The following is a 121773-nucleotide window of genomic DNA, read 5'->3' on the forward strand; positions in this document are numbered from 1 at the left end:
TAACACGGTGCCTTACCAGTACTGCGCTGTCTCCTGTAAGCACGGGGAGTTGGCCCATAATTAAATCCTGGCTCTGCCACACTCCCTGTGTGCCCCCCCCCAAGATTTTTTGGGGCTGCCTCTCGTTTCCGTCACGCTCCCTTGCCTCATACCAGCGGCTCTGCGCTCTCGCAGCCTCGATCTCCCACTGCGGGCGGCGATACTCCCCAGCTTGAGCCCATGGTCCTTTACCGCCTAATATCTCCTCCCATGTCCACGACTCCCGATAGCTCTTCTCCTGGTTCTTCTCCTTCTTCCGCTGCTTGGTACGTTTTTTGGTGGGTGATTCTGTAAGGGCTGTCGTCGCAAGAAAACCAAGATGCAGCGGAGGTTGTGGATTCATTATGATTATTTAATAAAATGAACCACTATAAACAAAACATAAAACAGCAACGATAGCAAACAGTCCTGTCTGGTCAAAAACGAACGAGACAGAAAACAATCACCCACAAAACCCAAAGGAAAAAATAGGCTACTTATGTGTGACTCCCAATCAGCAACAATGAACTTCAGCTGTGCCTGATTGGGAGCCACACACGGCCAAAAACAAAGAAATACAAAAACATAGAAAAATGAACATAGAACGCCCACCCAATGTAACACCCTGGCCTAACCAAAAATAAAGAACAAAAACCCCTCTCTATGGCCAGGGCGTTACACTGCCTCAGACCTTTTGCACCCATTTAGTTTCTGAATGGCGATCTCCACCATCCCATTCTAACATTGCCCATATAAAACTATCAAAGTATGGTCTAAATATTGTAGTATTACTACACTGCTCAAAAAAATAAAGGGAACACTTAAACAACACAATGTAACTCCAAGTCAATCACACTTCTTTGTGTGAAATCAAACTGTCCACTTAGGAAGCAACACTGATTGACAATAAATTTCACATGCTGTTGTGCAAATGGAATAGACAACAGGTGGAAATTATAGGCAATTAGCAAGACACCCCCAATAAAGGAGTGGTTCTGCAGGTGGGGACCACAGACCACTTCTCAGTTCCTATGCTTCCTGGCTGATGTTTTGGTCACTTTTGAATGCTGGCGGTGCTTTCACTCTGGTGGTAGAATGAGACGGAGTCTACAACCCACAGAAGTGGCTCAGGTAGTGCAACTCATCCAGGATGGCACATCAATGCGAGCTGTGGCAAGAAGGTTTGCTGTGTCTGTCAGCGTAGTGTCCAGAGCATGGAGGCGCTACCAGGAGACAGGCCAGTACATCAGGAGACGTGGAGGAGGTCGTAGGAGGGCAACAACCCAGCAGCAGGACCGCTACCTCCGCCTTTGAGCAAGGAGGAGCAGGAGGAGCACTGCCAGAGCCCTGCAAAATGACCTCCAGCAGGCCACAAATGTGCATGTGTCTGCTCAAACGGTCAGAAACAGACTCCATGAGGGTGGTATGAGGGCCCGACGTCCACAGGTGGGGGTTGTGCTTACAGCCCAACACCGTCCAGGACGTTTGGCATTTGCCAGAGAACACCAAGATTGGCAAATTCGCCACTGGCGCCCTGTGCTCTTCACAGATGAAAGCAGGTTCACACTGAGCACGTGACAGACGTGACAGAGTCTGGAGACACCGTGGAGAACGTTCTGCTGCCTGCAACATCCTCCAGCATGACCGGTTTGGCGGTGGGTCAGTCATGGTGTGGGGTGGCATTTCTTTGGGGGGCCGCACAGCCCTCCATGTGCTTGCCAGAGGTAGCCTGACTGCCATTAGGTACCGAGATGAGATCCTCAGACCCCTTGTGAGACCATATGCTGGTGCGGTTGGCCCTGGGTTCCTCCTAATGCAAGACAATGCTAGACCTCATGTGGCTGGAGTGTGTCAGCAGTTCCTGCAAGAGGAAGGCATTGATGCTATGGACTTGCCCGCCCGTTCCCCAAACCTGAATCCAAATGAGCACATCTGGGACATCATGTCTCGCTCCATCCACCAACGCCACGTTGCACCACAGACTGTCCAGGAGTTGGCGGATGCTTTAGTCCAGGTCTGGGAGGAGATCCCTCAGGAGACCATCCGCCACCTCATCAGGAGCATGCCCAGGCGTTGTAGGGATGTCATACAGGCACGTGGAGGCCACACACACCTGAGCCTCATTTTGACTTGTTTAAAGGACATTACATCAAAGTTGGATCAGCCTGTAGTGTGGTTTTCCACTTTAATTTTGAGTGTGACTCCAAATCCAGACCTCCATGGGTTGATAAATTGGATTTCCATTGATTATTTTTGTGTGATTTTGTTGTCAGCACATTCAACTATGTAAAGAAAAAAGTATTTAATAAGATTATTTCTTTCATTCAGATCTAGGATGTGTTGTTTAAGTGTTCCCTTTATTTTTTGAGCAGTATATATAGACACACACTAGTATTCACTGTTTTTGCAGACTTTACTGTAGTACAAAAACATTAGTGAATATTGGAGTATTTACTGTAGTGTTCTGCAGATGTGTATACTGCAATATTTACTGTAGTGTTTTGGGGGAAATTACTAGTAAACTGCAACGTTTTTTGGGACATGACTGTAGTAACACCTGACTAGGGTTAGATAAAATGGCACATCTACAAGACTACCAGTACCCCACTTACTGTTTAATGAGGGGAACACCTCAACCAGAACATAAGACAGGTTCATGATAGGCCACCTATTGAGTTTGGTCAACAGTTCGGAGCAATGCAACAGACCAGACACCTTCACAAAATTACTATTGTAATAAGACATTTATAACATCTAAACATTAGACATGTTCTAGGCTCATTAAAGGGAAATATTACAGAGGCAGATAAAGAACAAGCAAAGGTTATTCAAAAATGTAGAGGATTAGGTTTGCTTGTTTGACATACACATTAACAAGATTGCACCAAAATGGCTTCTTAGATCTGTTACTTCCACAAGATAGCTTTCTGAAATACAACAGTGCTTTCAGAGATTCAGCTGACCAAGTTCACAAGATTACCAAAAACAATGACAAACAATAATGTACTTCTGATGGTAGAAAAGAAAAGTTAACCACTGCATTTACAGATATTTTAGAAATACAAATTGCTTGGTCACAAAATGGTTGCTCACAACACTGCCGTACACAACCTTCCAGGTGCAAAGCTCTCACGTGAACATGACAAAGGGCTGATTGTCACGGGTGTCGTAGGGTTTAGACCAAGACGCAGCGGGAAAATGTATACTCATCTTCTTTTATTAACGGACAAAGAAGGAAAACCAAAATAAACACGTATACAAAAAACACGACGACAAAGAACAGGCCGGTAAGGCACAAAGCTATAAACAGCAACAATCTCCCACCAAAATCCAATGACAAAACACATACCTATTTATAGGACCTTCAATCAGAGGCAACGATAGACAGCTGCCTCCAACTGAAGGCCCCAACACCAATTAACTAAACATAGAAATACAAACGACTAGACTGAACATAGAACTAAACTAACATAGAACAATAACCAAAACCCTGGACTAATAAATCAAATACCCCTCTACATAAACAACCACCCCGAACCATATAAACCAAATACCCCCTCTACATGAACACATACACAAACACACCCTGAACCACATAAAACAAATACCCCCTGCCACGTCCTGACCAAACTATAAGAACAAATAACCCCTTTTACTGGTCAGGACGTGACACTGATTTTATACATTTCCTGCATGTCCTCCCCTAATAAGTGTCACCAGGGAAACACTAACCAAAACGTTGATTCCTAGTCTGTCACACAATATTCTTCAGTTACAAGATTGCAACTGATTGAGGTTTAGGTGAGGGTTATGGTAATGCACATCTACTGTGTGACTCCAGTTAAAGGGGAGGCAGAGATGAAGTTCAGTTTAAGATTCAGGTAACGTTATAGATTTGGGTAATGGAGATGATACATGGCAGGCAATGATTAACAGTTGTTGACATGAGAAAAATAGCTTCTATCTCAAGGCAATCAGACTGTTATACAGCCATCACTAACACAGAGAGGCTGCTGCATACATACAGACTCAAACCATTGGCTACTTTAATAAATGGATCACTAGTCACTTTAAATAATGCCACTTTAATAATGTTTACATACAGTTGAAGTCGTAAGTTTACATACAGCTTATCCAAATATGTTTAAACTCAGTTTTTCACAATTCCTGACATTTAATCCTAGTGAAAATGTCATCTTAGGTCAGTTAGGATCACCACTTTATTTTAAGAATGTGAAATGTCAGAATAATAGTATAGAGAATGATTTATTTCAGCTTGTATTTCTTTCATCATATTCCCAGTGGGTCAGAAGTTTACATACACTCAATTAGTATTTGGAAGCGTTGCCTTTTAAATTGTTTAACTTGGGTCAAACGTTTCGGGTTGCCTTCCACAAGCTGAAATAAATCATTCTCTCTACTATTATTCTGACATTTCACATTCTTAAAATAAAGTGGTGATCCTAACTGCCCTAAAACAGGGAATTTGTACTTGGATTAAATGTCAGGGATTGTGAAAAACTGAGTTTAAATGTAGTTGGCTAAGGTGTATGTAAACTTCCAACTTCAACTGTATATATTCTGGACTTTGACATTGCTTGTTCTGATATTGCTCATACTGATATTTCTTAATTTCTTTATTTTTACTTTTTGGCTTATGTGTGTATTGTCTTGTATTACTGCAAGGTTGAAGCTAGAAAAACAAACATTTTGCTGCACCTGCGATAACATCTGTATATGCAACCAATAAACTTTGATTTCCTTTTGGATTAAGTTATTGTTTTATCAAGATTATTTTACTAATGTATGTCTTTCCTTATCATATGTAAGACTAAATGCTATTTGCAATATGGTTTGGTCCATACTGCCCTACCAAGCAAAAAGGCAGTAGCTGCTCACAGCATGGAACTGTGAAAAATTGTTTTTATTTGTATTTGTATTTATTATGGATCCCCATTAACTGCCAAAGCAGCAGCTACTCTTCCTGGGGTCCAGCAAAATTAAGGCAGTTTATAGAATTTTAAAACATTACAACATATTCACAGATTTCACAACACTGTGTGCCCTCAGGCCCCTACTCCACCACATGTATGTTATCGTGTGTGTATGCATGTGCCTGTGCCAATGTTTGTGTTGCTTCACAGTCCCCGCTGTTCCATAAGGTGTTTTTTTATCTGTTTTTTAAATTGAATTTTACTGCTTGCATCAGTTACTTGATGTGGAATAGAGTTCCATGTAGTCATGGCTCTATGTAGTACTGTGTGCCTCCCATAGTCTGTTCTGGACTTGGAGACTGTGAAGAGATCTTTTGTGGCATGTCTTGTGGGGTATGCATGGGTGTCCGAGCTGTGTGCCAGTAGTTTAGACAGACAGCTCGGTGCCTTCAACATGTCAATACCTGTCATAAATAAAAGTAGTGATGAAGTCAATCTCTCCTCCACTTTCAGCCAGGAGAGATTGACATGCATATTATTAATATTAGCTCTCTGTGTACATCCAAGGGCCAGCTGGGATGCCCTGTTCTGAGCCATTTGCAATGTTCCTAAGTCCTTTTTTGTGGCACCTGACCACACGACTGAACAGTAGTCAAAGTGCGACAAAACTAGGGCCTGTAGGACCTGCCTCATTGATCGTGTTGTTAAGAAGGCAGAGCATCGCTTTATTATGGACAGACTTCTCCCCATCTTAGCTACTACTGCATCAATATGTTTTGACCATGACAGTTTACAGTCTAGTGTTACTCCAAACAGTTTAGTCATCTCAACTTGCTCAATTTCCACATTGTTTATTACAAGATTTACTTGAGGTTTAGGGTTTAGTGAGTGTTTTGTTCCAAATACAATGCTTTAAGTTTTAGAAATATTTAGGGCTAATTTATTCCTTGCCACACACTCTGAAACTAACTGCAGCTCTTTGTTGAGTGTTGCAGTCATTTCAGCCACTGTAGTAGTTGAGTAGTTGAGTCATCCACATACATAGAAACTCTGGCTTTACTCAAAGTCAAGGGCATGTCGTTAGTAAAAATTGAAAAAGCAAGGGGCCTAAACAGCTATCCTGGGGAATTCCTGATTCTAACTGGATTATATTTGATAGGCTTCCATTAAAGAACACCCTCTGTGTTCTGTTAGACAAGTAACTCTTATCCACATTATAGCAGGGGGTGTAAAGCCATACCACATAGGTTTTTCCAGCAACAGACTATGATCAATAATGTCAAAAGCAGCACTAAAGTCTAACAAGACAGCCCCCACAATCATTTTATCATCAGTTTCTCTCAGCCAATAATCAGTCTTGTGTAAGTGCTGTGCTTGTTGAGTGTCCTTCCCTATAAGCATGCTGATATTCTGTTGTCAATTTGTTTTCTGTAAAATAGCATTGTATCTGGTCAAACACCATTTTCTCCAGAAGTTTACTAAGGGTTGGTAACAAGCTGATTGGTCAGCTATTTGAGCCAGTAAAGGGGGCTTTACTATTCTTGGGTAGCAGAATGACTTTAGCTTCCCTCCAGGCCTGGGGGCACATGCTCTCTAGTAGGCATAAAATGAAGATATGGCAAATAGGAGTGGCAATATCGTCTGCTATTATCCTCAGTAGTTTTCCATCTAGATTGTCAGACCCTGGTGGCTTGTCATTGTTGATAGACAACAATCATTTATTCACCTCTTCCACACTGACTTTACGGAATTCAAAAGTACATAATTTGGTCCAATGACTTAAATGTAAAATGTAAAATGTGTAGTGTCAGCATTTGTTGCTGGCATGTCATCCCTAAGTTTGCTTATCTTGCCAAGGAAAAAGTCATTAAGTAGTTATCAGTGGGCTTCGTGATGAATGAGCCATCTGATTCAATGAATGAAGCAGCCGAGTTGGCTTTTTTTCACAAAATTTCATTTAAGGTGCCCCAAAGCTTTTTACTATCATTCTTTATATCATTTATCTTTGTTTCATAGTGTAGTTTCTTTTTCTTTTTGTATAGTCACATGATTTCTTAATTTGCAGTACGTTTGCCAATCAGTTGGGCTGCCAGACTTAATTGCCATACCTTTTGCCTCATCCCTCTCAACCATACCATTTTTCAATTCCTCATCAATCCAAGGGGATTTAAGTTTTTACAGTCATTTTCTTAGTGGGTGCATGCTTATTAGTAACTGGAATAAGTCGTTTCATAAATGCGTCAAGTGCAGCGTCTGGTTGCTCCTCATTACACACCACAGACAAGCAAATATTCTTTACATCATCATTCATATGAATCACTACAAAACTTATTGTATGACCTCATACACTATATTAGGCCCAGCCTTTGGAACTTTGGTTTTCCTAGATATGGCTATTATATTGTGATCACAACATCCTTGTAACGGTTGTCGTTGAAATGAGACCAAGGTGCAGCGGAGGATGTGTTCATCTTGAAAGGTTTTGATGACCGAATGAACACTATACCAAAAAAAGAAACTAAAAGAACGACCAGCAACAGTTCTGTCAGGAACAAACTCTAAACAGAAAACATTCACCCACAAACCCCAAAGAAAAAACAGGCTGCCTATGTATGACTCTCAATCAGCAACAACGATCTACACCTGTTCCTGATTGAGAGCCATACACGGCCCGAAACAAAGAAAAACACCAACATAGAAAAAGAAACCTAGAACGCCCACCCATGTCACACCCTGGCCTAACCAAAAATAGAGAACAAAAAACCCTCTCTATGGCCGGGGCGTTACAATCCTTTGGATTTGCATACAGCTTTAAAGCAAATATCTGTAGCATTCGTAAAGATGTGATCAATACATGTTGATGATTTAATTCCTGTGCTGTTTGTAACTACCTCGTAGGTTGACTGACAACCTGATCCAGGTTGCAGGCACTGGTTACAGTTTGAAGCTTTTTCTTGACTGGGCAGCTTGATGATAGCCAGTCAATATTTAAATCACCCAGAAAATATACTTCTCTGTTGATATCATATACATTATCAAGCATTTCACACATATTATCCTGATACTGACTGTTAGCACTTGGTGGTCTATAGCAGCTTCCAAAAAAAATGGGCTTTATATGAGGCAGATGAAACTGTAGCCATATTACTTCATCAGTATTTACCATTAGATCGTCTATAAGCTTTACAGGAATGTGGTTCTGAATATAGACCGCAACATCGCCTCTGTTGGCATTTCTGTCTTTTCGGAAGATGTTATAACCATGTATTGCTACCACTGTATCATCAAAGGTATTATCTAAGTGAGTTTCAGAGATAGTCAGAATATGAATGTCATCTGTTACAAGCAAGTTATTGACATCATGGACCTTGTTTCTTAGGCTACATATGTTAAAATTGGCTATTTTTAGCACTTTTCTGGGTTGCTTGATTGTTTTATTGCTTTACTGGGAAGTTTATCAGAGGTAGACTTACTCATGTTATTTACATTGGAGCTGATAGTGCAGGATGAGCTGCATAAAGTGGTCTTTCTAATATTGCACACCGCCTCAGTGCTAACAGTGTAACTCTGGTTTATAGGCTCATGATTACTGCTTACAATAGCCGTAGGATAAACAGATGTATTCGGTGCAATTAGGGGTACATCAATTAAATTATTTGCTAATGCCCCTAAGATAATGTACATTTGATGCAGCATTATGACGACTCATTGTCACAATGGTAGGGATTAACTGAGCTGGTCTTGGATCATTTACCAGTCATTGTTTCAATGCTGCCTTGAAATGCGTGGACAGAGTCCAGGAGCCAAGATGATTTGGATGGACTCTGTCATTCCTGTGGAGTATCTTCTGTTTCCAGAAGGTGTCAAAGTTATCAATAAAAGTGACTCCTGCAGAGCTACAGTAGTCTTTTAGCCAGATGTGTAATGCCAGCATTCTGCTGAATCTTTCACACCCGCGGCCCAACGATGGTACTGGACCTGAAATGATTGTCAGTTTTTTGGAGTCTTTTAATGTTAAAATCAGTTCTTTAAAATCAGTTTTCAAATGTTCCGAGCTAGCCCTCCTGATGTCGTTTGACCCCACATGGACTATGACAGTGTCAGCTCCAGGCATCTGTGGTAGAACAGTCAGAAGCAGCCTTGTTATGTCCTGTACTCATGCTCCTGGGTAGCACAGGGTTTTTGCCTTTTGGACCGAGATGTTTCTCACCATAGAGCTGCCTATGGTGATGTTGAATGGGCCGGTCTCTCAGGCAGCCTCACGGTATGGTGAGGCTGGGAGCTCCAAGGATCTGAACCTGAGGTAGAAGCCACCGGAGAGGGAGACAAGGACGAAGACGCAGGCACCTCCGGATCCGATCTTGCCGTAACCTCTGGATCTAGGGCGGCAAAGCTGTTTCTGGTTTGTGTCAGTTCCGGGCCCAACATCTCCATGGAGACCCACGTTGCCAGAGGTCACCTTTTTTGACTTCCACGGCGAGTGACATACCTCCATGGCTGGTTGGTTGGGTCGAGATCAGCTCCGTTCTCCAGGGAAGGGGGTAACCCCTTCGGGGATGGAACCCTGCCTAGCACCGGCCAGTTGGCTGTGAAGAGCCGACACGGCGGCAAAACTTCCACCAGACCAGAGCGGCATCTGGCTACTGGGGTGAGAGAAAAATAAAAAGTAGGTGGGTGTGGGTTACCCAGTAGGTTATGTAGGTTTGCTACATTGAAAGTCAACACGGTCCACATTGTCCCGGAACAAAGCAAAGTAAACGCAACGTTGGAAACGTTCAATTGCGGCCTCCATTTGAGACCGCCGAGCCAGCTAGGCTAGCTGGGCATTCGCGTTCCTCCCGGCCCTATACGGAATCTGGCAAGATCCCGGGACACATAGCAGCGCTCACAGCAATTTAGCCCAACAGAGCCGCAGGATTCAAAATAAAATAAAAGTATATAAAACACTCAGCTTTTAAACCGAGGTTTCAAAGTATTTACCTTGGTTTCACATTAACCGAGTGTAGTTGCTGCTAATATGACCGACATTTTCTCCAAAACACAATAGAGGCAGGATATGTATTTAATGTAGCAAAAATGACATTAACTCATTTTTGACCAAATGAGCAGTTACTGCCTTTTTGCTTGGTAGGGCAGCATATACAGTACCAGTACAAAGGTTTTTCTTTATTTTTGTTATTTTCTACATTGTACAATAATAGTGAGGACATCAAAACTATAAAATAACACATGAAATCATGTAGTAACCAACAAAGTGTTAAACAAATCAAAATATCTTTGAGATTCTTCAAAGTAGCCATCTACTACCTTGACAGCTTTGCAAACTCTTGGCATTTTCTCAACCAGCTTCACATGGAATGCTTTTCCAACAGTCTTGAAGGAGGTCCCACATATGCTGAGCACTTGTTGGCTGCTTTTCCTTCACTCTGCGGTCCAACTCATCCTAAACCATCTCAATTGGGTTGAGGTCGGGTGATTGTGGAGGCCAACCTGGAGGTGTGTTTTGGGTCATTGTCCTGTTGAAAACAAAGGATAGTCCAACTAAGCGCAAACCAGATGGGATGGCGTATCGCTGCAGAATGCTGTGGTAGCCATGCTGGTTAAGTGTACCTTGAATTCTATATAAATCACTGACAGTGTCACCAGCAAAGCACACCTACCCCATCACACCTCCTCCTCCATGCTTCACGGTGGAACCACACATGCGAAAATCATCCGTTCACCTCCTCTGCGTCTCACAAAGACACTGCGGTTGGAACCAAAAATCTCAAATTTTGAATATTGAATTTAACATTAAAATAGACTCCAGGCTTAATTCCTGCTCATTACTGGGATCGAGGAATTTAACCTCCCTGGGCAAGGTGGGACGTTTGCGTCCCACCTAGTCAACAGCCAGTGGAATCGCGTGGCGCGAAATACAAATACCTCAAAAATGCAATAACTTCAATTTCTCAAACATATGACTATTTTGCACCATTTTAAAGACAAGACTCTCGTTAATCTAACCACATTGTCCGATTTCAAAAAGGCTTTACAGCGAAAGCAAAACATTAGATTATGTCAGGAGAGTACCCTGCCAAATATAATCACACAGCCATTTTCAAAGCAAGCATATGTCACAAAAACCAAAACCACAGCTAAATGCAGCACTAACCTTTGATGATATTCATCAGATGACACTCCTAGGACATTATGTTATACAATACATGCATGTTTTGTTCAATCAAGTTCATATTTATATCAAAAACCAGCTTTTTACATTAGCATGTGATGTTCAGAACTAGCATACCCACCGCAAACTTCCGGTGAATTTACTAAATTACTCACGATTAACGTTCACAAAATACATAACAATTATTTTAAGAATTAAAGATAAAGAACTCCTTTATGCAATCGCGGTGTCAGATTTTAAAATAGCTTTTCGGCGAAAGCACATTTTGCAATATTCTGAGTACATAGCCCGGCCATCACGGCTAGCTAATTTGACACCCACCAAGTTTGGCCCTCACCAAACTCAGATTTACTATAAGAAAAATTGGATTACCTTTGCTGTTCTTTGTCAGAATGCACTCCCAGGACTTCTACTTCAACAACAAATGTTGTTTTGGTTCCAAATAATCCATAGTTATATTCAAATAGCTCCGTTTTGTTCGTGCGTTCAGGTCACTATCCGAAGGGTGACGCGCGAGCGCATTTCGTGACAAAAAAATTCAAAATGTTCCATTACCGTACTTCAAAGCATGTCAAACGCTGTTTAAAATCAATGTTTATGCCATTTTTCTCGTAAAATAGCGATAATATTCCAACCGGCCGATGTTGTATTCATTCAAAGAGAGAAAGAAAAACATGGAGAATTCACATGAACGCGCATCTCCAGTGTCACTGTTCTCAGCCTGACCACTCACAAAATCTCCTGCTGTTTTTCGCCCAGAGACTGGAGAGACGTCATTCCACTTTCTGGCTTCTTCTGAGAGCCAATGGAAGCCTTAGAAAATGTCACGTTACAGCAGAGATGCTGTATTTTTGATAGAGATGCCACAGAAGGAGAACAAATTGTCAGACAGGGCACTTCCTGTATGGAATCTTCTCAGGTTTTGGCATGCCATATGAGTTCTGTTATACTCACAGGCACCATTCAAACAGTTTTAGAAACTTTAGAGTGTTTTCTATCCAAATCTTCTAAGTATATGCATATTCTCGTTTCTGGACAAGAGTAGTAACCAGTTTAAATCGGGTTCGTTTTTTATCCAGCCGTGCAAATATGGTCCCCTAGCCCCAACAGGTTTTAACGGGCTATTGCATACATTTGAATGTCATTGTTTTATCCATCAAAGCACATATTTATTTGATTGTAAATACAGTTGAATTTTAGGTCTGCATAGATGAGAGCATGAAAATGGTAGAACATTTTCTGAATCATTTTGTGAACTGTGGCACAAGAAACCAGTGTAAGGAATCTAAATCAGAATGACAGGTGTCCCTCTATAGGACAAATGGGAGATTCCTACAGTGGTTCCTCAATTAAAAGTTTAGAGCTTATGCTGCAATAGGTTTGTGGTAGATAGTGGTAAATTGCAACATTCCGTCCTTGCCCCACACCATTGCAAGGAGTTAGAATGCTGATTATGCTTTTGGTATTGCTTTTGGTGTCTCTCACTCAAAAAACAGAAAGAATTATAAAATATCAAAATGGCTTTATTTACCAAAGTGTGGAAAGAGTGCTATATAGTGAGTTTCTGGAACACGTAGTCCTACTTTGCTGATGTGAACCAGAAACTGAATGAAAGTGAGTCCAGCGAGGATACAGAAAGAAAAAGGTTGCCCATATTTCAAGACCTGAGCTATTTAATTTATGAAATGTACTAGTTTATTTAGGCAATTTGAATGTATTCATTTAGGCTTGGCCTATTTAGTAGGCTATTTGGCTAAGTGACACTCATTTGTGGCTTTGAATCAAAGGAAATAAGTACAGACATTCTTTCTGATCATCTTTAATTACAAAATGTTTTGACTAAGTTAATCTGCTCGTGTGTGTTCAATTATTTGTGACATTGTGTTTACAATGAAGAATGTTAACGAAATAAATCTAAATCCTATTCATAATGTATAATCAGATTCCTGTTGCGAGCTGTCATTTTTCAATTTTTCTTGTAGATTTAATGTAATTTTTTGAACAATACAAAACATACACCTACAAACGACAATATCACACAAACATCAACTACATCACACCTGCACAGACCCACATGCTCATACCCCCCATCTCCAGCAGCTCCTGCCATCACTCTCCACCAAATGGCCTCAAATGGCCCCATTTTGTTTCTCTCACGCACTTTCAACATTTAGATAAAGTATTTGACCTTTCCATTGTGTTAATATTGGAGGATTGGTTGATTTCCAGTTGTCTTTTCAAAATGATTGACGAGAAAAATATTGTCCACCCATTGGGTATCTCACTGCACCCTCATACGCAATGTCTTAAAATATGCTGACAGACGGATTAAAAATACATTTCCATTGTAATACTTCTGACAGCCAACTTTCTAACTCCGCCCATAATGTTGGGATTTTAAAACATTCCCAGAAGGAATGGATTATTATAATTGGATGAAAAATGTACCTGGTAATCTAATTTAATTTACTGCGGGCCTAAGACCTATGGGTTTAGCCTTCTGAATGAATGATTATATTGAAGAAAGAAGCCACCTCTTATGAGTTACGAGAGCCAATCGGTTACCCAACAAAATAACAGCAATTTATTTAGCCTAATTGTTTGACTGCAGACAGTAGTCTACTATTCAATATTTGGCTAAAAATAAACTTTGCCATGAATTAAGAACGATGCGGCACATTTACAACTCCAATCGCTTTGAAAGAGCCTTTTAATATTAGCCAACAAATAAAGCTACTAAAACAACTTCAGAAACAGTCCGTTCATCACTCGATTTCTTCAAATTGCTGTACAGGAAAAGGATGTCATCCATCGTGCATGGTCACAGGAAAATGCGAACAGAACAAAACAGCGGTACGGTACCAAGTAGTAGGCCTGCTAAACAAAATATCTAATCGATAAAGGCATGGCACAATCTATATTTAGGCTAGTTACATTAACAGTTAACAAACGCAGTAAACAAAAGGCAAATGGAGATCCAAATAACCAAAACATAGCCTACTACAGTGAGATGCAGCCATGCACAGCTGTATGGCCAAATAAATAGGCATATACAGGTCCTCTTCAGGTTCAAACATGGAAAATCATGCCTTTTGCTCATGAGTTCAGCAACAGGTTGTGACAATACATTACAGTTCTGTGAATCAAATTTGACCCACATAATAAATTAATCAATGCCAGCCTACCATAAACACGCTTCAATAAGTACAGTTTAATTTACAGCAATGAAAACCAACAGGCAACCAAGAAAACCATAACAGAATGTATCTATTTCTATGAAGAACCATACCAATATGTAGCTATAGCCAGAGGCGTTATTTGCATTATTGCATTGGAATTGTATTGAATTCTACTTATGTCATGCTATACCACAATAAACATCAATTCAAATGTTTATGAAGAAGAAGTGACAGTTTCAATGGCACGAAATCTCCGCTGCGGTCCATCATCACAATGGACAGCGCCCTAAACACTAAAGATCTTGATAAAAACAAACCAGCTAGACAGTTTCAATCTTACCTTTTCAAAAGTTTCAGCCTCCTTAATACTCTGTGGAACCTTCTGAGTAATCAATCATTCCATTCTCCCCGAAATCTTCTTGTAAGATCCCCCTGAAATGCCAGTTGGATTAGTTGAGCTTTCCTCGGGTGTAGCATGCTTCTTCTGTGCTGACTGAACACGTTAGTCAAACATGACAATTAGTTATCGCATGTAGCTGTGGACGCCCCAAGTCAGTCCATGTTCCAGTGCTGTAAGCACGGTCGGCATACTGGAGAGAAGCCCAGAGAATCGTTGCAGGATATCAAGTGGGGTCCATTTGACCTCATTGGAGCCATAGCGGGAGATTTCAGTCTGCAAAAACTGGTGAGCAACACTAAACTCAGCTTCCAACAAATCTGTTTTGCTTAGATCTTAGCCATGGCTCTCTCTATTTTCACATCGAGTAGGATCCTTGGCCCCGTCTACCTTCAGTGCCTACCAAGATTCTCAGATTCCTTTAAGTATTTCCTCAATCACAATCTCACTCATGAGCCCTATGATCTTATTTTGAATATCGTGTGAGGTGTATGTGGCATTGAGGGGTATGGTGCTAAACACCTTGGCAAGTTCCTTGTCTTTTCGGAGAGTATATTCAATCATTGACAGACAAAGTCCATAATCGGGAGCAGTCAGAGGTGGAGGCAGCTGTGGAGCCGTTATCCAGGCAGAGATGGAAGGGTGGGTAGGCTCTGCACGCTGAGCTAGGCTGCATCATCGCTGCTGGGCTTGGCGGCGGCCTTGTTGGTGGCCTCGGTGGTTTGATGCTGCTGCTGCTGTTCATCACTCTCCTCCTCCTTTGTATGGGTACTTTGGTGAAGCCAATTTCTGATATCCATCGTGACAGATTAGCTGGTTTGAGCTAGCTAAATAGGCTAAGGCCAATAACAATAACACTTTTTACAGCTAGGGAAGAAGCTAACTAAACTCGGTAGTGGTGGGACGTGAGGCAGAGTTGAGAGAAGCAACGTATCACGTTATACACAGCCTAGAACCGAGTTGAGAATCGTTTTCCCCCGTTTTTTATAGAAACCCAAAGGAGTCATACCGCAGCACACTCTGTCCATTGTGCTGACACAGCGCAGATACAGATTTTTTTGGAGCCAACCTGTCATTCAATCATTTAACTATTTTTATATAGGGACATAAAACTAAAACTGATGAGGCAAAAGTTGGAACTGAGGGGGGCTAAGCCCCTTCAGCCCCCTCGTAGAACCGGGTATGGTGAGACTCGGGTACGGTGAGAGTTACAAACTAATATGACCCCACGATGGTGTTCTCCGTTTTGCTCTACGACCCCCACAAGTGTCACGGGACTCTGAAGGTAACCCATACAAACGAATGGAAGTATGGAGGTAGTTTTGTGCCAACAAAAATCAGGGTTTAGATATGTGTCCAAAAAAACAAAAATACTTCCTGAGCTTTTTTACATCTCCCCCTATATAGGACAGACACTTCAAAATCGTATTAATTATGACGAAAAACATTTATATTGGCTATAGAATTAAAGGCCAAATATTTGTTTTTATAATTTGTTTTGATACCTAAAGGTGCATAAAATTCTATGTCAAAAACACTTTTTTAGAGATTTTTAAAGTAAAGATTCAGACATTTTGAATGTTTTATATTGTTTTTGTGCATTTCTGAGCTATGTTCTATCTGGGTCATTTCATGTTTTCATGTGTATCTGAGCTATTGCCGTTCAAGCAGGCAGAAATTCATCCAGTATTACGTAGCATTGTGATAAAGCAGCTCTCACTACACTGGAAGTTAATAGGAATACAATGTTTAGATTGCGAAAGCTTCTATCATATAGGTTAGATTTCAATACTGGCCAATGAAATAACGTGCAAAGTTGTATTCTCTCCAATGAGCCATTGATAATATTTTTGCGATATTCCTATCTCGAGAAATGTGTAATTTAACAGAGGGTTTAACACATTATTCGTCTGCCTCTTCGGCTCTATGTAGTACTGGACGCCCCCATAGTCTGTTCTGGACTTGGGGATTGTGAAGAGACCTCTGGTGGCATGTCTTGTGGGGTATGCATGGGTGTCTGAGCTGTGTGCTAGTAGTTTAAACAGACAGCTCGGTGCATTCAGCTTGTCACTTCTTACAAAAACAAGTAGTGATGAAGCCAATCTCTCTTCCACTTTGAGCCATGAGAGACTGATTTGAGATTGACATGCATATCATTATTGGTAGCTCCCTGTGTACTTTATTTTTATTTGTAATTTGTATTTATTATTGTATTGTACCCCCTTTTCCTCCCCAATTTTGTGATATCCAATTGCGATGCAATTACAATCTTGTCTCATCGCTGCAACTCCCCAATGGGCTCGGGAGAGGGCGAAGGAGTCATGCGCCCTCCAAAACATGACCTGCCAAACCGCGCATCTTAACACCCACCCGCTTAACCCCGAACCCAGGTCTGTAGTGACGCCTCAAGCACTTCGATGCAGTGCCTTAGACCGCTGCGCCACTCGGGAGGCCTTTGCTCCCAGTGTACTTTTAAGGGCCAGCCATGCTGCCCTAGTCTGAGCCAATTGTAATTTTCCTAAGTACCTCTTTGTGACACCTGACCACACGACTGAACAGTAGTCCAGGTGCGACAAAACAAGGGCCTGTAGGACCTGCCTTGTTGATAGTGATAGAAGGCAGAGCAGCGCTTTATTATAGACAGACCTCTCCCCATCTTAGCTACTGTTGAATCAATATGTTTTGACCATGAGAGTTTACAATCCAAGGTTACTCCAAGCAGCTTAGTAAAGATTGAAAAATAGTAAGGGGCATAGACAGAATTCCTGATTCTACCTGGATTATGTTGGAGAGGCTTACATTAAATACAGTGCATTCTGAAAATATTCAAACCCCTTTTTCCACATTTTGTTACGCTACAGCCTTATCCTAAACTTTATTAAATTGTTGATTTTCCTCATCAATCTTCCCACAGTACCCCTTAATGACAAAGAAAAAACTGTTTAGACATTTTAAATATCACATTTACATAAGTATTCAGACCCTTTCCTAAGTACTTTGTTGAAGCACCTTTGACAGCGATTACAGCCTCAAGTCTTCTTGGGTATGACGCTACAAACTTGGCACACCTTATTTGGGAAGTTTCTCCCATTCTTCTCTGCAGATCCTCTGAAGCTCTGTTAGGTTGGATGGGGAGCGTCACTGCACAGCTATTTTCAGGTCCCTTGAGATGTTCAGGCTCTGACTGGGCCACTCAAAGACATTCAGACACTTGTCCCAAAGCCACTCCTGCGTTGTCTTGGCTGTGTGTTTCGGGTCGTTGTCCTGTTGGAAGGTGAACCTTCGCCCCCAGTCTGAGGTCCTGAGCACTCTGGAGCATGTTTTCTTCAAGGATCTCTCTGTACTTTGCTCCGTTCCTCTCTCCCTCGATCCTGACTAGTCTCCCAGTCCCTGCCACTGAAAAACATCCCCACAGCATGATGCTGCCACCACAATGCTTCACCGTAGAGATGATGCCAGGTTTCCTCCAGACGTGACGCTTGACATTCAGGCCAAAGAGTTCAATCTTGGTTTCATCAAACCAGAGAATCTTGTTTCTCATGGTCTGAGTCCTTTAAGTGCCTTTTGGCAAACTCCAAGAGGGCTGTCGTGCTGTTTACTGAGGAGTGGTCAGGGTCACCTCCCTGACCAAGGACTTTCTCCTTTGATTGCTCAGTTTGGCCGGGCGGCCAGCTCTAGGAAGTCTTGGTGGTTCCAAACTTCTTCCATTTAAAATTGTGGAGGGCACTGGGTTCTTTTGAACCTTCAATGCTGTGCCTCGAAACAATCCTGTCTCGGAGCTCTATGGACAATTCCTTCGACATCATGACTTGGTTTTTGCTCTGACATGCACAGTCAACTGTGGGACTTTATATAGACAGAAGTGTGCCTTTTCAAATCATCAACTGAATTTAGCACAGGTGGACTCCAATCCAATTGTAGAAATCTCAAGGATGATCAATGGAAACAGGATGTACCTGAGCTCAATTTCGAATCTCATAGCAAAGGGTCTGAATACTTATGTAAATAATGTATCTGTTTTAAATGCGTTTGCAAACATTTCTAAAAACCTGTTTACACAATGTCATTATTGGGTATTGTGTGTAAATATTTAATCAATTTTAGAATAAAGCTGTAATGTAGAACAAAATCAAGGTCTGAATACTTTCCGAATGCACTGTAGCATAAAGCCATAACACATACGTTTTTTTCCCAGCAGCTGATCGATAATGTCAAAAGCCGCACTGAAGTCTAACAAAACAGCCCCCACAATCTTTTTATCATCAATTTCTCTCAGCCAGTCAGTCATTTGTGTAAGTCCTGTGCCTTTTGAATGTCCTTCCCTATAAGCGGGCTGAAAGTCTGTTGTCAAATTGTTTACAGTAATTAGCATTTGGATTTGGTCAAACACAATTTTTTATAAAGGTTTACTAAGGGTTGGTCAGCTATTTGAGCCAGTGAAGGGGGCTTTACTATTCTTCGATAGTGGAATGACATTTGATTCCCTCCAGGCCTGAAGGCACACACTTTCTAGTCGGCTTAAATTGAAGATATGGCAAATAGGAGTGGCAATATTGTCTGCTATTATCCTCAGTAAATTTCCATCCAGGTTGTCAGACCCCGGTGGCTTGTCATTGTGGATAGACAACAATAATCTTTTCACCTCTTCCACACTGACTTTACGGAATTCAAAAGTACAACACTTGTCATTCATAATTTGGTCAGATATGTTTGGATATGTAGTGTCAGCGTTTGTTGCTGGCATGTCATGCTTAAGTTTGCTAATCTTGCCAATGAAAAAGTCATTCAAGTAGTTGGCAATATCAGTGGGTTTGTGATGAATGAGCCACTTGATTCAATGAATGATGGAGCTGAGTTAGCTTTTTTGTCCAAAATTTCATTTAAGGTGGTCCAAATCTTTTTACTATCATTCTTTATATCATTTATTTTGGTTTCATAGTATAGTTTCTTCTTTTTTATTTTATTATTTTAGTCACATGATTTCTCAATTTGCAGTACGTTTGCCAATCAGCTGTGCTGCCAGACTTATTTGCCATATTGTTTGCCTCATCCCTCTCAACCATACAATTTTTAAATTCCTCATCAATCCAAGGGGATTTAACCGTGTTAAGATTGGACCCTTTTTTTAAATTTTCGCCTAAAATGACATACCCAAATCTAACTGCCTGTAGCTCAGGACCTGAAGCAAGGATATGAATATTCTTCATACCATTTGAAAGGAAACACTTTGAAGTTTGTGGAAATGTGAAATTAATGTTAGATCTGGTAAAGGATAATACAAAGAAAAAACATACGTTTTCTATTTATTTCTTTGTTCCATCATCTTTGAAATGCAAGAGAGTCCATTATATCACTTAGGAGTCTAGGTGCAATTTACATTTTGGCCACTAGGTGGCAGCAGCATGTGTGACCGTTTTAGACTGATCCATTGAACCACTGCAATACTGTTCAAAATATTTTATCAAGTCTGCCTAAATGTGCCGAATTGGTGAATTGATACATTTTCAAGTACATAACTATAGAGAACATACAAAATTATATGATAATGCAATTGTTTCATTTACACACTCCGAGGAACATCATAAATGATGGATAATTTGCTTCCCTACATAAAAGGCACTGACCTTCACACATCTAGTTGTTGTTGTTGTGCACTCTCCTCAAACAATAGCATGGCATATTTTCACTGTAATAGCGACAGTAAATTGGACAGTGCAGTTAGATTAAGAAATTAAGCTTTCGGCCCATATAAGACATGTCTATGTCCTGGGAAATTCTATTGCTACCTCCAACGTCATGCTAATCACATTAGCGCATGTTAGCTCAACCGTCCCGCGGGGGCGGGGGGGGGGGGGGGGGTGCATGCTTATTAGTAACTGGAATAAGCAATATCCTAAATGTGTCAAGTGCAGTCTGGTGGCTCCTCATTACACACCACAGACCAGCAAATATTCTTTACATCATCAACATAAGAATCACTACAAAATGTATTGTATGACCTCTTATACACTATATTAGGCCCAGCATTTGGAACTTTGGTTTTCCTAGATACCGCTACTATATTGTGATGACTACATCATATGGATTTGGAAATTGCTTTAAAGGAAATTTATGCAGCATTAGTAAAGATGTGATCAATACATGTTGACGATTTCGTTCCTGTGCTACTACCCTGGTAGGTTGACTGATAACCTGATCCAGGTTGCAGGCACTGGTTACAGTTTGAAGCTTTTTATTGACTGGGCAGCTTGATGAAACCCAGTCAATATTTAAATCACCCAGAACATATACCACTCTGTTGATATCACATACATTATCAAGCATTTCACACATATTATCCAGATACTGACTGTTAGCACTTGGTGGTATATAGCAACTTGTCAAATAATACTTCTGCAGGAGGGGTGAAGTCAGGCGCAAGAGACTCAGGTACGTGAAACACGTAGTTACTTTAATGAAGAAAAACAAGTCCAAAATATCAAGCCTACAAGGCAAGGGAAAAAATATTCCAACAAAGGAAGACTAACACAGTCTTGGGAATATAACGGGACGCAGCCCAGCAACCCTAAAGCCAAAACGCTAAATATAAAAGGACCAGAAAAGAAATCCCCCCCAACCTACGATAACAGACACGAAACAATCCCGTACAACCCCAAACACAAAACAGACAGACTAAATACCCCACTAATTACTAAACACAAAACAGGTGCTACCCTAACCAGACATTACCAAACGAAACAGAAAAGGAAATCCGTGTCAGCTAGTAGGCCGGCGACGACGACCGCCGAGCGCTGCCCGAACGGGGAGAGGCGCCACCTGTGGACGTTGTGACACAACTTCCCACAAGAATGGGGTTTAGGTGAGGCAGATTAACCTGTAGCCATATAACTTCAACATGAGATCCTCTCTAAGCTTTAAAGGAATGTGGTTCTGAATATAGACCGCAACACCGCACCCATTGGCTTTTCTGTCTTTTCGGTAGATGTTATAACCATGTATTGCTACCACTGTATTATCAAAGGTATTATCTAAGTGAGTTTCAGAGATTGTCAGAAGTGAATGTCATCTATTACAAGCAAGTTATTGACTTCATGAACCTTGTTTCTCCGGTGACATTAATATGGGCTATTTCTAGCACTTTTCTGGGTTGCTTGATTACACAGACTTGGTGCTTGGAGCGACAAGACCAAGGGTCCCAGACCTATCATCGCAAAATTTGAACACTACCAACAATAGGAGCTGATCAAAAGCAGAGGAAGGAGCTAAAAAATAGATACTTTGTGTGTATGTATTGATATGTTGGCTACGTGTGCATTTAAAAAGAAAATGTCATTGAGCTGTTCTTGTCTATTAATGTTGTGTATTTTGGCATGTTTTGTGTGGAGCCCAGTTAGAGTAGCTGCTGCTTTTGCAAAAGCTAATGGGGATCCTAATAAAATACAAAAAAATGCCAATAACTGTGGCTATAAATGCTACAAAATCAACCTTCTTCACAATGATTGCATCCAGATCACTTGATTGATAAAAAAACATTTGCAACTGGTCGCAGTGCGTCAACTAGAGGTCGACCGATTATGATTTTTCAACGCCGATACCGATACCAATTATTGGAGGACCAAAAAAAACCCGATACCGATTAATCAGCTGATTTTTTTATTTCTTTATTTGTAATAATGACAATTACAACAATACTGAATGAACACTTTTATTTAACTTAATATAATACATCAATAAAATCAATTTAGCCTCAAATAAATAATGAAACATGTTCAATTTGGTTTAAATAATGCAAAAACAAAGTGTTGGAGAAGAAAGTAAAAGTGCAATATGTGCCATGTAAAAAAGCTAACGTTTAAGTTCCTTGCTCAGAACATGAGAACATATGAAAGCTGGTGGTTCCTTTTAACATGAGTCTTCAATATTCCCAGGTAAGATGTTTTAGGTTGTAGTTATTATAGGAATTATAGGACTATTTCTCTCTATACGATTTGTATTTCATATACCTTTGACTATTGGATGTTCTTATAGGCACTTTAGTATTGCCAGTGTAACAGTATAGCTTCCGTCCCTCTCCTCGCTCCTACCTGGGCTCGAACCAGGAACACATCGACAACAGCCACCCTCGAAGCAGCATTACCCATGTAGAGCAAGGGAAACAACTCCTCTAAGTCTCAGAGCGAGTGATGTTTGAAACGCTATTAGCGCGCACCCGGCTAACTAGCTAGCCATTTCACATTGGTTACACCAGCCTAATCTTGGGAGTTGACAGGCTTGAAGTCATAAACAGCGCAATGCATTGCGAAAGGCTGTTTGAATTAATGCGTACGAGCCTGCTGCTGCCTACCATCGCTAAATCAGACTGCTCTATCAAATCATAGACTTAATTATAACATAATAACACACAGAAATACGAGCCTTAGGTCATTAATATGGTCGAATCCGGAAACTATCATCTCGAAAACAAAACGTTTTTCCTGTCAGTGAAATACGGAACCGTTCCGTATGTTATCTAACGGGTGGCATCCCTAAGTCTAAATATTCCTGTTACATTGCACAACTTTCAATGTTATGTCATAATTACGTCAAATTCTGGCAAATTAGTTCGCAACGAGCCAGGCAGCCCAAACTGTTGCATATACCCTGACTGCGTGCAATGAACGCAAAATGACACAATTTCACCTGGTTAATATTGCCTGCTAACCTGGATTTATTTTAGCTAAATATGCAGGTTTAGAAATATGTACTTCTGTGTATTGATTTTAATAAAGGCATTGATGTTTATGGTTAGGTACAGTCGTGCAACGATTGTGCTTTTTTCGCAAATGCGCTTTTGTTAAATCATCCCCCGTTTGGCGAAGTCGACTGTCTTTGTTAGGAACAAATAGTCTTCACAGTTCGCAACGAGCCAGGCGGCCCAAACTGCTGCATATACCCTGACTCTGTTTGCAAGAGAAGTGACACATTTTCCGTAGTTAAAATAAATTCATGTTAGCAGGCAATATTAACTAAATATGCAGGTTTAAAAATATATACTTGTGTATTGATTTTAAGAAAGGCATTGATGTTTATGGTTGGAGCAACGTGTACCTAAGCGATTATATGCAACGCAGGACAGGCTAGTTAAACTAGTAATATCATCAACAATGTGTAGTTAACTAGTGATTATGATTGATTGATTGATTGTTTTTTATAAGATAAGTTTAATGCTAGCTAGCAACTTACCTTGGCTTCTTACTGCATTCGCGTAACAGGCAAGCTCCTCGTGGAGTGCAATGTAAAGCAGGTGGTTAAAGCGTTGGACTAGTTAACCGTAAGGTTGCAAGATTGAATCCCCGAGCTGACAATGTAAAAATCTGTCTTTCTGCCCCTGAACAAGGCAGTTAACCCACCGTTCCTAGGCCGTCATTGAAAATAAGAATGTGTTCTTAACTGACTTGCCAAGTTAAATAAAGGTAAAAAAAATAAAAAATAAAATCGGCCAAATCGACGACCAAAAATACCGATTTCCGATTGTTATGAAAACTTGAAATCGGCCCTAATTAATCGCCCATTCCGATTAATCTGTCGACCTCTAGCGTCAACAGCCATATCTTCTTCAGCTATTGCTCCTTCAACTCTCTTCACCGTCTCCACGAGGACTAAGTTACTGCTAAGTGTCACGTCCTGGCCAGTATAAGGGTTAATTAGTATTGTAGTTTGGTCAGGACGTGGCAGAGGGTATTTGTTTTATGTGGTTCTGGGTGTTGTATGAGTTAGGAGGGCATTTGATTTAGTATTCCGGGGTTTTGGGCACTGGGTGAGTTTCATGAATTCTATGTTGAGTCTAGTGTGTCGTTTTCTATGTTGGTTAATTGGGGTTGGGACTCTCAGTTGAAGGCAGGTGTTGTCTATCTGCCTTTGATTGAGAGTCCCATATATTAGGGTGTGTTTGTGTTTGTTATTTGTGGGTGATTGTTCTGTGCTTAGCCTTGTGCCTAGTCAGACTGTTTTTGTTGTTCGTGGTTTCGTTTTGTTATTTTTGTATGTTCATTTTGAGAGTAATTAAAAATCAAGATGAGCCTGCACATACCTGCTGCGTTTTGGTCCTCCTTAACCGACGACAACCGTGACACTAAGCAACATGTTGCAAGAGGAAGAAGCTGGCGGGATTTCAGGGTTTGCGACTCCAAGTTCAACGGGCTCTGGCGCAAACACGGACAGGTCAGTGGCTAGTGCTGACGCATTTCGCATTAGTCCCCCAGAGAATTTTGATTGTATGGACATTCAAAACTGGCCGAAATGGATCAGGCGTTTTGAAAGGTACAGGGTAGCATCAGGCTTAAACGTGAAAAATGAGGCATTTCAAGTTAATACACTGATCTACTCTATGGGTGATGAAGCCGAGGATATATTAAATGCTTCAACGTTGACTTAGGAAGAGAAACTTAACTACAGTGCCGTTAAAGGCTGTTTTGAAACGCATTTTGAAGGGAGACACAACATTATATTTGAGAGAGCTAGGTTTAACATGTGCAAACAGGAGCAGCGTGAAACCACCGACAGTTTTATCACAGCTGTTCACAAACTAGCAGAACATTGTCAGTTTGGCGCGCTCAGGGAAGAGCTGATCCGAGATTGGATTGTAGTGGGAATAAGAAATATATCACTTTCTGAAAAGTTACAGTTGGATTCCCAGCTTACCTTGTCCAAAGCTGTAAACCAGGTTAGGCAGAGTGAGACAGTAAAAAGACAGCAGCTCCTTGCAGAGCAAAGAGAGTGAGGAAATTAATGCATTTTCATACCGAGCTAAAAAAAACGGAGGGGAACACGGAACGGAGACAGACGTGGAGAAAACAATCACAGACAGCACCAGTAGCTAGTTCAAGTGTTTGTCGCAAATGTGGGAAATCCCATTTCCACAGATGGAAAGATTGCCCAGCAAAGGATGCGGAATGCAGGAAATGTCACAGGAGAGGACACTTTTCAGCTGTCTGTCGATTAAAGCAAATGCATGAGGTCTCAGAGGAGGTACAGCAGGACAGCTTCTTTCTGGGAGAAGTAAGGGAAAACAAGGCTAGCTGGCATTCAGACATTAAACTCAATGGGGAGGTTGTGTCAATTAAACTAGACACTGGGGCAGCAGTGACAGCTATCCCAACTAGGCTGTATAGCTATAGCAGAGATGGCCCTTTGCTCTCTACAAACAAAAAACTGTACGGGCCCAGTAATAAGATTTTACCAGTGGTAGGGCAGTTGGTGATTAAACTGGAGAGTAAAGACAAAAGTGCCATCCAGCCTGTCTTCGTCATTGACTCTCTAGCCAGACCGTTGCTGGGGCTGCCAGCAATTGAAGCATTGTAACTCATTGAGAGAGCGAGTGAACTGGAGGACCCAGGTGAGGTTTTTAAAAATAAATTCCCAAAAGTGTTTTCTGGTCTAGGAAGGATAGAAGGTGACTACAAAATCCGCCTGAAAGAGGATGCTGTCCCCTATGCCCTTACCACCCCCCGCCGTGTGCCTATCCCTTTATTGGCCAGAGTAAAGGAAGATGGAAGAAATTGGGGCGGTGTCTAAAATAGAGAGTCCCACAGATTGGTGTGGTGGGATGGTAGTGGTCTCAAAAGCCAATGGGAGACATAAGGATCTGTGTGGACATGACTAACTTGAATGAGGCACTCTGCAGAGAGAGACACATCTTACCATCAGTGGAGCAGTCACTGGCTCAGTTGGATGGCTCACAAGTCTTCACAAAGCTGGATGCCCACTCAGGTTTCTGGCAGATACCGCTGTCATCAGAGAGTAGGGCACTCACAACGTTTATAACACCGTTTGGCCGATACTGTTTTAATGTTTTGCCATTTGGAATCGCTTCCGGTCCTGAGCATTTCCAAAGACGCATGTCCCAGCTGTTGGATGGGCTGAGTGGCGTCATAGTCCACGCGGACGATGTGCTCGTGTGCAGAAGGGACAGAGCAGAACATGATGTAAGGCTCACAGCAGTTCTGACCAGACTCCAGGAGACTGACTTGACACTAAATGAAAATTGCACTTTTGCACAGTCAGAGGTCTTGTTCTTGGGACACAAAATCAGTGCAGCTGGAATAGAGCCAGACCTGGAGAAGATCAGCGCCATCACAGATATGCCCAGACCCCAGGATGTGGCTGAAGTCAGGACCTTCTTAGGCATGGCCACATATGTGAGTAAGTTCCTCCCACAGTTTTCAGATACAACCAAACCCCTGAGAGACTTACTAGCCAAAGAGAATGACTGGTCATGGGGTCACATGCAACAGGTAGCATTTGACAAAATCAAAGGAGACCTGGCCTCACAGAGAGTGCTGGCCCAGTACTGTCCCCACGCTAAGACAAAGGTATCAGCAGATGCATCATCCTTTGGGCTAGGGGCGGTCCTCACACAGATACAGGACAACATGGAGTGGCTCAGCCAATACCTTATTGGCCTGCAGTTTACAGCAGAGACTGACCACAAACCACTGTTGGCTCTGTTAGGGACAAAACAATTTTTTTTAAGATAATACTACAGTCAACACTGCACTAGGACTGTTGTCCAAAACTGGTGTTAGTTGCAGAAGTAATAAACGAAGAATACAAGTTGGATTGGGAGAACGTGATGAAAGATGTGATAAACAGATAATTGCAAGAGAGAACAATGTCCATGTCAATCAAGCATATTTGTAACAAAGTCAAAGTTCACTGCCTGCCATAAACAGCCCGTGGACACGTATTACACACTCCTTGAAAACGTTTCACATTACAGGGTCAGGAACATAGTTTGTTCATATAGACTCGAGCTGCTCTCTGGTAGATTTAACAGCAAGACCCTATTGACATTGCCTGTGATTTTAAGCAGTAGGCCTCTCTACCAGCCAGAGGACACAAAATTCCAGGTGGACACTAAGATTTCAGCAATTGGGAAACTCACAAAAGTTAGAAAATATGCCTCCAAGTTTGACAGCTGCACTGCAAGAGTGGGAAAGTCTAGAGAAAGAGTATCATCAGATTCAGGTGAGATTTCAGATCCTATTCTAATACAAATCAAATCAAATGTTATTTGTCACATGCGCCGAATACAACGGGTGTAGACTACCTTGAAACGCTTACTTACACAGTTACATAGTGTTACATACAGTAATCACAGTGGTTCATCAAGAAGGAAGAATCATTAGAATAGATGTAATAGGCTATACATTATTGTCAGTATCTTCTATATTGATATGATGATATTTAACATTTCGTTACCAGGAGAGCCAACGGCTATACTTGCAGAAACTAGATGAAGTTTCCAAGCTGCAGAGCAATTGCTCTTCGTCTATCTCCCGCCATCGGAGTAGACTGAAGGACATGTCTCAGTTAATGAAGAAGTAAGTTAATGCACACGCATACACACGCTCACACACACACACACACACCTTTGCTCTCCTATCTTTCTCTAAACGGTTTCATGCACCCTAACACACTGTTTTTCAAGGCCCTCTATCCATCCTTTATAAACAGATGCAATAAGGAGAGACTGACAGAGGAGGATGTAAAAACCTTGGATGAAATCAAGGAGCACATCAAGGCAAGACCCAACACTTTCTTTGAAATGGAGGCTTTCCTTCCAAAGAAAAATGGGTATGAGTGTCACTACATTAAAAACATTATTTCACAGGTCTCAGGGGAGGGACATGTGAAAGAGTTGTTGGCTGTTTTCCTATTCTGAGGATTTATACATTTCAATGACTAGTTAAATAAAACAATTCTCATTCATATCTCACAAACTACAGGCTGTATCTCAATCTTGTTCTGGGCAATGTAAGCGTGACTCTTCTGAGCAAACAGTCAAAGTAAGTAGCTTCCACTTCAATGGATTTGTTAACTCTTAGAAATTTGAACATACTGTACTACTTATCTAGTGAACCATAAACCGAGTTGTTGTTCTATTCCAAATGTCCCCATCAGATGGAGCTGATAATTAACAAATCATAAATTATCTTTCAACAGATGGCAACAGAGTGACTTTGCATGATTAGAAAAATGTTTCTTCCTCCTCAGATTTGCCTACAAAGATGAATATGAGAAATTCAAGCTGTACCTCACAGTTATACTGCTCCTATTCGCCTTCATGTGTTATTTCTTTGTGAGCTACAGGTAAGCTTGAACAGCTATGAATAAGCCCACAAAATCTTCATAATTGTGACTTGACAGCAAATGGAAAGTTTTATTCCAACACTATACAGTGTATATCCATTTTCAGAATTGTTGGTAAATTAGCTTTTATTGTTTAAAGAACCTATGAAAGAGATTGGTGTGTTTTTCAACGTCATGGCAAGGGGTTGTTCAATGACAAACATGTATTTGTTTGAAATCTATCACTAATGGTTTCATTTCAGAAAGACAAATAATCCTGTTTTGTTGCAAAATGCTATATACTGTATCTGCCTCACGCTCTGAGAAATAAGTAGTGATGCTAGGTTTTACACAGTCAAATGTGACAAAGAACAACATTTTTTTAGAAATAACAAATACAAATGATACATTTGTGACATCAATATATATATTTTTTAATGTAAATAAAAATATCAATACAGTCATATGAGATCTGTATGTAAAATATTTACATTTTAGTCATTTAGCAGATGCTCTTATCCAAAATGAGCGACTTACAGTTAGTGCATTTATCTTAAGATAGCTAGGTGAGACAACCACATATCACAGTCAAATATACAAGATACAAACATTCCATTTCACCTAAACAATGGCTATATAGCGATTTGCAACAAAACCAATTTTAATACACATCTAAAATCTATTCATAAAAAAATCTGAGAACAGTAATACTTTGCACACACATGAAGGTACCCATAAGCAATCATATGTCATTCAACTCTGTCTAGTGTCTGAATCTCTCTCTCTCTCTGTGTGTGTGTGTGCGTGTGTGTGTGTTTGTGTGCGAGCATGTTTGTTTGTGTGTCTGTACCCTGTCTAGATTTGTTGACGCAATCCTCAATTTCTTGCTGGTGTGGTACTACTGCACCCTCACCATACGGGAGAGCATCCTCATCAGCAACGGGTCCAGGTAGGCCCATCAGTCTTCAGACCTAATCCCTGGCTAGAGATACATTCTTACACTGCTCAACCGTAAATGACTTTGGCAAAATAGTAACTACTGCCTCCCGAGTGGCCCAGCGGTCACTACAGACGGTCACTACAGTTCGAGACCCATGAGGCGGTGCACAATTGGCCCAGCGTTGTCCGGGTTAGGGGAGGGTTTGGCCGGCCGGGATGTCCTTGTCCCATCACGCTCTAGCGACTCCTGTTGCGGGCCGGGAGCTTGCATGCTGACATTGTCGCCAGTTGTACGGTGTTTCCTCTGACACATTGGAGCGGCTGGCTTCCAGGTTAAGTGGGCAGTGTGTCAAGAAGCAGTGTGACTTGGCAGGGTTGTGTTTCAGAGGACTTATGGCTCTCGACCTTCACCTCTCCCGAGTCCGTACGGGAGTTACAGCGATGGGATAAGACTGTAACTACCAATTGGGGAGAAGTTAAAAAAATATATAAAATAGTGACTACTACAGTATGATGCATTTATAAAAGTACTCACTCTTCATATTTGCCTATTCTGATTATTTTCTTGTTGTATTTGGTTGATGTTTCAGGATCAAAGGCTGGTGGGTTTTCCACCATTACGTCTCAGCCTTTCTGTCTGGAGTCATGCTGACATGGTGAGAACTCAGGAAGCTCTTGTCGCCAATAGTTGATCACACACCAACCACATTGTAGGTTTTTTCATAGGCAGTTTCCATTTCAAGCAAGTGTATGATAGATGGCAAACAATAGAATCCGGTTTGCATCCAGTTTCTATTGTCAACATTTTAAGTTAAGTTACTGCAGTGGGCTAAATCAGGGTCACACTTAGTGTTTCTTGGTAGTCTTAAACAAATCTACTTTGAAACAAAAGTATACCCCTCACACACATGGTTATGGGCTTACAAAAAAAGAAGACACCTGTACCATGTCAGATACAGAGTTGAATTGTATTCCATTTTGAGTTTGCATCCCAATATTACACTTTATATTCATCACAGAAGATTTAAATATAACAAAACCGTTTCACATAGAAACACCGAATTTATTTAAATAATGTTTATTAATTACGAATTTATGACAAATATTAGTAACATTCCACCCCTGAGGCCACTAGAGGACGATCACACCCAAAGTCACTCAACATACACAAGAAAATCAGCAGGATATAAAGCAATAAAATCACATATTACATAAGTAAGAACAGTACCACTCAAAAGTTTGGACACACCTACTCATTCAAGGGTTTTTCTTTATTTTTACTATTTTCTACATTGTAGAATAATAGTGAAGATATCAAAACTATGAAACAACACATAAGTAATCATGCAGTAACCAAAAAAGTGCAGGGTTGGGGAGTAACAGATTACAAAAAAGTGTTAAACAAATCAAAATATATTTTAGATTTTAGACACAACAAAGTAGCCACCCTTTGCCTTGATGACAGCTTTGCACACTCTTGGCATTCTCTCAACCAGCTTCACATGAAATGCTTTCCCAACAGTCTTGAAGGAGTTCCCACATATGTTGCTTTTCCTTCAATCTGCAGTCCAACTCATTCCAAACCATCTCAATTGGGTTGAGGTCGGGTGATTGTGGAGGCCAGGTCATCTGATGCAGCACTCCATCACTATCATTCTTGGTCAAATAGCCCTTACACACCCTGGAGGTGTGTTGGGTCATTGTCCTGTTGAAAAACAAATGATCAGTGCAAACCAGATGGGATGGCTTATTGCTGCAGAATGCTGTGGTAGCCATGCTGGTTAAGTGTATCTTGAATTCTATATAAATCACTGACAGTGTCACCAGCAAAGCACCACCACACCATCCTCCTCCATGCTTCACGGTGGGAACCACACATGCAGAGATCATCCGTTCACCTACTCTGCGTCTCACAAAGACTCGGCGGTTAGAACCAAAAATCTCAAATTTGGACTCATCAGACCAAAGGACAGATTTCCACCGGCCTAATGTCCATTGCTCGTGTTTCTTGGCCCAAGCAAGTCTCTTCTTATTGGTGTCCTTTAGTAGTGGTTTATTTGCAGTAATTCGACCATGAAGACCTGATTCACGCAGTCTCTGAACAATTGATGTTGAGATGTTTCTGTTACTTGAACTCTTGCATTTATTTGGGCTGCAATTTGAGGTGCAGTTAACTTTAATGAACTTATCCTCTGCAGCAGCGGTAACTCTAGGTCTTCCATTCCTGTGGCAGGCCTCATAATAGCCAGTTTCATCATAGCGCTTGATGGTTTTTGCGACTGCGTTTGAAAAAAGTTGACTGACCTTCATGTCTTGAAGTAATGATGGACTGTTGTTTCTCTTTGCTTATTTGAGCTGTTCTTGCCATAATATGGACTTGGTCTTTTACCAAATAGGGTTATCTTCTGTATACCACCCCTACCTTGTCACATTACAACTGATTGGCTCAAACGCTTTAAGAAGGAAAGAAATTCCACAAATAAACTTTTAACAAGGCACACCTGATTGTGAGGTCCTGACATGGAGAGGGAGTTCCAGAGTTGGGGAACTACAGTTCTAAAAAAGCCTGGTCTCCCATGGAGTGGAGCGTGGTGTGAAGGATGGTGAGGAGGCCAGTGTCCGAGGAGTGCAGTGAACAGGTGGGAGTGTAGGGATGCAGGAGGTCAGTAACGTATGTGGGCGCCAGTCCATTGAGTGCTTTGTAGGTGAGCATTAGCAATATAAAGATGATCCTGTATTAAACTGTTAGCCAGTGAAGTTCAACAGTATACAGTATATAATAGAGTACACTGTATTTAGAAGTCATTGTCTGATGTCTCTTAGGCCTGATGGATACCTGTACCAGAATTTCAGGAACCAATTCCTCGCCTTCTCTTTGTATCAAAGTAAGCTTTCGTACTTAAAAAAAACAAGGAATATATTAGTGTTACAACAATTACAAGTAACTGTCAAGTTTAAAAAATGTCAACCGTGTGTGTGTGTGTGTGTGTGTGTGTGTGTGTGTGTGTGCGCGCATGCGCATCACAGGCATGGTTCACTGTATGCAGTACTACTATCAGAGCGGCTGTCTGTACAGACTAAGAACCCTGGGAGAAAGACACAACATGGACCTGACTGTGGGTGAGACACAATGTAATAATTACAATGACCCTCCATGTTATAGCTACATAGTTACAGATACATTTGTTTACGTCTACGCTGTGTCCATCTATCTTTTAGAAGGATTTCAGTCCTGGATGTGGCAAGGGCTGACATTTCTTCTGCCCTTCCTGTTTTTTGGTCATGTGAGTATGGGATCTGGCTGTGGGATTCCCCTCAGCTCAGCATTAGTTGAGCTGGAGTTAGTTTGCTTTGTCACATATATAATGCTGAGTCACATTGAGGCTACTTTGTTGTTGCATAGGAATTGCATAATAAATCACACATACAGTGCCTACAAAATGTAATCACACCATTGACCTTTTTTCCACATTTTGTTGTTTTACAAAGTGGGATTAAAATGGATTCCATTGTCATTTTTGGTAAATCTACACAAAAATGTGAACATTTATAAAACATGAATGTAAAATAAAACACATCTTGATTAGATAAATCAAATGTTATTGGTCACGTACACATACTTTGCAGATGTTATCGCAGGTGCAGAAAAATTGTGTTTCTAGCTCCAACAGTGCAGTAATACCTAACAATACAATATGCACAAATCCCCAAAATAAAAAAAGGAATAATTATGAGGATGAGCAGTGTTAGAGTCCAGAATATGAATATATACAGTTGAAGTCGGAAGTTTACATACACTGTCACGGCTGTTCGAAGGAGCGGACCAAAATGCAACGAGTTCGTAGTTCCACATATTTATTCAAACATGAAACTGAATTCAATACACAAAATACTTGACACAAAAACAACAAACCGTGACGCAGAGAGGAAAACACACTACTCAAAAGATAATAACCCACAAACAACAATGAGAAAAACCCCTACTTAAATATGATCTCTAATCAGAGGCAATGAGGATCAGCTGCCTCCAATTAGAGATCAACCCCAAACAATCCCAACATAGAAATAGACAAACTAGAACTTACACATAGAAATAGAAAACATAGAACAACCAAAAACACCCCCTGTCACGCCCTGCCCTACTCTACTATAGAAAATGACATCTTACTAGGGCCAGGGCATGACATACAACTATTTTGCCACTGACTTTGTTGTCCTTAAGCCATTTTGCCACAACTTTGGAAGTATGCTTGGGGTCATTGTCCATTTGGAAGACCCATTTATGACCAAGCTTTAACTTCCTAACTGATGTCTTGATGTTGCTTCAATATATCCAAATAATTTTCTGTCCTCATGATGCCATCTATTTTGTGAAGTGCACCAGTCCCTCCTGCAGCAAAGCACCCCCACAACATGATGCTGTCACCCCTGTGCGTCACGGTTGAGATGGTGTTCTTTGGCTTGCAAGTCTCCCCCTTTTTCCTCCAAACATAACGATGGTCATTATGGCCAAACAGTTCTATTTTTGTTTCATCAGACCAGAGGACATTTCTCCAAAAAGTACAATCTTTGTCCCCATGTGCAGTTGCAAACCGTAGTCTGGCTTTTTTATTGCGGTTTTGGAGCAGAGGCTTCTTCCTTGCTGAGTAGCCTTTCAGCTTATGTCGATATAGGACTTGTTTTACTGTGGATATAGATACTTTTGCACCTGTTTCCTCCAGCATCTTCAAAAGGTCCTTTGCTCTTGTTCTGGGATTGATTTGCACTTCTCGTACCAAATCTGTCTGTAAACAATTGTTGGAAAAAGTACTGGTGTCATGCACAAAGTAGATGTCCTAACCGACTTGCCAAAACTATAGTTTGGTGACAAGAAATTTGTGGAGTGGTTGAAAAACGAGTTTTAATGGCTCCAACCTAAGTGTATGTAAACTTCCGACTTCAACTGTATGTATATGATGTGTGTATGTGTGTATAGACATTACGGGCAGTATATGAATAGAAAAGATGTGGACAGCAGTAGTTATAGGATGAGCTTTGACTAGAATACAGTATTTACATATGAAGAGGGTAAAACAGTGTGCAAACATTAAAGTTACCAGTGTTCAATGACTATGTACATAGGGCAGCAAGTATTCACCCCCCTAAGACAATACATTAGAAACATCTTTGGCATTAATTACAACTGTGGCTCTTTTTGTTTAAGTATAATGACACAGACACCGATGCAGACACAGGAGGCAGATGGTTCGAGTCTCAGATATTTATTGTACAAAAGGGGCAGGCAAGAGGCAGGTTGAGGACAGGCAAAAGTTAATAAACCAGGTCAGCGTTCCAAACGGTACAGGCCAGCAGGCAGGCTCGAGGTCAGGGCAGGCGGGCTTAGTCTCAGGGCAGGCAAGAGGTTAGAACCAGGAGGACTAGGAAAAACAGAGACTAGGAAAAACCAGGAGCTCGGAAAAACGCGCTGGTAAGCTTGCCAAGACAAGACGAACTGGCAACAGACAGAGAACACAGTTATAAATACACTGGGGAAGATGGGCGACACCTGGAGGGGGTGGAGACAAGCACAAAGACAGGTGAAACAGATCAGGGTGTGACAGGTAAGTCTCTAAGAGCTTTGCACACCAGGATTGTACAATATTTGCCCATTATTCTTAAAAAATTCTTCAAGCTCTGTTAACTTCTATGGGCTAGGTGGGACGTTAGCGTCCCACTCTATTCAACAGCCAGTGGAATCGCGTGGCGCGAAATACAAATACCTCAAATGCTATAACTTCAATTTCTCAAACATATGACTATTTTACACCATTTGAAAGATAAGACTCTCGTTAATCCAACCACGTTGTCCGATTTCAAAAAGACTTTATAGCGAAAGCAAAACATTAGATTATGTCAGGAGAGTACCCAGCCAAAAATAATCACACAGCCATTTTCAAAGCAAGCATATATGTCACAAAAACCAAAACCACAGCTAAATGCAGCACTAACCTTTGATGATCTTCATCAGATGACACTCCTAGGACATTATGTTATACAATACATGCATGTTTTGATCAATCAAGTTCATATTTATATCAAAAATCAGCTTTTTACATTAGCATGTGATGTTCAGAACTAGCATACCCACCGAAAACTTCCGGTGAATTTACTAAATTACTCATGATAAACGTTGACAAAATACATAACAATTATTTTAAGAATTATAGATACAGAACTCCTTTATGCAAACGCTATGTCAGATTTTAAAATAGCTTTTCGGCGAAAGCACATTTTGCAATATTCTGAGTACATAGCTCAGCCATCACGGCTAGCTAATTTGACACCCACCAAGTTTGGGGCAACCTAAACTTACTATTAGAAAAATTGGATTACCTTTGCTGTTCTTCATCAGAATGCACTCCCAGGACTTCTACTTCAACAACATGTAACGCCCTGGCCATAGAGAGGGTTTTTTTGTTCTTTATTTTGGTTAGGCCAGGGTGTTACATTGGGTGGGCATTCTATGTTATTTTTCTATGTTTTTGTATTTCTTTGTTTTGGGCCGTGTGTGGCTCCCAATCAGGCACAGCTGAAGTTCGTTGTTGTTGATTGGGAGTCACACATAAGTGCATGTTTTTCTGTTGGGGTTTTGTGGGTAATTGTTTCTGTTAGTGTTTGCACCTGACAGGACTGTTTTGGCTGTCAGTTTTTCTTGTTTTTGTATAGTGTTCTCTTCGTTGTATTAAAATTCAAGATGAACACCAACTCCGCTGCACCTTGGTCTACTTCCACAGACAGTCGTTACAGAATTACCCACCAAATAAGGACCAAGCAGCGGAGGAAGGAGCAGCACCAGGAGAGCAGCATGATGGACTCATGGACGTGGGAACAAATACTGGACGGAGAGGGACAATGGACTCAGGCTGGGGAGTATCGCCTCCCGCAGTGGGAGATCGAAGCGGCGAGAGCGGAGAGGCGATGGTATGAGGAGGGGGAGCGCAACAGGCACGAGAGGCAGCCCCAAGATTTTTTTTGGGGGGGGCACACGGGACAGTCGGCGGTGCCAAGGTCGGAACCAGAGCCAGTCGGGTTGACGTTGGAGGTGAGCGAAGGGTGCGACGCAGAGACAGTGAAGGAGTTGATGGGGAGATTGGAGGAGAGAGAGATGAGAGAGCTGCTGGTTTGGTGCATAAGGCACGGCATTCGCCCTACGGAGCGTGTCAGTGAATTGATGTCACCTGAGTCAGTTCTCCATACTCGTCCTGAGGTGCGTGCTGGCCGTCTGTTGAAGACTGTGCCTGCGCCCAGAAACAGGCCTCCTGCATGTCTTCCCAGCCCTGCACGTCCTGTGCCTACACCCAGAACCAGGCCTCCTGCATGTCTTCCCATCCCGGTCAAGCCCGTGCCTCCTCCTCGGACCAGTCCTCCAGTGGGTTTCCCCATCTTGGTTAAGCCTGTGCCTCCTCCTCGGACCAGGCCTCCAGTGGGTCTCCCCATCCTGGTCTGTCCTGTGCCTCCTCCTAGGACCAGGCCACCAGTGGGTCTCCCCATCCTGGTCCGTCCTGTGCCACCTCCCAGAGCCGCCCGCCTGTCCGGAGCTGCCATCGCGGCCCACCTGTCCGGAGCTGCCATCGCGGCCCGCCTGTCCGGAGCTGCCATCGCGGCCCGCCTGTCCGGAGCTGCCATCGCCGCCCTCCAGCCGGGCGCAGCAAGGGACACCCGCCAGCCGGGCGCAGCCAACGCCGCCCGCCAGCCGGGCGCAGCCAGGGTCGTCCGCCAGCCGGGCGCAACAAGGGTCGCCCACCAGACCTTCGGCGCGGCCAGGTGCGCCACCTAAGAGGGCGACGCCAAGGGTGGGGCAGAGGCCACGTCCCAGCACCTGAGCCGCCGCCGTAAGAAGGCCCACCCGGACCCTCCCCTTCAGTGTCAGGTTTTGCGGCCGGAGTCCGCACCTTGGGGGGTGGGGGGGGGGGGGGTACTGTAACGCCCTGGCCATAGAGAGGGGTTTTTTGTTCTTTATTTTGATTAGGCCAGGGTGTTACATTGGGTGGGCGTTCTATGTTCTTTTTCTATGTTTTTGTATTTCTTTGTTTTGGGCCGTGTGTGGCTCCCAATCAGGCACAGCTGTCAGTTTTTCTTGTTTTTGTATAGTGTTCTCTTCGTTGTATTAAAATTCAAGATGAACACCAACTCCGCTGCACCTTGGTCTACTTCCACAGACAGTCGTTACACAACAAATGTTGTTTTGGTTCCAAATAATCCATAGTTATATCCAAATACCTCCGTTTTGTTCGTGCGTTCAGGTCACTAACCGAAGGGTAACGCGCGAGCGCATTTCGTGACAAAAAATGTCAAAATATTCCATTACCGTACTTAGAAGCATGTCAAACGCTGTTTAAAATCAATTTTTATGCTATTTTTCTCGTAAAATAGCGATAATATTCCAACCGGACAACGTTGTATTCATTCAAAGAGTGAAAGAAAAAAATGGTGAGGTCTCGTTAACGCGCATCTCCAGACTCACTGTCCCCAGGCAGGCCACTTACAAACTCTGCTGCTGTACTTTGCCCAGAGACAGGAGACACGTCATTCCGCTTTCTGAACGCTTTAGAGAGCCAATGGAAGCCTTAAAGTGTCACCTAACAGCACAGATGCTGTAATTTCGATACAGATGCAACAGAAGGACTACAAATTGTCAGACAGACCACTTCCTGCATGGAATCTTCTCAGGTTTTTGCCTGCCATATGAGTTCTGTTATACTCACAGACACCATTCAAACAGTTTTAGAAACTTTAGAGTGTTTTCTATCCAAATTTACTAATTATATGCATATTCTCGTTTCTGGGCAAGAGTAGTAACCAGTTTAAATCGGGTATGTTTTTTATCTGGCCGTGAAAATACTGCCCCCTAGCCCCAACAGGTTGTAGGTTGTTGATCATTGCTAAATAAAGACATGTTTAAGGTTTGCCATAGATGTTCAAGTTGATTTAAGTTACAACTGTAACTAGGCCACTCAGGAACATTTAACGTCATCTTGCTAAGATCTTTTACGATTTTTAACATTTAACGTCATCCAGTGTAGATTTGGCCTTGTGTTTTAGGTTATTGTCCTGCTGAAAGGTGATTATTCGTCTCCCAGTGTCTGTTGTAAAGAAGACTGAAGCAGGTTTTCTTCTAAGATTTTGCCTGTGCTTAGCAGCCACCATCATGCTTGAAAATATGAAGAATGGTACTCAGTGATGTGTTGTGTTGGATTTGCCCAAACATAACAACTTGTATTCAGGACAAAAAGTTCCTTTGTCTCATTTTTTGCAGCATTACTTAAGTTTCTTGTTGCAAACAGGATGCATGTTTTTGAAAATGTTTATGTACAAACTTTTCCCTCTGTCATTTAGGTTAGTATTGTGGAGTAACTACAATGTTGTTGATCCATCCTCAGTTTTCTCATATCACAACCAATGGCCTCATGGTGAAATCCGTGAGCAGTTTCCTTCCTCTCCGGCAACTGAGTTAGGAAGGTATCTTTGTAGTGACTGGGTGTATTGATTCACCATCCAAAGCCTAATTAATAACTTCACAATGCTCAAAGGGCTTCTTTTTTTTTACACACATCTACCAATTGGTGCCCTTCTTTGCGAGGCATTGAAAAACCTCCCTGGTCTTTGTGGTTGAATCTGTGCTTGAAATTCACTGCTCGAATGAGATATTTGTATGTGTGTGGTACATAGATGGGGTAGTTATTCAATAATAATGGTTTTCATGATTTTTCTAACGCAGAATAAGTCCATGCAACTTATTCTGTGATTTGTTAAGCACAGTTTACCTCCTGAACTTATTTAGGCTTGCCATAAGAAAGGGGTTGAATACTTATTGACTCAAGACATTTCAGTTGAATTTATTCATGATTTCGAACATTTTCTTCAAACAAAATTCCACTTTGACATTATGGGGTATTGTGTGTAGGCCAGTGACCCAAAGTCTCAATTTAATAAATTTTTAATTCAGGCTGCAACACAACAAAATTTTGAAAAAGTCAAGGGGTATGAATACTTTCTGAAGGCACTGTAAATCTTCAGTCATATTGTAGAATTATGCTTTATCATGTTTTAGTGGCTCCTGAACCAGACCTGGGTTTCAAACTTGAAATAATTATTTCAAATACTTTATCTGTGCCTGTTTTAACTTGCCTGGCTTAATAAACAAATAGAACAGTCCCAAAACTGCTAACCCTGCCCATCGGGAACTCCAGGCAGACTCAAGCTTGTGCTCAAACAATTTTTTCAAGTATTTTTCAAATATTTGAACCCAGGTCTGCCCTGAACATTTTATTGACCTAGCACTTGCTATTGTGTGTGTGTGTGTGTGTGTGTGTGTGTGTGTGTGTGTGTGTGTGTGTGTGTGTGTGTGTGTGTGTGTGTGTGTGTGTGTGTATTACTTAATGTGTGTGTATGTAAAGTACGTAAGTGATGTTTTGTGTTTCAGTTTTGGCAACTCTACAACGGACTCTCTCTGTTCAGGATGGCTCGGCTCCCAGACTGTAAAGAGTGGCAGGTCAGTGTGTCCCCAGACAGCTTTCCTGATAGACATATTCTTTGCTCCATTCACCCTCTAAAGTGATTCAGTTGATAATGATAAAGAGGGCCTCATGTCTTAACAATGTTAATGTGTGAACAGGGCATGGGGTTTGTACATAAAATGTTGATTTATTTATTAAACGTATTGATTATAGTCTCCCATCCATAAAAGCAGACAACAAGCCATCCAGTTTTCTATTATATAATTATAAAAAAGCTGTCTTCCCCATCTTATGGCAGTATTCACAATTTCTGCTGTCATTCTAGGTCTCAATGTGTGGAATCTCTTTCCTCATTCTGTTCATGGGCAACTTCCTCACTACTGTTGCAGTAGTCCGCACCAAGCTCAAGAGCAAGGACCAGGCAAAACCCAAGGGTCAGTGAGATGAAGAGGATACACAGAAACTGCATCCGCTGGTTCATCCCATAGGAGATTCTCCGGAACATTTCTATAATCATGGCTCATTTACAAGTGATAGAGGATCATGGGCAGTATTCAATGATCCCCTACTTTGGTTGCTTTGGGGTTGCTACTGTATAGATGTGTGAATTGGTTAAATATGAAGATAGTTTCTGCTCAATATAATAATGGCACAGCATTTCAGCATGTTTATGGTGTGACTTAGACATTTCAGAATAATTTCTACTAAATTAAAAGGATAGTCAGTGTGATTGTGCAATAACATGGCCTCTAATTGCTAAAATAATAAATTATATACTGTGGACCTATCGCATACCCCCATCTTCAGGTGTGTGTGTGTGTGTGTGTGTGTGTGAGAGAGAGAGAGAGAGAGATTCCACATGGTGTGACAGATTGTTATTGATGTCATCCCATAAGGTACAGGTCTGTGCTACACTGCTATTTGTTCTTGGTACTATCAACAATCAAAATACACTCATTTATTTTTACCTTTATTTAACTAGCAAGTCAGTTAAGAACAAATTCTTATTTCCAATGACGGTCTACCGGGAAACAGTGGGTTCACTGCCTTGTCAGCTCGGGGATTCGATCTTGCAACTTTTCAGTTACTAGTCCAATGCTCTACCAATTGGTTAGTATGACTGAAGGTAACTTGTTTCAGGGATGTGCAGACAGTTTGTACTATTGGGTGGATTACATAACCTTGACTCTTGGCCCACTGCACTGTGATCTGTGTTGTATTATTCCAGTTATATGTGCACGTCATTAGGTAATGTCTTTATGGACTAGTCCATTTCTTAAAATGTGTATTCTTCAAAGTAAGATACTCAGAAAATATCGTGAATAAGCAAATAAGTATAGTTAATTTAATTGTCAGACAAAAATAATGGGTGATTCTATGGTGTCTTTCTGTGCACGTGATCTGACCTTGTCAACCGATAGCATGTCGTGACTTGTATATTCATTTTTTCACTCTTGAGTAGTAAGTACTACACCCCTTGAGAAAACTGTTTGGTTTAGTCCTACTGAGTGACGGCACGGTAAAGTTTCCTCATTGTGTTGTGCACTGTGGTTTTGCATGACGTTGAAGACGAGAAGGTAAGTAGCTAGCTGAAAGTCTAGCAATGTTTCATATACTAAAGTGCCGTTTCCTTGACAGCATTGAATATTATTGTCCTGAGAATGGATTGTAATTCATGTCAAGTTTATTTCAAATTTAGCTACGACAAGGCCAGTTTAGCAAACTAACCAACTGTCAAGCAAGTAACGTTACTACTGTATAACATTAACGTTAGAGCTAACACACTTTTCAGCAAGTACAGCTAACCGTAGCTATCTAGCTAATGGCTAAATAGTTATATTTTGCGATTTAGTTTATAATCTAGTTAATTTACTGATATACCAAACACTGTGTTTAGTTAACAGCTTTGCCAATTGTCACTTTGTAGGGTCAGCTAGTAGCAGCTAACGTTAGTAGTTTGGTGTTTGATTGATAATGTCGTGGTCAAGCAACATATCAATGTATGTACGTCGTTATCAATAAAAGTCACAATAAGGTGCAGAGCGTTACATTTGCCTCCTCCGGGGCAACTGGGCAAAAACAATTGACAACTGCGTGCCGTTCAAAGGATTGTTAAATAAATGTTGACAATTTGGTTGTAATCTCATCAATTCTTAAGGAGCATAGTCAGAACTACAAATGTCCGATTATTCCATGGAAAACAATTGCGCATAGCTCTATCATCAGTTTTACAGCAAGTAACTGGATGCTTTTCATGATAAGTAAACATCAGTTGATAATGTAATTTCAGATACGTGAGGGTAGCTTGACGATAGCGCTCTATTTGCCACCATTAATTGGATATTTGAGTGATATAAAATACAAGTGAACTATACCTGACAAGGATGAGTGGTTTAGGTTAATTTCCAATTTGTGCACTCTGCATGTCAAGCAGAAGGGACCATTTGCTGATGTACTATTAGCTGATCATGTTTACTTTGAAAGCTACCGGTAGAAACTTTGTACAGTCGCCTAAACATAGTGGTAAGTAGACTTCTTTGTACTTTTTTCTCCAACCTAGCAAAGTTACCTAACATTATACCCTTTTCAACATTGTTTAAGTGTTTAATCACGATTGCGGCTGACAGACATGATAGCTAGGCTACTTTGATGGACAACGTCAAATCGGCTAGCTAGCTAATAACAGATCACGTCAATATGCCTAGTTGGCTAACTTTCAAGGGTTAAGCTAGATGGCTATTTCCAAGTATTGTTTGATTTGCTTGCCAACTATAGTGGTGATAACAGAAGTCTAACTGACCACTTTACCAGGACAAGGACTTGCTTATGTCAAGCTTTTTCCAAAAGCCTTATGATGAAGCAAGCTAAATGACACATGCTATTTGCTTAGTTCGCTACATGGCAAATGGATAGGCTACCCTAATTTATCTGAAGTTACATTTTTTAAATGTTTTATTTCACCTTTATTTAACCAGGTAGGCTAGTTGAGAACAAGTTCTCATTTGCAACTGCGACCTGGCCAAGATAAAGCATAGCAATTCGACACATACAACACAGTTACACATGGAATAAACAAAACATAGTCAATAATACAGTAGAACAAAAGAAAACAAAAAGTCTATATACAGGGAGTGCAAATTAGGTAAGTTAAGGCAATAAATAGGCCATGGTGGCGAAGTAATTACAATATAGCAATTAAACACTGGAATGGTAGATGTGCAGAAGATGAATGTGCAAGTAGAGATACTGGGGTGCAAAGGAGCAAGATGAATAAATAAATACAGTATGGGGATGAGGTAGGTAGATAGATGGGCTGTTTATAGATGGGCTATGTACAGGTGCAGTGATCTGTGAGCTGCTCTGACAGCTGGTGCTTAAAGCATGGAGGGAGATATGAGGCTCCAGCTTCATGATACATTTACGTTTACTCATCATGAACAGCAGGCAGTAAACGTTACTTGCTGTATAACTCTGATATAGTTACATTTGGAATAATCGGAAATGTGTAGTTCTGACTATGCTCTTCAAGAGGTCATGGTATTAAAACCAAATAGTTATAAACATGTATTTAATAATCCCCTGAGAACAGCCTTCAAGTTAGTTGTCAATGGTTTTAGATAAGCTGGGAGGCTCCTTGCCCCCCAGTAGCCAAATCGAACGCTCTGCACCATATTGTGACGTTTTATTGATGATGACCTATAGCTAGCTAAACATTTTCAAGCTTTGATTGTTCTCTGGGCATTGCTTGACTGAATGTAGCCCTTGAACATGACTCATTGGATGAAGGTGTCTTTTGTGTGGGGGAGTTTTGTTAAGGGCCCGACGTTCTGTCTGAACATTAACACACACTACTTGTGGTATGGTTTTGGAAGCATAAGGACCTTATCTTTCATACCATCGAGAAATAATAATAATTTAAAAAAAGGTTAAATTGTTTCACCTTTTTAATATGGTTAGTGTTCCCACATGTACATATCTCCATGTTACTCTCCGTGTTTACGGAAGACAGACAGAATACAGTGCTAATTAGCTGTCTAGCATGCTCCGAACGAACACTTGTGTGTAACAGAAGAAGGCCGCCAGAAATGTGTTGTCATTGAAAAATACTGAAGGCTGTAACTGTGACTAAAGCCGGTTAAAACAGTGTATATTTTGATTTGTGAAATAATGTTGACGTCATATGAAAGTGAAGGACTTCATGTTTCTAGAACCTTATTGCAATTTCAATCAATTAATCAAATTTAGTTCGTCACAGAATTGCATATCTGTTTCTTGTTATTAGTGTAATAATACATTGTTTATATGTTACGCATATTGTTTGATGGCTGTTTTTAATTAGTCTATTTTGTCCGAAGTTAATAAATGAACGATATGATGTCATGAACCACGAGCGATAAGGAAAGAGGCATGAGATGAACTCTTGTGACCTGTTGCACTCTGGCAGACATGGATATTACATGTGAATTGCTAAACATGAATCAGCATAAGCTGTCAACAACAATAACCTTGCTCTTACAACTTAGCATTTAGTCTTCATGTTTCATAAGTTACAAATCTCTACTGGCCATTAGCCAGAGCCATAATTTAAATTAAATACACTTTATAGAAACTAGCAACAGTTGAAGTCAGAAGTTTACCTACGCTTAGGTTGGAGTCATTAAAACTCGTTTTTCAAACACTCCACAAATTTCTTGTTAAATACTATAGTTTTGGCAAGTTGGGTAGGACATCTACTTTGTCCATGACAAAAGTAACTTTTTCAACAATTGTTTACAGACAGATTATTTCAAGTATAATTCACTGTATCACAATTCCAGTGGGTCAGAAGTTTACATACACTAAGTTGACTGTGCCTTTAAACAGCTGGGAAATTCCAGAAAATGATGTCATGGCTTTAGAGGCTTCTGATAGGCTAATTGACATCATTTGAGTCAATTGGAGGTGTACCTGTGTATGTATTTCAAGGCTTACCTTCAAACTCAGTGCCTCTTTGCGTGACATCATGGGAAAATCAAAAGAAATCAGCCAAGACCTCAGAAAAACCATTGTAGACCTCCACAAGTCTGAATCATCCTTGGGAGCAATTTCTAAACGCCTGAAGGTACCTCGTTCAACTGTTCTCCTAGAGATGAAGGTACGCTAAAAGTGCAAATCAATCCCGGAACAACAGCAAAGGACCTTGTGGAGATGCTGGAGGAAACAGGTACAAAAGTATCTATATCCACAGTTAAACAAGTCCTATATCGACACAACCTGAAGGCCACTCTGCAAGGAAAAAGCCACTGCTCCAAAACCGTCATTAACCTCTATGGGCCACCTACTCAACAGCCAGTGTAATCCTGTGGCGCGATATTCAAATACCTTAGAAATGCTATTACTTCAATTTCTCAAACATATGACTATTTTACAGCATTTTAAAGACAAGACTCTCGTTAATCTAACCACACTGTCCAATTTCAAAAAGGCTTTACAACGAAAGCAAAACATTAGATTATGTCAGCAGAGTACCCAGCCAGAAATAATCAGACACCCATTTTTCAAGCTAGCATATAATGTCACATAAACCCAAACCACAGCTAAATGCAGCACTAACCTTTGATGATCTTCATCAGATGACACACCTAGGACATTATGTTATACAATACATGCATGTTTTGTTCAATCAAGTTCATATTTATATCAAAAACCAGCTTTTTACATTAGCATGTGACTAGCATGTGACTAGCATTCCCACCGAACACTTCCAGTGAATTTACTAAATTACTCACGATAAACGTTCACAAAAAACATAACAATTATTTTAAGAATTATAGATACAGAACTCCTATATGCACTCGCTATGTCCGATTTTAAAATAGCTTTTCGGTGAAAGCACATTTTGCAATATTCTAAGTAGATAGCCCGGCATCACAGGGCTAGCTATTTAGACACCCACCAAGTTTAGCCCTCACCAAAGTCAGATTTACTATAAGAAAAATGTTATTACCTTTGCTGTTCTTCGTCAGAATAAACTCCCAGGACTTCTACTTCAATAACAAATGTTGGTTTGGTCCCAAATAATCCATAGTTATATCCAAATAGCGGTGTTTTGTTCGTGCGTTCAAGACACTATCCGAAAGGTAAATAAGGGTCACGCGCCCGACGCGTTTCGTGACAAAAAAATTCTAAATATTCCATTACCGTACTTCGAAGCATGTCAACCGCTGTTTAGAATCAATTTTTATGCCATTTTTCTCATAAAAAAGCGATAATATTCCGACCGGGAGTGGTGGTTTTCGTTCAAAGAGAGAGAAAGTAAACATGGAGTCGACTCGGGCACGCGCGCCCCGTCCCATTGTCCTCAGATCGACCACTATCAAAATGCGCCACTGTTTTTCAGCCATGGGCTGCAAAGCCATGATTCAGCTTTCTGGCGCCTTCTGAGAGCCTATGGGAGAGTTAGAAAATGTCACGTCATGCCAGAGATCCCCTGTTTTTGTTAGAGATGATCAGTAAGGCCATGAAATGGTCAGAGAGAGCGCTTCCTGTTTGGAATCTTCTCAGGTTTTGGCCTGCCAAATGAGTTTTGTTATACTCACAGACACCATTCAAACAGTTTTAGAAACTTTAGGGTGTTTTCTATCCAAATCAAACTATATGTATATTCTAGTTACTGGGCAGGAGTAGTAACCAGATTAAATCGGGTACGTTTTTTATCCGGCCGTGCAAATACTGCCCCCTAGCCCCAACAGGTTAAAAAGCCAGACTACGGTTTGCAACTGCACCTGGGGACAAAGATTGTACTTTTTGGAGAAATGTCCTCTGATCTGATGAAACAAAAATAGAATTGTTTGGCCATAATGACCATCGTTATGTTTGGAGGGAAAAGGGGGAGGCTTGCAAGCCGGAGATTACCATCCCAACCGTGAAGCACGGAGGTGGCAGCATCATGTTGTGGGGGTGCTTTGCTGCAGGAGGGACTGGTGAACTTCACAAAATAGATGGCATCATGAGGATGGAAAATTATGTGGATATATTGAAGCAACATCTCAAGACATCAGTCAGGAGGTTAAAGCTTGGTCGCAAATGGGTCTTCCAAATGGACAATGACCCCAAGTATACTTCCAAAGTTGTGGCAAAATGGCTTAAGGACAACAAAGTCAAGGTATTGGAGTGGCCATCACAAAGACCTGACCTCAATCCCATAGAACATTTGTGGGCAGAACTGAAAGTGTGTGCGAACAAGGAGGCCTACAAATCTGACTCATTTACAGCAGCTCTTTCAGGAGGAATGGGCCAAAATTCACCCAACTTATTGTGGGAAGCTTGTGGAAGGCTACCCAAAACGTTTGACAAAAGTTAAACAATTTTAAGGGCAATGCTACCAAATACTAATTGAGTGTATGTAAACTTCTGAGCCACTGGGAATGTGATGAAAGAAATACAAGCTGAAATAAATCATTCTCTCTCCTATTATTCTGATATTTCACATTCTTTAAATAAAGTGGTGATCCTAACTGACCTACAACAGGGAATATTTACTAGGATTAAATGTCAGGAATTGTGAAACTGAGTTTAAATGTATTTGACTAAAGTGTATGTAAACTTCCGACTTCAATTGTATACATCAGCAGAATTGTGTCGTAGTGGCACAATATATGTGAACCCTTTGGAATTACCTGGATTTCTGCATAAATTGGTCATCAAATTTGATCTGATCTTCATCTAGGTCACAACAATAGACAGACATAGTGTGCTTAAACTAATAACGCACAAATGATTGTATTCAATATAGACAAGAAAAATACATACTTTTTCCGACCTACAATGAATGTTTAAATTATGTGAACCCCTAGGCTAATGACTAACCTGGAGTCCAATCAATGAGACGAGATTGGAGATGTTGGTTAGAACTGCCTTGCCCTATAAACACTCACGACATTTGAGTTTGCTATTCACAAGATGCATTGCCTGATGTGAACCATGCCTCGAACAAAAGAGAGCTCAGAAGACTTAAGAATAGTTGAGCTGGAAAGGGTTACAAAAGTATCTCTAAAAGCCTTGATGTTCATCAGTCCACGTTAAGACAAATTGTCTATAAATGGAGGAAGTTCAGCACTGTTGCTGCTCTCCCTAGGAGTGGCCGTCCTGCAAAGATGACTGCAAGAGCACAGCGCAGAATGCTCAATGAGGTTAAGAATCCTAGACTCAGCTAAAGACTTACAGAAATCTCTGGCACATGCTAACATCTCTGACGAGTCTACGATATGTAAAACACTAAACAAGAATGTTGTTCATGGGAGGACACCACAGAAGAAGCCACTGCTGTCCAAAAAAATTAACATTTCTGCATGTCCGAAGTTCACAAAAGAGCACCTGGATGTTCCACAGCGCATCTGGCGAAATATTCTATGGACAGATGAACTACAGTTGAGTTGTTTGGTAGGAACACACAACTATGTGTGGAGAGGAAAAAAAGTCACAGCACGCAAACCTTATCCCATCAAAACCTCATCCCAACTGTAAAGTATGTTGGAGGGAGCATCATGGTTTGGGACTGCTTTTCTGCCTCAAGGCCTGGACAGCTTATCATCGACGGGAAAACTGAATTCCCAAGTTTTAGCAAGACATTTTGCAGGAGAATGTAAGGCTATCTGTCCGCCAATTGAAGCCCAACAGAAGTTGGGTGATGCAACAGGACAACGACCCAAAACACATAAGTAAATCAACAACAGAAGGAAAATACACCTTCTGGAGTGGCCCAGTCAGTCCTGACCTCAAGCCGATTGAGATGCTGTGGCATGACCTCGTGAGCAGTTCACACCAGACATTTCAAGAATATTGCTGAACTGAAACAGTTTTGTAAAGAGGAATGGTCCAAAATTCCTCCTGACCTTTGTGCAGGTCTGATCCACAACTACAGAAAACCTTTGGTTGAGTTTATTGCTTCCAAAGGATGGTCAACCAGTTATTAAATCCAAGGATTCGCATACTTTTTCCATCCTGCACTGTGAATGTTTACACGGTGTGTTCAATAGACATGAAAACATGTAATTGTTTATTTTACGCAGGCTGTGTTTGTCTATTATTGTGACCTAGATGAAGATCAGATCAAATTTTCCAAAGGGTTCACAGTTTTCTTGCCACTGTATGTCTCCTAACAGCCAGAACGTGCCACTTGGCCAGTGCACCATGGCTGACAATGCATACTTTCTGAATGCTTGTTCAGCAGTTTATTTTCCCTTTTGTCAATGCTCCTGTGGTTAGTCATTACAAATTATTATCGCCTTCCTCCTTATGAAATGGCACTAGTTGAGATGGTGGTTGCTGTGTGTCAGCTTGCACTGCTAATTGTTTTGACTTGGAATGAGCGAAGCACTTTGAGACATTATCTGGGTTAATGTAGATTTAATTTCTTCCTAGTACTGGACCGCCTACAACGTGCACATTTTTTTGTAGGGCCTAATCATAGAATTACTTATAACTACCTATTGAAATTGGGATTCTATCAATAAAATGTCACTAAGGTGCAGAACATTTGATTTGCCTGCTGGGGGACAAGGCAACCACCAGCTCCACTAAAACCATTGATAAGTCTGTGCCGTTTTCAAGGTATTGTTAAATACATGTTTTACAACTATTTGCTTGGAGTATCACCTCTTGAAGAGCGTATTCAGAACTATACTGAGCAAAAATATAAATGCAACAATTTTACTGAGTTACCGTTCATATAAGGAAATCAGTCAATTGAAATGCATTCATTAGGCCCTAATCTATGTATTTCACATGACTGGGAATACATATACAGTGCATTCGGAAAGTATTCAGACCCTTTCAGTTTTTCCACATTTTGTGACGTTACAACCTTATTCTAAAATGGATTAAAAAATATATATAAAAAATTCTCAATCTATGCACAATACCCCATAATGATGAAGCGAAAACAGGTTTTTAGAATTTTTTGCAAATGTTTCTACAACTTGATTGGAGTCCACCTGTGGTAAATTGAATTGATTGGACATGATTTGGAAAGGCACACACCTGTCTATATAAGGTCCCACAGTTGACAGTGCATGTCAGAGTAGAAACCAAGCCATGAGGTCGAAGGAATTGTCCGTAGAGCTCCGAGACAGGATTGTGTCGATGCACATGTCTTGGGGACCTTCAATGCTGCCGACAGTTTTGGTACCCTTCCCCAGAACGCAGTGGCCTCCATTCTTAAATGGAAGAAGTTTGGAACCACTAAGATTCTTCCTAGAGCTGGCTGGCTGCCTGGCCAAACTGAGCAATCGTGGGAGAAGGGCCTTGGTCAGGGAGGTGACCAAGAACCCGATGGTCACTCTGACAGAGCTCCAGAGTACCACTGTCCAAATGGGAGAACCTTCCAGAAAGACTACCTCTGCAGCACTCCACCAATCAGGCCTTTATGGTAGAGTGGGCAGACAGGAGCCACTCCTCAATAAATGGCACATGACAGCCCGCTTGGAGTTTGTCAAAAGGCACCTAATGACTCTGACCATGAGAAACAAGATTATCTGGTCTGAAAAACCAAGGTTGAACTCTTTGGCCTGAATGCCAAGTGTCACATCTGGAGGAAACCTGTCACCATCCCTATGGTGAAGCATTGCAGTGGCAGCATCATGCTCTGGGGGTGTTTTTATAGCGTCAGGGACTGGGATCAAGGGAAAGATGACCGGCGCAAAGTACAGCGAGCTCATTGATGAAAACCTACTCCAGAGTGCTCAGTACCTCAGATTGGGGCGAAGGTTCACCTTCTACACAGCCAAGACAATGCAGGAGTGGCTTCGGGACAAGTCTCTGAATGTCCGATCGAACATCTCTGGAGAGACCTGAAAAAAGCTGTGCAGGGATGCTCCCCATCAAACCTGACAGCTTGAGATGATCTGCAGAGAAGAATGGGAGAAACTCCCCAAATACAGATGTGCCAAGCTTGTAGCCTCAACCAAGAAGACTTGAGGATGTAATCGCTGTCTAACATGCTTCAACAAAGTACTGAGTAAAGGGTCTGAATACTTATGTAAATGTTATGTTTTTAATACGTTTGCAAAACCGATTTTGCTTTGTCATTATGGGGTATTGTGTGTAGATTGATGAAAAAATACAATTTAATACATTTTAGAATAAGGCTGTAACGTAACAAAATGTGGAATAAGTGATCTGATAGTATTTCTGATTGGATTAACGCACCACCACTAATGAGCTGTGGAGCTTCCCAAAGTAATGTTTTCTTTACCTCAAACGGCAAGCAAAGCCTGTTTTTACATCCATTGAGGATGACAATAGTTCCTCAATGTGTTTTAATCTTTCCAGCTCTCTCCCTTTCAATAACTACTCAGCGTGAAAGGGAAAAATGTCATACTCTGATCCAGTGGAATTGTAAAAAAAGAAATCTACCTGATTTACTTCTTTATTGTACAAATAGCCTACAGACAGCTGTGTCTGGAGGGTCCAGAATATTTTATACAATGTTGCAAGTTGAGCTTCCAGCAGGACCCAAATTAATAGTAATAGACAGGCTACCCATGGCCTGTCTGCAAATGGTATTTATTTTCATCAGGATATTTTCTACCTGCAGGCTGCAATGTTTTTCTTTGTTGGTTTAATAGGATAGTTTTACATTGTTGGCAATATAAGTTCATTTCAGGTTTATCATTTTCATTTGGATAGAATTTCAATTAACCATGTGATAATGATTTTGAGATGACAACATTTATTCTAAGTTAAATTAAACTGTTCCATGAAAACCATAACTGGCATGCAGATCAGTAGAAATGGTAAGATAAATTGGCATTCCACAAGTTTTCCGATTCCTTGTGTAGCCGGCAACCTCAGAGTAATGGCAGAATCTGCGAAAGCCAGTAGGAGCGGGAGGAGAGTAGTTAGGGCGAATTAAATGTTTTCTTCTGTGTATCTTGATCTCTGCTCTTGAGTCATTTGTGTCTTATTTCATCACACAGTGCGTTTAGTTGTAGTTGACTTAATTAAAATATGTAGGGTGTGTCCTAATATTTGGAAAAATACACATTCTTTAGACCAATCGATTGGTCGAAAGAACAGACTACTTTCTGTGAACAGATCTATTTTTGTAGGGGACAGCCCTACTCGTGATCTTTAACCTCTGCCCTGTCTGGTTTCGCTGGCAGCCCTGTGTATGACAATGGCGGACGTGGAAGCAGAGAGCAGCACCCAGCCGGAGGCCATGGAGGAGGAGAATCCTCTGTTCAGTAACCTGGACCTCTTCCTCTTCACCCTCATCGCTGGTCTCATCATCTACTGGTTCATGTCCCGCAAGAAGGCCGAGCCCATCCCCGAGTTCAAGAAGCTCGACCAACCGTGAGTACTGCTCGTTGTTTGCTTAATGCACACCAGGCGCTTGCTGTACATCTCTCAACAAATAAGTCACAAGGGCCTAACCACAGAGTTAAAAAGGGCACGATTACAGTATTACTCATAGATTTAGGAATTAGAGTACTAGAATTGATATGAACTATATGATGGTCCAAAGATCAGCCATGTTGGGCAGGGAGTTAGTCAACCATGGTTTGCCAGTGCTGTGATAAGATAGTGTAAAACAATTAATGTGCAGTATTTATCTGCATTGTTTGTGTGTTAGCTAGCTAGCTAGCCAGCCAGAACTATTCTTCTAAAATTGTATCTGCCAATATGCCAACATTCCGTTCAAACGATGCAGTCAAACCCCAGCCATACACTGACGCAAATCAGTTGATGATAAGACTTTGACAATGAAATCACATTTTATTGGTTGCACATACATATTTAGCAGATATTGCGGGTGTAATGAAATGCTTGTGTACCTAGCTCCAACAGTGCAGTAACCAACACACGTAAAACGGCGCCTGAGCAGAAGGCAGACGTTTTACATGCCACCGATCGATAGTTTTTTTGTTCTTTTTCGTTTATCTGCATTGTTTAACTTATTTTTTTTAAAACTCATTTTGTACATCATGTTGCCGCTACCATCTCTTATGACCGAATATAACTTCTTGACATCAGGACTGCGATTACTCACCACCGACTGGCAGAATCCTTTTTCTTCTTTCACGACTCTGACAAGCCCGAGGCGGAGGATATACGGCTCCCTCAGGAACAGGGAGGCAATTGAATAAACCCCCACTAACCTCAATTCTGCTAGCAAACATTCAATCTTTGGACAATAAAATCGACAAGTTATGGGGAAGATTAAACTACCAACGGGACATTAAAACTAACATCTTATGCTTCACGGAGTCGTGGTCGAACGACGACAATATCAACATACAGCTGGCTGGTTATATGATGTACCAGCAGGATAGGACAGCGGCGTCTGGTAAGACAAGGGGTGGCGGACTGTGTATTTTTGTAAATAACAGCTGGTGCACTATATCTAAGGAAATCTCGAGCTATTGCTCACCTGATGTTGAGTAGATCATGAAAAGCTGTAGACCACACTACCTACCGAGAGAGTTCTCATCTGTATTCTTCGTAGCTGTTTACATACCACCTCAGTCAGAGGATGGCACTAAGATGGTATTGAATGAGCTGTATTCCGCCAAAAGCAAACAAGAAAACGCTCACCCAGAGACCAGTCGTGAAGCGTGCACGACAAGACCTATTCCCCCTCAAGAGACTGAAAAGATTTGGCATGGGTCCTCAGATCCTCAAAAGGTTCTACAGCTGCACCATCGAGAGCATGTTGACTGGTTGCATCACTCCCTGGTATGGCAATTGCTCGGACTCTGACCGCAAGGCACTACTGAGGGTAGTGCGAACAGCCCAGTACATCACTGGGGCCAAGCATCCTGCCATCCAGGATCTCTATACCAGGCGGTGTCAGAGGAAGGCCCTGAAATGTCAGACTCCAGCCACCTTAGTCATAGACTGTTCTCTCTACTACCGCACGGCAAGTGGTACCAGAGTGCCAAGTCAAGGTCTGAGGCGTCTAAACAGCTTCTACCCCCAAGCCATAAGACTCCTGAACATCCAGTCAAATGGCTACCAAGACTATTTGCATTGCCCCTCCCCTCTCCACACCACTGCCACGCTCTATTTATTATCTATGCATAGTCACTTTAACTCTACCTACATGTACATACTACCTCAACTAACCGGTGCCCCCGCACATTGACTCTATATAATTTGTTTTACTGCTGCTCTTTAATTACTTGTTACTTTTATCTCTTCTTATCCGTACTTTTTTTTTAAACTGCACTGTTGGTTTGGGGCTAGCAAGTAAGCATTTCACTAAGGTCATCACCTGTTGTATTCGGTGCATGTGACTAATACAATTTGATTTAAAAGAATGGAGTTAAGAAATGTTAGAACAAACAATGTCGGAGTCTGGGGTGTGTCTGTCATTTAGATAATAGTGCAAATAAAGAAACCCTGGAATGAGTAGGTGTCAACTTTTGACTGGTACTGTATGTAATGGGATGTATAGACAATACGGACTCGTGTGGCGGAGTTCCTTGATGATCTTGACCTTCCTGTTACACCGGGTGCTGTAGATGTCCTGGATAGCAGGCAGTGTGATGCGTTGGGCAGACCTCACCACCCTTTTGAGAGGCCTGTGGTTGCGTACGGTGCAGTTGCTGTATCAGGCGGTGATCCAGCACAACAGGATGCTCTCAATGATGCATCTGTAAAAGTTTGTGAGGGTCTTAGGGGCCGAGATGCGCTGTTGCGCCTTCACCACATTGTCTGTGTGGGTGGACCATTTCAGATTGTCAGTGACGTGTATGCCAAGGAACTTGAAGCTGTTCACCTTCTCTACTGTGGCCCTGTTTGGTGGATGGGGGCATGCTCCTGAAGTTCACGATCAGCTCCTTTGTTTTGTTGAGAGAGGTTATTTTCCTGGCACCACTCTGCCACGGCCTTCACCTCTTCCCTGTATGCTGTCTTATCGTTTTCAGGCCTACCACTGTTGTGTGGTCTGCAAACTTGATGATTGAGTTGGAGATGTGCATGGCCACGCAGTCATGGGTGAACAGGGAGTACACAGCTGAGCACACACCCTTGTGGGGCCCCTGTGTTGAGGATCAGCCAAGTGGAGGTGTTGCCTACCTTCACCACTTGGGGCGGCCCGTCCGGAGGTCCAGGACCAAGTTGCACAGGGCGTGGTTCAGAGACGCAGGGCCCCGAGCTTAATGATGAGCTTGGAGGGTACTATGGTGTTCAAGGCTGAGCTATTGTCAATGAACAGAATTCTTACATAGGTTATCCTCTTGTCCAGATGGGATAGGGCAGTGTGGAGTACGATTGTATCATCCGTGGATCTATTGGGGCGGTATGCGAATTGAAGTGTGTCTAGGGTGTTTGGTAAGGTGGAGGTGATATGATCCTTCACAAGCCTTTCAAAGCACTTAATGATGACAGAAGTGAGTGCTACGGGGCGATAGTCATTTAGTTCAGTTACCTTCGCTTTATTGGGTACAGGAACAATGGTGTACATCTTGAAACAAGTGGTGACAACAGGCTGGGATAGGGTGAGATTGAATATGCCCGTAAACACTCCAGCCAGCTGGTCTGCGCATGCTCTGAAGACGCGGCTAGGGATGCCATCTGGGCCGGCAACCTTGCGATGGTTAAATGTATTACTCGCGTCAGCCACGAAAACGAGAGCTCGCATTCCACGGGAGTGGTAGTGGCCTGCGTTAGCGGCACTGTTTCCCTTGAAGCAAGAGGTGTTTCACCTTGTCCAGGAGCTGGTTTTCCATTTATAATCTTTGATTTTCTGGAGTCCCTGCCACATACTTCTCATGTCTGAGCCTTTGAATTGCCACTCTACTTTGTCTCTGTACTGACGTTTTGCCTGTGATTGTCTTACGGATGGCATAACTGTACTGTTTGTACCATATTCCAGTCACCTTGCCGTGGTTAAATGCGCTGGTTCGTGCATTCACTTTTGCACGATTGCTGCCATCTTTCCACGGTTTTTGGTTGGAATAGGTTTTAATCATCACAGTGGGAACAACATCCCCTATACACTGTTGTAAATGTAACAAGTACTGATATTGTGTCATATAATAACATCCACAACTTTCCAAGAAAACAAAATTAGACATTTATGTTCTGTTTACATACTGTATATTTTAGAGCGCCGTTTCCCAAACACGGTCCTTTTTGCCCTAACACTACACAGCTGATTTCAAATGAAAGCTTGGCTATTTATACAAAGTTGGTATAAAACCTGTATAAATTGTTTTTATAATTATATGACAATTTAGGTTGACGATGATTCCATTACACAATTTCTGATACATCATATGCCTTTAATTTTCCTGCATTAGTAAAAGCAGGAAATGCGTCACCTATGCCAGTACCACAATTCATTCTAATTAGACTGGTTTTGGATTTCTCCCTGACCAAGATGGCTGCCATTTGTGTCCCATTTATGGAACATTTTTGAATATAATAGGATCTCTATGGTGTTAGGACTATGTTACTATTATCTCTATGGGCCCGACTAAATCCTAGTTTTCATCTGTTTATTGTTCCAGGGAACACTGTGCTTACTGTTACATTGGAGTTTAGGGTTGAAAGCACACAATGCTGCATCATGGTTTAGAGATCGGTTTACTAGGGCCGGGATGTTATCGCGATACTCATTAGTATCGTGGCAAGGAAACAACACGAAGCAGATTTATTTTCTTTAGGGAAAATAGCCCGAATTTTGGAAACAAACATGTTGTCATCCAGAGTCACATTTTCTTAATTTTCCAAGCTGTAGCACACTATTTTACTGACAGCAGGTATTTTAAAGGACTAATGGGTTTGTTCTGCTTGGTGTTTTCATTTTTGCCATGCCCCCCCAAAAAATCACAATACTGCTATCGTCAAAGACCTACAGTTTACAGTGCTGGTGTGTATTTTCTGAGGGAGGGGCTGTAATGTAGCTTAACATACCATAATGTGGATTTAAATACACGGTGCTGTAAACGGAGTCTATTTTTTTTTCATTGATTTTAAGCTGCTGTTTGGCAGTGTATTGTTACTGATGTTCACGAAAGAGGACATTAATCATTTCTGAATGTGTTCCTATACCTCAAGTTGAGCGTAGTCCATAATGTAAAATGAATGGAAGTTATTGGCAGTGCACCTATTACCTACATGTTCCAGCTGGGCCCAGTAGTGAATTTATGTATTTTTTTTCCCCTGGAGGAAAGCTACATGTGAGTAGCTTCCCCTGTGCTGCCCTACTTGCTCCCACCCTCCTCATCGCTTATATTATCAGTGTGGAGTCAGTGACTGAGGCTTGGCTGTCCTTTGCTCCCAGCTCAGTGCACTGCTCTTCCACCACAGGCTGGCTGGAGCCTGAGCCATTCCCCAGAGCAGCTGAGGCTGCCTTCCATTTGTTCTAATCAGTGGGGAAAAGCTGTCTATGAATAGGCCTGGCCTGCTCTCTCACTGGCCCAGGGCAGTGCTCAGTGAATGGAGACAGTGTTGCGAGGAGCGGAGGCAGACAACACAGCGAGGCGGCTCCTTTGACACTGCTGCTTGGTGTATGGGACATCATGAACATGTGTGAAAACAGGGGCTGGTTGGCAGGAGGCTAGGGCCCGGGGGAGAATTCCGGGAGCTGAACAGAGGGATTTTTTTTTTGTCGGGGTGGGGGCAGGGCAATAAAGTCTGACTAAATTGGTCACATATGCAACAAAATATTTTGACCATGAGTTTTATTTTGGGAGCACAGTGCTGTACTGTTGTTTCCGAGTGCCCTAGAGAAAAAAGTGAGTGTAGATTCGATAGCGTTATGGTTGCACCATAACGACAGCGAAAACATCTTGCTTCTAGCCCAACCAGGTCAAAAGATCTGACCTATTATTACCGACGCAACATTTTTATCTTCCTGTAGCGAATCGCCAGGACCACATTTTTACATTCATAAACCATGTCGTAGGCCGTACTAAAACTGCATCATTAAACCATTTGTTTACACTTTCATGTTACTTCATTGGCTAGCTAACAACCTGGTAAGTTTACCAGTATATCTAAACATTTTGGGTACAGAAGGGAAAGGGATTGCTTCTTCAGGAGATCAATGATCATATGAGTGACAGATCTCTTGCATGTCGTCACCACCAACCTGCATAAAGTGTACATTGTTCAATGTAATCAATCGGAAAATAGTGCAATTACACAATGTAGAAACCTAATTCCACAAATGATTTTGGAATTTCAATGACAGGTATTTGTATCAACATTTTAGCTTTTATAATAAACTGTCTTTACAGTGTAACATATTATTGTCTAGGGCACATGTGCTTCAAAAGCAGCTAGAATTCATATAGGCCCAAAATACATCAAAGTCAATTAAAAAAATATATTCTGGTGATCCTAAATTTCATGTGCTGCTCTTAACTTTTTTAAATTGGTGCTCCCAATTTTTATTTATAATATTTTAGAGCCCTGGGTGGGGGGGGTACAGGAAAGGAGAGGATAACTACAATATAACCCAGCCCCCTTTATTCTCCTTTAAAGACGTTCCGGTACTCTGGCGTCTAAGAAAGTTCCTGCTTTGGGTTGGATGATTCAATGTGTAATACATACATACATGCATGCATGCATGCATGCATACATACATGCATACATGCATGCATACATACATACATACTGTTTTACCTCAATTAGCCGCGACTTTTCTTTTAAGCTTTGCCCCACCATCCCCCCCCATGTGGGCCTGCCCCTAAGCAATTTGAGTTCTAGTCAATGCGCTTCAGCCCCTCGCGTTTGAGTGATGGTTAGCAAGAGGCCTGCCCAGCGTTATCCAATGAGATTGCAGAGCAGTCACAACTGCTCAGTGGAAAGCAGAGAGAGGGAGAACAATGACGACCTGCACATATTTTCACGTGACGTAGTATGCCATTTTTGGGACACTTTAGGCTCTTGAGTGCTACTTTCAGAACTACTGGCTAAAAAGTATACAAAAGTACTGGATAATCTCTTTTGAATGGGTATTCTGGGCACCTAACTGTGTTATGAATTGGGTGTCGCAATCTCTCCTGTACAAGTTGAGCAGCCTCTGTGTTTTTGGGCCCGAGCCAAAGTTCCCTGGAGAGCTAGTGAGAAAGGCGAGTTAAGCCCTCTCTGTGAGTCCTCCCAAAGGTGGAAAGTTGAGGCAAAGACAAGCAGACTTTTTTTCCCTGCTCTAGTTGTTTTTGTTTTCCCTTCACTTTCTTTCTTTTTGGGGGAGGCCATCTCTTATTTGCCTGGCTTCTCCACTTAATGAAGTAGGGTCTGTGCCACAAATGTAATCCTTTTATGATAGAGGTTGCTATAGCAATCACATTCCCCCTACTCCAGTGGTTGGGGGGCACTTAGTCAGACGGAGCTTCTCACCCTTGAATGGACCACAACTTGTGTGCCGTAGCTAGCTAACACCTTTCAGATTGGAGAGGAAAAGAGGTGGGGATGAGGAAGGCATGCGTTGAGGTTTTTAAGTTTCAATGTTCTCTGTGTGTGTGAGTGACGCTTCAGGGTTTTATGGGAAGTCTGTTTCCCACCATTGCCTCTTCTGTGCTTGCCAGACGTGGTTGGGGTGTGTGGACTGGTGTGTGTGTGAGAGAAGGATTAAGTGTGTGGTGTAGAGTACTCAGTGGAGAACAGACCTCTGCTCCTACCAGAGGCAGAGGACCAGCCAGAGTTCAGGCACAGCGGGTTGTTCTAGGTGTCTTTGGGCAGCTGTAGCTTGGATTGTGGACGGAGTGCTGCTGTGGTTCAAGCTGGTGTACACACTACTCAGCTCAATCTTGTTGTGGAATGTGTGGCAGCACCTCTTAGCTTGGAGTTTGACAGTGGTGTGGCTTCGCTGGTGGACACAGGGCCGAGTGCTATGGGCTGTGTGTTTTCCATGCCGGAGGATAGGAGCGCTGCCGCAGAAAGGTCAGTATGAAACTTCGTACTCCGAAATCTGGACTTCGGTGAGTTTCTTTCAAAGAAAGGCACAGGCATCGCATGTGAGCCAAGTCTACAGCTTGTGCTTTCATAGTTCAGCTTTCATTTTTTTAATGTCTTCTGAGAACCTCTGATCGCACCCTGGCACACAATGACGTGAACAGATTCTTCTCCATTCAATAATTTTGCGGTTAGATCAGTTGATAGAAGCTTAACTCTGTGGTGTGTTAAGTTTCTATGGGATGCCTTGGCTTGAGGACAAAAGTGTGTATCCCATTTCTATAGGCAACTCACACTGCTCTTAGTAGTTAATGCAATTCATATGCACTGTGTGGGGCCCCATTTCATGGATCCCACGTGTCTGACTGCTAGTAGGCCGACACCGTCATTCAAGATGGAGCTCCTCCACTGCAGATGATCAGACTGGATGTTGTTGCCCAAAAGAACTGGGTCCGCCCGAAGGAAGTTGACAGGCTTGGGTGCTGAGTCAGTCCTCAAAGTAGTGTGAGGATGCAGGCAGCATATTGTTTTCTATTGTATTAAGTCATTAATCACTATTTACGGCCCATTATCCCTTTGTCAGAAACTGCAGAGAAAAACCAGTGAAGGAGAGCTCACTGTCCTAGAGTTTAGGAGAGACTGCATGAAGGGTATGTCAAACATCCTAAAGAAAGTGCAGGACGAGCCCCCTGAAATACCCCACCGTAAAACATATGGCATGTTTGGACCACACTCATGTTCTCTGACCCAGACTGGTGTCAGGGAAGGATGAGCAGTCTTGTGCATACGTTTCTGCTAGACAAGCAGTTGTCAGGAGGTGTCTCTGCTGGTAGGAATAGTTTAATAGAATAGTTATTACCAAATGTATACACAATTATAACTTGTATAAGTGACAGAAGCCTGTCTGATGTAATATAATGATTAGTCAGTGATGGTGCCAGAGGGTAGGGCTGCCGTCTTATCGGCTCTCAACCAATCATGCTGTTTTATTTATTTTTTGCGTTCGTAACTTTTGTACATAATGTGGCTCCTACTGTCTCTTATGACCGAAAAGAGCTTCTGAACATCAGAACTGGGATCATTCACCTCAAATTGGACGAGGAGTTCTTCAATGAGTCAGACGCGAGGGATATACTGCAGACACCAGACCAGGCCCGATCGCTGTGATTCGCTAGAGAAGGAAACACAGATTTCGAGGCAAAAGATCAGGGTGCCTTGCGAGCATCAGGCGATGAGTGGCAAATCTGCCCTTGCCTTCCGTTCTGCTAGCTAACGTTCAATCGCTGGTTATACACTCTATCGGCAAGACAGAACAGTAGCCTCTGGTAAGACACGGGGCAGGGGCCTATGCATTTATGTAAACAGCTGGTGCACGATATCTAAGGAACTCAAGGTTTTGCTCGCCTGAGGTAGAATATCTCATGATAAGCTGTAGACCACACTATCTTCCTAGAGTTTATCTGTATTTTTCATCGCTGTCTACATTCCACCACAGAGTGAGGTTAAAACCGCACTAAATGAGCTGTCTTCCGCCATATGCAAACAGGAAAATGCTCATCCAGAGGCGGCGCTCCTAGTGGCTGGTGACCTTAAATGCAGGGAAACTTAAATCAGTTTTACCGAATTTCTATCAGCATGTTAAATGTGCAACCAGAGGGAAAAGAACTCTGGACCACCATTACTCCACACACAGAGATGCGTACAAAGCTCTCCATTGCCCTCCATTTGGCAAATCCGACCATAACTCTATTCTCCCGGTTCCTGCTTACAAGCAAAAATGAAAGCAGGAAGTACCAGTGACTCTGGGTATAAAAAAGTGGTCAGATGAAGCAGATGCTAAACAACAGGACTGTTTTGCTAGCACAGACTGGAATATGTTCCGGGATTCTTCCGATGGCATTGAGTACACCACATCAGTCACTAGCTTTATTAATAAGTGCATCGACGACGTCATCCCCACAGTGACTGTATGTACATACCCCAACCAGAAGCCATGGATTACAGACATTATTCGCACTGAGCTAAAGGGTAGAGCTGCCGCTTTCAAGGTGCGGGACTCTAACCCGGAAGCTTATAAGAAATCCCGCTATGCCCTCTGCCTGTTTGATGGTTTGTCAAAGCATCAATACAGGACTAAGATCAAGTCTTACTACACTGGCTCTGACGCTCGTCTGATGTGGCAGGGCTTGCAAACTATTAGACTACAAAGGGAAGCACAGCCGAGAGCTGCCCAGTGACACGAGCCTACCAGACGAGCTAAATTACTTCTATGCTTGCTTCGAGGCAAGTAACACTGAAACATGCATGAGAGCATCAGCTGTTCCAGACAACTGTGTGATCACGCTCTCCGCAGCCAATGTGAGGAACGTTCACCAAGGCCACTGGGCCAGACAGATTACCAGGACGTATACTCTGTGCATGCGCTTACCAACTAGCAAGTGTCTTCACTGACATTTTCAACCTCTCCCTATCCGAGTCTGTAATACCAACATGTTTCAAGCAGACCCCCATAGTGTTCTTGGGCACAGGGACTAAGGTAACCTGCCTAAATGACTACCGACTCGTAGCACTTACGTCTGTTGCCATAAAATGCTTTGAAAGGCTGGTCATGGTTCACATCAACACCATTATCCCAGAAACCCTAGACCCACTCCAATTTGCATACTGCCCCAACAGATCCACAGATGATGCAATATCTTGCATTCCACACAGCCCTTTCCCATCTGGACAAAAGGAACACCTACGTGAGAATGCTATTCATTGACTACAGCTCAGCGTTCAACAACATAGTGCCCTCAAAGCTCATCACTAAGCTAAGGACCATGGGACTAAACAACTCCCTCTGCAACTGGATTGTAGACTTCCTGACGGGTCACCACCAGGTGGTAAGGGTAGGTAACAACACATACGCCACGCTGATCCTCAACACGGGAGCCCCTCAGGGGTGCGTGATCAGTCCCCTCCTGTTCTCACTGTTCACTCATGACTGCATGGCCAGGCACGACTCCAACACCATTAAGTTTGCTGATGACACAGTGGTAGGCCTGATCACCGACAATGAGACAGCCTATAGGGAGGAGGTCAGAGACCTGACCATGTGGTGCATGGACAACAACCTCTCCCTCAATGTGATCAAGACTAAGGAGATGATTGTGGACTACAGGAAAAGGAGGACCGAGCACGCCCCCGTTCTTGTCGACGGGGCTGTAGTGGAGTAGGTTGAGAGCTTCAAGTTCCTTGGTGTCCACATCACCAACAAACTAACATGGTCCAAGCACACCAAGACAGTCGTGAAGAGGGCACAACAAAACCTATTCCCTCTCAGATCCTCAAAAGGTTCTACAGCTGCACCATCGAGAGCATCCTGACTGGTTGCATCACTGCTTGGTATGGCAACTGCTTAGCCTCTGACCGCAAGGCACTACAGAGGGTAGTGCGTACAGCCCAGTACATCACCGGGGTCAAGCTTCCTGCCATCCAGGACCTCGACCCAGACCATGGCTTCCCAGACTATTTGCACCCCCCCCACCCCACTGCTGCTATTCTGTTATTATCTATGCATAGCCACTTTAATAACCCTACCTGCATGTACATAATTACCTCGACACCGGTGCCCCTGCACATTGACTCTGTACCGGTATCCCATGTATATAGCCTCGCTATTGTTATTTACTGCTGCTCTTTAATTATTTGTTTTTCTTATCTCTTTTTTTTGTATTTTCTTTACTGCATTGTTGATTAAGGGTTTTTAAGTATTTCACTAAGGTCTACACCTGTTGTATTTGGCGCATGTGACAAATTTGATTTGAATAATTATTTTCACTTTTCCTTTCATCTATTTTGTTACAGGTGATGTGATTACCCAACAGTTTGGGAACTTCCTGTCCCTTGAGGTCAAAAGTGAGCACTCCTCTCTTTCTGGCCCATAGAGACTAGGCTGGATGTGTTCTTGCATTGTTTCCTCAGCCAATCTAACCCTGAGCTTTGGGGTTTCTGTAAGAAGCTTCTTATTTTGTCCCATGGCAGGCGACTGTCGAGAGGCTTCTCCATCAACAAGGTGTAACAACCTGTAACATCAAATGTATTTATATAGCCCTTCGTACATCAGCTGAAATCTCAAAGTGCTGTACAGAAACCCAGCCTAAAACCCCAAACGGGTGAATGCACCAATTTGTAAGTCGCACTGGATAAGAGCGTCTGCTAAATGACTTAAATGTAAATGTAAATGCATGTGAAAGAGGCACGGTGGCTAGGAAAAACTCCTTAGGAAAAACTCCCTAGAAAGGCAAAAAACCTAGGAAGAAACCTAGAGAGGAACCAGGCTATGAGGGGTGGCCAGTCCTCTTTTGGCTGTGCCGGGTGGATATTATAACAGAACATGGTCAAGATGTTAAAATGTTCATAAATGACCAGCATGGTCAAACATGGTCAACATGCAGGAGAGTACAGTCATCGCCCAGAGACCGGTGTGTGATTGTGGGGGGGTGTCAAGGTCCCTCTCACCAAGGAGCTGCTGACCTGGATCAGCAAGGTCAAAATACAGAGCACACCTGGACCAGGAGTAAAGGAAAAGGGAAAGTGCTGTGCAAGGGCAGAAGAGAAAAGCTGCAGAGGATCACATAGATGTTCTGAAAAAAATGTACTCTGCTGACAGCCTGGAGAAGGATGCAGACAAATTTGCAGAGCAAGCAGAGGGCAAATCCGACACCTTGATGGCGCAGCTCATCACCAAGTCCAACACCCTCAGGAGCAGATGTAAGGAGAAAATTATGTGAATTAAAACCAGTCAAGGCAGAGTTGGAGAGTAATGCCACAGAACAGACACATGCCATGATGAAATAGAGAAAGAGGAGAGCAAGTCAGAGACCCTATTTAATTTTTTTTCTCTCTCCATTGTGAGCATAGTTGAAATGAGTTGTCCCAGGTCTGGTAGGTAGTGGATTGGCACCAGCAATTTTTTTGTTTATATGCAACCCTGTACATGAAATGTTTCCTTTTTAATTAACACATTTGGACATGATGTCCCTAACCCTAAGTAATTGGTGTCCTTCAGTACTTTTTGCAGAGTTTTGTTGTTGTTGTGAAATTGGTCTTAAATTGCATTCCAAGTGGCATTAAAGGTCTTAAGTTTTTTAAATTGAACTTGCTGAATCCTGCAGATACCCGCCAGACCCACGAACACACGGCCCCGTCTCCTGCGCCCGCATCACTTTACGCCATATGGCCTAAAACTGCACCGTTTTCTTTTCTCTCCGTAGCCCACGCACTTTCAATATTTAAATAATTAGAATTTTCCATTGTGTTAATGATGGTGGATTGATTGCTTTCCAAGTTTTTAGTATACGTTTTTTCAAGATGAGTGGTAAAAGAATCGTCCAACCCATCGGGTATCTCACTACACCCCCATATGCCATGTCTTGAAAAATACACACAGATGGATTAAAAGTAAGTTTACATTGTACACTGCATTGTAAACTAACTTGCCTAGTTAAATAAAGGTTAAATAAAAAATGTAATGCTTCTGGGCAGCCAACTTTATAGCTCCGCTCACAATTTACGTATATACCATTCCCAGAAAGCATGGATTATTTAGTCGTTATTAGTTTTACACTTAAGACATTACTCTGCTGTTGTGCTCTAGAATGTTTGCATCTTGTCTCTTGTGTAACAAATTCTATACATTTAGCTTATACTGGATTAAGCGTAAAATTTACTTAACTGTAACTTCATTAGTTATGATCCAACTTTCCCTCCTTGTGCCAACATTAGTTCTTTTTAGGTCTTGGTTCCAATAGTTTATAGTAAAAAAAAATCTAAGATTGTCAGTTGAATACACAAAACCTTGTTGAGAGCATATCATATGAAAGTCCGTTTCTGGCACAAATAAGGTTGCTCAAATGTCAAGAATTTCAAATCAACATTTTGTGATGTAACCTTAAATTGTATGTATTTGAAACTTCAGTCCAAAATGTATTTTGTATTCTGTCATGGAAATAAATACATTTCCTGTTACCAAGTCATGAAACATTATTTTGTTGAAATATAATTTGATCTGAGAAATTGAGCTAATTGATTGTGTCCAAATTGGCATTTTTTTTAAATTTAAAGTGTCTTTGCTGGTAGGAATAGTTTGGACCAAACTTCTTGCTACCAATGAGTAAGGTTTGATTTTTTTTTTTTTATTACATTGTTTTTAACAAAAGCCACCCACGGACCCCCAATGCCAATCCCAACTCTAGAACCAGTATAAATTCTCTGTTTGACAATTAGTATGAAGCTGTGGCTTGGAGTATTGCTTTCCCTTACTATGTAAAGTATTTCCTGTGAATCTGGTCAAGTTTTTAGTTGAGACTAGTAGTTGAAGTCGCTTGCATCGCTCACCATAAAGTAGTGTGAAAGTACCAGCTTTTGACCACTAGATGCCGCTCTTCCTGCTATACTGCCAGACTATTTGATCCATTTTGCTGGTCTCTTGTGTTTATTAAATAGATCTCATTTCCTTTGCAACTTTGGGGAGAAAACCAATAGATTTGGCTCATTATGAAAATAAATTGTGTGGTCAACCTCACAATTCAAGCCAGCCCTCTGTGAAAGCCTCCAATCCCTCACCCTCCAATCCAACAGGTCCCAGACGTGCTCAATGGGATTGAGATCCGGGCTCTTCACTGGCCATGGCAGAACACTGACATTCCTGTCCTGCAGGAAATCATGCACAGAACGAGCAGTATGGCTGGTGGCATTGTCATGCTGGAGGGTCATGTCAGGATGAGCCTGCAGGAAGGGTACCATGTGAGGGAGGAGGATGTCTTCCCTGTAACGTACAGTGTTGAGATTGAGCTTGTTGTCATCGCAGGCAGTCTGACGCCGTGGCACCCCCAGACCATGACGGACCCTCCACCTCCAAATCGATCCTGCTCCCGAGTACAGGCCTCGGTGTAACGCTCATTCCTTCAACGATAAATGCAAATCGGACCATAACCCCTTGTGAGACAAAACCACGACTCGTCAGTGAAGAGCACTTTTTGACAGTCCTGTCTGGTCCAGCGACGGTGGGTTTGTGCCCATAGGCGACGTTGTTGCCGGTGATGTCTGGTGAGGACCTGCCTTACAACAGGCCTACAAGCCCTCAGTCCAGCCTCTCTCAGCCTATTGCAGACAGTCTGAGCACTGATGGAGGGATTCTGCATTCCTGGTGTAACTCGGGCAGTTGTTGTTGCCATCCTGTACCTGTCCCGCAGGTGTGATGTTCGGATGTACCGATCCTGTGCAGGTGTTAAACGTGGTCTGCCACTGCGAGGACGATCAGCTGTCCGTCCTGTCTCCCTGTAGCGCTGTCTTAGGCGTCTCACAGTATGGACATTGCAATTTATTGCCCTGGCCACATCTGCAGTCCTCATTCCTCCTTGCAGCATGCCTAAGGCACGTTCACGCAGATGAGCAGGGACCCTGGGTGTTTTTCAGAGTCAGTAGAAAGGCCTCTTTAATATCCTAAGTTTTCATAACTGTGACCTTAATTGCCTACCGTCTGTAAGCTGTTAGTGTCTTAACGACCGTTCCACAGGTGCATGTTAATTGTTTATGGTTCATTGAACAAGCATGGGAAACAGTGTTTAAACCCTTTACAATGAAGATCTGTATAGTTATTTTGATTTTTACGAATTATCTTTGAAAGACAAGGTCCTGAAAAGGGATGTTTCTTTTTTTGCTGAGTTTATGTATTAAGATTAGTGGCATTTACCATTTAACCCAACTATGGCTGACCCCAATTAGTCGACTGGTCAATTATTTGGTCCTAAGGCTGTTGGTCAAGCGAGATTGTTTTAGTCGAGCAGTAACAAATATACAGCTTTGGTAAACTGATAATTTTGCAGTGGTCTCAATTTTTTTCTGGTTTTACTATTTATAGGTACAGTTGAAGTCGGAAGTTTACATACATACACCTTAGCCAAATACATTTAAACTCAGTTTTTCACAATTCCTGACATTTAATCCTAGTAAAAATGCCCTGTCTTAGGTCAGTTAAGATCACCACTTTATTTTAAGAATGTGAAATGTCAGAATAATAGTAGAGGGGTTTATTTCAGCTTTTATTTCTTTCATCACATTCCCAGTGGGTCAGAAGTTTACATACACTCAATTAGTATTTGGTAGCATTGCCTTTAATTTGTTTAACTTGGGTCAAACATTTCGGGTAGCCTTCCACAAGCTTCCCACAATAAGTTGGGTGAATTTTGGCCCGTTCCTCCTGACAGAGCTGGTGTAACTGAGTCAGGTTTGTAGGCCTCCTTGCTCGCACACGCTTTTTCAGTTCTGCCCACACATTTTCTACATGATTGGGGTCAGGGCTTTGTGATGGCCACTCCAATACCTTGACTTTGTTGTCCTTAAGCCATTTTGCCACAACTTTGGAAGTATGCTTGGGGTCATTGTCCATTTGGAAGACCCATTTATGACCAAGCTTTAACTTCCTGACTGATGTCTTGATGTTGCTTCAATATATCCACATAATTTTCCGTCCTCATGATGCCATCTATTTTGTGAAGTGCACCAGTCCCTCCTGCAGCAAAGCACCCCCACTACATGATGCTGCCACCCCCGTGCTTCACGGTTGGGATGGTGTTCTTTGGCATGCAAGCCTCCCCCTTTTTCCTCCAAACATCACAATGGTCATTATGGCCAAACAGTTCTATTTTTGTTTCATCAGAGAACATTTCTCCAAAAAGTACGATCTTTGTCCCTGTGTGCAGTAGCAAACTGTAGTCTGGCTTTTTTATGACGGTTTTGGAGCAGTGGCTTCTTCCTTGCCGAGCGGCCTTTCAGGTTATGTCAATATAGGACTTGTTTTACTGTGGCTATATATACTTTTGTACCTGTTTTCTCCAGCATCTTCACAAGGTCCTTTGCTGCTGTTCTGGGATTGATTTACACTTTCTGCACCAAAGTACGTTCATCGCCAGACAGAACACGTCTCCTTCCTGAGCGTTATGACGGCTGCGTGGTCCCATGGTGTTTATACTTGCATACTATTGTTTGTACAGATGAGGGTGGTGCCTTCAGGCGTTTGGAAATTGCTCCCAAGGATGAACCAGACTTGTGGAGGTAGACAAAAAAAAAATTCTGATGTCTTGGCAGATATCTTTTGATTTTCCCATGATGTCAAGCAAAGAGGCACTGAGTTTGAAGGTAGGCCTTGAAATGCATCCACAGGTACACCTCCAATTGACTCAAATGATGTCAATTAGCCTATCAGAAGCTTCTAAAGCTATCACATTTTCTGGAACTTTCCCAGCTGTTTAAAGGCACAGTCAACTTAGTGTAGGTAAACTTCTGACCCATTAGAATTGTGATACCGTGAAATAATCTGTATGTAAACAATTGTTGGAAAAATACTTCTGTCATGCACAAAGTAGATGTCCTAACCGACTTGCCAAAACAACAAGAAATTTGTAGTGGTTGAAAAAGGAGTTTTAATGACTCCAACCTAAGTGTATGTAAACTTCTGACTTCAACTGTATGTGTTTGGGTAAAATGAACATTTTTGTTTTATTCTATAAACTACTGACAACATTTCTCCCAAATCTCCCCCCCCCCCCCCCCCCCAAAATAGTCATTTAGAGCATTTATTTGCAGAAAATGACAACTGGTCAAAATAACAAAAACGATGCAGTGTTGTCAGACATTGAATAATGCAAATACAATAAGTTCATATTCATTTTTAAACAACACAATACTAATGTTTTAACTTAGGAAGCGTTCAGAAATCAATATTTGGAATAACCCTGATTTTCAATCACAGCTTTCATGCGTCTTGGCATGCTCTCCACCAGTCTTTCACATTGATGTTGGGTGACTTTATGCCACACCTGGCGCAAATATTCAAGCAGCTCGGCTTTGTTTGGTGGCTCTTGACCATCCATCTTCCTCTTGATCACATTCCAGAGGTTTTCATTGGGGTTCAGGTCAGGAGATTGGGCTGGCCATGACAGGGCCTTGAACTGGTGGTCCTTCATCCACACCTTGATGAACCTGTCTGTGGAGCATTGGAGCATTGTCCTGCTGGAAAAACCAATCCTCAGAGTTGGGGAACATTGTCAGAGCTGAAGGAAGAACGTTTTCTTCCAGGACAACCTTGTACATGGCTTGATTCATGCGTCCTTCACGAAGACAAACCTGCCCATTCTATCCTTGCTTGAAGCATCCCCCAGATCATCACCGATCCTCCACCAAATTTCACAGTGGGTGCGAGACCTGGAGAGGCCTACAAGCCACAGTGTCTTGCACCCACTGTGAAATTTGGTGGATGATCTGGGGGTGCTTAAGTGCTTAAGCAAGGCTGGAATTGACAGATTTATTTTGTGAAGAACGCATGAATCAAGCCACGTACAAGGTTGTCCTGGAAGACCCTGTCATGGCCAGCCCAATCTGTATAGCTCTGCATTTACATGATTGTTTGACTGTAGGTGGGGATGGTGCATCCTGTATAAACACACACTCACTTCCTTGACAACAGCTCTGCACTGCTCCGTGAAGCGCAAGAAGTATGAATCCCCTGATTTCTGCTGAGGCCATATCACCGTAAATGCGCTGCATTGCCAATGCAGATGTCGGATTGACTATGCGCCAAGATGCACAATGCACGCTCTCTCCTGCCAATTTGTGCACATTCATTGTTTCCTAACTTCATTGTGTGAATTGTTTGCGTTTTGATTGTTAGTGTATATCAATTCCTCATTACATATATCACCAATAGTACATTTAACGTTAATTCCCTATAATCTCTAATCTACAATGTTTGTTACTTTGGTTACGGTAGTTTCTGTTAATGCATTCAATATTATTCCAGTCTTTCCGTTCTCATTGTCGGAGTGGACACATTGTTTGCAGAGTACACAACCTATGCTACACTTGTGAATGTTGAGTAACGACATACACGCATAGAAGTAGGCCTATAGGCTACCTGACCTTCGCGCAAATGTAGGCATATTAACATGCCCATCTGGGGATCTGATTAGTATTTCTAATTGGCTTAACGCACCACCACTAATAACCTGTGGAGCTTCTCAAAGCAAACAGTCTGTTTTTACATCCTTTGACAATTACAATAGTTCCTCAGTGTATTTGAAAATCTTTCGCACTCACTCCCTTTCGATAACCACTTAGCATGAAAGGGAATAATGTCCTGCTCTGATCCAGTGGAAACATGATAAAATATGCCTACCTGATTACTTCTTATCAGCGCTTGACTTGGACTGGAATCATTTCTGGTACTCATTTTGGGTGTTGATACTGTTTATATTTAGGTGCAGGAGCTCCACAATACTTTTGGGATAATATTCTGTAAGCGGAACAGGAGCTCAAGCAGTAGAACATTTTAGGTGCTGGTACTCCGCTCTGGTGAGCTCCTGCCCAAGTCAAGCACTACTTCTTATCTCTTGCGCAAATAGCCTACAGCTGTGTCTGTCCCGAGCTCACTGGGGCGGAATATTTTGACCAATGTTGCAAGTTTGCCAGAGCAAGTTCGTTGCAGACAGGCCATATGTAGTCAGTGATTTATTGGATATTTATTTTTATTTAGATTTGGATAGAATTTTGATAAACCACATGACAACGATTTTGAGAAGACAATTATTATACATTTAAATTAAACTGTTTCACGAAAATGTGCATATGAAAACTATAACTGGCATGCCGATCAGTAGAAATTGGCATTCCGCATGAGAAAGGTTGCAGCCGACTCGTGTAGCCTATTACCGGTAACTTCAGGGGAGTAATGGCAGAATCTACGAAAGCCAGCAAGAGCGGGAGTAGAATAGTTGGGCAAGGTAATTTTTCTATTTTTTTTCCTCCTGGTTATCTAGAGCTCTTGCGCCCTCTTAAGGAATTTTTCTTATTTCATCAAACCATAAGCTTAAAGCATCAGACAGGCTCAGTGGATGTAGTTGATTTGATTAAAACACATAGGGTGTGTCTCTATATGGAAAAATACATTTAGTCGGGGACAGCCCAAAACCCAACCCAGTAATAAAAACTCCACTTTGTCTATGAAAGCCAATGGAAGCTCATCATAACACACCCCTTCTTGCATGTGTCTCTTGGGGTCAATCTTCTCCAGGTGAACCAAGGGCTTGAGCTGCTCAGCGACGCTGCGCATGTCTTTGCAGAACACTATACAGTGTGTGTTTGGGACTTTTACCATTGAAGACCATTGAAACCATCGTCTAACAGTAACTAATCCATGCCTGTTTCCTGGACACCGATTAAGCGTAAAAGGACCAACTGAATTGCTTTCATGGTGGAATGGTTTGAATTGTGAGGATGACCACACTATTTATTTTCATCATGAGCTAAATCTATTGGTTTTCTACCCAAAGTTGCAAAGTAAATGTTGTAATCTACAGTGCATTCGGAAAGTATTCAGACTCCTTAACTTTTTCCACATTTTGTTACGTTAGTCTTATTCTAAAATTTAAATTAATGTTTTTCCTCAATCTACACACAGTAACCCATAATGACGAAGCGAAAACAGGTTTTTAGAAATGTTTACAAATGAATTACAAATAAAGAACTAAAATATTACATTTACATATACATAAGTATTCAGACCCTTTATGAGACTTGAAATTGAGCTCAGGTGCATCCTGTTTCCATTGATCATCCTTGATGTTTCTACAACTTGATTGGAGTCCACCTGTGGTAAATTCAGTTGATTGGACATGATTTGGAAAGGCACGCACCTGTCTATATAAGGTCCCACAGTTGACAGTCAAGCCATGAGATCGAAGGAATTGTCCGTAGAGCTCCGAGACAAGAATGTGTCGAGGCACAGATCCAAAACATGTCTGCAGCATTGAAGGTCCCCAAGAACACAGTGGCCCCCAATCATTCATTAAAGGAAGAAGTTTGGAACCACCAAGACTCTTCCTAGAGCTGGCCGCCCAGCCAAACTGAGCAATTGAGGGAAGAAGGGCCTTAGTCCGGTGGTGGGTGGTGACAAGAACCCAATGGTCACACTGACAGTTCCTCTGTGGAGATGGGAGAACCTATTATAACACCTCAATGGAAAGATGTGAGGAACACGAACACGATGGATTTCTCCGTTTTGCTCTACGGCTCCCACAAACATCGGGACTCGTCTGAAGTCGGGACATCTGATCTGCCAACTTCTGTCTGAACGGTTTGTGCTAATATGACCCCTCTGTGGAAAGATGAGTCTTTCACAAACATGTACATGTTGGTTTTCTCTAGGATGACCACAAGCCTCACAAGGCCAGTCTGAATGTAGCTGGTTAACATTTTTTTAATTTTATTATTGTAAGTATATATGGAGTTAGTGTTGTGCCTAAAATAAGGGGTTAAATGCAACAAAAACATATATAGTTTCCTAATCTTATATATCAGATATAGGACAGTCCTTAATCTGAAGTGCCTATCTGTTTATCCATGTTTGAAGCTGTTATTCAATGCGTTTCTATGGGCTAATAGCAATATCAAAATGATTGTTTGATACCTTAAGGGGTCCTAAAACTCAAAATCAAATCAAATAGCTAAATGATCATTGGTTTGACCATCACAAAACAATTCCATATGTTAGCTTCGGCCGGCTGAAGCTAATAATTTAGCTAAATCTTCCCAACTGCGAACACACACACACGGGACGGCCACATCAAACCCGAAACCAACTCACATTTGAGTTCAGTCATGGCCACTAGCATTTCTTAATGAACCACATCTAAAACGAGGCCAGTCTAAAGTGCAGTTGTCCTTTTACACTTTGTCATATGGTACAAAATGGGGTAGCGCTCACATCTTTATGTATTTGCAAGTTGTCAGCTTCACACCATCTTTACTCAAATGTGAATACAAAAGGAAATATGCATGGTGGACCTTCTCATATAGTCAAAATGTTGGAGTATGGACACTTTGAAGGTTAATCCTTGACATTAAATGTCAATTTACATTTTTGAGTCTTCAAAAAATTTGCCATGTAGGAAAGATTCAAGACCGAAAGCGACCCTTTTGAGCTAAAAGGTTGTTTTGCAAGCTTGCGTGCCTGTCATACTTCACTGAAAGTTACTCACCCTAGCCTGACAGTAACACTTGAGTAAATTGGAAAGGAAATGAAGAAATAGAGAAACACAATTCTGTGAGTCATGTTACAGCCAGGGATATTTACGCAGCAGAAAGTGTGATGATGATGCAAAATGCATCATCTGATGAAAAAAAAACATCACACTATCCATTTTTATTGAAAGTGCTCTGTTTTGAAAACTTAACTGCTGACATGCACACTTTTTGGGGGGACTATATCAACAGGGGACTAATTAACAAAATACTCATGTTTTTTGAGTAAAATATCCTTTTAAAAGAATGCTAGGACAGGGAGGACGCTGTATTAGACCCTGTGTTACATCATTGGCCTTGCCAAACACCTTACCCTGCTTAACCTCTACATTACTCTGTGTTTACTTAAGAGAGAGAGGACATCAGTCAACTCTAGGTTTTTGGGCATATTCACGTTGAAGAGTTGTAGCAGAGGGACCATGACGAGATTTACATTTTCATAAAATGTACATAACCTTTTAAATTTACATTAGCAATGTAACGTTATGTGCCGAGAGAGGGTTCGGGGGCAATGAACGGTTTTGCTCTGCAGCTTAAATTTACGGTAAATATCCCTGTATAGCCGCTAGCCAGTAAAGCATGCTTAACAAACTATTCAACTATGCAAGCAACTTTTCATCTTAACTATATTGCACTCTTGAATAATGCAACAATTCACACGCATGTGCAGACAGGGTTTATTTTCACGTCTGTACACTCATTACATTTTAGCTTCAATACATAAGCACAGTTACTAAAGCTAACATGCATCATTAAGTAACGTTAGCCTATAAAAAATGTATGATTACCCTCTCATACGAATAGAAAAGTAGAGTAGGCCTACCTTACAAAATTAGAACAAACCAGGCTTTATTTTATCAATATAATGCAAATCATTACATGTGGTAAAAGCTAATTGTGTGGGTAATTCACTGGGGAGTTGAGAATAGCTGTTTTACTTGGCTCAGTGCAGCCAGCCAAGAACCATTGACAGTTTTATTTTATTTTTTAAAGCTACGCCTACAATTTCAGAATGTAACAGGCTGTTACTGCAATTTCAGGTAAAAACTCAAAATATTAGGAATATGTCTATACATTTCAGCTGTTTCAAAAACACTGCTCTGCTATTACGATGTTTATTGTAGGAGTGTTGGACTCAGCGAGACAATTTTTTAACACTGCCTTGCTTGGAGGGGGGCAACTGTGGGGCCAGTGACATGTGCTTCCTCCAGAAGTAGCGGTCGAGAGGTGACAAGTTAACAAGTTTACATTACAGTAAAAGGTCTAGCCGAGGGTATTTTCTCAATTTCTAGGCAATCTCTCGTAGTGAGAATAGGCTCTTAAAACCTCTTAAGGATCCCCTTTTTTTCAATTTTCGCCTAAAATGACATACCCAAATCTAACTGCCTGTAGCTCAGGACCTGAAGCAAGGATATGCATATTCTTGATACCATTTGAAAGGAAACACTTTGAATTTTATGTAAATGTGAAGTTAATGTAGGAGAATAACACATTAGATCTGGTAAAAGTTAATACAAAGAAAAAAAAAATGTTTGTACCATCTTTGAAATGCAAGAGAAAGGCCATAATGTATTATTCCAGCCCAGGTGCAATTTAGATGTTGGCCACTAGATGGCAGCAGTGTATGTGCAAAGTTTTAGACTGATCCAATGAACCATTGCATTTCTGTTCAACATTTTGTGTGAAGACTGCCCAAGTGCCAATCACTTTTCAAGTTCATAACTGTGCACTCAAACAATAGCATGGTATTCTTTCACTGTAATAACTGCACTGTCCAATGTACAGTAGCTAACTTAAATTCTTGTTAATCTAACTGCCAATATCAGATTTGTCTATGTCCTGGGAGATGTTCTTGTTACTTACAACCTCATGCTAATCGCATTAGCGCACATTAGCTCAACCGTCCTGGGGGTGGGACACCGATCTGTGGAGATCCTTAAAAGGTTTTAAACGAGCCTGCCGTTCTTTTAGTCAACTCCTCTTTTGTTGTTCACTGTCATACCAAGCAATGTTGGCTAAAACACAAACGGATCTGGCAATGAGGCTCTAGGAAAATTTGAAGGTCCTCCAATGACATGCTTGTAACATTCCCATTATTGTGCATAGTGTGATGATAAACCATTAGTGTAAAAAGTGACCATTTGGTCCCTGTACTAGGCATGTGTGCTTTTCTTGCTTGTGAAAATTATCATTGATTTTCTGTGTTTTATGTCCCAGCAGATAGTGGTGAAAGAATAATTGTTCAGTGCAGGATTTTCTTTACAGACTTTGGAAGTGCATAATATTTATCTCCTTTTTCTTTCAGAGCACCTTCTACTCGAGAGACTAGTTTTATTGAAAAGATGAAGAAAACAGTGAGTGTTTTTCTATTTCAGTATTTTGGGTGTGGAAAGGATAATGGTCTAGCTACTAAACTGACTTTACTGTGGATCCTCTGGACTCCTCAGTCCAGACTTGGGTTCAAATACTATTTAAAATCATTTGAAATATTTTCTGGGCTTGATTGAGCTTGTCTGGTACAATAAAACCAATAGAATATTTAAAAAGGTGAAAACCCTGCCCATCTGGCAATCCAGGAAGAAAAGAGCAAATGCTAAAAGTGTTTGAAAGATTTGAAATAGTATTTGAACATTTTGTCTGTGCAGTACTAGCTGACCTTGAGAAATGTATATAGTTGATTTGGCTGCAAAGTCCCCAGATATCAGAAGGTGAAATAAATACAATTATGGTATTTTACGACATGTAGTTTAGTCTCTGTTGCTCACTGTCTATTGATTTATCATGGGAACCATAAATGGTGAAATACACGGAGTATACAAAACATTAAGAACACCTGTTCTTTCCATGACATGGACTGACCAGGTGATCCTTTATTGATGTCACTTGTTAAATCCACTTCAATAAGTAGATGAAGGGGAGGAGTCAGGTTAAAGAAGGATTTTTAAGCCTTGAGACCATAGATCCCAACAGTGGAGGTTTCAGAATACCCACAAAAGCAATAGTTTTTCCACCATTCATTTTTCCCATAGGGGATTTTAGAAACACTTAAATTAAAGGCTATGCTTCGTGTGGGCTTACCCTGGCGTGACGTTTTGATAACCATTTAAGTCTTTCTCGGACAAGGTGACTTTTAGCAATATATTCAGCTCAATTTATTCATTTATAAAATGCTAAATAGCGTCAAAGTAGACATCATGCAAAACTACAAATCACTGCAAGCTCCTGCATGTAATCTCTAGCTGACACCTTTGCTAACGAGTATTGTCAATTTATAACTTGCACAAGACAGTTCACAGAATTGTCCATTTAAAGAAATGTAGCCAATTGATTCATTACTACATTTAGCTAACATTAGTTAATCCAGAGATTCTTACCTTTGCCTCGATTCGGCAGTCTCGTCCAGATCATCATGGCATTTGTAGTTCTTTATGATAGCCACTTTAGCAGCTAATTAGCGATTCATTTTTTGGGTGGTAAATATAGTCACATTGTCCTAGAGAGATTTACATGTTTATCAAAATGTCACGCCAGAGTAATCCTCCACAAAACACAGCCCTTATTTTAAGTGTTTCTAAAATCCCCTGTGGGAAAAAGTTAGGCTGGAAAAACTATTGGAACCATTTCCCTGTTTGACCGCTAGGTTTTATGGGTATTATGACTCATACTGTGGTACTATATTGGGACAATATGGGCCAGCATCCCTGTGAAACGCTTTCGACACCTTGTCCTGAGGGCAAAAGGAGATGCAACTCAATATTAGGAAGGTGTTCCTAGTGTTTGGTATGCTCAGTGTTTTAAATTATTCTATCACAGACCATAATGCTCTAACCTGTATAATGTAATATTTTACCTCGTTATTGGACAGCAAAAAGTTAAATGGCAACAGGGTGGGTTGATATTTGGTTATAACTAGGGCCTGGAGTTTTTTCCTGGCCGCCAGGTCATGTGGTCAGGAAAAAACTCCTGGCCCTTATTCCAAGTGTTGCTGCTATTTCCCTCCAGGGTAGGAACATCGTGGTATTCTACGGCTCTCAGACAGGCACGGGCGAGGAGTTTGCCAACCGGCTGTCCAAAGACGCCCAGCGCTACGGCATGAAGGGTATGGCTGCCGACCCCGAGGAATACGATATGGTAACTAATTAACGACATTCCAATATTCCAACATTCCCTTATCTCCGCTCACTGGTCACCATAGCAGCACCCACCTGTAGCACGCGCTCCAGCAGGTATATCTCTGGTCACCCCTAAAGCCAACTCCTCCTTTGGTCGTCTCTCCTTCCAGTTCTCTGCTGCCAATGACTGGAACGAACTACAAAAATCTCTGAAACTGGAAACACTTAACACCCTCACTAGCTTTAAGCACCAGCTGTCAGAGCAGCTCACAGATCACTGCACCTGTACATAGCCCATCTATAATTTAGCCCCAACAACTACATCTTCCCCTACTGTATTTATTTATTTATTTATTTATTTTGCTCCTTTGCACCATATTATTTATATTTTAACTTTGAACTTTCTTCAAACTACAAATCTACCATTCCAGTGTTTTACTTGCTATATTGTATTTACTTTGCCACCATGGCCTTGTTTGCCTTTACCTCCCTTATCTCACATCATTTGCTCACATTGTATATAGTCTTATTTTTTTCTACTGCATCATTGATTGTATGTTGTTTTACTCCATGTGTAACTCTGTGTTTTTGTATGTTGTCGAATTGCTTTGGCCAGGTCGCAATTGTAAATGAGAACTTGTTCTCAACTTGCCTACCTGGTTAAATAAAGGTGACATTAAAAAATTAAAAAATATCAGTGTTTATATGGTTACATATGGAATTCGGTATCCTGGTTCCGTTTTTCTGGATCATTTGAGAATTTTACTAAATAGGTTTTGCTTTCACAAGACCTGAAATAATCATTTTGGGTGCGATTTTGAATTCTACGTGACATTAGCAAGCTAGCTTGTTTACAATGGGCAAAAAGAACCATACAATTCGTGCTGCCGCGTCACAATACCTGGTACTCTGGTCCTGGGTCTTGGATCCGCTACTCACACAGGTCCAGGATTCGTTTCAGTCAGGGTTTGTTAGTGTTTCACACAGGCTTTATAGCATGGATCAGAGTACCAAAAGCTCCAAGATCTGAATCATACAGGGAATATGTAGCCTAGTGGTTAGAGCGTTGGGTCAGTAACTGAAAAGTTCTTGGATCGAAACCCCGAGCTGACAAAGTAACAATCTGTCGTTCTGCCCCTGAACAAGGCAGTTAACCCACTGTCATTGTAAATAAGAACTTGTTCTTAACTGACTTGCCTAGTTAAATAAAAATTTGAAAACACCCTTAGTATAATAACGATTCTAATAACCCATTTATGACAACCCTGTCTAATAAGGCTTCTATACGGCCACCCCAGCAGCTCCAACAAGGATTCATACCTGCATAGCTCAAAGGTGGCTCAACTGTACCCCTCCTAACAATATTAGTCTCTTGAGCCAAGGTCCTGTTCCAAAAAGTTGAAAACATAATTGTGCCCTGAATGGCATACAGCACATGTAATGGCAAACATCTAATGTCCAGGCATCTTCTAATCCACAGTCTGAGCTGTCCCGTCTGGCTGAGATTGGCAACTCACTGGCCATCTTCTGCATGGCCACTTACGGTGAGGGAGACCCCACAGACAACGCCCAGGACTTCTATGACTGGCTGCAGGAGACCGACGGGGAATTGGATGGAGTCAACTATACTGTGACTATCTCTTTCTCGCTCTCTCCTCCCCCTGTTATTCATAATCAGGGCCAGGAGTTTGCCCAAGAAAAACTCCTGTTGGCCCCATTCACATACAGTTGAAGTCGGAAGTTTACATACACCTTAGCCAAATACATTTAAACTCAGTTCTTGACATTTAATCCTTGTAAAAATTCCCTGTCTTAGGTCAGTTAGGATCACCACTTTATTTTAAGAATGTGAAATGTCAGAATAATAGGAGAGAGAATGATTTTATTTCAGCTTTTATTTCTTTCATCACATTCACAGTGGGTCAGAAGTTTACATGCACTCAATTAGTATTTGGTAGCATTGCTTAACTTGGGTCAAACGTTTCGGGTAGCCTTTCCACAAGCTTCCCACAATAAGTTGGGTGAATTTTGGCCCATTCCTTCTGACAGAGCTGGTGTAACTGAGTTAGGTTTGTAGGCCTCCTTGCTTGCACACGCTTTTTCAGTTCTGCCCACAAATTTTCTATAGGATTGAGGTCAGGGCTTTGTGATGGCCACTCCAATACCTTGACTTTGTTGTCCTTAAGCCATTTTGCCACAACTTTGGAAGTATGCTTGGGTTCATTGTCAATTTGGAAGACCCATTTGCAACCAAGCTTTAACTTCCTGACTGATGTCTTGAGATGTTGCTTCAATATATCCACATAATTTTCCTACCTCGTGATGCCATCTATTTTGTGAAGTGCACCAGTCCCTCCTGCAGCAAAGCACCCCCACTACATGATGCTGCCACCCCCGTGCTTCACGGTTGGGATGGTGTTCTTTGGCTTGCAAGCCTCCCCCTTTTTCCTCCAAACATAACAATGGTCATTATGGCCAAACAGTTCTATTTTTGTTTCATCAGAGGACATTTCTCAAAAAAGTACGATCTTTGTCCCCATGTGCAGGTGCAAACCGTAGTCTGGCTTTTTTATGGCGGTTTTGGAGCAGTGGCTTCTTCCTTGCTGAGTGGCCTTCCAGGTTATGTCGATATAGGACTCGTTTTACTGTGGATATAGATACTTTTGTACCTGTTTCCTCCAGCATCTTCACAAGGTCCTTTGCTGTTGTTCTGGGATTGATTTGCACTTTTCGCACCAAAGTACATTCATCTCTAGGAGACAGAACGCTTCTCCTTTCTGAGCGGTATGACGGCTGCGTGGTCCCATGGTGTTTATACTTGCGTATTATTGTTTGTACAGATGAACATAGTACCTTCAGGCATTTGGAAATTGCTCCCAAGGATGAACCAGACTTGTGGAGGTCTACAATTGTTTTTCTGAGGTCTTGGCTGACGTCTTTTGATTTTCTCATGATGTCATGCAAAGAGGCACTGAGGTTGAAGGTCGGCCTTGAAATACATCCACAGGTACACCTCTGATTGACTCCAATTAGGTCAATTATCATGTCAGAAGCTTCTAAAGCATGACATAATTTTCTGGAATTTTCCAAGCTGTTTAAAGGCACAGTCAACTTACTGTATGTTAACTTCTGACCCACTGGAATTGTGATACAGTGAATTATAAGTGAAATAATCTGTCTGTAAACAACCGACTTGCCAAAACTATAGTTAGTTAACAAGAAATGTGTGGAGTGGTTGAAAAACTAGTTTTAATGACTTCAATCTAAGTGTATGTAAACCTCCGACTTCAACTGTACATTAGCCAAGCGTTCACTTTCAAATGTGTATTTCACATGAATGAACTTTAGTGTGAGACCGAGATGAGTTATGCTAACATCCAAAAAATAGGCTTTATGTGTATGGTTGAGTTCTGGCTTCGGCCATAGCTGATATACGTGCCATCCTGGCTGGTTGGTCATTGTCGGAGTTGGTCCAACATTCCTGCCCTCAATGGGATGAAGAATTTCACTTCTGACTGGAGGCAATCTGGCCACCCACTCTGAATGGTCACTTGGGCTCCTTCCACTCCCTGCCAGTGTTTTTTTGTCCTAGACTTGAAACACAGCATTAATTACACTTAATGAAAGATGATAGACGTTCAGTGTACTCGCAGTAGGAGCTTACGTTGAATGTGTGTGCATGTCTCTGTGTGTGTGTATATAGTATACGATCTTATATTGAATTTGTGTTTTTTTTACTAGAAGTGACTGATGTTGACATCTCCCCCTGCAGGTGTTTGCATTGGGCAACAAGACATATGAACACTACAATGCCATGGGGGCGTACGTGGACAAGAGGCTGGAGGAACTGGGAGCCAAGAGGGTCTTTGACCTGGGCATGGGAGACGATGACGGCAAGTGAGTGAGGCTGCGTTGGAGGGGTGCGTCCCAATATCTATTTTCTCCTGAAGAGTGCACTTGTTTACTACTTCCCACAAATCTAAAGGCATTGGACTGGTGGAGGCATGCACTAATGGGAGTTTACACCATATTTCTTATACGAGTCATGTCCTTTCAAATCAGTGAAGGGAAGTGAACGATTGCACACTTTGGGAGGAAGGAGAGATAATTGGACATAACCTTGAATCTCTCCCGAATCAAAGTGTGACCGATGTTGAGATCATAATGATGGCCAAATGATGGAAATGGGGGTTGATAAGAGGGTTTTTCTGCTTCTTTTCATTTTTCAGCCTGGAGGAGGACTTTGTGACATGGAGGGAGCAGTTCTGGCCAGCCATGTGCGAGCACTTTGGAGTGGAGGCTTCAGGAGAGGACTCCAGGTACTTATCCCAATTTATTGTAATTATCACATTCTCATTTTCCCTCCTCAATTCATACACACAGAGTATGGAAGGAGTGATTTGCAGATTAACTGTAGGCCCTCTCGCTCTACATTAGCATTCGTCAGTATGAGCTCAAGGAGCACAATGACATCAACATGAACAAGGTGTACACAGGAGAGTTGGGCCGTCTGAAGAGCTTTGAGACCCAGAAACCGTGAGTTATTCTACCCCATCCTCTTCACTTATCATTACAATATCTGCTACAGAGTTTCGTGTTCTATAGATTTCTCTCTAAACAAGTATTACTGCCCGCTAGTGGAGCTAAAGGGGATTTCCTAGTTGGAACGCTAAAGTGCGACACTGCTTCATCCGTCGATGTTCACCTCTATGATTTACCTCATATTGTCTCTGCATACTGATGTGTACAGTTCACTGGTATGAAATTCTATTGATCCTTTCCCCCCAGTCCTTTTGACGCAAAAAACCCCTTCCTGGCTCCAGTCACTGTTAACCGCAAGCTCAACAAAGCAGGTGACAGGCATCTCATGCACCTTGAAGTGGACATTACAGGCTCCAAGATTAGGTAAGCGAGAGCCAAGAGCCGTAACTTTCTTTGTATAGTTATCAACCTATATCTACCTCCCAGACAGTATTTCCTTAAAAGGAATAGGCTACACTTCTTAGATGAAATGGTGCCTTTTTATATAGTGGAAAGATGACTTGAAAACCCTTTGTCATTCTGTCTTTGTAGATATGAGTCGGGAGACCACGTTGCCGTCTATCCTACCAATGACACAGCGATCGTGAACAGGCTGGGACAGATCCTTGGCGTGGACCTTGATTCAGTTATCTCTCTCAACAACCTTGATGGTGCGGCACTGACCTGATGCAACACCTTGACTCAGTCCTCTGAATATCTCTCAATGTCTTTTTAAGATCCTTAAACACACACATTCTGTTTGGACATCTCTTGAAATGTTACTCTCCCTGTATTACATTTTTTGAAGGAAAAGGTTTTGTGAAATCACCAACTGCTTTTTATTACTCTAAATCTTAGGTTCGGTGTCCTTCACCCAGGTTAAGCCTAGTCCTGGACTTAAAAGAAGCTTCATTGAGAATACTTTTTAGTCCAAGATTGGGCTTAATCTGTGGAAACTGTCCCTTAATGTATAACCAATGTTAATGTGATGCTATCTGATGCCGTTTATCAGAGGAGTCCAATAAGAAGCACCCATTCCCTTGCCCCACCACCTACCGTACGGCTCTGACCCACTACCTGGACATCATCCACCCGCCTCGCACCAACGTCCTGTATGAGCTGGCCCAGTACGCCACTGACCCCAAGGACCAGGAGAACATGCGCAAGATGGCCTCGTCTGCTCCCGAGGGCAAGGTGGCTGTGACACTTGACTACTTTTAGAATAGGAAATAAGTTAAGATTACCTCAACATACACAAGATGGGTTATTGGTAGTGGGAAAGTTACGCTTAAACCTCAGGGTTGGGGTCAATTCAATGTCAATTCAGGAAGCAATCTTGAAAAGCATTGAGAAAAATTTGAATTGGAATTCAAATGTACTTTCTGACTGAACTGAAATGGAATTGACCCCAACCCTGATAAGCCTATAACACGTGAAAAGTTGCCCTTAAGCACAGATCTAACTCCAGCCTTAACCAATTTAGGAGGATGGTAAATATATCTGACCCAGATGCCTGACTCCAGATCAGTGGTTAGGGGCAACTTCTACCTACTCCATGTTATCCCAGCTAAGTGTTGTGGTCTCTACTAGGCTCTGTACCAGAGTTTTGTGCTGGAAGACAACAGGAACATCCTGGCCATCCTGGAGGATCTGCCGTCCTTGCGGCCTCCCATCGACCACCTGTGTGAGCTCATGCCCCGTTTGCAGGCTCGCTACTACTCCATTGCCTCCTCCTCCAAGGTGAGGATATATACAGGGTGTATCCATGCATTGTAGCAAAACTATGGTTTCTAGTGAATATACCCCAGTACATCAACCCTAATGACGCCACACCCTAAATCCTCCTCAATACATGTATTTTTCTTGTTACATTTACAGTAGTTATTTAGCAGACGCTGCCATCCACTATAAATTATATTGAGATAATGTGAAACGACCACGTATTATTATAGGCCCAGTGCAGTCAAAAACATGATTTCCCTGTGTTTTATATGTATATATAAACTATGAAACAACACATATGGAATCATGTAGTAACCAAAAAAGGTTTAAACAATTCAAAATATCTTTATATTTGAGATTCTTCAAATGGCCACCCTTTGCCTTGTTGACAGCTTTGCACACTCTTGGCATTCTCTCAACCAGCTTCACCTGGAATACTTTCCCAACAGTCTTGAAGGAGTTGACACCTATGCTGAGCACTTGTTGGTTGCTTTTCCTTCACTCTGTGGTCCGACTCATCCCAAACCATCTCACTTTGGTTAACCTCTTACATCTAGACGTTCCGCTAGCGGAACACCTGCTCCAATATCCAGTGATGGGCGTGGCGCGAAATACAAACTCCTCGAAAATCCGAAAACTTCAATTTTTCAAACAAATGACTATTTTACACCATTTTAAAGACAAGACTCTCCTTTATCTAACCACACTGTCCGATTTCAAAAAGGCTTTACAGCGAAAGCAAAACATTAGATTATGTCAGCAGAGTACCCAGCCAGAAATAATCAGACACCCATTTTAAGCTAGCATATAATGTCACAAAAAACAAAACCACAGCTAAATGCAGCACTAACCTTTGATGATCTTCATCAGATGACACTCCTAGGACATTATGTTATACAATACATGCATATTTTGTTCAATCAAGTTCATATTTATATCAAAAACCAGCTTTTTACATTAGCATGTGACGTTCAGAACTAGCATTCCCACCGAACACTTCCGGTGAATTTACTAAATTACTCACGATAAACGTTCACAAAAAACATAATTATTTTAAGAATTATAGATACAGAACTCCTTTATGCAATCGCGGTGTCCGATTTTAAAATAGCTTTTCGGTGAAAGCACATTTTGCAATATTCTGAGTAGATAGCTCGCCATCACGGGCTAGCTATTTTGACACCCACCAAGTTTGGTACTCACCAAACTCAGATTTACTATAAGAAAAATTGGATTACCTTTGCTGTTCTTCGTCAGAATGCACTCCCAGGACTTCTACTTCAATAACAAATGTTGGTTTGGTTCCAAATAATCCATAGTTATATCCAAATAGCGGCGTTTTGTTTGTGAGTTCAAGACACTATCCGAAGGGTAACGAAGGGTGACGCGCCCGGCGTGTTTCGCGACAAAACATTTCAAAATATTCCATTACCGTACTTCGAAGCATGTCAAACGCTGTTGAAAATCAATATTTATGCGATTTTTCTCGTAAAAAAGCGATAATATTCCGACCGGGAGTCGTTGTTTTCGTTCAAAGACTGAAAATGTAAACATGGAGTCGTCTCGTGCACGCGCGCACCAGTCTCATTGTTCTCAGATTGACCACTTACCAAATGCGCTACTGTTTTTCAGCCATGGCCTGCAAAGTCATCATTCAACGTTCTGGTGCCTTCTGAGAGCCTATGGGAGCGTTAGAAAATGTCACGTTACAGCAGAGATCCCCTGTTTTGGATAGAGATGATCAAGAAGGCCAAGAAATGGTCAGAGAGGGCGCTTCCTGTTTGGAATCTTCTCAGGTTTTGGCCTGCCAAATGAGTTCTGTTATACTCACAGACACCATTCAAACAGTTTTAGAAACTTTGTTTTCTATCCAAAGCTAATAATTATATGCATATTCTAGTTTCTGGGCAGGAGTAATAATCAGATTAAATCGGGTACGTTTTTTATCCGGCCGTGAAAATACTGCCCCCAATCCATAACAAGTTAAGGTCAGGGGATTGTGGCGGCCAGGTCATCTGATGCAGCACTCCATCACTCTCCTTCTTGGTTAAATAGCCCTTGCACAGCCTGAAGGTGTGTTGGGTCATTGTCCAGTTGAAAAACAAATGATAGTCCCACTAAGCCCAAACCAAATGGTTTCACTTCAAATGGTATCACTGCAAAATTCTGTGATAGCCATGCTGGTTAAATGTGCCTTGAATTTTAAATAAATCACAGTGTCACCAGCAAAACACCCCCACACCATAATTTTTATTTTACCTTTATTTAACTAGGCAAGTCCATTAAGAACAATTTCTTATTTTCAATGATGGCCTAGGAACAATGGGTTAACTGCCTTGTTCAGGGGCAGAGAACGACAGATTTTTACCTTGTCAGCTCGGGGATTCGATCTTGCAACCTTTCGGTTACTAGTCCAACACTATAACCACTAGGCTACCCTGCCGCCCCGTAACACCACCTGCTTCATGGTGGGAAATACACATGCAGAGATCATCCGTTCACCCAACCTGCGCCTCAGAAAGACACGGCGGATGGAACCAAAAAAACTCCAGTTTGGACTCCAGACCACAGAATAAATTTCCACCGGTCTAATGTCCATTGCTCGTGTTTCTTGGCCCATGCAAGTCTCTTCTTCTTATTGGTGTCCAAGAGTAGTGGTTTCTTTGCAGCAATTCAACCATGAAGTCCTGATTCACACTGTCTCCTCTGAACAGTTGATGTTCAGATGGGTCTGTTACTTGAATGTATTTGGGCTGCAATTTCTGAGGCTGGTAACTCTAATGAACTTATCCTCTGCAGCAGAGGTAACTCTGTGTTTTCCATTCCTGTGGCGTTCCTATTTGGTAAAAGCGCTATCTTCTGTATACCACCGCTACCTTGTCACAACACAACTGATTGGCTTCAACGCATTAAGAAGGAAAGAAATTCCATAAATTCACTTTTAACAAGGCACACGTGTTAATTGAAATGCATTCCAGGTGACTACCTCATGAAGCTGGTTGAGAGAATGCCAAGAGTGTGCAAAGCTGTCATCAATTCAAAGGATGACTATTTGAAGAATCTCAAATATATAATATATTTTGATTTAACACTTTTTTTGGTTACTACATGATTCCATATGTGTTAATTCATAGTTTTGATGTCTTCACTATTATTCTACAATGTTGAAAATAGTCAAAATAAAAAAACCTTGAATGAGTAGGTGTTCTAAAACGTTTGACCAGTAGTGTATTTCCACACTGAGGTTGAAGTAATACTTTGAAATTGAGAAACTGATAATGATGATGCCTTTTCCGTGTAAAATCTGTTTGAAAAGACAGCCAACAATGTCTGCCTGTTTGGATGGGAGCGAGTTTGTGCTTTCCATGGTGACGTCACCATCCGGTAAATTAGTTAATATGCCAATAAGAAAGAGTTCCAAACCTCTCTGCCAATAACAGAACATTTTCAGTTTACCCTTCCCAATCACACCACTCCCAGACAGTCCTAGCAAAATTATTGCTTGAGAAATTCCTCTTTGTTAAGAAGCTCATTGTTTCATTTTAATTGAAATAAAATCAGTCAGGTACTTAAGTGATGCCCAGAGATTACAGCTGCACTGGTCCTTTAAAAGCATCCATTGTCGGTCAACCTGCAATAGTGTCATCTAAAAAGAGTGGTTAATGATGCCTTCTCTTTGTAGGTCCACCCCAATAGCATCCACATCTGTGCTGTGCTGGTGGAGTACACAACTAAAACCGGGCGCCTCACAAAGGGAGTGGCCACCACCTGGCTAAAGAACAAACTGGTTGCGGACAACGGCCACAAGTCCACGGTCCCCATGTACATCCGCAAGTCCCAGTTCCGCCTGCCCTTCAAGGCCAGCAACCCAGTTATCATGGTCGGTCCTGGGACCGGCATCGCTCCCTTCATGGGCTTCATCCAGGAGCGTGGGTGGCTCAAAGAGCAAGGTACATGGTAGACACCATGATAGAAGCTTGCCATAGATGCATTGGAAATGTTTGTGTTGGTTTCCTGATTGTTTTGTTATGCTGCATAGTACTTTTTTTATGAGTTGTCATGTTCTGTGTCACACTGACTAAAATAAAGCACCTTAACTCTCTTGTATGGATACCATTAAGCCAATTGGTCTGCTTTTTCCTGTAGGCAAGGAGGTGGGGGAGACCGTCTTGTACTGTGGCTGCAGGCACAAGAAAGAGGACTATCTGTACCAGGAGGAGTTGGAGGAGGCTGAGAAGATGGGTGTCATCACGAAGCTCAACGTGGCTTTCTCTCGGGACCAGGAGCAAAAGGTCTACTTTTTTTATTAGTTATAGTTTTTCAGCACTAGGACCTTAAAAAACTATTATTAAGAAGGGTGAACAATGCTTTTCTGTTAGCTAGAATATGACATATTTATTAAACAGCCATATACGACCATACAGCCATATTGTTATCTGAGCCTACACACACTGCAGTTGGGACACCAAGACAAGATTGTAATCCTTATCATATTTCCATTGCGTTGTTGAGTGTTGCCAATCATGGTTGTAGGTACTATAGACCGGTATCTTTATCTGTCTGATTCTGTACCACTGGGGGTGTACTATTAGTGGGGATGGTCAACACATACTCCCCACAGAGTGCTAGGCTAGCCCTCAGAGGATACCTGAGGGATTGAGTTTGTGCCGCCTCATCTCATAAAGGAAGAGGAACATGTTTCCTTGCAAGGTCGTTTTTTTGTTTGTGTGAAGACTGGAAGCTCAAGAGAATGTTGTAAGATCTGTTTCCTCTCGCTGTCCCGCCAGGTGTACGTGCAGCATCTCCTGAGGACCAACAAGGAGGACTTGTGGAGGCAGATCCACACAGACAACGCACACATATACATCTGCGGGTAAGGAAGGATCCTCGCCAGTAACATTTGCACCTTGGCGATAAAATTGATTGAAATTGAGTTGACATATTTCTTGAAAGCACTCCCGAATTCACAAAAATCCTCAAGCAAGGGTTAAAAGACAAATGTCTTATAGAGAAATGCTCCTGTTTTTAGGGATGCGCGGAACATGGCCAGGGATGTGCAGACAGCTTTCTATGAGATAGCAGAGGAGCTGGGCGGCATGACACGCACTCAGGCCACCGACTACATCAAGAAACTGATGACCAAGGGACGGTACTCGCAGGACGTCTGGAGCTAAAACCCCTAGGATCCAACCACATCCTATGTTTGTTTGTTTGTTTGTTTGTTTTTAGACTTGCATTGTTATTTGTGTCAGTTATCAGCAACGGTTATAATGAGTCACCAACCCTGGTACTGGAGAGCTACCGTTTGTGTCGGCTTTTGTTCCCGCCAAGCACTAAAACATCGGATTCTATTGATTGCCTTATCATGACCTTGATTAGTTGAGATGGGTGTGTTTGTGTCAGGCTACAATAAAAGCCTACACACTGGGACCAGGATTTGTGACCACTGGGGAAGGATATGGCTGCCGTCATCTCTGGTTGTTTTTATTCCATGGAGCAACACAAGCACTCACCAATGCACCACAATAACAGTCGGTCATCCTCCATTCAGATGATTTATTGATATTCTATGTCAGTCAGCCATCAGTTTGGTAGTGTCAAATGTAGTATCACATTTGTTGACGTTGTAGCTTTTGCAGGAGAAAGAACGTTTGATAATGATATACTGTAGCTGTACATAATTGTACGGTGCAAAGTGAGGGGGTGGGCTTAAATACAAAACTCATACAGTGCAAGTCTCTTCTTTAGGAAGTTGACCTAATCTGGGTACTCAAGTGTATTCCGAATACATGATAAATATTTTAGATTTGTGAAATAAAAAGTGAGAACTTTCTATGAAATCAGTAACTGAAAAGCTTAGTGTTTGTTTACAGTACCTTTTGGATAAGCGATATAGCCTTTTATGCAATGATGTTACTGTACATTTCTAATCAATCACAGTAACCCTTAGCAAGGCATGATAAAAGTATAATTTTGCAATTCAGTAGTCAAGCCCTCTATTGAGGAGAAATTATTAGCTTTTATTTTCCACAAGACTGCCTTTTAAATATATCAAAGAAAATGATTTGTAGGTTCCCTGTAGTATTTGTATACATGATGCAAGTAAGCATTAAAGGAGAATGGGTAAATAATATGCATATTTCGACTTAAATTCCCTGCATTATCCAGTTTACAATTAAACAAAAACCGAACACGTACACCACCTGGCACTGTACCCTGAGAATGTAGATTTCTACAGCTTGTTGGCTTTGAGTGTCAACTTTATTTTCTATGTACTATTGCACACTAATCAGTGTAAGTACTGGATGATATCACACTTATCTATGAAATTTGGCATATCCTTTCTTCACTTCACTGAAAACTAAGGGCAAGGTTGTCAACTTGTGGAAATGGTAAACCCGTTTTGTCCTGTAAGCCAAGCAAAGCATATCAATTTGTAAATTTAGTGTGTGCCTTATTGAATGTGCTGCCTGACTTAAATGTAGTTTTTTTTGTAAAGGCAATTTTTCAAAAATATTGGAGAAAAACCATATACTATGAAGATAAGATGTTACTTTTTTGTCCACATTCCATTTTATAATACAATAAGTGTCAACTGAATGAATGGATCTAAGCATATCCTTTTAACATTAATAAAAAATATTGATTAAATATTGTTAACAGATTGAGAGTTTGTTATTCATGTCTGAGGTATGCATCCTCTTCTGATCAAATTTTTGAAAATGAGATTATTGTTATTTTCAATTGTTAGACGTAAGGATGGAGGGATTAAATAATGTTTGATGGATGCAAAATGTAGTTTATTTTTTATTTAACCTTTATTAGAGTTGCACATTTTGGGGAATATTCAGGAAACTTTCTGTGGGATTTAACAGGAATATATGGGAATATATGCAAATTAATATTAACACCATTTAAATGTAATTGTTTTTTGCATTGGATATATTTACCATATCATATGGAGACAGAAACATAAACCTTTTTACCTTATAAGTAGAGATAATTGCAAATGATTAAATCCTTCCATTGGAGATTTAAAAATATATATATATATATTTACAAATTGAACTTTAACTAAATGAGTTGACTCTTCACATGGGATGATTTCACTGAACAACAAGAGAAAGGGAATATTGAATGATCCTCAATGATCCATCGTATCTCCCAAAATCGTTTTCAACATAAATCTGTTAAAATGATAGTCTAGAAACTAAAGCCTTGGTTGTCTTCCTCTCAGGCTTCCAAGTCTTCTCCCTGGACCTCCTCAATGTCCACCTCTTGAACATCAGACTTTTAGGCCTCATCTTCACTGTCACTTTCCAACCTTATTGAGGATGGCTCGTTGTCAGGCTCAAAAAGCCTAAAATTTGCCCGGATGGCCACCAATTTTTCAACCCTTGTATTGGTCAGACTGTTACATGCTTTGGTGTGTGTGTTCTCAAACAAGGACCAGTTGTGCTCTGAGGTGGCTGATGTTGGTGGAATTTGGAGGATGATGGAGGCAACAGGGGAAAGAGCCTCAGATTCACAAAGTCCCTTCCACCAGGTGGCTGATGAGAAATGATGGCACGAATGCCATATTGCATCTCCATCCCAAAAGCTTTGCTTGGAAGTGTACTTCGCCAGACTGCCAAGAACCTTGCCCTCGTCCAGGCCAAGGTGGCGAGACACAGTAGTGATGACACCATAGGCCTTGTTGATCTCTGCACCAGACAGGATGCTCTTGCAAGCATACTTGGGGTCCAACATGTACGCTGCGGCGTGTATGGGCTTCAGGCAGAAGTCTTCACACTTTTGATGTATTTCAGAACTGCAGTTTCCTCTGCTTGGAGCAACAGTGAAGTGGGCAGGGCAGTACGGATTTCTTCTCTGAGAGCAGAGTCTGAACATCAGACAGGATGGCATTGTCTCCCTCAATCCGTGCAATGGCTACTACTATCGGTTTCAGGCTGCTAACCGCTCTCCCAAAATACATCATCCAGGAGGATCCTCTTGATGGGGCTGTCCATATCGGCATACTGTGATATAGCCATTTCTTGGACTCCTTCCCCTCCAGGAGACTGTCAAACTTGATGACAACACCACCCTAATGGGTGTTGCTGGGCAGCTTCGGATGTGGTGCTCTTATTCTTCTCACTTTGCTTGGTGAGATAGCAGCACAGCAATCTACACCTTGATGACCCTTCAAATACCTAACCATTTCAATGGCTCTCTTGTAGAGTGTATCCATTGTTTTCAGTGCCATGATGTCCTTGAGGAGCAGATTCAATGCATGAGCAGCACAGCCAATGGGTGTGATGTGATGGTAGTACTCCTCCACTTTAGGCCAAACAGCCTTCATGTTCGCAGCATTGTCTGTCACCAGTGCAAATACCTTCTGTGGTCCAAGGTCATTGATGACTGCCTTCAGCTCATCTGCAATGTAGAGACCGGTGTGTCTGTTGTCCCTTGTGTCTGTGCTCTTGTAGAATACTGGTTGCGGGGTGGAGATGTAGTTAATTATTCCTTGCCCACGAACTTTCGACCACCCATCAGAGATGATTGCGATACAGACTGCTTTCTCTATGATTTGCTTAAACTCTGCATCCAGCAAATGAGTAGATATAGCATGGCTGGGTGGAGGGGTGTATGCTCGGCGAAGAACATTCAGAAATCTCTTCCAATACACATTGCCTGTGAGCATCAGAGGTGAACCAGTTGCATATACAGCTCGAGCAAGACATTCATCGTCATTTCTCTGACTACGTTCCTCCATTGAGTCAAAAAAACTTTTGATTCCAGGAGGAGCATGAGCTGTTGCTATCGATAAGGTGTCTGATTCATAATTTTCACCTCGAATAGAAGTAGAGGGACTTTTGTTAGAGGTTCCTTGTGAGGGCTGAGGGAATTTTATGCACTTGGCCAGGTGATTCTGCATCTTTGTTGCATTCTTCACATATGGTTTGGCACCATATTTGCAAATGTGCACAGCTTTTCTTTCTACATTAGCTACAGTGAAATGTCTCCACACATCAGATAGTGCCCGTGGCATTTTCCTGTAAAGATTATGGAGAAAATGAGTTAAAAAAAAATACAATTCCATGTACAGATAAGCAGTTAGATTAAACTCCTTTGTAAGATGTGTTTTAAAATGAAACATGTATGGAAATAGGTGAATTAACACTTAAGTTAGCAGGCTCAAGCAGGCTAAAACCCACATGGTAGCAAAAACTAACTAGCAGAAATTGTTAAGTTAGAAATTATTTAAACACACTTTGCTGTAGGCTACTATTTACTAGTTAACAAAAAATAATGTATGTCATAAAACCTATTCACCCCATCAAGTATTTTAATCAAAACTTTCCAGAAAGCATGTAGTCCTTGGCTCAGATAGTGTAGTAGTGTGGGCTCAATAGCATCTCATTAGTGTGCAAGATCTTGAGAATCAGCTGTACATGTGATGGAAGAGTTCACTGCACATGTGATGGAAGAATACACTGTGCATGCAGAGGGTTGCAATTCCATTGAATTGGGGATAGTTTAACCAAAATATGCCACAAGACCTAGAATTGCCTTAAGTGTCTCTCACAGAAAAGGTTCACTGTTATAAGATAACTTTTTGATGAATTTAAGCAAAATTCCCAGGCATACACTTTCCATGGGAAGTTATGTAAAGATTCTGGAAATGTACTAGAAAGTTTTCCGACCCTTTGCAACCCTAACCTTTATTTAACTAGGCAATTCAGTTAAGAACAATTTCTTATTTACAATGCCGGCCAAACCCGGACAATGCTGGACCAATTGTGCGCCACCCTTTGGGACTCCCAATCAAGGCCGTTTGTGATACAGCCTGGAATCGAGCCAGGGTCTGTAGTGACGCCTCTAGCACTGAGATGCAGTGCCTTAGACCGCTGCACCACTCGGGAGCCCAGAGTGACCGGTTGGGTGATGGATAAAAGTATGGTTGATGGATGGAGGCCCTACGTTGCTGCTATCTACCCTTTAGCAGATTTGAACAGACATAATAACTGGTCACACAACTAGTCTCAACTTAAGTATATCACACACAAAAGGCCACCAACGGGGTATACTACAAAGCAGGATCCATCAGCTAACTTTGATAACCAAAAATAACTATAGATTTTTTGTTTTTATATAGGGGACGTTTTTATATGTGGCCATATTTACACTCTTTCTGTGGTTGTAGTCTGTGCATCCCTTGCCATACACAACAATGCATTATGAAAATGTATCTAAGCATGTTATAAAACACTCCAAACCAACTCACATATTACATCAGAATCTCATTCTGGATAATGCCTCTGTACTACATTTTTTAAAGAATGTTCCACTGTCCCATAAATCCATATTTGCATATTTTTTGTTGTAAAAGCATCATTCAAACATGGTTGTATGGCACAGTGGGAAAATAAATAAATAATTGGGTGCAGAGACCTCAAGAATGAGATGCTGATGTAATATGAGTTGTTTTGGACTCAGCAAAATGTGACAAACAATTTTCTCTAACAAAAAATTAACAAATGATTGGGGGATCAACTACAAGTACATAAAGAGTAAAACTAAGGCCACGTAAAATGGGTGAGCTTCCCGTTTAAGCAAGCTAAACTAAATGTCTTTTTGGTTGTTGAGTCAATGAGACAATGGCCATTTGAAGTTCATCTTTAAAAAAAAATACAAAGTTATTTCCGAATATTTTGGCAAGTTAGCTAGCCAACTCCTTGATCCTGCTTGATAGTATACCCCTCTGGGCTAGCTCCTTCCAAGTCGATCGTTCCCATGCGATCGGCTGATGAAGATGAAATCAAACGGAAAGAAGTAAACGGCGCAACATGAAACATACCATTATCTAACAATAGGGGTATTTATTTTTTATCAAACTACTGTTAATGTGCCGTGTCACTAGATGTTTGACACATGTATTCAATACGAACATAGCTATATTCAACTCACATGTTTTGAAGGTTACTTGGTTTCAAATTATTATGCGTAAGACATTTTTTTTTATTACACAGAAGTTGGTTCAACCCAGCAGCAGGTCAGAGTTCATAATTGCCGCAGTGTGTGTGCGGCTGTGCGCTGATGTTACTGGGATTTTAATTTGTTGAAAAGTGATTCATCGAATTTTTTTTTAGAAAAGAGAATGGCCTCCGGTAAGTTTATTGTGAACTAAGTGTACGTGATTTGTTCAATATCATGTTTTTGTGTCACATTTGTTATAAAATGTTAAATGAAACCGCTGAGACGGATGGTCTCAGTTGGCTAGCTAACGTTAGTTTAGCAAGCTTTCAGGCGCGACCATCAGAATAAACACTAGCCATAGTTTGTTGGCGAGTTTATTACCTCTTTTTTATTTTTTTAAGTATTATTATTATTATAACGTATGCCGCTTTCTGTAAACATACTTTGTTATTTTGACTCGCTCAACCATATTTCTTATTGTTTCGTTTCTCTTGTAGATGAGAATTGACCGCCATTTTTGTCACGCAGCGTGGTCCTGTTAGTACCGTGCTAACTAGCAAGCTAACGTTGTTAGCTAGTCAACGAGAAACATGTATATTATTGGCTACGGTAGTTAGCTAGCTAGGCAATGTTAGCTGTGTAACGTTAGCTAGCTATCGAAGGCCTGCTATTTTCACCGTGTATTTATATACCTTTCATACTGACTCGCACTGCATTCTTTATGATAACGTACTGTTGTTCCCATCTAACGTTGTCACAGCTTACCATGCTAGCTAAGTTTACTTGATGTCAATATAAACTAAAGTAATCCAGCAAGATAAATTAACTACAGGTTTACGTCCGGGTTGATACGAAAATCTTTGCTAACATTCGTATTATGTGACTTGTTCAATGGCTAACTAACAGATAGCTCATTGGCTAGCTAGCTAACGTTAGTTGTAGCAATTTTGCCACCCGTTCACCCATATCCTTCTCGTTCACAGATTCGGGCTACGGTCAGCCTGGCGCTCCAAGGTAACGTGATATCACAATGAATACGTTAGCTACTCAATGTTGCTTTCAAGTTGCAATGAAACGTATCTATTTAGTTACCACTCTTTAGCGATTATACAATTTCTAAACTATCCAGTTAGCCACACAATGCTTGATTCACTTCAAATGTCTAATGTATTGTTATGGTTTTGACGGGTTAACTAATTGATTGTAGGCATATCCACAGTTATCCTGGCTTCACCGCACATCGGAAGTCTATTGGTTGGACTCCGGGAATTGTGAATCGTATTGGTGGGCGGTGACAGAAAGGGGGACTACCAAAATATAGCTTGCTACACAAAAAACGGTTTCCTGTCAACAAAGGCAGATGTATAATATCTAGGAACTCTCCTTACCAGATGAACCCCACCATATTCCTGCTGTCCAGATAGTGGTAGGAAGTATTGGGTGAAGTGTGTGGTCTAATGGCAGCCCGCTGTCTAAATCTACAGGAATATGGTGCTGTTCAGACAGTAGTTTGACTTTTATTTGATAGCGAGGAACACATTTCACTTTACATCTGGTAAGTAGAGTTCCTAGAGATTATACATATGCCGTTGTTGACAGGGTATGTTTTTTTGATTTTTTGTGAAGCCGGCTATATTGTGGTAGGGTTATTTTCCATGGCCAGCCACCAGAATGATGCACAACTCCGAGAGTCCAACAAATAGACTCAAGATGTGTCCCAAAGATAAGTTATGGCCGAGTTTGTTGCTAGGACGTTTAATCAATTTAACCGTAAGTTGACATCTGACGTTGTGCTTTAGAAATAAACTTCCAAATCAGTTGTTGGGGGTGTTTACCTTACATTAAAGACATGTTCCGGTACTTTGGTGACTAAAAGCTTTTTTTTTTACCTCCCGCTTTGGGATGGTGCTCATGATCTATGAGCAGAAGAATTGTCTTACCTCAATTAGCCACGAAATCCCTAGTTTGAAACAAACTGTTTTCTTGAAGCTGTGCTGCGCCATTTTCATACATTCCCCCCCCCCCCCCCCCCCCCCCCCCCCCATGTGGGCCAGCCCCTTAGCAATTCTAGTTCTAGCCAATGAGCTTCAGCCCTTGTCATTTGAGTGGCAGCTAGCAAGAGGCCTGCCCAGCGTTATCCAATGAGGTTGCCGGGTGGGCCCAACGGCTCAGTGGAGACAGCAGAACCTCATTGGAGCAATGTCGTGGTGCACATATGTGACGTAGTACGTACGTTTTCGGTCATCACTTTTGACTCGTGAGTGCTACTTTCAGAACTACTGGCTAAAAAGTATACAAAAGTACTGGAGAATGTCTTTAAGATATCTAACTTTACCTCTCCCTCCCACAGCTATGGAACTTATCCTCCTGCTCAGCAGAGCGGGCAGGTAAGTGTGGCCCCTCAATTTCTCACTGAGTATTGTTTGAAACTATTTCCTATGTTATTTCATCACAATTTTGTTCATATGACAGTTCAATGCTTTTTGCAGGCCTACGGTCAAGGAAATGGAAGTGGCTCGTATGGTGGACAGAGTTACGCTGGCTATGGACAGTCTGGTATGTAAAACATATATAGAGTCATGGGAAATTATTTGAGTTCTAGGAGTTGCTGTTTTTAATACCTAACATTTCTTTTTTGTTTTTCCAGCAGAGAGTTATGGCCAAACAACACAGGCGGCAAGTTATGGCCAGCCTTATGATGGCTTTGGGCAACAAGGCTCGGATTCCGCTGCTGGGTAAGGCCACTGGCACTACATTAAACTAGTATTGCTTGCAGTTACATACTTTACCTTTCTAGTGGTCTAATATCATTGCAAATGTTACCTTTTTAATAATTCTTAAACACTTTGTTGGTGTCTCAAGAGAATAATTGTTGTGAGAACTTCTCAAGGTATGGTGGCGCTGACAAGTCATCATACAGTCAGCCGAGTTCCTACGGTGGCGCCGCTGGTGGCGGCTCTTATGGACAAGCTCAAGGTGGCTACAGAGGCCGAAGTGAAGGTTAGTTATTGTATCCATTTATATATTACATGGCACTGATCTTTTTTTATTGATCAATTGTCCAGATGGCCTGCATATCTCTGCATACCTTTTTTCCTGTTTATTTGAGAGGGAGGGTCAGCGATTCATAGCCATCTTTGGCCAAGACTGGACTGTTTAAGTATGGCTGAATGCCTCTAATAATAATACTAAATAACTTTTCATTGCAGAAGGATCTCGTACATATAAAACAAAGTGCCATATAAAACAGGAAATAAAAACGTGTTCAAAGAAAGACAACAGCCACATAACTCAAAGGGCTTGTGTGCCTGTGTTTTGCCCCAGGTGAAGGCGGTCAGGGCAGGAGGTATGGTGGAGATGATGGGGGCTCAGACAGGGGCTCTTCTGACGGGTATAGAGGCCGAGGGCGTGGTGGGTACGAGCGTGGGGGATACGACAGGGGTGGAAGAGGCGGCCCTCCATCCGGTATGGGGTAAGTTCCAGAGCGTGACCACCCGCAAGGTACTTCTGCAACACCCATGCCAGGTAGATGTTCTTTCCAATGCAATGCATGATACCACCTCACCATTCTGATCCATCACCCCATACCTCATCCACATGGACTAATACCTCCTCACCCCCCACCCCACCCTGCTATTTTCACCTGGGATGGGCTTAGGGCTGGGCGATATGGCCTAAAAATCATATATAAATTTTTGACTCACAATATTACATCTTCATTTTTGATAAGTTATCTAAATAAGCTTTGTTGTGCAATTAAAAGGCAATACACTGCATTTCAAACAGTCGGGAATAATCTAATGATTTCAGGGCTTGTAAAATTATACCTAGGCCTAATATAAGCCTTCCAAAGCAATTGTTTAATTTTTTTTTCACCTTTATTTAACCAGGTAGGTCAGTTCAGAACAAGTTTTCATTTACAACTGTGACCTGGCCAAGATGAAGCAAAGCAGTGTGACAAAAACAACAGTTACACATGGGCTAAACAAACGTACAGTCAATAACACCGTAGAAAAACGTATGTACAGTGTGTGCAAATGTAGTAAGGTTAGGGAGGTAAGGCCATAGTGATGAAATAATTACAATTTCGCATTTACACTCGAGTGATAGACGTGCAAGTAAAGCTACTGGGGTGCGAAAGAGCAAAAATAAATAACAATATGGGGATGAGGTAGTTGGGTGTGCTATTTACAGATGGGCTGTGTACAGGTACAGTGATCGGTAAGCTGCTCTGACAGCTGATGCTTAAAGTTAGAGAGGGAGATATGTCTCCAGCTTCAGTGAATTGTTTTTTTTGTTTTGTTTTTTTTTGCAATTCGATCCAGTCATTGTCAGCAGAGAACTGGAAGGAAAGGCGGCCAAAGCAGGTGTTGGCTTAGGGGATGACCAGTGAAATATACCTGCTGGAGCAAGTGCTACGGGTGGGTGTTGCTATGGTGACCAGTGAGCTAAGATAAGGCGGTGCTTTACTTAGCAAAGACTTATAGATGACCTGGACCCACTATAACCATAAGACCCACTAATTATTTTATCAAAATAGTTTAACCTTCTTTTTGTGCAATAAACACAGATCTGGCTTTAAAGACTGTCTATGAAAAATGCAACTTCTGTTACAAATTTAACAATAACCATGCACATCTACTAATAATGACCAACTTCTTGTAACAGGCATTATAGAAAATAAGCACAGGGTTCAATCTCTCAAGTGCTAGTGAGTAGCCAACTGATCTTTATATTCAAAGTTTAGCCAACTTTGATCTATTTTCTTGCTAACAAGGTACAACAGTTGCACTGTTATGAATAGACCCAACTGTTGGAACAGCCTGCCTGTTCACTTTGTTTAGATATTGAAGTCAAGTGTCCTACCTGAATAAGATGCTTATTTCTCAATTAGAGCAAGTTGCCAATTCCTTTATACATTTATTTTTATGCTCATAGCACATTTATGAAACAGACCAGACAGCGACACATGTCTGTGGCGAAAATTATGCTAGCGGTACCGCAATGCCGTGCATGACAAACTGAGCATTTATTTTCCACAACATGTTCATTCATACTCTTGTTTTAATAGGGTCTGTTCTACATTTTGGGAGTTGAGACATAAAAAGAGACATTATTTTACTGTAATAGACAGGAAGTTAAGCTTTTCGGTGTCCATATGACCGGAGACGAGACAAAAAAAGACAGAACGCTCAAAAACTAACAAAAAATGTAAACCTTAAATCTTGCTATACGGGCGTTTGGAACAGCGCGTTAAAACTTAAGTCGATATCGCCCAGCCCTAGATGTGCTATGTTTCACCTTGAGGGTTCACTCATACAATTTGAATTCTATTTCTATGGTTTCAATGACCTGTGAGGCAATAACTTGTATTCCATCTCAACCATAAATATGCATGCAATATTCTAGCTGATTATGGCCTTGCTAGCAAATGGCAATAAATGAGAAGCTCAAAAGGCTTGTGGGACAGATGACATGGTGGGGTGTCTGCTACTGACACCTGTGGTGCAAGGAGTTAAGTGGAATCTGTTCACCTTTATGAATTACATAGGGTTTTTGAGGATTAAGTCACTTCACCATCCAAGGATCCTGTAGACCCCAGCTTTTTTACATCTTCATTAACAAGGCTGTTGAACATAGTCAGGACATTCACTTGCTAGAAATCGGTTCACCTTGCAATCTACAGGGGTCAGTTCTGAAATGTTTTGTATTTGACAAGCAAGTATAGATCTTGGCCAAGTAGCTTTCAGTGTAGAGGACCTTTTAGCCTAACCCAGTTTTTTGTCAAGATTACTTTTATCTTATCTGTGGCTATCATTTGAAATTGAGACATTATTTGTAACTGGTAGCTTTTAACAACCACTTTAGTAATGGCATTGAATAACGCGTACAGTAGTTCTGCCGCAGTACTGTCACATTCTAAAAATGGCTGACAATCTAGATTTCATTTTACATGGTCCCTGACAAGTAATAGACATCAGAGGCAGGTTGGAATGCTTCAACACATGTATATCAAATGTGGCCTCAATCTAAGATCTATCTACTACGATGCCTGCTGGCTGTTATTATGAGTGCTATTTCCTAATGAAAACCATTCATTGGCTAATTTTGTGCACAGTTAAGACTATAGTCTAGCTGGTCTCTAGGAGTGAGGATTGTTTTTGCCCCCCCCCCTCCCCTTGTTGCTTTGAGAACCGCCCCATGAACGGTTTAAACAATGCCCCAGGGTGATCTGTTCTTGAAGTGACCTGATTTTCACAAGTTAAACCCAAGGAACATTGTAAGCTGCTGTACATCAACAGGTTTCATTTAAGTGTTGTATATTTGACATGGAGACATTTGTATTGTGTTAACTTTGGATCTACATTTTATACTACAGGTTTCAGTGAATGAAATAAAACTTGGACCTCAGCTAATGGAGCTCATATAAGCACTCAATGGAAGAACACTCGACTTGTCGAGTGCCACAACTATTCAAACCATTTCGACCTATCAGTAACTGTTATCAAAAAAATGTTAGCCAACTGAATGCTGTAACTAATCTGGTCTTGTAGCAATCTAAATTTACACATTAGCCATCAGAGCCTCTTCACTCATCAGAACCTACATGTACATAGTGGGAGTTCTGCTTAGTTTTGTCCATTTGATCTTAAAACATCCAAGAATAACACTTTCCCATGTGAGTGGGAAGACATTTCCACGATAGTCGCACACCATGGCAGGAGTGCATACTGATGGGGATGTAGGGGAGCTTTGAGCTCTGTTGGGACAAAGGAAACCCATCATATCTACAATTTTTCCTCTGCAGAGGTGGTGACCGTGGTGGCTACAAAAATTACGGTGGTAAGTGACGAGCATCAGAACTGTCTCGGTTGGGGAGGAAAAAGGTTGATTAGCAAAGATAAAAACGGGAGTCAGAAAGAAAGCAAAACAAACTGAATGCCACCATTTTCTTGTCCAAACCTCAAGGGCCTCCACCTATTGTTCTTAGTGATGGGATTTTCTCATAAATGCTCTTTAGGTCTTTTAGCACATGAAACCTGAAGTTTATACATAATGGTATTGTTGCATGAGGACAATGTTGAATGTAAATGACAGAAGATGAGATGTGCTGTGGCGAAGAAGGAAACTGGCTAGAAACTGGATTTTTTTATATTTTTTATTTCTTCTAAACTCAAACATTTCTGCCCATGTTGGAAGGTGTTGAGATGTATATGATGCAACCGTCTCAACACTGCAGCAGAAAGCTGTAAACTGCCTTATTTTATGTTTTAAAGTAGCCTCATGCATACACTGTATTGGTAGAGAGTTGACATTCTTGTTTGTATGGATGTTGAATGCAGTTGTGTTGTGTACGAAGTGCAGATTCTCATGGCTTTCCCCACCTTTCCCATTTGTTGTGTTTCAGGTCCTCGAGACTACGGCTCAAGGGATGAACCAAGTGAGTTGCACATGCTTGTTTGCTTCTTGTTGCCCTGAAATTCTATCTAGGGTTTGACTCATCCTGCAATCATACCAGACTAACACTGACTTCTAGTCTCTCACAAGCAAATGCCACAGAACAACAGGCTGGTTCAAGTGATGCGTCTGCTGAGTAGTACCTCGTTGTTTGTCCCCAGCTGGAGGCAGCGGTGGTAGCCAAGGTAGCGGCAGCGGTGGGGAGCAGGACAACTCTGACAACAACACCATCTTTGTCCAGGGACTGGGAGAAGATGTCACAAGTGATGAAGTGGGCAACTACTTTAAACAGATTGGGATCATTAAGGTATGGCTGTAGGGATTGTTTCTAGATGGGGACTGCTTCTCCCTATTCACTTGCATTGGGTACAAGTGGGGGGGTATAAATGTTTAGTTAAATACCGCAATATTATTTTGGACCGTATCAGACCTGCCAACCTGCAGATATTTTGAGTACCATGCACACAATTTGAGGTCAAAGTACGCTGGTACAGAAAAACGCCCCTAAAATGGGCTACTATTGGCACATTGTGGTTTTTGACTCAACCGTCTGAAGTTGGCTCCTTAGTTAAGATGTCATTACGACAAAGGTAGTTAGCGACCGATTTGAGTCAACTAAGCGAGAACACTTTTCAACAAAGGTAGTAGACGTGAGCGCATTGACGAGCAAGGAAACGTGCAGTAGTTCAGTGCACGTCGCTGCGTCAATGGAAACGGACATGGCAGAGAGCTGTTCTGCAAATACCATCCTTTACATAAAGTTGTTACTGTAGATTAGTAGGCCTATGTTAATTAATCAGTTATTGGTCTGCCCTCTTGATATAACTGTATCAACATTAGGCTGCTAATGATGTGATCATAGTCAGTTTACCCATGACAAGGCATGTTGAATGAATGGTAGCCTAGTGGTCAGACCTAACTTGATGGATTTGGTCAGGGATGGTTATCTGAAGCAAGCTCATAGGCCTAGTTTCATATTCCAAATAGCCTACAGTAAGCTAGACTACTACATAGTATCTAGTAATTTAATTATTCAGAATTAAGACTGCAGTTTACATTTGTACTAGACTATCCACATAGACATCTATTAATTAGAACAGTCATTACATCTACATTTATCTAGAAAAATGTGTAATTGGGAACACTTTCATTTAGGGCAAAACACAAGACTTAAGTGTTGGCTACATGGTTTAAGACCAGGTTTCAGGAAATGGCAGTTACAGGTTTTTCAAAAATGCCCCAAGTTTCCTGAGGGGGAGCTAGTGAGCTACTGAATAGCAGCCAATTACCAAGTACCCATAAGTCTATAGCTTACAATTCCTACTGAGGCAGTCTAATGCCAACATCGTTATTAGGCAAACGAAAAAAGTGCTTTTGCCTATAATTTCAGCAGTGTGGGTGTCGTATGTGCGCTACATCGCTGACCTGGTATTCATAAAAATTCAAGGTTGGCAGGTCTGCAGTGTTATATCGATATTTTGACTCGTATCGATTCGTAAAAAAAAACATTTACAAACTTTTGGTTTGTTGTTGCTAGGAGGCCTTAGCAATAGTCGTCTGTACCTGCGCCAAAACTCTGTTTTTTTTCATCCTATAGCTTGTTCTCCATAAGTGAGCCAACATGTTTTCAGCACTGTAAAAAAAAAAAGTGTTTTATTCAAGAGCACATAAATAACATGTTTCATACATACACAGCATATCTTTGGTCTTTACAAAGGAGCATAATTACATTCGCATGTTACGGGTACATTTTTGCTGTATATAGCAAATATTTCAAGAGTCTGAATAAGAATAGAATTTGGATAAAGCCCCAGAAAACAAACAAACAACCCCCAGAAATGACAGAATAAGACCAGTGACGTATGTCAGGAACTCTGACCAGACACCTTCTTACCTATGCTGTCAATGTTGCAAGATTGAAGTAATTCTCTGTCAGCAAGTTCCCCGCATAGACCTAACCACATCTTTTGAGGGTGCATGTTAATTGTTCCAACATTTTGTTACACATTTCCTTGCTGCTGCTAAAAGATAATCTATCAATTTAAGTGGAGATGGAGTGTGTTCACAGGAACAATACCTAGGAGATGACATGGGTCTGGTTGAATAATACCTGTCATGTCCTGTATAACATGGGGAATTTCAAACCAAAAAGGCTGGATTTTTGGACATTGACAAAATGTGATTAAGTACCCATTTGTATATAGTGCTTTAAATTGAAACTCTCTTGTTGGGTTACATGTAGTGGCTTTATATAGTGTTTTCCATACATTTCCCCCAACTCATCTGAGATCTGCACCTGTAATTCAACCTGCCATGGGTTCCTAAGATCTAAAAAATATTATTAGCATTTTAAGGATATTGTGATTCAAATCTGAAACGGCTCCAGTGTTTTCCTCTTGATGAAGTCATTAAATCATCTCATCAATAGGAGTAACAATCCTTTTTTAACAAAACATTTCCTTACTCGCAATAAAATCAGTATCAAATCGCAATACATATAGAATTGCGATACATATTGTATTTGCGCCTAAGTATCGCAATCATTTATTGTGAGGTCCCTGGCAATTCCCAGTCATAATGGCTATCCAGATTTGTGTGTCACCGTGTTAATCTTTGTGTCCTGTTTTGATAGTTGAACAAGAAGACTGGCTTGCCCATGATCAACCTGTACTCTGACAAGGCTACTGGAAGACTGAAGGGAGAGGCCACTGTCTCATTTGATGATCCACCTTCCGCCAAAGCAGCCATTGAGTGGTTTGACGGTAAGGGTGTACTCTCTCTTCCCGTGCTCGTATGCTGTCTACAGTTCTTCTGTTCCATTCTAATCTATGTCCATTTTCTTCTAGGCAAAGAATTCCAAGGGAAACCCCTCAAAGTGTCTTTTGCCACCCGAAGAGCTGAGTTCACGCAGAGGGGTGGCGGTGCAGGAGGAGGAGGAGGAAGAGGAGGGGGAGGTATGTTTCATTCACTTTTGGTAGACAAACATTCAAATGTTGCTGCAACTGCCTGTGGGTGAGTTCGCCAAAAACACAAGATTATCTTTGTGCTAAAAATGCCCTTTAAATCCATTGGGGGTATAACAATTCACCAATTTAAAAATCGGAATCTGGTTTACGATATGAGTGCATCAGTCCGTAGGGACCTCAAATGTAACATGAATCGGGCAGTAAAACTCCAAGGGGTGATAAGTCTATTCCTGATTTTTGCGCATCTTCAGCATTTAAATGCTTGTAGAAATAGATTGCGCAATATTAGGCTTTATTATTTGAGTGACAACCAGGGCCGTGCTCAGACCTTTTTTCAGGTTCCCCATCAGCAATAGTTTTGGTAGTTTTTTTTAGTTGCTTTAAATTTAAGTGTATTTAGTCATTTTTAGATATACAGAGTAAAGTTGATCCATTCTATACAAGGACAGCAATCACTTTTGCGAGCCGCACAACATGGTCGACTCGGCCTGGAGAAGAGAACCTCCCTGAAAAAAGTTAATTTTTAAATGTAAATATTGATACATAACAAACTCAAACACTTATTTGCAGAAATGACTAGAGAATTAGTGGGTGATGGTGAGTGGAGATCATAAGTGGGGGGTCAAAAAGCATACATTACCCCCACCCCATTATGAGGTGTGGTAGATGCCCAGTCTCCCCTATGGCTCAGCTCCAGTGTGTACATACACCATACACATATACCGTGGCAAGAAAAAGTATGTGCACCCTTTGGAATTACCTGAATTTCTGCATACATTTGTCACAAAATTTGATCTGATCTTCATCTCAGTCACAACAATAGACAAACGGTGTGCTTAAACTAATAATGCACAAATTATTGTATTCAATATAGACAAGAAAAATGCATTTAAACATTCACAGTGTAGGTTGGAAAAAGTATGTGAACCCCCTAGGCTAATGATGTTTCCAAAAGCTAATTGGAGCCAGGAGTCAGCTAACCTGGAGTCTAATCAATGAGCCGAGATTGGAGAAGTTCAGCACTATTGCTACTCTCCCTAGGAGTGGCCGTCCTGGAAAGATGACTGCAAGAGCACAGCGCAGAATGCTCAATGAGGTTAAGAAGAATCCTACAGTGTCAGCTAAAGACTTACAGAAATCTCTGGAACATGCTAACCTCTCTGTTGACGAGTCTACGATATGTAAAACACTAAACAAGAATGGTGTTCATGGGAGGACACCACAGAAGAAGCCACTGCTATCAACAACAAACATTGCTGCATGTCAGAAGTTCGCAAAAAAGTAAGTCTATCTGGTGTGGCCACCAACTGCATTTAAGTACTGCAGTGCATCTCCTCATGGACTGCACCAGATTTGCCAGTTCTTGCTGTGAGATGTTACCCCACTCTTCCACCAAGGCACCTGCAAGTTCCTGGACATTTCTGGGGGGAATGGCCCTAGCCCTCACCCTCCAATCCAATAGGTCCCAGACGTGCTCAATGGGATTGAGATCCGGGCCCTTCGCTGGCCATGGCAGAACACTGACATTCCTGTCTTGTAGGAAATCGCGCACAGAACGAGCAGTATGGCTGGTGGCATTGTCATGCTGGAGGGTCATGTCAGGATAAGCCTGCAGGAAGGGTACCACATGAGGGAGGAGGATGTCTTCCCTGCAACGCACATCGTTGAGATTGCAGACCATGACGGACCCTCCATCTCCAAATCGATCCCGCTCCAGAGTACAGGCCTCAGTTGTAACGCTCATTCCTTTGACGATAAACGTGAATCCGACCATCACCCTTGGTGAGACAAAACCGTGACTCGTCAGGGAAGAGCACTTTTTGCCAGTCCTGTCTGGTCCAGCTACGGTGGGTTTGTACCCATAGGTGACGTTGTTGCCGGTGATGTCTGGTGAGGACCTGCCTTACAACAGGCCTACAAGTCCTCAGTCCAGCCTCTCTCAGCCTATTGCGGACAGTCTGAGCACTGATGGAGGGATTGTGCATTTCTGGTGTAACTTGGACAGTTGTTGTTGCCATCCTGTACCTGTCCCGCAGGTGTGATGTTCGGATGTACCGATCCTGTGCAGGTGTTACACGTGGTCTGCCACTGCGAGGACAATCAGCTGTCCGTCCTGTCTCCCTGTAGCGCTGTCTTAGGTGTCTCACAATACAGACATTGCAATTTATTGCCCTGGCCACATCTGCAGTCCTCATGCCTGCTTGCAGCATGCCTAAGGCATGCTCACGCAGATGAACAGAGACCCTGGGCATCTTTCTTTTGGGGTTTTTCAGTTGAAAGGACACTAAAGAGGCCTGAGTTTTCATAGCTGTGACCTTAATTGCCTACCGTCTAAGCTGTTAGTGTCTTAATGACCGTTCCACAGGTGCATGTTCATTATGGTTCATTGAACAAACATGTTTAAACCCTTTACAGTGAAGTTTAGATGTTTAGGAATTATCTTTGAAAGACAGGGTCCTGAAAAGAGGACGTTTCTTTTTTTTGCTGACTTTAGTTAGTCTTTAGCACACTACTCTTACACGGTTTAAGCTACAAACGCTGTTCATACTTTAAAACCTGTAGACTGAGTCAGGACTGAGTTGCTTGTATACAACTTTGATATCTTATACACTTTTTAAACAATGAACTGATGTTTTTGGAACCCCTTTGTTGAAGCTAGGCCTTCAGAGGTCCTTTGTCCCTTGCACTTTAGTTAAGTGGTGTTTGTCGCTCTCTAGGTTTTGGTGGCCGTGGTCGTGGACGTGGGTTTGGAGGAGGTGGTGGTGGTGGTGGTGGTGGTGGAGGACCCAACTTTGACATCAAGGGAGGGGACTGGCCTTGTCCTAACAGGTATTTATTGCAATATTTTATTTGAAGCATGACAGATGCAGTTACAACAATTTGATCATCCATTGCACATTGTGTGTCACTGAATTCTGTTCTCATATGGAATGGCTACATCTTTGAATGTGATTGACTATTGTTCCCCTCTCCTTTTTAGTTCTTGTGGCAACATGAACTTTGCGCGTAGATACGAATGCAACAAGTGTGGCACGCCGAAACCAGGGGACAGCGGAGGAGGTATGTAAGGATGGCTATGAGTTTGTTGTAGCGAGAACTGGTGTCTGGTACACTATAGGGGATGTTGAGTCATTTAACCACATACTATAAACTATTACTGCTCAGTAGGAGAACTTGCTCTAATGGCTGGTTTGTGTTTGCAGATCGTGGTGGTGGAGGCCGAGGGTATGGTGGTGACAGGGGCGGCGGCTACAGAGGCCGTGGGGGATTCCGTGGAGGTGACCGCGGTGGTTATGGCGGAGGTGGATATGGTGGTGACAGGGGCTACAAGATGGGAGGAAGGTAAATTGATCACAGCTTAATTTCCCTCCCATGCAGTTAGATGTTTGACCAGGAGAGGGCATACCTGAGATGTGAACTGTAGAATATTGAATTAGGGTTACTTTTGAATTAGGGTTACTTTTTTTATCAGATTTTTCTCTAATAGTAAGATATTTCTATATTAAGATAGCTTCATGGTACCGTATAATTTACTATGGATCTATTTTCCCCCTTCCCTCAGAGGTGACCATAGAGAAGACAGAAGAGACCGGCCATACTAAGGATTCACATGGACACCATTCCATAATGCCCAGGGGTTGGGTTGGGTTAGGGGAAAGGGAGTGGGGGGGATTGTTCTACACTTTGATTTGCATACCTTTCATTACCAATGCATCACATGTATTGCTTCTGATCTGTCTTGTCGAGAGGTCAGGGAAATATGTGCAACTACTGTGAAAGGACTTTTGTGCTTATAAGCAGGGTTGTAGGTGTAGAAGGGGGCAGGGTCAAATGTCATTTTTTTTAGTTTTGTTTTCATTTCCCTGATTCTACTAGGTCCAGGCATCGTGAGGTAGACTTCTAAGACTTCGTATCATTGTTTTGTCAAATTTAAATCAACAGTTTTATTTGGGTTTCTCTTTTTTCCAAATGATATTAAACTGTTCTGATCTTAGTGTCTTCATGTATGTTTTATTTCAAATTTCTAGTTAGTATTTATATAATTTGAGTGCTTGGGCAGTAATTGCTAAGTAGTCAAAATATAAGCAACATAATACTCCAGCACTAAGTAAGCTTGTGGTCAGCTTTCTAAATATCTGTAGGTCAATTAATTTGAACAATATCGAGGTAGCCTAAAGACAGTGCCCATAGAAGGGAAGTTTTTACATTCTAGCCCTTGAGCTGTGGGTGGTACTGTCCCTCCCCTATGTGAGCAAAATGACTAGGAGAGGAGTGGCTTGTGTGCCGGTGTAGCCTACACAACACTGAGATCACAAACATTGATATTGCCCTGGCTGTTGCACATTAGACAAGCAGTACTTGGAAATATCTTATTTGGATTTAAATGTATGGTGATGTCTGTGGGGTTAATCTAAGGATATTGCAAGTGTCATACAATGAGTTTGACTCTTCGGACCAGAATAAATTGTGGCATATTGGCACATGAGTACCAGCGCCGTTATAATCCAATTCAACGGTTTGCATGCTAGTGTCAACGGACTGGTGGGTTGAGACCTCTGAGGCAGAGGTACGTTTTTGTATTTTGAGTTTGTTTACAACTTTAGAATTAGCCTATTTTTGTTACAAGATATTTTAACACTGGCTGCATTTATACAGGCAGGCCGATTCTGATCTTTTTTCCTCTAGTTGGTCTTGAAGAATCACTGATCTTTTTTAGAGTTGATCTGATTGGTCAAAAGACCAATTAGTGAGGATAAAGTTAGTAGATGCTGTTGTATACAGATTAATGAATATAGCAATTTGACTCACTTAAATTGAGCCAGATATCATATGCGTAAAGCAACTGTCAATTTAGTCTGGTTGTTTTTAAGATGGATCGGTAGGCTATCTCAGATTGAGTAAAATTCATTAGAATCTAATGCATCTTGTATTCAGGGATGGATGGGTTTGTGGATTATTATTTTGCCTATGTGACCTGTGCAAATTCTGGCATGCGTTTGACCTTCCAGCAAGATTCCACAGCTAAATTCTGGCAGGTATAAGTACCCAAATGAAAATGAGCATCCTATTCTACTGGTTACACTGACTGTCCACAACACCTTCATTACAGTTCCTGTTCAGTATTATAGCCTAACATTTTAAACGTTTTACCCAACTCCATTTGTTATACTGTTAGAGTATTTCCATACACACTGAACAAAAAATATAAATGGAACAATTTCAAAGATTTTACTGAGTTACAGTTTCCAAAGGAAATCAAATCAATTGAAGTAAATTACTTGGGCCCTAATCTATGGGTTTCACATGAGTGGGAATACAGATATGTATCTGTTGGTCACAGATACCATAAAAAATTACATAAAAGGTAGGGGTGTGGATCAGAAAACCAGTCAGCATCTGGTGTGACCACCATTTGCCTCATGCAGTGCAACACATCTCTGCATATAGTTGATTGTGGAGTGTTGTCCCACTCTTCAATGGCTGTGTGAAGTCTCAGACTCCTGCAGGTGAAGAAGCTGGATGTGGGGGTCCTGGGCTGGTATGGTTACACATGGTCTGCGGTTGTGAAGCCGGTTGGACATACTGCCAAATTCTCTGAAATTATGTTGGAGGTGGCTTATAGTAGAGAAATGAACATTCAATCTGGCAGCAGCTCTGGTGGACATTTCTGCAGTCAGCGAGCCAATTTCATTCTCCCTAAACTTGATATCTGTGGCATTGTGCTGTGTGACAAAACTGCACATTTCGTGTCCTTTTTTTGCCCCCAGCACAAGTTGCACCTGTGTAATGATCATGCTGTTTAATCAGCTTCTTGATATGCCACACTTGTCAGGTGGATAGATTATCTTGCCAAAGGAGAAATGCTCACTAACAGGGATGTAACATTTGAGAGAAATAAGCTTTTTGTGAGTGGAACATTTCTGGGGTATTTTATTTCACCTGATGAAACATGGGACCAACACTTTACATGTTGCTTTACAGTTTTGATCAGTGTAATTTAATTGTGTTGTACTGAGGCAAAATAGGTGTATGAAACAATCTGTGGTAACTCTGGTTTCATAAACTGCTAAATTGCTGTGTTGTGCAATTAAATGAGGCAAAGTATTGATTCAGAAGACAACTGATATTGTATTAGACAGGCAAAAGCTAAAAGTGGATCCCAGTATAATAAAAAATGTGGTTTGATTCTGCCAAGGTGTTAAGGACAATGGAACTTTTCTCTCCACATTCCCTGTGTGTAAGAAGTCGGACACACACAGGATTGTCTACTGTTCGCCAGCTGAGAGTGTTTAGCACCTCTGAACAGAGTTGTCATCTGTTTATTTTTATATTTCTTCCCTAGCACATCTCTAATCATAACTCTTCCTGTTAACATCAAGCCCAGCAGTTAGAACCTGATAACTGAGGGTCTCTACTATCTCTCTGTTAGATGGGTGGTCCAGAACCCAGAACTCCTCTCCTCAGTCACCCAGAGGGATGAGGGGGAAAGTTACCATGCTACTACTTGACAGTGACTATAACATGAAATGCAACAACAACAAAAATATCCAGATGGCTTTTTAAAGACATGTAGAGAGGCCCTAAGGAAAAAGTTGACGTTTACAAGGCTGAGTTAAATTAGTGTCTGATTTCATAATGTTTAAATACCAAGTAAGTGTGGGAGTCTCATGAAAAATACTGTGACGTTTATTGCAGGGCTTCCTGGAGAAATATGGCTACCTGCACCAGGACAATCACATACACAATGCCGCAGAGGTCAAAACAGCAGTCCGGTACGGTACTACTGTCACTCAAATAACTCTGTCATTATTTTGAATTGTCTCCATCTCCTTCATGCAATACTATACTGTGTCCCACAAGGTACTGTTCGTCTACCTTACGTTTTTTTCTCTTTGTCCCCTTCATGTGTCCCCTGACATTCTCCACTGGCTAAGACCTTGCCACTCGGTCTTTCTCACACTACTTCACCGCCTCACCCTCTGATCTCAATTCAACCAGGGAGGCATGGAGTAGTGTTTTTCCTCAGAGAGCCTGTTGCCCAGTGGAGCAGAATATTTATGTTGGCCCGAAGACTGAAGTCGTAATCTAATTACTTACATTGGAATATACACTTATCAAGATCGCTGTTGGCTGATAAGAGTCAGTTCTACGCTTATTAGCCTGGTAGCTGTCAAGTTGTGTGGTGTTAAGGGGAGGGCGTAGGTCTGTGTTACAGCCTGAATTCAAAATGGATTGAAAAAATAATAATTCCTCAGCCATCTACACATAATACCGTACCCATTGGATGCTGTGATCACAATATATTGGCTATATCCAGGAAAGCCAAAGTTCCACAAGCTGGGCTTAAAATGGTGTATAAAGAGATCATACAAGAGATTTTGCTGTGACTTATGTGGATGATGTTTAAAATATTTGTTTCTCTGATGTGATTAATAAGGAGCATCCAGACGCTGCACTTGATACATTTATGAAATTGCTTATTCCAATTATTGATAAACATGCACCTTTTAAGAAATAGACTGTTAGAACTGTTAAGGCTCCATGGATTGATGAGGATTGAAAAACTGTATGGTTTAAAGAGATGGGGCAAAAGGAGTGGCTAATAACTCTGGCTTACTGCAAATTGACAAATTATGTGACTAAACTCAACAAAAGGAAGAAGAAACTGTATTATGAAGCCAAGATCAATGATGTAAAGAATGATGAAAAAAAACTTGAGTACTTTAAATGAAAGTCTGGGCAGAAAGAAAAAATGTACTTTCATCAAATCAGATGGCTTATTCATCACAAAACCATTTGATGTTGCTAATTATTTTAATGATTACTTCACTGGCAAAGTGGAACAACTTAGGCAGGAAATGCCAACAACGAACAGTGAGCCAACGTACTCATGCATAAAAAAAACACATAATGAAAGAAAAGCATTGTAAGTTAGAATTTTGAAATTAATAAGAAGATTGTGGGAGCTGTACCGTTAGATTTCAGTGGAGCCTTTGATATTATTGACCATAACCTGTTGTTGAGAAAACGTATGTGTTATAGCTTTTCAACCTCTGCCATATCGTGGATTCAGAGCTATCTATTTAATAGAACTTAGAGGGTTTTCTGTAATGGAAGCTTCTCTAATGTCAAACATGTTAAGTGCGGTGTGCCGCAGGGCAGCTTTCTAGGCCCTCTACTCTTTTCTATTTTTTACCAATGATCTGCCACTGGCAATAAACAAAGTATGTGTGTCCATGTATGCTGATGATTCAACCATATACACATCAGCAACCAGCTAATGAAGTCACTGTAACCCTTAAAGAGTTGCAGTCTGTTTTGGAATGGGTGGCCAGAAATAAACTGGTCCTGAACATCTCTAAAACTAAGAGCATTGTATTTGGTACAAAGTTCTAGACCTCAGCTGAATCTGGTAATGAATGGTGTGGCTGTTGAACAAGTGAAGGAGACTAAATTACTCTGTTACCTTAGATTGTAAACTGCAATTGTCAAAACATTTAGATTCAATGGTTGTAAAGGTGGGAACAGGTCTGTCTGTAATAAAGAGTTGCTCTGCTTCTTTGACACCACACACAAATAAAGCAACACCTCTCGGCACGATGCCTCTCCCCCATGTGACCTACTTGTTGTATGTACTGTATGTGTAACTGATAGATGCACACACACACTACATGTTAATGTTTTTAAATGTATGTAGATTGTAAAGTATTTTGTCTTTTTCATTTTGTGTGGAATCCCAGTAAGACTAGCTGTCACCATTGGCGTTGGCTACAGGGGATCGTAATGAATCAAATAAAACATGGAAAATGTTGCACATTTATTAATGAAATAAAGAAATATCTAATTTACATACAGTACCAGTCAAACGTTTGGACACACCTTCTCATTCAAGGGTTTTTCTTTATTTTTACTATTTTCTACATTGTAGAATACTAGTGAAGACATCAAAACTATAAAATAACACATATGGAATCATGTAGTAACCAAAAAAGTGTTAAACAAATCTAAATATATTTTAGATTTTAGATTCTTCAAAGTAGCCACCCTTTTCCTTGACAGCTTTGTACACTCTTGGCAATCTCTCAACCAGCTTCATAAGGTAGTCACATGGAATGTGTTTCAATTAACAGGTGTGCCTTGTTAAAAGTTAATTTGTGGAATTTCTTTCCTTCTTAATGAGTTTGAGCCAATCAGTGTGGCAGGTGTGGCATATATAAGATGGCCCTATTTGTTAAAATACCAAGTCCATGTTATGGCAAGAACAGCTTATATAAGCAAATAGAAACGACAGTCCATCATTATTTTAAGACATGAAGGTCAGTCAACGTGGAACATTTCAAGAACTTTGAAAGTTTCTTCAAGTGTAGTCGCAAAAACCATAGAGCACTATGATGAATATGGATCTCATGAGGACCGCCACAGGAAAGGAAGACCCAGAGTTACCTCTGCTGCAGAGGATAAGTTCATTAGAGTTACCAGCCTCAGAAATTGCAGCCCAAATAAATGCTTCACAGAGTTCAAGTAACAGACACATCTCAACATCAACTGTTCAGAGAAGACTGTGAATCAGGCCTTCATGGTCGAATTGCTGCAAAGAAACCAATACTAAAAGGACACCAATAAGAAGAGACTTGCTTCGGCCAAGAAACACGCGCAATGGACATTATACCGGTGGAAATCTGTCTTTTGGTCTGATGAGTCCAAATGTGAGATTTTTGGTTCCAACCACCGTGTCTTTGTGAGACGCAGAATAGGTGATCTCCACATGTGTGGTTCCCACCGTGAAGCATGTATGAGGAGGTGTGGGGGTGATTTGCTGGTGACACTCAGTGATTTATATAGAATTCAAGGCACACTCAACCAGCATGGCTACCCAATGACCCAACACACCTCCAGGCTGTGATAGGCTGTGTCTCCCGACCCCTCCTGTCTCAGCCTCCAGTATTTATGCTGCAGTAGTTTATGTGTCGGGGGGCTAGGGTCAGTCTGTTATACCTGGAGTATTTCTCCTGTCTTATCTGGTGTCCTGTGTGAATTTAAGTATGCTCTCTCTAATTCTCTCTCTTTCTTTCGGAGGACCTGAGCCCTAGGACCATGCCTCAGGACTACCTGGCCCGATGACTCCTTGCTGTCCCCAGTCCACCTGGCCGTGTTGCTGCTCCAGTTTCAATTGTTCTGCCTGCGGCTATGGAACCCTGACCTGTTCACCGGACATGCTACCTGTCCCAGACCTGCTGTTTTCAACTCTCTAGAGACAGCAGGAGCGGTGGAGATACTCTGAATGATCGTCTATGAAAAGCCAACTGACATTTACTCCTGATGTGCTGACCTGTTGCACCCTCGACATCCACTGTGATTATTATTATTTGACCCTACTGGTCATCTATGAACATTTGAACATCTTGGCCATGTTCTGTTATAATCTCCAACTGGCACAGCCAGAAGAGGACTGGCCACCCCTCATGGCCTGGTTCCTCTCTAGGTTCCTTCCTAGGTTCTGGCCTTTCTAGGGAGTTTTTCCTAGCCACCGTGCTTCTACATCTGCATTGCTTGCTGTTTGGGGTTTTAGGCTGGGTTTCTGTATAGCACTTTGAGATATCAGCTGACGTAAGAAGGGCTTTATAAATTGATTTGATTTGATTTTGATAGGGCTATTTGACCAAGAAGGAGAGTGATGGAGTGTTTCATCAGATGTCCTGGCCTCCACAATCACCCAACTTCAACCCAATTGAGATGGTCTGGGATGAGTTAGACCACAGAGTGAACGAAAAGCAGCCAACAAGTGCTCAGCATATGTGGGAACTCCTTCAAGACTGTTGGAAAAGCATTCCAGGTGAAGCTGGTTGAGAGAATGCCAAGCTTGTGCAAAGCTGTCACCTAGGCAAAGGGTGGCTACTTTGGAGAATCTAAAATATATTTTGATTTGTTTATCACATTTTTAGTTACGACATAGTAGCATGTCTTCACTATTATTCTACAATGTAGGAAATAGTCAAAATAAAGAAAAACCCTTGAATGAGTAGGTGTGTCCAAACTTTTGTCTGGTACTGTAAGTAATCACACACCCTTTTGCTATGACACTCCAAATTGAGCTCAGGTGCATCCAATTTCATTTGATCATCTGTGCGACGTTGCTTCAACATGATTGGAGTCCTCCTGTGCCCAATTCAATTGTTTGGACATGATTTAGAAAGAAGCACAACTGTATATAAGGTCCCACAGTTGTCAGAGCAGAAACTATACCATGAAGTCCAACGAACTGGACATAGATCGCTGAGATAGAATTGTGATGAGGCATAAAGGGGATTAAAAATATTCTAGAGTGTTGAAAGCTTCCAAGAGCACAGTGGTCTCCATCATTGGGAAATTGACTAAATATGGAACTACCTAGACTACCTAGAGCTGGCCGTCCGACCAAACTGAGCAACCGGACAAGAAGGACCATGGTCAGAGAAATGGAAATGGAGTTGACAGAACTTGACAGTTGACAAGTAGGACTACATCTGATCCTGGCCTATAGTTGCTGCTGGACCCCAATGACCACGTTGACAGAACTACAGAATTCCTTGGCTGACATGGGAGTACCTGCCAGAAGGACAAGTCTCTACAGCACTTCACTTATCATGACTCCTGAGAAAAAGGCACATGACAGCATGCCTGGTGTTTGCAAAATGACATGTGAAAGACTCTGAGAGCGTAAGACAAAACATTCTGTGGTCTGATGAGACAAAAATTTGGTCTGAATGCAAAGTGTTTTGGCTGGAGTAAACCAGGCAAGGCTCATCGCCCGTCTAACACAATCCATACCGACGAAGCATAGTGCTGGCAGCATCATGCTATGGGCATGCTTTTCAGTGAAAGGGACTGGGAGATGGTAAGGATAGAGGGAACAATGAAGCCAGCCAAATACAGGCACATCCTTGATGAGAACCTGCTTCTGAGTGCAAACTACCTAAGACTGGGGGCGAAGATTTACATTACAACAGGACAATGACCAAGGACAATGGCAAGAATTGTGCAAGCTAACAGGTGGGCCACAACAGACAAATAATGGCGCAGTACAACAGTGTTGTTCAGAACGGCATCTCGGAATGAACAACTCGGCGATCCTCGTCACAGTTGGGCTATTGCAGCAGACGACCACCGGGTTCCACTCCTATCATCTAAAAACAAGAAGAAGTGGCTCCATTGGGCATGCGATCACCAACGCTGGACAATTGAGGAGTGGAAAAACATTGCCTGGAACATGACAGCGAGTTCAGTTGTCTTCAGTGGCCTGCACAGTCCCCAGACCTCAACCCAATAGATTATCTTTGGGATGAGATGGAACAGGCTGTTCGCAGCATGAATGTACTGCTGTCCAGTCTGAAACAACTGCTTGATGACATCGCGTCAGCATGGACCAACATCCCTGTGGAACATTTCCAACACCTTGTAGAATGCACCGAAGAATTCAGGCTGTTCTGGAGGCAAAGGGGGACCCAACCGGTACTAGATGGGTGTACCTACTAAACTGGCCGGTGAGTGTATAATACAGTGCATTCAGAAAGTATTCCGACCCCTTGACCTTTTTCCACATTTTGTTACATTACAGACTTCCCCTTCCCCCTTTCTTCCTCATCAATCTACACACAATACCCCATAATGACAAAGCAAAAACAGGGTTTTAGAATTGTTTGCAAATGTATTAAAAATAATAAAACTGAAACATTACATTTACATAAGTATTCAGACTCTATACTCAGTACTTTGTTGAAACATTTTAGCCAGCGATTACATCCTCGAGTCCTCTGGGGTATGACTCTACAAGCTTGGCACATCTGTATTTGGGGAGTTTCTTCCATTCTTCTATGCAGATCCTCTCAAGCTCTGTCAGGTTGGATGTGGAGCGTCGCTGCGCAGCTATTTACAGGTCTCTCCAGAGATGTTCGATCGGGTTCAAGTCCGGGCTCTGGCTGGGCCACTCAAGGAAATTCAGAGACTTGTCCCGAAGCCACTCCTGCGTTGTCTTGGCTGTGCGCTTAGGGTTGTTTTCCTGTTGTAAGGTAAACCTTCACCCCAGTCTGAGGTCCTGAGCACTCTGGAGCAGGTTTTCATAAAGGATCTCTCTGTACTTTGCTCCATTCATATTTCCTTCGATCCTGACTAATGTCCATGCCGCTGAAAAACATCCCCAGAGCATGATGCTGCAACCACCATGCTTCACCGTAGGGATGGTGCCAGGTTTCCTCCAGACATGACGCTTGGTATTCAGGCCAACGAGTTACAATCTTGGTTTCATCAGACCAGAGAATCTTGTTTCTCGTGGTTTAAGTCCTTTAGGTGCTTATTGGCAAACTCCAAGCGGGCTGTCATATGCCTTTTTACTGAGGAGTGGCTTCCGTTTGGCCACTCTACCATAAAGGCCTGATTGGTAGAGTGCTGCAGAGATGGTTATCCTTTTGGAAGATTCACCCATCTCCACAGAGGAACTCTGGAGCTCTGTCAGAGTGACCATCGGGTTCTTGGTCACCTCCCTGACCAAGGCCCTTCTCCCCGATTGCTCAGTTTGGCTGAGTGGCCAGCTCTAGGAAGAGTCTTGGTGGTTCCAAACTTCTCCCATTTAAGAATGATGGAGGCCACTGTGTTCTTGGGGACCTTCAATGCTGAAGATGTTTTTTGCTACCCTTCCCCAGATCTGTGCCTCGACACAATTCTGTCTCGGAGCTCTACGGACAATTCCTTCAACCTCATGGCTTGGTTTTTGCTCTGAAATGCATTGTCAACTGTGGGACCTTATATAGACAGGTGTGTGCCTTTCCAAATCATGTCCAATCAAGCGAATTTACCACAGGTGGACTCCAATCAAGTTGTAGAAACATCTTGAAGATTATCGATGGAAACAGGTCTGAATACTTATGTAAATAGTGTATGTATTTTATTTTTAATAAAATTGCAAACATTTTGAAAAACCTGTATTTGCTTTGTCATTATGGAGTATTGTGTGTACTTTGTGAATGCACTGTATAATCATTAGATATACTCTTTGAGTAATGAGGTTTAAGAATGTGATTGTCTCAGTGAGTTAAATACAACAGGGACACTGAAATTCTGACGTCAAAATCTATTCCTCGGTGTGACTAAGACAGAGTTCGTCTCGTGTATTGTTTATCGGTATGCTAGTCTATATTAATAGACAATCATACCTTCGCAGCACGGTGCCACTGTGAAGCATATGGGCATGGCGCAGTGCGGGGTAAAGGATGAGGGCAGCCATCAGGTCTTGGCCCAGAGAGTCAATGCAGTCTTCACAGGCAAGATGGCCTCCAATGGGTCACAACCCTGCAAGAAATGCTATGCTCAACCAGGTGAGGGAATACACTCAAAGGTGTCTGTGTATGTGCCCTAAGCAGGTAGTTGGTGGCACTCAAAGGTAACAATGGCTTTTGTTTCCATGTTGTTGAGGTCTGTATATCTGCATTTCCATCGTTTTCCAATGACACAAACCTCCCAGACGAGCTGAATGCCTTCTATGCTCGCTTCGAGGCAAACACTGAGCCAGGCATGAGATCCCCTGCTGTCTCGGACGACTGTGTGATCTCGCTCTCCATGGCCAATGGAAGAATTTTAAACAGGTAAACATTCTTAAGGCCGCTGGGCCAGACGGAATACCAGGGTGTGGTCTCAGAGCATGCACAGACCATCTGGCAACTGTCTTCATGGACATTTTCAACATCTCCTTGTCCCAGTCTGTAATCTCAACATGTTTCAAGCAGACCACCATTGTTCCTATGAACTCAAAAGTAACCTGCCTAAAATAATATTGTCCCATAGCACTCACATCTGTAACCATGAAATGCTTTGAAAGGCTGGTCAAAGTACACATCAACATCATCATCCCAGACACCATGGACCAACTCCAATTCGCATACCACCCCAACAGATCCACAGATGATGCAATCTCTATTGCACTCCACACTGCTCTCTCCCACCTGGGCAAGAGGAATACATATGTGAGAATGCTGTTCATTGACTACACCTGCTGTAGTCAATGAAGTCTGCTGAAGTCTACACCTGCTGTATTTGGTGCATGTGACATAAAATTAGATTTTGTTTTGATTTGCTTGTGGAGTCTGTGGCTGTGGTAGCTCCAGAGCTCAAAAAGTGTGCACACTGGCCTGGGTGGGTCTCCCGTCATAAAGCCCATGACTAATAGCACTGAGGGCTGTAATTAAGACATAGAAGAGCGTCTGATGTCCCAAGCGTCAGCCAGAACAACCCCTCTGCTGCAGGGGTCTTATTAGCATATTCACTGCACATTCATTGTACCATACATACCCTACTGGATTAGAACATATATTCTGGATTTTGGTTATCCATAAGGGTAACATTTCAGTCAATGCAGTAAGGTCTCCTTTTTTTCATCCTAGGAAGTATGATTGATAGTTCAAATCATACTACATTTTGACACCAACACCAGTGCAACTCCCAATTCATGTGGTGGTTGATTCTTATACTTGGTCTCTTGAGATGTTTTGACCCTGCACAGATCCTCTGCTTGTGTCTACTGTTTGTTAGACAGTATCTGGTCTCTCTCTACAGTAACTTTAACAGCCTGGTGTTAGTGACCGTGAGGAGGCGACAACCATCCCCCTCGTGTTCCTTCCCCTAGCCTGAACTTTGAACATTCGGCATTCCTCCCCGTCACTGAGGGGATTGGCTAATACTCTGGGAATGTAATGGCGTCGGACGGTCTCTCCCACTTCCAAGTCAGTACCTGATGAGGCCTGTCCTCTGTTC

The 121773-nt window shown here is 41.8% G+C and overlaps 3 protein-coding genes across 6 annotated transcripts; all 3 read left to right on the forward strand.

Annotated features, from left to right (window-relative positions):
- The first annotated feature begins 26805 nt into the window (after positions 1-26805).
- On the forward strand, positions 26806-41038 carry LOC115205861 (transmembrane protein 120A). Its single transcript, XM_029772246.1, has 12 exons — positions 26806-27705; positions 27943-28061; positions 28195-28314; positions 28467-28526; positions 28735-28830; positions 29669-29758; positions 30339-30404; positions 32572-32633; positions 32776-32868; positions 32968-33032; positions 40211-40279; positions 40570-41038. Exons 1-12 carry the CDS (start codon positions 27637-27639, stop codon positions 40684-40686), a joined length of 1026 nt encoding a protein of 341 aa, XP_029628106.1. The 5' UTR covers positions 26806-27636; the 3' UTR covers positions 40687-41038.
- Positions 41039-41681: 643 nt separating this feature from the next.
- LOC115205862 (NADPH--cytochrome P450 reductase) lies at positions 41682-91275 on the forward strand. Of its 2 annotated transcripts, none has more exons than XM_029772248.1 (16): positions 41682-41821; positions 52388-52577; positions 76561-76609; positions 78258-78386; positions 79848-79997; positions 82140-82264; positions 82597-82686; positions 82805-82903; positions 83156-83272; positions 83441-83559; positions 83901-84082; positions 84479-84628; positions 88293-88560; positions 88757-88902; positions 89398-89483; positions 89640-91275. In XM_029772248.1, exons 2-16 carry the CDS (start codon positions 52396-52398, stop codon positions 89782-89784), a joined length of 2037 nt encoding a protein of 678 aa, XP_029628108.1. In that variant the 5' UTR covers positions 41682-41821; positions 52388-52395; the 3' UTR covers positions 89785-91275. The 2 variants fall into 2 exon arrangements, with proteins under 2 accessions (XP_029628108.1, XP_029628107.1); XM_029772247.1 differs by lacking the exon at positions 41682-41821 and adding an exon at positions 42698-42767.
- Positions 91276-95638: 4363 nt separating this feature from the next.
- Positions 95639-109989, forward strand: LOC115205863 (RNA-binding protein FUS). Of its 3 annotated transcripts, none has more exons than XM_029772250.1 (16): positions 95639-95760; positions 96553-96583; positions 97920-97956; positions 98059-98125; positions 98217-98304; positions 98460-98569; positions 98894-99041; positions 102378-102412; positions 102978-103010; positions 103189-103334; positions 105660-105789; positions 105874-105981; positions 108711-108822; positions 108974-109053; positions 109197-109335; positions 109556-109989. In XM_029772250.1, the coding sequence occupies exons 1-16, from the start codon at positions 95751-95753 to the stop codon at positions 109593-109595; spliced, it is 1314 nt and encodes a 437-aa protein (XP_029628110.1). In that variant the 5' UTR covers positions 95639-95750; the 3' UTR covers positions 109596-109989. The 3 variants fall into 3 exon arrangements, with proteins under 3 accessions (XP_029628110.1, XP_029628111.1, XP_029628112.1); XM_029772251.1 differs by having other exon boundaries at positions 95640-95760; positions 98220-98304; XM_029772252.1 differs by lacking the exons at positions 98894-99041; positions 102378-102412 and having other exon boundaries at positions 95640-95760.
- Positions 109990-121773: the final 11784 nt, after the last annotated feature.

Source organism: Salmo trutta, chromosome 13 (genome assembly GCF_901001165.1).
Source record: "Salmo trutta chromosome 13, fSalTru1.1, whole genome shotgun sequence".
NCBI classification, from domain to species: Eukaryota; Metazoa; Chordata; class Actinopteri; order Salmoniformes; family Salmonidae; genus Salmo; species Salmo trutta.

What these genes read in the sequence shown, in the direction of transcription:
- LOC115205861 (XM_029772246.1), top strand. Translation starts at nt 27,637, where the DNA reads ATGCCTCCAAGTTTGACAGCTGCACTGCAAGAGTGGGAAAGTCTAGAG. An exon ending in TATTTCTTTGTGAGCTACAG is followed by an intron (nt 28,831 to 29,668) that starts GTAAGCTTGAAC and finishes TACCCTGTCTAG; the next exon opens with ATTTGTTGACGCAATCCTCA. An exon ending in CAACATGGACCTGACTGTGG is followed by an intron (nt 32,869 to 32,967) that starts GTGAGACACAAT and finishes TCTATCTTTTAG; the next exon opens with AAGGATTTCAGTCCTGGATG.
- LOC115205862 (XM_029772247.1), top strand. Translation starts at nt 42,713, where the DNA reads ATGTTTACTTTGAAAGCTACCGGTAGAAACTTTGTACAGTCGCCTAAA. An exon ending in AGCTTTGAGACCCAGAAACC is followed by an intron (nt 82,904 to 83,155) that starts GTGAGTTATTCT and finishes CTTTCCCCCCAG; the next exon opens with TCCTTTTGACGCAAAAAACC. An exon ending in ATTACAGGCTCCAAGATTAG is followed by an intron (nt 83,273 to 83,440) that starts GTAAGCGAGAGC and finishes CTGTCTTTGTAG; the next exon opens with ATATGAGTCGGGAGACCACG.
- LOC115205863 (XM_029772250.1), top strand. An exon ending in CTGCTCAGCAGAGCGGGCAG is followed by an intron (nt 97,957 to 98,058) that starts GTAAGTGTGGCC and finishes TGCTTTTTGCAG; the next exon opens with GCCTACGGTCAAGGAAATGG. An exon ending in ACCAGGGGACAGCGGAGGAG is followed by an intron (nt 109,054 to 109,196) that starts GTATGTAAGGAT and finishes TTGTGTTTGCAG; the next exon opens with ATCGTGGTGGTGGAGGCCGA.